This window comes from Argiope bruennichi, chromosome 7 (genome assembly GCF_947563725.1).
Source record: "Argiope bruennichi chromosome 7, qqArgBrue1.1, whole genome shotgun sequence".
NCBI classification, from domain to species: Eukaryota; Metazoa; Arthropoda; class Arachnida; order Araneae; family Araneidae; genus Argiope; species Argiope bruennichi.
In genome coordinates, this window is record NC_079157.1 from 67,724,007 (window position 1) to 67,863,731 (window position 139,725).

At 31.1% G+C, this 139,725-nt stretch overlaps 4 protein-coding genes across 4 annotated transcripts; all 4 read left to right on the top strand.

Moving 5' to 3' along the window:
* Positions 1–19,256: 19,256 nt before the first annotated feature.
* Positions 19,257–25,557, top strand: LOC129975414 (uncharacterized). The gene is made up of 4 exons (XM_056088477.1): positions 19,257–21,087; positions 21,178–21,299; positions 21,753–22,110; positions 25,508–25,557. Exons 1-4 carry the CDS (start codon positions 19,257–19,259, stop codon positions 25,555–25,557), a joined length of 2,361 nt encoding a protein of 786 aa, XP_055944452.1.
* Positions 25,558–43,296: 17,739 nt separating this feature from the next.
* Positions 43,297–46,865, top strand: LOC129975415 (spidroin-2-like). The gene is made up of 2 exons (XM_056088478.1): positions 43,297–44,047; positions 45,934–46,865. The coding sequence occupies exons 1-2, from the start codon at positions 43,324–43,326 to the stop codon at positions 46,863–46,865; spliced, it is 1,656 nt and encodes a 551-aa protein (XP_055944453.1). The 5' UTR covers positions 43,297–43,323.
* A 214-nt stretch (positions 46,866–47,079) lies between these two features.
* On the top strand, positions 47,080–82,820 carry LOC129975416 (uncharacterized PE-PGRS family protein PE_PGRS54-like). The gene is made up of 24 exons (XM_056088479.1): positions 47,080–47,116; positions 48,628–49,401; positions 51,189–51,281; positions 51,327–51,434; positions 51,738–51,851; positions 53,906–53,998; positions 54,044–54,151; positions 54,503–54,568; positions 56,624–56,854; positions 57,176–57,271; positions 59,327–59,419; positions 59,465–59,572; positions 59,924–59,989; positions 62,045–62,290; positions 64,511–64,756; positions 65,273–65,338; positions 67,394–68,110; positions 69,899–70,615; positions 72,404–72,955; positions 74,744–75,382; positions 77,171–77,809; positions 79,597–79,689; positions 79,735–79,842; positions 81,843–82,820. Exons 1-24 carry the CDS (start codon positions 47,080–47,082, stop codon positions 82,733–82,735), a joined length of 6,903 nt encoding a protein of 2,300 aa, XP_055944454.1. The 3' UTR covers positions 82,736–82,820.
* Positions 82,821–134,241: 51,421 nt separating this feature from the next.
* Positions 134,242–137,879, top strand: LOC129975417 (spidroin-2-like). Its single transcript, XM_056088480.1, has 2 exons — positions 134,242–135,097; positions 137,428–137,879. The coding sequence occupies exons 1-2, from the start codon at positions 134,263–134,265 to the stop codon at positions 137,877–137,879; spliced, it is 1,287 nt and encodes a 428-aa protein (XP_055944455.1). The 5' UTR covers positions 134,242–134,262.
* The last annotated feature ends 1,846 nt before the right edge of the window (positions 137,880–139,725 follow it).

Sequence of the window (139,725 nt, forward strand, 5' to 3'; positions counted from 1 at the left end):
ATTACTTCCACTTTAAAAATAATATATTTTTGACCAAATCGTGCACCGGCAGAATTCCGCTCAAAAATGGAATGTGATAGACCCCATTTTGTTACATAAATATTATCTTTTTGTTTACATATACAGTGCTGCATTCTAGATAATGACAGAGTTTGCAATATCCTGTTTGCTTTCAATTTGTGTAAAGAAATGATTGTGTTGATATTAATGAATGAACATATTTAATCTTAATGACTGAGTATATTTTATTATCTGCTCTTAAATAGTACAATAGATTTCGCGTAAGGTGGCCAAATCTGATAAATACACCATGAATATTTACACAACTTACCGATCAATGAAAGTTATTAAATATAGTATTTTAAATAAAATCTGTAATTTCTTACAGCACTGGATATTTGACAACCTAAAGTGATGGTAAATTTTAAGCATATTTAATATTTGATGTATGACTTTTTGCATTGTGCTTGACAATATATTCCAAATCTCACATTTTAACAGTTCCAGTATATGTATGGCTCAGCATTTGAACTGAAAGCGTAATAGCGTTAAATGCAGCAACTTAAAATTGTAAATTTGTTGAAAACCGATTGTTTTTGCCAAAGTAGCGAGCTTATCTGCTGCTAATTTAGTTCATGGACAAGAACTGCACACACACACACACCTGCATTTTACTTAAATCATATATATATATACGAACCTGCGATGCTGCTTCCCAGCATAGTTGGTTCCATAGGAGGTCCCCGCTCTTGGCGACAAACTTGGCGACGAATTTGGCGCCAAAATAGATTATACCCGAAACATTGAGAATTTTCCCGGGTCCGTCCAGTAGGGACCGAGATACGCCTCGAACGTTCCTGATTGGTTGAGAGGCTTCTAGCCCCGCCTCCTGAGACCTATAAAAGGAGCTGCAGCTGCCGGGGAGTGGTGGTGAACCACATCGAGTGGTCGTCGTCGGAAGCGACAGAGGAGAGTAGTCGGGATCGACGGTGAAGAACTAACTGGTCTTAAAGAGATAAATGGAGCAGCGACGGAGTCAAGCTAGTGTTGAACTAAGCTGTGCGCTACTGTCTGCAGTAGAGTCTTGTTGTATGCTGTTGTGTATGCTGCACGTCTCGGCTTCGGCTGAAGATAATCGTCTTCTGTGCTGTATATAGTTGTCGTCTTTGTGCTGTCCTGTGTGTCTTCGTGTAAATAAACGTCGTTGTTTTATTTTCTACTGCTGATTGAGCGTTCTCCACACCATATAACTCCCACTATCCAAACGAACCCCGGGAAATTTCGTAACAATATATATATATATATATAAAGACATTATATTCTATTCACATTTGATTAAATAAGACTGACACTATCAAATCGCACTAGATATACGAACTTACGCATGTAATTCATAAAAATGTGTTATAGAATATTTTGAGTTTATTAAACATCTTAGAACTTGAAGTGATTCTAAGAAGTATCAATAATGTCATTATTGCAGTAACAATATACAAGACCGAAATTCTATTCCCGAATTATTAGATACTGTAATTCTAAAAATCTAAACTTTCCTCTAAATATTCTGATTTTCAAGACAAATAAAGATTGTATGTTCTTTAAAGGACTTGGGTGTTTTAAAATTAAATAATTTGGCAATGGATTCCGATAAAAGAGTCTTTATTCTAAAAGTCATGAAAATGAACCTCCTTTTAGAGAAATAGGAAATTCAAGTATAATTGTTGTGGAAAGGTATTTCTCTATGGCGTAATCGAAACTGTATTCATAAAAATTACACTAAAGCACAGAGTGATCAAATCACTTCATACAATCAAAGACAATTGATTAGCTTACTAAAAGAAGGACTAGAATACTTGAAGGTAATGAGTGATGGGACCAAATCCAACGTACCTGAGAGGTTATTGCTTTTCCGAAGTATACTTCGAAAATAAATTGTTATTTTGATCTATTCCACATTAATTCCACAATAATTGTAGGGCAAATTGACTGCCAAAATAGTCCTGCAATAAGTCCTGAACGAACATGAAGAGTTAATTTGTGGGGCAGGGTTATGCATTTAAATTGACACTCTATACAGGGTAACTGAATATTTCATTCTTTGTATGCACCATTTCTGTGCTATGAAAGCTGCACGTTTTGACGTTTTTTGTGAAGTTAACGCATGCAAAGGACAGTTTACAGCCTCTTTTCTCCCCTCGGTTTTTATATTGCGACTACAGTATGCAACATCATCTGTTGGAAAAGTTATACTTAATTTTGAAATTTCTGAAATCAGACTTTCACGACTATCGAAATAAACATACCGCTAATTTTAGAAAAGTGTTGTATATAATTATTAGGTTAAATTGACTCTTAGTTAATATAAAATTGTAATTAGCTGATATATAAAAAAATGACATGAGAAAAAAGGGAAAATGCATCTCTTTGAATAACAAAGAATATTGTTGTTTTCATAGAATTTTTTTAAATTTAAAGTTGAACATTTTGGCTTCAAATTTCAAATCGAAGGAACTGATGCGTAAATATTTTTAAAGAATTATCAATCAAAATAATTCATTTATTTTATTAAATTTCAAGTGAATGTGTCTGTGTTTTGCCGTCTAAGTATTAGAGTTAATAAATGTTGTTATTCGTTAGTTATTTAGGTCTGTTGACTGTGGCACCATACATTAAATACAAGCGAACCCGTCGAGTTTAGGGCAATATATATATATTATTACCCATTATGTATTACTATATATAGCATATATTTTCTAACAGTTTTGTTGCACTCATGTCCATGGATTAGCAGAAAAATAATGACAAAATTAAAAGAAAAATTTTAAACAGAATTTCAGCATCAGATTTCCCTAACGATTCGAACTACTGCGGCCGCTAATTCTGATGCCTCAAGGCTATATAGGGTTTCTCGCATTGGGTTAATGAGTGGTACCATTCCAAATTTTAATATATTTGTGGCGAAATCCGGGCACTCAAACAGATGTTTCGGTGTGAACTTGACTTCGGAGGAGTTTTCACAATTTAGTAGAAATAAATATTTACGCCATTGAAGTGATTTGTTCTTAATCTAACTATTGTGGATGTTATGTTTCTGGGACAGTCGAAGTCTGTGATAAGAGGCTTTTTGAAGGCATTTGTCAAAAATCAAAAGCTGGCTTGTAGATGCATTTGCAAACATGATGAGGATGCTTGATTGGTCAAGGTTTCTGGCTTCTTCAGCCAAAAAATTACCTTTAATTTTTACATATGTAGGTATCTATTGTAACACACAGGATTTTCTTTTTCACTGCAGTGTTCTAGAAGGAAAGTTTAGGTTGAAGGGATTTAGTCCCTTTTTTTCTGCTAGTTTTCAGTGACGATTTAGAACCTGAAAAATTCACCAGACTTTCTGGGGAATCCATACCTTACGAGTCAATCAGGTATCAAGGAGTGCTTCCTAAATCACCATAAGTTTACTGGTGAAGTTAAGGGCCCCTCACATCTGTATTAAGTTTGTGCCTTTATCTATTACTATCTGGAAGAAGGAAGATAATATCAGCACCTACTTTGTTGAAGGATTTGTCAGAGGAGCTATCGGTGTAGACGATTGCTAAATTCCTCTGTGAGAGCTTTCCTATCGTATCAATGCCCTTTTTCCTAAGTGCCCTATTTAGATCTGGGTTGCAACAAGTTCAAGGAAAACTAAGATTTCTTCTGTGATCTTCATGGGATGAGGAAGTCTAGAAAAGAATTTTCTATTCGGACACTTTTTCTAAGTGCCTTATTTAAAGCTGGTTGCAACAAATTAAGCAAGTGTTTTTCCCGATGGTCTTCATAGGAATAATTGACCCTATAAGAAGGCACAGGGAAGAATGTCCTATTTGGACATTTTATCAAGTGCCTATTTAAAATTTTTAAAAAATTTAGTTTTCTCCGGTGGTCTTCATGGAATGTAGGGATCTAAAAGAAAACCCAAGGAAGAACTATTTGGAAATTTTTTTCTTAGTGCCTTATTGAAAGCTGTTTGCAGCAAGTTCAAGCAAAATTTAGTTTTCTCCGGTGGAATGAGGGACTTTAGAAGAAACATTAGGGAACAATGATCTATTTGGACATTTCCTTTTTTCTAACAATGTAACAATTACATATACATTTATAATAAAATAATACAAATTTAATTTTTTTAATTTTTTGATTCGAAGCATTCCATTTAAAGTGTATTGATTTTTATTAGATTTATGTTTTATAATGGCAATATATCTCCGATTTTTGTTTACGAGGTAAAAACTGTTTTTGGTTGTAAACTGTTAGCTGGATTGCGGGAAACAATATTAAAGGTATTTAAAACGATTACTCATTTTTCATGTAATTTTCTTGAAACTAAATACCTTCAGTTCGTGTCGAATTTCTCCATTTTCTCAACGTATCGAGATTTCTTGATCAACAAAAAGTAAAATTCGACTTTAAAATCCAACAGAAAAAGTAGTTCGAATTTTGTTGTTCAGTTATTTGATTTTATGGAAAGAAATGAATGAAGATATTCCTGCAGTGAATAATAAATTCTGTCTTATAGTAACTACTAATTGGAGGGGTGGGAGACTAAATACTTTCATTCATTGTCGAATTACACTAACGTGCTCATAGTTTGTCGAGACTTCAAATTCAATAGAATTCAGTATTAAATTCCAGTCGAATGGTAATCATAAGTAACAAAACATAGAAAAAATACAAATACTGATTCGATTGGTCATTGAAATAATGCTGCTGTATCACTCATCTGTATATTGTATTGGATATGGGAGGGTATTGAGGGAAAGCTGAGACATCGCTTTTCCACGTTTAAATAAAGATACGGACTGAAATGAATACATCAAATGAGAAGGTTCAAGTTATTATTATTTTTTTTAAATAATAGAATGAGTAATCGAATGAGAAGATAAGAATAAGATGATAACTTAAGAACTAGATCAAGAGTTATTTAAGAAAATGCAAACTTCTAATAATATTTTTCCGACTGATTTTTTTTTAACTTGAGCGAATCTACAAAAAATTTCACACAGATATTTAACTTTTATTTTGAAACTTTAAACTGTTTCATCTTTTCAAATCCATGATGTGAAAAAAAAATTACTTTTCTAAAAAAGTTTATCTATATTTAAAATTATTTTCATTCTGTTCTTTTCAGAAAAACATAATAAAAATCACAATTAAATATAAAATTTTGTCTGTGTGTTTCTGTCTCATTCTCAGTAATGGTGAGGAAAATGTATTCTAATTTAGAAGCTAGAACTAAATATTCCTTCCCTGGATTTAAATACAAATAATCGATGCCTCAATAGTTGATATTTTTGATATAGTTTTCTCACTAAAAGACAGCAAAGATTGTTATGTTCATTTCTGATACTCCAGCTGGTTTCATTTTGCTTAACTCAACATTTACTAGAAATAAGTCACGAAATGCAAACAAATATTGTATTTACCTACATTTTATGTTGTCGTTAAGTGAAACAGGAAAGAGAATTATTAAGCATTCAATGTATGGAAAATTGCATTTTTAAGTTTAAAGGACGCTGTATTAACTTTTATAGTAACTTAAGAATTATCGTATTTAAAACTTAGTAAATACATTACAACATATTTTAATTTAAAGGATAGAAAATTCACAAATACATTTAAGGATCTTATAAAAAATATCATTCCGTTATAATATAGTTATAATTGCTAAATAATAATAACACATATTTTTAAAACATGAATAATTTAAGACAAAAAATATTTGTTATAGTATATGGCACACAGCACTTCACCGATTAACATTTGAAAAAAAAATATATAAACTAGTGACTTTAGTCACAAACTGGCTAGTTATTGAAATGTACATAGGTAGAAACATCGTCGTGAAATTGCCTGATACTGCATGATCCAAGGACATGAACAAGGGAAAGCATAAACACAATTAAACTACTCGTACCACAGATAGATAAACAGATAAGATATATAGATAAATCTGAATGACTGGACATCGAGTCTGCATAGGAAACAATGACTGAGGTCTAACGGTCATCACCTCTCTCATCAGCCACAGTACAAGCCCTACCGTAGGAGGCAAGACACATTATCGGTCAGAAATGGTCACCTCATACCATTTTTGAATCCATCAAGGCAGCGAGAACCAACCATTGGCTAATCATTGAAATATATATGAGTAAAAGCACCGTCATGAAATGGACCAATATTTCCTGATCCAAAGAGATGAACAAGGACGAATAGAATGTTCATATATGTTTGGATAAGGTCAGACAAATCAAAACCAGGCTGTGATACAGTGTTATTCGCGAGTGAAAAAGCCTCAGTAAGACCACTAGGTACCATAGATGAAAGGGCAGATGAAATCTCAGAACTGAACATTAGGATTTGAAATTCGATGAGCTATCGTCAGTCCATCTGGACCGGGTCCTCCAACAGATGCTGCGATTGCTGTAGCTCTACCTGAAGTTCAAAACTATTTGATTTTCTGATTATTGACTCTGATTTCCTGATTGATATTGATCCGTTATTGACTCTGAATATTCAATAAAAAATCTCTTTGATGTAACAAAAAATTCAGCAACATGAAAGCAATTCAGAAGCCTTAAGAACATTAATTTATTTCTATGCATCTAATTTTAAAAAACAGCAGTAGTACTTAGATTAAATTTCTTTTAAAACATTTTCATCATTGCCAACTTCTACAGTTGTAAGTAGAGCAAAATTTCAAAAGGAATTATTAAATGTGCGCATAAAATGAAAATTGAAACAGCAAGGGGAATTTATAGAGTCATTGTCTACTCGTGCATCCCTTTAGATTGACCGATATATTTTCTTAATCAACGATGGAAGAAAAATTCTAAAAGAAAATATTTTAATAACAATTATTTAATGAATATTTTAATAACAATTATTTAATGAATATTTTAATAACAATTATTTAATGAATATTTTAATAACAATTATTTAATGAATATTTTAATAACAATTATTTAATGAATATTTTAATAATCCTTTGAGTTTCATTACAACAATGAAATATATTGCTGTAAAATAATCTTAAATTATTTTTAAAAATCATTTGAGATAAACCACAAAAAATGTACAAAAATTAGTATAGGGAAGGATTTTAAAGAAATAAAAGGTCGTTTCAAGAAGTAAATCGTGATTATATTATTTTTGACAATAATGACTTCACATTTTCTGTTGTTACCTTTCATTAACTAACCCCCCCCGTCCAAAAATGGATGTAAAGTATACATTTTCGACCTACCTAGCTTATCTTGCTAAATTTCATAATTCTAGGACAAAGGTCTATTCTGTAGAAAATCCTTTAGGTTTAGTTATTCTTTAGGGTTTGTTCACAAGAAGCAGTTGCCGTCAGGTGAGAGAATATTGAAAACATGTCCGTATCCACATGGGACATAAACAGTAAATACTAAACAAAATTATAAAAGTTTTATTAATACTATCTTAAAAATAGGATCGAACAATTTTTTAAATTTTAATACACTGCATTTTTTTTTAAATTTTAAAATACCATAATATAAAATTATGATATTTTATAATTATGGTACAATAAAATTATGGGTTAGAATAATATTCCAAAGTTCGTTTAAACGATACGTGATTTAAAATGACTGCAAAGTTTTGTAATTAAATAAAAGCATAAAAATTAAATAATTTTTAAATTAAAGCAAAAAAATCATTTTGGGACTTGTGGGTCCCCTTGGCAATTCCCAACTTAGTCTATTCAATAATTCGGCCCTATTCAAATTAATGAGATGTTCATAATGAGCTTAATACATATTGTCAGCAAAACCCTCTAATTAATGCATATTAATAAGTTTTTATATTTAATACTTTAACAATTTTGTACAAGATTAATTATCAGCAATTAATTTTGAGGAAAACAATTCGTTATTGTCCAGTATAATTAAAACAAAATAAAAAAATCATTAAATGTTACATTGTTTAAAATTTTGAAATCTTTTAATATTAATATTTATTTAATATTTTTAATTTTTATCAATGCTTTTTACTATAATGCACTGTCCGACAACGACTAAAAATATTGTTCAGTATTTACGCAAGCAGAGACATATTCTATCAGTTTCTATAAAATAATACATGCTTCCTGATTTATCTATGCATTATAAATTGTTAAAAACAAATTACATCTTTAATATTGATACTGATATTAATTCAAAGTATGTAAAAAAAGCATTTTATTCTTTCTTATTCATAAATTCCCTTTCATATTTTGATTTGGTGAAAACGAACAATGAGTTTCTACTACTGAATGCTATTCTACCTTGAACTATTTGATTTTATCAGGAAAGATCAATAAATAGACTAATTTCTATATTTTTCTAGGTATGTTCTAAATTCCATTTGTTCTTCAAGAGGTTGAACCCTAGTAAACGATTATCGCTTTTTGATAATTTAATTTTTATCTCCTTAAATTAATTATATTCTGTAAAAACTGATAGTTTTGATATTTATATATTCTTTGAACGCGTATTTCTTCTAAAACGAATTTATTCAGGCATTTTATTGTACTTGCTTCAGATGCTATTACATTTCAATCATAATATTCACCAACGAAATTTTCTCGTAAATTTAATCGTATCTCTTAAAACATTATCTGCTGATATTTCAGTATTTCTTTTAGGCTTTTATTCTTTATTGATCCGTACAATTTTATATCATATTTTCTTGGTATGATTAGATTTATTTATAATGTTTTTATGTATGCGACATCATAGTAACAGATCATAATTGGAAATTTTTTATTCAGCTGGATGAAAATTATTGTGTGGGATCGTTAAGGGGTTCAGTAAAAAGTCTGAATTAGTGTATCAGTTATTTATTTACAGGTCACACTACACACAAAATTTTGGAATAATTTAAAGATATATATATATAAGAGCATGGATTAATGCATGCAGCACATGCTATCGCTAGATCTGAACTGAATCATAGCGCTACAAAGCATCAGAAGACGCTGCATCTGACGTCATCATGGTCAGTTATGGTTTGTGTTACAAGAGTGGCTACAATTTGCATTTTAGATGAATTGAATATTATTTAACGTTTTTGACACATTATCCATTTCATGTTAGAACAATGGCGTAACTAGGGTGAGATAGGCAGAGCAAGTGTCTTGGTCACCGTTAGTAAAGGACGCAAAATTGGGGAATAAATTAATTACATTTTTTAGAAAAGCATGTTTATTTCCCGAACACTCATTCTCTTAATTCTTAAGAATTAAGAAGAAAATTTTTCTCTCATTTTAATATGACCAATTATTCAATTAATTTGGAAATTTTCAAAATTCAAATCATTGTTTCAATTTTCTATGCAAACTTCGTCTCTGACATTGACAATCGAGTCATAAATGTTTGAAGATATTTTAGGGTTCATAAGCTAAATCAGATATGACCAATGGCGGATTTAAGCATTTTGCAACGTCAGACAATGCCAATTATGAAACGCCTCATTTGGTCATTTTAGTTTCGCATTTTAATTTTGAAGTTAATGAATGCGTTTTTTGTATTTATTTTAGGTTAATTTTGTAATTTAGTAACTTCGTAAAAAAAGCTGGAAATTTTATTTATTTTTATGACACATGAATGTCCTTTAAGTTTGTACACAACATTGTTTAACCCTTGAATATAAATAATGTATCAATTAATTGAACATACAGTAGCAATCAGGAGTATTTGAGAAAGTGCTAGTATTGCTGTTATATTATACACTAGTAAATGCAGTATTTTTGTTGTATTTCGTATAATTTTTAGAATTTATATTTTTTTACAAATCTATTTTGTAACTAGTTTAACAATATTTTTTTAATTGACCTCACGCAACTCTTCTATCCGTCAAGTCCGACTAGTTCTTTAAGTAAAATGAAGGTTTTACTTGGTCTTATATACATGAGTATTTAGAATGCAGCTTTTACAATAAGCAGTAGAAGACAGCTGAAATCTAAAAAAAATTAATTAATTACAAACATTTTTTTCACTGTTCCTGTACAAAACTTCAAAAAATATATTGCAAATATCAAATGCAACTGCAATGTTAAAAACAGAGTAAGGGATTTAGATTAACATACTGGATATACATAATATATTCAAAAGAATTCTTTTATCATAAAGTTTGAATTATTCAATCTTTGTTATATATTTTTAACAATCTATCTCCGAATGCAGTTAAGTATTTTTTATTATTTTGATTTTGGTGTAAAAGTTACTAGTTTGCATCAAAAATAGATTAGCTTTTTTATTATGGATTAGTTAGATTTAATTAAAAATACTTAGTTCTAAAAAAATTGATTTTATGAAATAAAAATAAAAGTGATCACACATTTCTATGCTTTTCTTTAAGTTGAATATGGTTATTACGAATTGTATGCAAAAGAAGGTAAATCAATTTTTCTTAAATGATCAAAAATCCGCATTTGGGGGGGGGGTTAGAAGCTTTTCCAATTTCCGATTCGCTGTTCAGCATCTCCAAGAATTTGAATTAAATGTTCCAAATTGTTTTGACATTTAATTAAAATTAAATAATAAATTTTCTAAAAAAAGAAAAATGGGACTAACGTAGATTAATCATACATAATTGAGTTTTGAAAAAGCAAAGTGGAGTTTTGTTATGCAAAGCTACGCCTAATGTTGATAAACTAGTGAACAAAATACTAATGTTGGTAAGATGAATTATTTATGCAGTTTAATCTCAGAATCTTTTACCGTAAAAAAAACACAACTATATTCGCATTCTGCAGACATTTTATATTCGCGTGATGCCAAAACTCATTTAACACAGCTGATTCATCTCTTTGGATTCGTTCATATTTTAGCGGTAGGCGATGTGCTAGGATAGAACCTGGGACCTTATAGTTAGTAGTCCAGTAATTAAACCATTATACCAAAACGATCGTTCGGGTAGAAGAGTTGTTAACTGGCTTATATGCTTTTCCCACAATATATACATGAATAAATCAAGACAGGCACTTTATATGGCGCCGGTAGATGCCAGGATTCAAAATGCAGCGCCTAGAAGTTATTGCCTTGCACGAAGTTAATTCATAACAGTTTCAGTAATGAAAATATTTGATGGGAAGAAATAAGTAAAAAAAATCGCTGGCGTTGTTGAACGGTGAAAAATGTTTTATAGTTTCTGATTTTTTTTTTTTTTTTTTTTTTTTTTTTTTTTTTGTAATGTCTTCTCCTATTCATTTTAATATTTCCTGGAATTTATAAATTAAAAGAATGATGTCTTGCCAAACTGTTACCGCAGAATTTTTAATAGCGAACTTTAAATAAAATTATATAGAAATCTTTTTCTCGGTTCTTTTTCAAAATTGTATTTTAAACAAATTTTGAGAAATTTATTAAAATTTCAGAAAAATTAATCAATAATAAAATTAATTCACTGAAACGATAACTTTTTGAATTTTAAAGTGTTGTGTAAATTTTGAATTTTGAAGTGGTTTATGTTTGATATTATTGGCCGGCGTTATGAGAGAAATTATTTAAATTTCAATGTTATCAAATTAATTAAAATTTTGGAATAAGTTTATATCGTGAACATCTGCTACTTGAGAAATAACTCTATATGAAATATAAAGCTCTAGGTCCAAAGGTCGATTCTAGAGTTACTACATCAAAACGGGAAAATTGCCAAATAATCATAAACATAAGGTAAAATTTGATTAATTCTCTAAAGCACTTACATTTTGCTTTGTTATCTTTAGAAAGGCACCGTCTTTCGTGAAATCTAATCTTAACATGACATATGCACAATTACTCTATTAATAAAAAATGGGGAAAAAAATTTAACGTTTCAATAAACAGCTTTACCATCAAAATATTCTCTTCTTTCCAATTCTAAATGAAAATTCCAGAGGCGGATTGAGATATTTAGTGACTCTAAACAGGGCAAATCATAAGTCCCATTTTAATAAATTGTCAATTTAATTTTAAGTTTCACTCTATTTTTAACTTAATCAATAGTTTAAATTCAAGTTATTACCTCATCATAGTAAATTTACGAAAATATGCTTCGTTTATTTATTTTTAAATGTATATATATATATATATATATACATTGAGGGAAAAATTAACATAAATAATAACTTTCTTGAAAATTAAACCATAAATATAAGATAATTTATTCAGATGCAAATAAAAGCATTTAATTATTATAATAGATGTCTAATGATATTAAACATCAAGCAAATATAATATTAAAAAAATTAATTTAAGGATTTGTCAAGTGAAATATAACATAACCATTTAATTAGTTAATTAATTTTCCAATATAAACTCGTAATAAATAAGTAATTAATTGTAAAATCAACTGAAGTTCAATGTGCCTTTAAAGTAATACAATCTTTAATAACTCTCTCACTAACTGTTATTAATAATACAACATTTAGAAGAAGTTCAGGGTTAAAACCAAAAATGCTACACTTGAAAATTTATCTTCTGGTGAAGAATTTTATAAGAAATTCTTTATTCTTTTAAAAATACAGTGAAACCTTTAATCAAATGCGTTAGTAAATAGGAAAAAAGATAGGATAGTTGTTTTTCAAGAATTAGTTTTTTTTTTTTAAATTTCCAAGAAATATAATAAGTTTAATTGCATTGGTAAACTATTTTAAATTAATACATTCTTCACTAAGTTTTTTCGATAAAACATTTTTAAGGATTCGTTCAAGCAAGTCATTATTTTCTTGAATTTCGTAATTTTCCATGTTTAGAAATTTATACAAAAATTCAAAATTTTCATCATAATTTGGAATACTTTACTTCTTTTATATACATGTGATGTGTTGCGAAATTATTTTTTCCCAAAGGATTATTTTTCAGTATAAAGACTTTTAAACTGCCTTTGAATTCAATATTTTTTTCATATTCTGCAATTCTTGCAATGTTTTTCAGGTCATAAAATTCATCAGTAAAAGTTTTACATAAAATAAATTACAAGTTAAGCGATAGGCATCTCCTTTTGAATTCGAATACATCATACACCCTTTCTTTTTTGTCTTTTTCTTTTCTCGCTTAGAAAAACAAAAATTTATTTGAGCGATTTAAATAGTAAAAAAAAAATTAAAATAGTAAACATGTTTGGACTGTGAAATTTTACAGATTTTTACTTCTATTAAAATTATTATTATTATTTTGAAACATATATTTCATATAACATAATCTTCGGTCTCAGAATTCAGAGTACTCCCAGGATCTCTTCAGTTGGCTTACTTTTAGATTCTTCAAGGAATTAATTAGTATTTAGTTCTGAAATGACCTTGGAAAAAAATCCATTATCATTGATAATTTACAATATCGTATAAAATTCTATTCTGCTACTGTTATTTTATCCATTTCAAATTCGCCTATAACTGTAGCTGATATAGAAGTTAATAATATATTATATTTCATTTCAATTGCAGAAGTTCTTAAAACACAAAAGCATTAATCAACACTAAGTTTCCCTTAAGAATCACGTAGTGGATGTTTTCTATTTTTATCTTCTATTTTCTTCTATGCACATTACGAACATTTTGTAAATTTCGTTCATTTTTGTTTTGTTTTGTCACTAAATAAAACTAATAATCTGTTAGAAACTTCAACAAATAAAAATTATTAACAAAATTTGAATTATTCGCTGGCATTAATCAGAAATATAAAAAGCAATTGCGCCATCTATTAATTGTAAAAGCAACTAAAGATTAACGTTACTTCAATTAGCAGACACCATTTCTCATTTGAGCAAGGGCCTGCTGTTATCAGCTAGACTTTGACAAAGCAGCTAGGCTGAATCATGAATACACACTACGTTTATTATCAATATATTTCATACTTTCGACGTTTATAAAGCTTTTAATAACTAAGTGAATTCAATGAAACAGACAGGGGCGTGGCAAATTATTCATGGCAAAGTGTTAATATAATCCTATATTTTTTTACTTCATATAATTTGCACTTTTTTACGAATCTACTTATTAGATCACAGGTCTAATGAAATTTTTTAACTAGTCTGCCTGCATCCCCCCAGTGGTGTAACTAAGGTGTGCAGGCTTGACACGCCCCAGGGGACTCCAACTTAATAAATGAATCCATTGCGTTTAAACGAAAATTTTCTAATAAGATCTTAATCCTAAGATATTTAAAAATTAACATGGTTTCAGCAAAATGAGAGAAAATTGCAAGTTTTTAAAGGAACAGGCTTTCCTAATTGAAAAAAACAACTTATTAGATAGTCATGGTTCAGAGCTTATGATTATTTTATATGTTAAACAATGAATTATAGTAAACATAATATAAGATAATTTTAATTAATTTAATTTTAAAAGTAATATTAATAATTAATTATTAGATAAGATAATTTTAAATTTATGTGAAAAGAAAAAAATTTAATTTATTTTTATTCTCAGAAAAGCGTAACTAGACTTGGAGAATAGAAATAGAAATACATAGAAAACATAACAGTATAACTACAGATTATATAAATTTCAAAATAATTCAATAAGTTCATCATATGCGTTTCAGAAATGAGTGATTTTTCAAATATTTGATCAATAAAGCAAACTATCGGAAACTACATTCCTGGAAATCGAACCCTGAATATTAGAGAGTATATTTATGATTGATACACCCGAGACCTAAAATATTTCAAAGTAAAATAATGAATAGAAAGTACTCACAATAAAAGTAAATTTTCCACTTTTTCTTTCATGGAACGTCAAAATAAGAAGAGAAAATACTGCGGCGCCAGACTAGATGAAAATAAATCCCAAAGATATATTTTCTTTCATTGAATGAGTGATCATTTGGAATTTGAACTAATGCTTCTGACCGCAGAAAACGGAAACAATTTTCATTAAAACTAAAAGAACCCCTCATGGAAATTATAAGCAACAAAAATAAATATTATGATTTAAGATGATGTAGATACAATACTCTAACATCAATCGGATATAATTACCACTCAGACGCAGTCATAAATTTATTTCTTTTCTTTCAATTTACATGAGTCAGCTCAGCTGATACATTTGACGATAACGATATCAAATACAAGCTGTGAAAGATCTTTTCGTTAATTGAAGCGTATATTTTCCAATATCAGAGCTTCAGTGCGACAAAAAAGACGCTTAAATTACTTAATAACTGACTTCAATATAATTATAAACACTTTCACTTTTATAAAAACTAGTGAGCCAAATTTGTAACATTTTCGACATTTAAAGTCTTCAACATTTTTCGAAGGTAATGTATTACTTTTATATTACTAAATAATATTAAAAAGTGCAATTTTTACATGTCATAAGCTGATTAATAATATTTTAATTCATCTTTTAGTAAGTATCTATTAATTAAGATAAAAATTAGGAAATTAATTCGGATTTAAATTAGATTAATAGATATCATTACACACGCACGCACGCACGCGCGCACACACACATATATATATAATTCAGACAATGAAAATGGCTTGAGTTTCAAGGAAACAATCTTATCTGTTGTTGGTAATTAAACAAAAAAAAAAAATTTTAAAACGAAGCAAAATTTAACAAAAATTTCTATCCTTATTAAAATGGCTTCATTAAAAAGACAATGTTTTAAAAACGGTGTAAAATTAATATTTGTGCCGTAATATTTTCGGAAATTATTGCGGAAAATACGAAAATTCAGCTTATTTTTTTGATTAATTAAAATGCTACTCAAAATTTTATAAAATCGCTCAAAGGTGCATATTCTCACTTTTGTAGTATACTAATTGTAACTCAAAAGGTCTAATCTGCAGCACGCAAACACACACAAACATTCATCATTATTATTAGTTGAGATAGAGATATCATTTAAAAGCTGCATAATATTTGATAAATAATGAATTAATAAACTCTCATTGAACTTCAGAGGATAAGTAAAAAGTAAAGACCTAATTGAAATTCGAAATATTTTCATATTCTAAAGTTGAATACTGAATGTTAACTTTTATTTAGAGGAAGCATGGCATTCTAATCTCATTATCTTCATTTAATTTTATAGTATTATTTTTGTATCTTAAAAAATTGAATTATATTCTGTAAATTCTATATTCCATATTTCTTAAAAAGTAAAGTTTCTTATAAGTATCCGGTTGTTATTTTTCATATTTTCAGAGATTGTAATGTATACTGCAGTATAATATTTTTAGATTTAATTAAAAAAGGATCCGAAATCTTGTAGTATATTTTCTTTATCACCACTCATATTATATGTTCTTGTAAAAGTTTTTTCTTGAATTCGATAGTTAATTAAAATGAATTCAAAATCAAATTTTATAATAACTCAATTTGAAAAAGAATTTAATTATTTTTTAATATACGCCCTTGAGTTTTTATTCTTTCATCAGTTCCATGAATATCCATCTTATACAATTAAAATGAAACGATTATCTTTTGTCTTCCATTAAAAAGAATTCTAAATTCTATTTCACCACAAATATCTCTTTATTTGAAATTTAATTTTTCACATAGAAGTGATATCTTTCTACATGTGAAATTCCTTAAAAAATGTGTCGTGGCAATAGAATTTTTTGAGAATGGATTTCGAATTTTCATTCGTATATCATTTTGTAATTTACCGTTTAGTAATTATCTTTTTCTGTTTTATTACTGTTGACGCCAGTAAGTCAGCAGAACGCTCCGCCTACTAATTTTGTAGCGCCACCAAGTGGTGAAATCATATAACCGGAAGAGTGTGTGTGTAAACCCCCGAGAGAGAGGGTGTGTCAGGAGTGTTGAGAATAAACAAAGAGAGATACAGTCCACGAGTTTGTGTTTCATTTATATGTGATTGAGTTTTCTAAAAACTGAGCTATCGAAGGCCAAAACATGGTCCAGTTAGCCGGAGACGTCTATGCATCTATTGTATAGTGATTCATCATTTGAAATGTGTGATTTATTAGTGGAGATATCGTCGATGATGACGAAATTGGTGCGAAAATACCAAGAATGAGAATTCTATTGTGGATAACTGGTCTCGAGTGACAGCAGTCCCAGCAAAGAGGTATGGGCAGTATTATCCTTTGAGTTATTAACTAATTAATTTCCCGAGTTGAAGTTAATTTTATTTTTAATGAGTCATAATTAATTTCCCGAGATGAAGTTAATTTTGTTTTTGATGAGTTATAATTAATTTCCCGAGTTGAAGTTAATTTTATTTTTAATGAGTCATAATTAATTTCCCGAGATGAAGTTAATTTTGTTTTTGAAGAGTTACAATTAATTTTCCGAGACGAAGTTAATTTTGTTTTAATGAGTTTAGAATAAAATTGTGATAATATTATTCTCGTGAATTGTTTTGAAATATATATTTAAAATGGCGGGTTTAGCAAAATTAAAGAAAGATGAATTAAAACTCGTTGCCGAGGAGATAGGTTTGGTTGTTGCGGAAGGCATGAAAAAGAGTGAAATAATACGTTTAATTGAGGAGAGTGATGTGTACAAAAATGACAACGAAGTTGTTAAAGAAGCTGTAGATCAAATAATAGGGAACAGAAACCAAAAATCCGATCAGGATAGTGAAATAGAACTAGAGCGTCTTAGATTAGAGAGAGCTAAAATAGAATTACAATTAGCGCAATTAAGGGCTACTGAAAATAGTACTCAGACTTCCGTTAATGTAGAGAGTAAAACCGAACCAGAAGAGTCTCTGGATAGCTTATTAAAGTCTGTGAGAATATTGTGTATTAAACCACCGAGCAAAGCTCAGGATTGGGGTTTCTTTTTTACTTCGTTAGAGAGAGCACTTAATACTAAAAAGGTTCCTGAAAAATTTAAAGCTGAGATTTTATTAAATTTATTAGGAGAAAGAGCTTCGAATATCCTAACTTATATTGCTGAGAAAGACTTAAATAACTATGAAGAAATTAAATCAATTGTACTAAGAGAATTCGAGCCAACAGCGCAAGCAGTTTTAGAGAATTTTAGATACGCTTCTAGAGATAATGAAACTCATGTGCAATTCGCGTCACGCTTAATGACGAGTTTTGAATATTATTTAAAATTAAGGGGTGTTAAAGATTTTGAGACCCTAAAACAATTGATAGTTTCGGATAAATTATTCCAAACGCTGGATAAAGAAACAGCAACTCATATTAATATTAGGCAAAATCAAAAGTGGTTTACACCTCTCGAGTTAGGAAAAGAATGTGATCTTTATTTTGCTTCCAAAGGCAAAACCATTAATGAGATGAGAAGAGGGCAAAATTACAGCAATAAATTTAAACCAGCATCAAAAGTATTTTTCAATGAGATGAAAAATAAAAATTGCGATTTATGTCTAAAAAGCGAGAATCATCCTTTGTATGCTTGTCCTCAATTTAAAAGACTTTCGGTTCTTGAACGCGTAGAGGTAGTAAAAAATAAAAACGTCTGCTTCAAATGCTTATCGCCTAATTGCAGCGTTAAAAAGTGTTCGTTTAGAAATTGTTTCTGTGGCAAAGCTCACAACAAGTTAATACACTTTTCGAAAGAAGCAAAAAAGGTTTCGTCTACGAATGTAAAAACCGCCGAAGTCATAAATAAGTCGCAATCGGAGGGGAGAAATTCGGAACAGTGTCCGGTTTTCCCCAGTGAGTGGGGTCCGACCTTTGTAGCAACAAATCTAACCGTAAACAAGAATGTTGTTTTGTCGACTGTGAGATGTTTGATAAAAGACAGATGTTCGCAATGGCAGGAAGTAAGGTGTCTTTTGGATAACGGCTCACAGTGCTGCCTCATGAGTCAGAATTGCATGCAGAGGCTAGGACTCCAAAGTGAAAAAATAAACCAATCTATTTCTTGTATTAATAATGCCTCGCTTGTAGTTAATCGCAGAGTAACAGCAATTGTGGCTAGTAAAAATAAAAGTTTCGAAAGAAATATTTCAATGTTAGTGGTATCAAAAATAACGGATTTAATACCGAATAAGATGATAGATATGCGTGTAAATATGCCAGAATCAATTGACCTTGCGGACCCTAATTTTAATATTCCGGGCAAAATAGATATTTTAATTGGCGCTGAATACTTTTATGAAATAATAAAGCCGGGAAAATTAAAGGCTAAAAATGAGAATTTGACGTTACAGGACTCTGTATTTGGGTATATTGTAGGAGATAGCGTTTCGAGTTCAGTTAAATGAAATTCTAACTATAGCGGTTTAATATGTGGAGCAGAAGAATTAAATTCAAACCTGAGAAAATTTTGGGAGATTGAGGAAATGGGTAATGAATTACCTAAAAGTAAAGAGAATGCTATTTGTGAGGAGCATTATGCGCGAACACATAGAAGAGATGAGACAGGAAAATATACTGTGGCGATGCCATTTAAAGAGCATTGGTCATGTCTAGGGAATTCAAGGGATATTGCTCTAAAACGACTCGAATCGCTGTGGACTCGCCTGTCTAGAGACCAAAAATATCTGAAACTGTATTCTGATTTTCTGAAGGAGTATGAGGAGTTAGGCCACATGAGCGAGATACAAGATGAAAGTGTTGAATCTGAAGTGACATATTATATGCCTCATCATGGCATCTATAGGCCTCAAAAAACGACGACTAAACTACGTACTGTGTTTAATGCGTCCACCTTGACTAGTAGTGGAAAATCGCTCAACTCAATTCAGTATAATGGCGGAATGATTCAAGACGATCTATTTACATTGCTAATTAGATTCAGAAAGCATATATTTGCATTTACTGCAGATATTCGTCAGATGTATCGTATGATCAATATAGATGAGAGTCAAAGAAATCTACAAAGAATTTTATGGAAAGAGGGAGCTAATGAGCCCGTTAAAACGTATCAGCTAAATACGGTTACCTACGGAACGGTTAGTGCTCCATATCTAGCCATGAGAACACTTAAGCAAATTTCCATTGACGAGGGAAAAAACTTTCCAAGTGCTGCATCAGTCTTGTGCCATGATTTTTATATGGACGATGTCTTAAGTGGAGCGAGTACATTGGAAGAGACAAAAACTTTGCAACATGAACTTGTTGGCATTCTAAAAACTGCCCAGATGTCATTACACAAGTGGTGTGGAAATACGTCCGAGCTTATTCCTGCTACTGAGAAAGAGTATGAGCTCTCATCTACAGATGAAACTAAGACTTTAGGGATTGCCTGGAAGGCTAAAACTGACTGCTTTACCTTTAAAGTAGATTTACAGCACAATGCCCATCCTACCAAAAGGTCGGTCTTGTCCATTATCGCCCGACTTTTTGATCCACTTGGGTTACTTGGGCCAGTGATCACGAAGGCAAAAATATTCATGCAACAATTGTGGTTGCTCAAGATCGATTGGGGTGAAATGCTTCCCGAGAAAGAAGCTAGTGAATGGCAAGAGTTTGCAACATCTTTAAGAAACTTAAATGACATTAACATAGAACGATGTATTGTCATTCCAAACGCGGAAGTGAATGAGCTTCATGGATTCTGTGACGCGTCTGAAAAGGCATATGGCGCTGCAATCTACGCCAGAACAGTCGATTCAGCGGGTGAAGTGAAAGTGAAGCTAATCGTGAGTAAATCTCGTGTGTCACCAATCAAGCAGGTAACTATACCTCGTTTAGAATTATGCAGTGCCGTTCTGCTCACCAAATTGATGCAGAAGGTAAAAAATGCATTAAAAATGGATATTACGTCAGTATCGTATTATTCGGACTCTACAATCGTGCTTTCGTGGATGAGAAAAGAGTCACAAGACTTAAAAACATTTGTTGCGAACAGAGTGGCTACTATTCAAGAATCCACAGAAATGAATCAGTGGCATCACGTTCCTTCCGAACAAAATCCCGCTGACGTCATCTCAAGAGGACTTGATCCAACGAGAATGCAACAAAGTAACTTATGGTGGTTTGGTCCAACCTTTCTCCAAGAACTGGTTGTGAATTTTCCTGGTGATTGCGACGACATCCACGATTCATTGGACAGTTCTGTGCAGAACAGGGACGTTTCTTCTGAGAAAATTTATTTAGCAGAACTCAAAAATCCGACTAATTTCTGTTTAATTTCAGCTGTGGACTCATCATTTTTAGATAATATACTTAGTGTGTCAAATAAGTTTTATAAAATAATTAAAATTTTAGCCTTTATTTTCAGATTTATTAATATTTTGAGAAACTCGAGCAAAATGTCAGGTCCTTTAACCACCAAGGAACTGCAGTTGGCCAAGTTAACTTTAGTCAAACTTGTTCAGGTAGCTGCCTTTAATTGTGAAATAAAAGCCCTCAAAAAAGGTGAAAATGTTAATAAGAGTGAGGTAAGTTGCTTGAACCCATTTCTAGACCCAAACGGTGTGTTACGTGTTGGAGGAAGACTAAGTAATTCTGATTTATCATATGATAAAAAGTTTCCCATATTACTTCCAAAGAATCACAAATTCACGTTGTTAGTTATGCAATATTTTCATCTTAAATATTTGCATGTTGGTGCACAAACATTGTTGTATTTGGTAAGACGGGAATATTGGCCATTATCTGGCAGAAATACAGCCAGAAAAATTATTCATGATTGTGTCATTTGTGCTAAAACTAAACCTAGAACTGTAACCCAAATTATGGGAAATCTCCCAACCAATAGAGTTAAACCTAGTTATTCTTTTACTCATGTTGGGATAGACTTTTGTGGACCTTTCTATATTAAATACAAGGGTCAGAGGAAAGGCAATTATCAAAAATGTTATGTGGCTGTTTTCATTTGCTTTGCTACTAAGGCAATCCACTTGGAAATAGTCACTGACTTAACTGCAGAGGCAATGATTGCCACTTTAAAGCGCTTTTTTAGCAGAAGAGATGTTAGTTCCTCTATCTGTTCTGATAATGCAACTAATTTCAAAGGGGCCAATTCAGATTTGAAACGTTTGCAAAATATGATTGGTAGACCCCCAGAGCCATTAGCTAATTACTTAACAACTGAACAAGTGACATGGAAATTTATTCCACCAAGGTCACCTAACTTCGGTGGCTTATGGGAGGCGGGTGTTAAATCTTTCAAACACCATTTAAAGAGAGTTGTTGGTAATGCGCGTTTAACAATGGAACAGTTTTTGACTATTGTTATTCAAATTGAAGGTATTCTAAACAGTCGCCCACTGACACCTTTGTCATCAGATCCAAACAATTTTGAAATTTTGACCCCAGGCCATTTTTTAATCGGCCGTCCCATAAATAGTATTCCTGATCCAGATTATTCAGAGAGAAAAGATAATCTTTTATCTCAATGGCAAAGATTGAGCAAAATGGTCCAAACAATTTGGAAAAAATGGAAATTAGATTACTTAAATAATTTGCAAGCCAGACACAAATGGCAGTTTGAGAAACAAAACATTTCAAAGGATTCTATGGTTCTTTTAAAAGATGATAATCTTCCCCCTTGTCAGTGGACAATGGGAAGAATACAAGATTTAATTTATGGATCAGACGGCAAAGTCAGAGTAGTACTTATAAAAACTCCACAAGGAGTCACGAAAAGAGCAATTTCAAAAATTTGTTTGTTACCATGTGAATAAAATCAATGTATATCTAGTGTAATTATTATATTTAGTATTTAAAATGATATAATGTATATTTAAGTTGTTCATTGTACATAATGAATTATAGCATATATTTTCTTTTCAGAAATGTTTTGTATATAATATTCACATTTTTTTTAAAGTGTAATTTTTTTGTATCTTGTGCAAGATAATTGTTGAAATTTTGCATTGTCTAATTAAGTAATGTGTTAAATTTTTATTTCTGTAATTTTGAGATTTTGAAATGATATTTCAAGGGGGGCGGAATGTTGACGCCAGTAAGTCAGCAGAACGCTCCGCCTACTAATTTTGTAGCGCCACCAAGTGGTGAAATCATATAACCGGAAGAGTGTGTGTGTAAACCCCCGAGAGAGAGGGTGTGTCAGGAGTGTTGAGAATAAACAAAGAGAGATACAGTCCACGAGTTTGTGTTTCATTTATATGTGATTGAGTTTTCTAAAAACTGAGCTATCGAAGGCCAAAGCAATTACTAATAATCAAAAAATATATAAAAAAAATCTTGGTATATTACAACTAGGGATTGCAATACCGGACCAAAATTACAATACCGGTATTCGGTATTTTTTAGATCTGAATACCGGGATACCGGTTTTAATACCGGTATTAGAAATTTTAGAAAAAGAAAGAAAACACAGGTGTTTCTTAGTTTTATTTGCCAGTTTTATAAGAGAGTGTAATTATCACAAAAAATAATTTGTAACTTATAAATTATAACAGTATATAATCACAAAAAAATAAAGAAACATCTTATTTATTTAAATCACAAAAAAAGTGTAAATATCACTATTTAGTCTGTGGTACTATTACAAATTTTTGAAATGTGATCTTAAAAAACATAATGCATCCATTGTACTGTCATTAAGCCTGAAAAGTAATTTTGTGTAAAAATGGCCATCTGTCGAAATCGCTCTTTTTGCATCTACGTTAGTTGGTGGTACTGTTAGCAATGCGCGATATACTTTTTCCAAGTATTTACCTCTAAATCCCTCATCTTCAAATAAATCGATTTTTCGTCGGATGGTTTTGGATATAGCTGATTTCTGTATTGTATTTTGGTTTGTTGAAATTTTCTTATTTATCGCTAATTCTAATTTTTGTTCAAGAGACAATTCCTTTTCACTATCGACAATAGTGTCATCATAATCTTCGATAACTGAACAGAATTCTTTTGAATGTGGATAGGTTTTTGGGTAAAAAATTTTAAGAAAATTTACTATAAACTTGATCAGATTTGAATTGGCTATTTTCTTTTCTTCTTTTTCATTTTCATTTTTAAAATCATTATAATTATGTAAATTCCATAAGCCATTTTCTATTTCGATATGCCTTTCTTCTATGCGATTTTTTAATGTAATATATAATCTTCAGATAGTGATGTGTGCTGTTGGGAGTAAACGGTTCCAACGTGTTTTAAAATCTAATATTAACATATACTCTGTTTTATTTTCAGTTAGTATGTATTTTAATAATATGTCATCTTTTATAGAGGAACGTTTAAATATCTTAACAACTTTTCGAACTTTATAAATTATAGGAAGCAATTCTTAATGGGTTAATATTTCATCCTCATTAGCAATAACTTCTTCAACAATTAAACTGTCATTATCTTCATTGTCACTATCACTCTCACTCTTTCTCTCTTCAAAGTTGGAATCCGAAGTTTCTATATCCACAGTATTTGGATTTTTCTGTTCTTTATTTTTTTGGTAAAATACATCTATTATTCCTAACTGAATTCCATGAGCATAGCACAATTGCTGATTTGCACCAATCAACTCTCCAACTTTTTTGATAACTGTTGCTCCATCAGTCATTATGGATAAAATTTCTTCTTTCAGGGATAATCCATGTTTCGCTAATTTAGATTTAAGCAATTAATTAAGCCATTAATTAGTTAATTAATTTCGCCCGTTAGGGAGATATAAAAACAAAAACGTATACTATTTTGCTATGTTGGAGATCCCTGAACATATAGTGGAGACAATTTTAAAAATTTCCAGTAAATACCGAAAAACCGGTATTTAAACTTGTGAATACCGGTATTACAAAATTGTACAAATGGCTCAAAATACCGGTATTCGGTATACCGGTATTGCAATCCCTAATTACAACACAAAATGTCATATGCATGCCCTTTTATTATAAATAGCAACAAATATTTTATTAAAATAAACAGCAAGTGTTTTAGGTCAATAGTAGATATTTATAAGCATGTAATGAATGTATAAATTTAAAATTACACTTGGTTCACGAATCAAATAATCTATATTAATTTCGTAATATTAATCAAAATTAATTAAATTATATAATTCATTATTTTTGTTATGTAAAAAACAGTATTTTTTTAATTTCAGAAATAAATATGTAAAATATATTTTTAAAAAAAATTCTGACGGATTAAAAATGCTGAAAATGAATGGAGATATTACATTCTCCACATCCTTCGTTTTTATAGAAAAAAAAATCTAAAATTACTTTCAGATTCTTCTTTCAGCATCATGATGTTTTCATCCTTAAAGTCAGCTTTATTGTTTTCTTCTAAACATGACATTAATCAACATCAAATCATTATTAACAACAAATTTTCGTACATCAAAAATATTTCGTATGGTGTATTCTTTAAAAATATGAGTTGTTAATCTAGCATAAAGTAATAATACATTATTAGCAGGATAGGGAAAAACCGTATTCCTAGGCCTAATATCACTTCCTATCATATAATTTATTATTCAAAATTTATGAAGAATATAGATTTTTATTACATTAAAAATTATTCAAAATTAGTATAAGACATAGGTTGTTAATACATTAAAAGCCTGTTCGTAGTTATTTCACAATGAAAATTTTCAGGTGGCAATTAAAAATACTTTCCAGTTTCTCAAGAGAACGAACAAAAGTGAAAATTGAATTTTACTCGTAACCATTATTTATTTCAGGTCCCACTACTAGCTTACCTTTTCAAATATCCCAAGTAGGGAATGAATAATGAAACTTAAGAAAGTTTTGTATTCAGTTTTTTGAGGATGGTTGCAACTAAAGTAAACCGGGTAAAATCCTAATAAGTCGCCAAGAGTTGGCCCGCCCAACTCTTGGCGACTTATTTGAAATCTTGCCATGTTGACTACTAATTGAATATTTGTTATTATTATTATTTTTCAATTAAGAAACGATACTTGAAGGCCAGAAATAATAATAAATTTAATAAAAAATAAATATAATAAATAAATAAAATAAAAAAATAGTCTTGGTTGATTATTTATTAATAAAATAAAAAATAAATAAAAATAAGAATAAAAAAACAAATAAGTATAATATAAGATAAATATAATATAAAATAAATAAATATAATATAAGATAAATATAATAAAAAATAAATAAAAATAAATAAAAAAATTCGTACAGGTTGCCACATTGGCGACGTTATCACCACTCGTTTGGCGAGAATTCAAAAAGACGCCAAGAGGTGGGCTGTGCCAGGATGCACCCGTAAACCGTTATATATTAACACTGAGAAAAGCGGGAAAGAGTGGTTTGTCTTCGTTTAAAGTGTCTTAAAAAAAAGTACGTTTCCCTGTTCACTAAGATTTCATTATGCATACAACAGTCATTATTTCAAATTTCTAATTGTTTCCAATTACCCGATTTAATTTTCTATATACATATATACAAGTACCAATATTTTTAAATGTAATTTAAATCTTAATTAATTCCCTATTTTTTTAATCTTAAATTAGCTTACAATTAGTTATAAATATTCTCTTGTTTCCTATTCCAATTCCTACACTTTTATTTCATTATTTCTAACACGTGCATAACAAAATTGCTTATTCAGTGGTTCCCACATCAGGAAAGAAAGGATAACATTCTTAACACCTGCATATCTTTTTAAAAGATACCTAAGATTCCCTGACCTAAGTCAACAAGATTCAAAGAAATCCCTATCAGATTCTCATAGTAAAATCATTGAAGGGACAAATTTCTCTCTTTTTTTGCGCATGTACTACCCATATAAAATAAATTGAAGTTAAATTTCGAAAATACCTTCTTTTCGGCCATGCACCTGTAAAATTATGTTTACATATAAAAATAATTATATTTTAGCCATTAATAGCCATAGTAGAGATTGCTGGTTATTTCTATAATTGCATTTATAAAATTATTAAAAATTAGAACTTTTATTTAGTTATACCGCATAAATGAATAAAATAAATGTATAGTTATAGGTTACCTAACTCTTAAATTCAAGAGAATTGTCATTTACTTATAAAATGAGCAGTTAAAATATATAATTTAATGAAAATATCTTAATTTATTCATGTCTACTTAATAAATATCATAGGATAAATCTTATTTCGAAATAAAATTTATCCTTTGCTTTGAAACATACAGAAACGAAAAATAAAAATATATAATTCAGTTGCTATTAAATCGCTTGCTACCTTTTCATTGCATCATCAAGTAATAGTGATGGTGGGAAAAAAAGTTGTTTGAGATACAATGATCTTTATTTTTTTAAAAAAATGAGAAGATTATTTAAAGCTTTGACGAATCAATGAAATAAATTTATCAAAAATTCTAACAATAACAACTACCATTTCAAATTACGTTAAAAAAATATTTTTAAACGTTTATTGAAAATAGTGGAAAATCGTTGTACAATTGAATATTATCACTGAAAAGATGAGTTTTTGAATTTTAATTTGTTGTAAAAATTACATTTATCGAAGAACTTTTTCTGGAAATAGCATTACTACCAACAAAATTTCACTTCAATTTTACTTAATTAAAAAACATGTGGAAATAAAAACGCTCTTTAGTTAATTGTATCGCTCTTTCTCATTTCACCCTCCAAAATACACTTGTATCAAGTGTCGAAATGTTAAATCAAATGGTTTGGCTTGTAATGTACAAATAGACCAACATTAGTTTCATAAATGCATTTCTTCAAAATTCTAATCAAATTGTTTCAAAGTTTTGTTTTCGATTTTGTTAAGTTTTCTCAGGATTCTCTTGAAATATAAATACTTTAATAATTTACACAAAAATTTAAATATCAAACAGTAAAAATTATTTCTGTGTGAAAGCCTCCATACGATATAAGATATAAAAAAATATCATTCCATTGATTTTATGAGGACGAAATGTTCTTGTTGGGAATCTTTATGGCCTAAGTTCTTGGAATCTCATCTAAAATAGTAACATGAAATGTACATTCAATTTCTCTATCGTTATATTTTGAAATATAATTCCAAATGCTTTTATACATTTTAATTACATATTTATTAGCAATAATTTCCTTTATAATTTATCCTTTATAATTTATTCATTATAGAATATTCACAATACGGCTGTCCCAATATTCGTTGTATCGAAAAAAAAGCCGTTATTTCGGATATACCGATATTTCATAGCAGTTTTAGAAAATAATCGTTTTATTAATAGCATGACGATGAATCATATTCTACCATGAATCGGGTTGATTGGATGTATATAAATAATTTTCGTTTTAGGTGCTTAAGAAATATTTATTTAAACTTATATCATTGGCGCATTTGCAATTGCATGTTTTATGCTGCATTGACCTTCTAAAATCCATTTCGATTTATTTATCCTTAAAAGCAACAAATCTAGATAAAGTATTTTGATATAAAAATATGAAATAAAATCTTGAAATATGGACAAAATTATAGATTTTTAATTTGTTTAATCGTGTAAAGTTTGTCAAGCAACGAAATAATTTTGCACGGCAAACTACACTGTCAAATATTTCTCACTAATTAAAAAAAAAAAATTAAAAAAGTTGCTGGATGGTTCCTAATTGCAAAATTCTGTCCAATATATAGCAATTTATAATGATTTTTACATAGGTTTCATTCTTGGTTTTAAATTTGTAAGATTATTAGAGTCAAAAAAATTTTTTGGTTTTAATATTTATTGTTCACAGAAAAATTTGATTTAAAATTTTATGCTTATAATTGTATTTATCATTAAATAACTAATTCAATTAATAAATATTAATTTAATTGTAATAAATAATTAATATAAATGTATTTAAAATATGGCATCAAGTTTAATTACTGTTTTTTTAATGGTAATTAAAAAAGATCTTTATTACTCTTTTTAAACGGTATTTTTTATATGTTGTTGTTTCTAATGGCACTTGTCATAGACAAGCCCACTGACTTTAGAAGTCAGTGATTTTAAACCAAGGGTGTGTCTCGTTTTTTTTCCATGGCGCCATCTAGGGCCAAGGGTACGACTTAGCTACACACACGTTACAACACTTTTTACGGGACGGACTTCATTCATGCATTTCATTCACAGATCGTAATTTAGACTTGAATCAGAGGACAATCACCCCTAATCCAATATCCCTATTGGTATTACTCTCGATATGGAAGACTTTCGACCACGACAGATTTATACGTGCGCCGGCCACCACACACACACGCGGTTCGAATTCGCAACCTAAGGGACGCGAATTCAACGGCCTACCAACCAGGCTATCCCGGCCCTACTTTTTATATAAAATATTTATATAAAAAATATAAATTTAATATAATAAAAATAATTTTTTATATTTTATACCAAATTTAATTCCTTTTTCATTTTTAAAATATATATTATATCAATCGAATTTTAATGCTCATATCTTAAAAGTATAAGATTTTAATTGCTTTGAGATAATTTTAAAAAATTCGGTAAATAGTCTGTTAATTTATTAGCTATGATAAAAGTCTGATGACAACAAAAACAGAAAAATATTATTAAAAAATAAAAGAATACTCGCCATTTAATGAATAAACTTCATTTCTGATCAAACTTTTGATGCAGATAGAAATTTTTGAAAGAAATCAGCTCTGAATTATACCTTAATTTCTTTTTTCATTCTTGATTCATTTTCTTCTGCACAGCATTTGTATTTAAATTTTAAAAAAGTATATAACTTTTCAAACTTCATACCTTTTGCTTCGTTTCTTTTTCATACTATATAGTTCAGTAAATTATATTTTTTTTATGATAAACATAAATCTTAACGTAGATTTGTTTGTCCATCTTTTTATCACTGTCTTAAATTCAATGCTCATCAATCTGGATCGACGTTCGATGCTGATCGAACTTTCCATTCTTGTCGAACTTTTGATGCTTATCGAAATTTCGATATTTATCGAGCTTTCAATACTGATCATGCTTTTTATTCTGATCGGACATTTATAATATCTTCAATAAGTCTGGTAATATCTTGCGATTGGATGCGAAGGCATAGCTTCGGAAGTACTTTAGGGAAGAGACATATATATTGTTGGATTGGTAGATTGATTATAATTCGGATTGGTATTGTTGGATTGATTATTATTCGGATTGGTATTGTTGGATTGATTATTATTCGGATTCGTTTTAAACCGTATATGAATGGAATATATGTTGGAATATTTCTGATGTTTATCGTTTTTACCTTTTATTTCTTACGCTTCATTCTCAAAAATATATAATTTTTCAGATTTATACCTCTAAAAATATTTTCTGATTTCTATTTCAAAATGTATTGTTTAATAATTTATGTTGCAATGTAAAGTTTATTTTTAGTAATAAAAAAGTTTACACATCATTTGATAGCCATTTAAAATTTGATGTTTATGGAATTTAATCGAGCGTTAAGTGTTTATCGAACTTTCAAAAGTATGCAGAATAATTTGCAATATTTCTCTTTGCGTTCCGGCAGAATGGCAATAATACTAAGTTCTATGCTGATAAAATGGTATGTTAAAGGGAATATATGGCGGAATGGTAAATTTTTTTCATGCTCTTATTTCATATTATATGACTGAATAATGTGTTGCATTTAAATATATGACGGAGCGGTAAATCTTTTCCATGGACTTATTTCATTATTATACGATTGAATAATAGACTGCATTTCTTTTACAATCTTTTATAATTTAAAAATGTTTTTTCTTTTTAAATATTTACTCATTCTTTCCAAATATTCACTCAAAGGTAAAATATTTTTTTATCGAAATATTTTATTTATACGAAAAAGAGAATTTTTAATCCATCATTCTCATTTATATAATACTTTTTAATGTTTCAATTTCCAATTTTATAATGCATTTTCTACAATATACCTAAAATTGATAGAATAATCGGAAATGATAATAATATTCAGAAACTTAAGTGTTTTATTTGGATTTTTGTTATCAGATTATTTTTTCATGAGTTCATATTAATGAGAATATAAATGAGAATTTTTTTCTTTTACATCTTCATGTATTTTAATAGCCTCAGAATTGACAGCGTATTCTAAAACTTTTACTGCATTGCAATATTGTGTATAAATGAGCATACACTCCATAATAGTTAATATTCAACACATTTTGGAATTACTATTTTTAATTGTTGAAATTTTATGTTGAAGTTTTTTGATTTGCAATTATTTTATCTACAATATGAGTTAAAATTATAACTGCATATTTAAACTAAATCTGTCACTAACACTTTTTGAATAATAATTATGTTAATTATATACTGAATTAATTTTTCATGGCGCTAGATTTCGAATCCGCAATTCATCAAAACAACTTAGTTTAACATACGAAAGTCGTAAATGTTACGTGTGCGCGTATAAAGGAAATTGAAATTTTCCAAATAAGCATTAAAGAAGGCAATGTTTTAAAAATTACTCTATGATTGAATAAATAAAATATTATGATATATTGAAAAATGTAGGCAAAGTTTAAACGTAATGTCATTACAACACTTTCTATAGAATTTGTTATATTATCTTTACATTTTAATTCTTTTATTAAAAGAAAAAACAGAAATATTTTTATCATACAAATGAAAATTAACAAAGCAACTGAAATTCTTTTTTCTAGCGAAGTTCTGATCAGTCAGTGCGTTAAGAGATGTTTTTTATAATTTATTATTTCAAAAATAAATAATAAAATCGCGATATATTAATATCAATTTCTTTATCTATATACTGTGATGGTAAAATTTTGCCATCGAACAGTCCTAATCTCAGTTTTTTACCATTTTATCTAATTAAAAATGGTTCAATTTTAAGATTTTCATACTGTTTTTTTTACCATTTATATAAACATTAACAAATCATGACAAATGATAAGTAGTTTATGATTATATATTATTATGACGATTAGTTTAGGATTATATAAGAGTTTATAAACAAGGTTTTAATTAATACCATACGTTTGGCGCAGCATAATCAAGAATGGTTGTTTGCGCCACAAAACTCCACTAAATCAAATCAAACCTAATCTCAGTATATATTTATAGTTATGATATTGTAAGAAATATGATTTTGCAACAGATGAAATATTTATTTATTAATTGAACTTTTGACGAAAAATTAGTCTCAAGATTTATAGTTGAATCTTCATTTAGTTAAAACATTCTTTTATTTCTTCAAAATGTGAAAACTAAAGTGGAAAAGACTTATTTACCTTTATAGCAAATGTTTTATGTAAATTCTGTTAAAAGCATAGAGCACTCAAGTTATTTGGTTTATTTTCAAAATATATTACTTTCAAAATGGTTAAAAAGGTATGAAATAAAGTTATTTTGCTTATAATTACTATGTTCAGCCGTTACATATGATTTTACGCAGGTAAAAATATTTGTGTTAATCTGCAGTAACATGAAAAACATATTAAGAACGTACAATTATGAATATAAAAGTTAAAAAAAGTTAAGTTAAAAAAATGTATGAGTAAACATAAAATATGTGTTATTATATAAAAACAATTATTTATATTGGAAAAAATCTCATAGAATTTCTGCAGTCTATCGAAATCCCAGAGTGTAAAAACATTTTATGTGCTTAATTGTAGAAATATATCAGTAAATATTAAAACATTTTAATAACTGGAAAAAAAAACTTAACAATCCTTGACTGAACAATAAAATACGTTACAAATCATAAGCATATTAGCTTGTTGTATGTCTGTCTTTAGCAGACGTATCTAAGTTATCACATAAAAAAGTTCATTCACTATAAAAGTTGCATTTTTGATAATAATCTGACTAAATTTCAAAGTTGTATATGAAGTAATAATCTATTAAAGTGAAATATTAATAACTTTCAACCAGTTACATAAAAAAATCCTACTATGATCTCTTATTATAATATACTTCATATACAAATATGAAAACTTCCTCTATGAATAGACGGTAAACACAGAATAAATGGTAGGTGTATAAAAAAAGAACACAATAGACAGCATATTTTATTACAATGATTCAAGTAGAATTTACAGTGAGGGAATGTTACACACCAAAATAAACGAAGCGTGAAAGAAACAAATTCTAAATAAGAGCACTGTTTCAAATTCAGCATAAAAATTTATTAATACTAAAGAAAAAAATTGCATGGCAACAAAACATACACCATAAAAAGATTATAGTCTAATCTTTAAGGGTAAAAAAGTAATTTTGAGCATCAATATTTTCGTAAGTTATTGCGAAAGGACGATGCGATTTCACTTTATTTCATTTTTCCATTCTCCCCAGGTACATATGCAATCACTTTAATTATTAGTAAAGAAATAATATAAACATGTATGGAACATAATTATCGTAAAAGATAAAGAAAATTCATTTCAAAGTATCAAAATACTGGTAAAAAATTACCTACCATCATAATTATATTCTGTGTTTGTAGAGATTGTCAAATTAAGCCGAGAATGAATGGAAAAAATAAAAAATGTGAGAAATACCATTTATTTCAATGGAAGCAGGCGCGGAATTCAGTAGCTTTCCCACTGAGAAACGAGGGAGCGCTTCAGCCGCTATACAGGTAAACAAGTTAGCCACGCCAATGCGAACAACGCAGGATCGCGTGTTGAACTCCGAAGATCAAATCGACGACAACCACTTCTAATCTCATTATTAGTATATATGATTAAGTTCTAAGTGAGAAAAAGAAATGTCGTAATGAATTTGGATTTTAAAAAATAAATATGTATAAATTTTAGAATGAATCCATCATTGAGAAGTGATATAGTTAACAAATTTTACTTTACTTTCTATTTTGTGAAGTAAATAAAAAACGAACCTTTCTTAACACTGACATTTATATTGATTATCTCATTGATATTTATATTAAATGGAAACATTACATACATATTTTTTTTAAAAAATTCCGTTTTTTTTTTATTAGAAAATTGCATTTTTATGAGAATTTTTCCAATATATTTCCATGGTCTTTGTTTTTCCATAAAGAACAAAATGTTTTATAACATCACTTAACACAAGTGATAAACAACAACCCATAAATAAATAAAGTCAAAACAAATCATAAATAAAATAAATAAGGTCGAAATATAAAGTTGGGAGTTTTATCTTCAGACCTAGGACTTTTCACTGATTTTGTAGATGGTAAGGTATTTTAATCTACCGCAGTGTTTAAAGAATTGTCGCTGTGGTTAGACTGGATTTTAGATTTGCATTGTCTTCTGAAGCCAAACAAAACTATGGGCATCGTCCCCAGAAAGTCCTTCAGAGATCAGTCTTTTACTATAATAGCAGCTAAGTCAATTTCAGAGGTTGGTGTGGATGATCGGTATTGTTAAAAGAATTTCTTGCCAATCAATTCTACTAATCTTTTCTGAATGAAGAAAGTTTATTTACTCTTTTAATCAGAATCAAAGAAGCGATAAACAAAATTCCAACTATGCAACAACGACTGACCATATCGAAGCTTTGACTACATCGTATTTCCTCATAGAATAAAAATTCACTTGAAAATCTAGCAAGAGCTGTAACGAAAAGTATTCAATTAATTAGAATTTTGAAATGGTAGGTATCGTCTAAAGAAGTTCATACCAATCGAATTTTCTTTTCTGAATGGAGAAAGTTTATTAACAATGTCAATCAGAATCGAAGACTTTTTCTAAACAAAATTCCAATTACGCATGACAACGGAAGGATTGACACGTCGAAGATTTGACTACATCGAATTTTCACACGTGGTAAAAATTCACTTGAAAATCCAACAAGAATTGAAACGAAAAGTATTTAATTAATTAAAATTTGGAAAAATCATTATACCTTATTGAATTCCTCCTTGCATTGAAAGTCGTAAGAATGCTTACTCAGTTTTAAAAACTTTTATGAATTATGAAACAGGAATAAGATGCTCAAAATATCAGGTGATATAGTATGTCTTGATGAGAAATACCATATTCTACCTCGATGGTTAGAAGAGTGTTTACTTAAATTAAGAAACTATTATGAACAGTCAAAAAGCAGATCCGATGTTATAATTTTGAACATGAGGTGGTAAATGCTTTGAAAATAACTTTTCATGTTTGAAAAAAGTGTTTTTCCAACATAAAAATTGTTTTGACATTATTCTCCGTAATTCTTTTAGGGAATTTTTATAGCATAAATGCCGAGCCGTATAATATATTAAGCGAAATACACAAACAATTTATTTGAAAAAAAAATTAAACTTCTTAATAGATTTCATTCGAATTTTTTCACAAGTATTATGAAAAATAAGGAAGAGAATAGTCAGTGCGCCATCTCAATTAAATAATTTTTTATTAATACAAAAATGTGTTTGCATACATAAGAAAAATTATCGGTAGCGGTACCATTCCTGTTCAATGAAAATATGTAAGATATTTTAAATCATTCCATTTATTTTTCTCCGAGTCGCTATTCGAAATGTTGAATTAAATTTTGCATCATTCTTTAAAGATAATTAAAGCCTTAAGGGGGGAAGTACCTTTTGTAAATTTTTAAAAATCGTTTGACACCATTTATAAATATTTTGAGAAACTACAAGATTTTAAAAATATTAGGTACATTCAATATTCTCATTTTGAAATTTAAATGACTAATATCTTAAAAATTGATTTTAAAATGTTTTTTGACTTTTATTTCTTAAATAAATCAAGGAGGGAAATGCTTTAAAAATCCTAATTTGCATTAAGTATGATTTACGGTTTTAAAAAAACGTTGTTTTACCGACTGGGAATACAAAATCTTAAAAGAGAAAAAAAAAATTCTTCACAAAACAATAAATTTAACCACAGATCAATTTTTAAAAACATGATGCAGGATTTTCACAAATTCATTTTTGAAAATAAATAATTTTTAATGAAAATACAAAATTTTATTTCAGAAAAATCAATTTAGAATACAAAAAAAAAAAAAAAAAAGGTTTACATTATGATAATGATAATTATGAGTCCATATTAGAAGTGGATTTGCTTACGATGTATTCGTTGTAATATGAGAATATTTTATCGAATCTTTTTTCTTACACATCAAAGTAAATGCCCTTCATTTTTACAAACTGGCTGGTTATTAATTATTTTTTACATTCCCTCTCAATCAAATATTTTTTCGAAATTTTGAAAAATACTGTGAAAAAATTACAGAAAATGTCACAGATTAATAGATAAAATCACACAAACACATATTTAAAATTGGAAACAAAGTTCAGAATTTTCTCAGAAAACGATTATTAAGTGTTAGATATAAAATATAAGTAATTTAGTTAAAATTTAAGTTAAACATATTCAATCAATTCTGATTCTTTCTTATAATCTAAAGCCAAAAGAACTTGTAGAATCTTAACCTTTGCACAACTTTTTACCTATTGGCCAAAATGGGTGGTGGGGTTCAGATTTATTATAAGAAAGTACCTTTCTCAGGAAGAGATGGAATTCCTTTAAGAGATCATCATTATTATGACCAAATTAACATAACAGATGAAAGCAATAGGAATTTACGTCATCTGCTTAAATTCCGACTTAATCCAAGCATCGAATGTTAACAGAGCATTTGAAATCTTAATTTAATAATACATCGTTTGCACTGACAGAACATAAAATGAATTATATATGCACCATTAAAAATTTCCATCATTTGCTTAAATTCCGAATTGATGCAGGCAATTAAATGCTGAAAGAGCATTTAAAATCTTAATTTAATAAAGCATCGTATATATCGATAGAACATAAAAATGAACTATATATGTACCATTCATAATTTCCATCATTTACTTGACTTCAGAATTGATGAAGCAATTAAATGCTGAAAGAGCATTTAAAATCTTAATTTAATAAAGCATCGTATATATCGACAGAACATAAAAATGAACTATATATGTACCATTCATAATTTCCATCATTTACTTGACTTCAGAATTGATGAAGCAATTAAATGCTGAAAGAGCATTTAAAATCTTAATTTAATAAAGCATCGTATATATCGATAGAACATAAAAATGAACTATATATGTACCATTCATAATTTCCATCATTTACTTGACTTCAGAATTGATGAAGCAATTAAATGCTGAAAGAGCATTTAAAATCTTAATTTAATAAAGCATCGTATATATCGATAGAACATAAAAATGAACTATATATGTACCATTAATAATTTCCATTAAATTAGCAAAAACTGATAAATGTTTTACAGTAAATTTGATTTTAATTAAAATCATATTATATTCGTTAATAAAATAAAATGAGAAATTCTATAATAATACAAGAAAGTAAATTGCCTTGAGGAGTTTTCCCCATAAATAATTTGGAAACAAAATTTAGAATAGGAAATTATTGATTTTTCACTTATAAATATAACCAAAAGAAAAAAATTAGCCGAAACGGGAAAAATTTATTTAAAGTTAATTTTTATGAGATTTTCCTTTTCAACTCTTATTTTTTACAAATATTGAATATTCTACCAGAAATCATTGTTGCTTCGTAAATTTTCACTGTTATCCGAGATTTTAATTAACCGTCACAATTCTCATGAAATTTTAGAAATGAAACGTGTTTTTCTTATAAAATACAGTCTTAATAAGAAGATGCAAAACCCAAAGGCAGCGTTGCCATAATTAATGCATTATACAGTAGAATAAGCTATATGTCTATCTACTATTAAAATGGACGAATTAAAGAAAGTGCTTAGTTTTAAAACGTTTTCAGTGATATTTTCTAAAAGAAAACGGTCTTCACTTATCACGTGTAAAATCTTTGAGAAGGCTCAAAAGGCAAATAAAAAATGATTTCACCTGACACATCTTCGTCATTTCGTCTTTCGTCTGTGTAAGCAAGTTGTTTTCGTCCCTAAGTGAAAAATCAACAAGTCACACTTATTTTAAGAAAATGTTTGCTTGCTAACCTGTTACATTTCAAATTTCGTGCTCACAAAGTTTTTCCACAAAGATTCATATGAGCTACATTAGCATTTTTTGATCAAAACAAGATGACCTAAACAAGGTTAAGATATGGCAAATGGTAACATGTTATTTGCTTTTACATTTGCTAGCTCAAAATAGGAACTTCCATTTTTGGTTATTTCCAAAGGACAACGTGCCACTTCAAGCAAATTTCGGTAGCTGCGAAGATTCTAGAAAGTTCTCTCACGCATGGGAAGAAACTGTAGAATACTGAGTTGACTGCACGAAGACTTTCTTGCGCCAGGTGTTTCAAAAGCACCCGCCGATTGCTTCAGAAAAACAACTTATTGAATATTAACTAAGTGTGACTAAATCAAAGTTTAACTATTTAATAGCAATTAACCGTAAGCACTGACTCGAAATTAAAATTACAAGGCAGCACAAAAGTGAAATTTAAATAAGTGTGTATTAATAATGGGAAAAACAAATATATAATTAAATAGAGTACCGAATTATAATGATATACTTTTCGGAACATGGAAAAAGGAAAAAGTAAAGAAATTTCAAAACTAAACAATTGAGAATATGCATTAACAATTTTTAATATAACTATAATTAAACGATTGCTGTAAAATAATCGTTTAATATAATAGTTACAAAATGTAAGTATTTAAAGATGCAAAGTAAAATAACAATTATCATAGAATTTAAAAAGTCAGTTTAATGAATGTTAATATATATATATATATATATATATATATATATATCCTAAACTAAATGGTAATGTGCTATTAGCATACTATGTATTCACAGAAGAGTAAAAAAGGATAGGAAAAACTTTCAAGTTTTATAATCTCAAAAGGCAATTTCGCCAACACACCATTCTAGTTGGTAAGTTTTAGACACACCAACACAAACATTAGAGTGAAGTCTAGAGTGATATGATATATATATGTATTGATATCTCTAAATCTAAATTAAACCCTAATTGATTTCCTAATTTTTATCATTTTGATTTCCTAATTTTACTCATATTAACTTAATTCTAAAATGTTCTCTTATTTCTTGATCCAATTTCACTTTTTTTTATTTAATTAATGCTACACGAGCTCTAAAATTGTTGAAGACAATTTCCCACACTTCGAGTGAAGGGATAAAAATCTGACAGCCTAAACAAATTCTTTTAAAATATGCCTATTTTTCCTGAAAATTTGAAAAATTATATATATATATATATATATATATAAATTTTCAAAGAATTTTAATGTTTTCTTAAATGTATAAAAAAACATTTGCCTTTTTCATAACCTCGAAATTTAGCGAAAATGAGGCACAATATTATTGTTAAAAGAATTTGCAGAACGCAAAGCTACTACCTTAACAAATACTGACGATGCTTCTCAACAGAGGGATTAATTTCCCATGTTCTTATCATCTCTATTATGTCACTGGAAGGTTGTTGCTTTGTTGCGTCTATTATTTTTTTTTTCTCTCCTGACCAAATTTCTTCGACAACTTCATGTTGCAACACAGAATGCAGCTCCATAAGCTCTTCGGTAGCTCTGGTTACGTTCACACACCAGCTCATCGATGTTGTTAACGTCCATCTATATCCCTCTATAGCGTTCCAACGGGCTATGGCCTTTACCCATATGGTCGCATATATACCCACTGACCCATTCTTAGACCATCCCCTCCCTGTGGACGTCGCTCCGGAGCTTCCCGGAAATTGTTGGTAAACTGAACAAACATCAAAGAACCCAGGAAAACTACACGAGAGAGCAAAGTGTGGCTGAAGGGGAAAAATGAAGAAGGGGCCTCAAAAGAAGGGGCCTTAAATGAGAAAATCTTATGCCAAGGCTCCACAAACATTTGCACAAATTCATTGTATTCAAGTTCGACAATGCTATCTGGAAAAATATTCCTTCATATAAATAATAGGGTTCTCTTCAAACAAGTGCTGAACAGATACTGATACAAGCCCTTGCAGTCTGTGGTATCTAGGTGTCTCCTCGTCACTCGTTCTGCAAAACATCGCTAGTTAAACCAGTCACTTCGATGCATTTTTGTTTTGCTCGATATGAGGGGTACTGATCATCATTGTTTGAGTGCATAAAATATGAAAGAGTTAATAGTTTTCTTTCAAAAACTCGGATGAAGAAGGCCGTTGCAAGAATAAAACAAAACAAAACAACGGAGACAAATAAATAAAGGATAAAAATAAAGATTTTGATAAGCTCAAAAAGAAAGCTACGTCATCTATCCTAGTCTGCCCAGATTCCGAACCTCAAATCTTTTAGTTCTAAAAGTTAATGACTTAGCTTTATGCAAAGGATTCAACTTTAGTTTACAAGATTTTAAAAGACATTGATTGAGCAGAAAATTTGAAAGGTTATTATTTCTAATGTATCGCTAAAATAATGATTGCACTAATTTTCCTTCAACAGTTTCATTTCCTTTAATTCATAGTCTATAAATGGAATTAGGAGAGATATAAGAAAATATTTTCAATATATAACGAATTCTATATAAATTTCTGCTTCGATTGATTACGTAATTGAAGGGAATTTAAAATTCGGAACGAAAATTAGATAAATACGTCTCTTCTTGTCAGAAAATGCGAAAGGAGGTGTATTGAGATTAATTATATTTTTCATCCTGGGTTTGATTAAAAAATTTTCTCTTACATCTCAGGAAATGAATTAAAAAAAATATGCATAGAATGTTTCTAGCAATATCATCAGTGTAATTATGGTATCTAAAAAAGAAAATAATCAGTTGTGATGTTATTAGCTAAAATGAAAAAAAAAAGTTATCCACAATTTTAACTTTTGTGATAATGTCATGTATCTAATTTTGCCAGAAAGACATAATATTAATTTAATGATATTTTTTATCATTAATAAACTTTAAAAGTTTTTACTAATTCTTTAATTTATTTTTAAAAAAAATTTCATCATATCTGTGTTTCTTTTTGAAGAAATTTCAGTTCCATTTTGGTGCGAACTTCGCAATTTCGAAACTTGTTCCGATATCAGAATTGAAACCGAAGCAGGGCTGAAACAAAACGAGGTCTACTGTTTGGTTGAATTTTTAAATATTCAATTTAAAAGATTTTATAATTTTTCATACAACCAAAAGTTTTTATTAGAAAATTGAAACTTAATATCTTCTTAATGGCATTTCATTGATTAAGCTTCCAAAAATTATGGCATTCTTCTTTCAATCATGTGTTTCTAAACTGGTTCATTAACAGCATTCTGAGCCTTATAGAAATGATATCTCCTTTAATAATAATAAAAAGACTAATCTTACCAATAAGTGCCTCTAGACATAACAATAATTTCATTCTTTTAAGGATTATTGATTAAGTGAGTGATTTAAAAAAAATTATGAACTTTCGAGATCTATGAATCTTAAGTATCAATTAATTTTTCAAAATTCAAAAACCTGCTAAAGGACTTTATGCAAAACGTCATAATAATTTCCTTAAAAATAATAATTTATAAAAACTTCGCAATAATTTATATATATATATATATATATATATATATATATATATATATATATATATATATATATATATATATATATATATATATATATATATATGTGTGTGTGTGTGTGTGTGTGTGTGTGTGTGCGTGTGTGTGTGTGTGTGTGTGCGTGTTGATTTTTTTAAAAAAAATATTTGAAATGAAAATATTTCATAAACTTATGAAATTCATGAAAATATCTTAGGTATCGATTAATTTTTGATTATTCCAAAACCTGCTAAAGATCTTTATGCAAAACGTCTTAAAGATTTCATTAAAAATTAAAATCTATAAAAATTTTGCAATAATTTTAAAATTGAATAAAAATATATATAAAAAATGCAAAAAAGAACCTCTTTAACTAAAAAAATATTTAAAATGAAAGCATTTTATAAACTTATGAGATTTCTGAAAATATCTTAGGTATCAATTAATTTTTTTAATATTCTGAAACCTGCTAAAAAAGTTTTAATGATTTCATTAAAATATATTCAATTCAATATACATTCAATTATAAATCATAAACATTTCGCAATTTTTTTTAATTTATTAACGAAACAATAAAAAATGCAAAAAATATCTGTTAAATTAAAAAAAAAAATTAATAAACTTATAATATCTATGAAAATATCTTAGGTATCAATTAATTTTTCATTTTTCCAAAACCTGTTAAAGACCTTTATGCAAAACGCCTTAATTATTTCATTAAAATAAATAATTTATAAAAATTTGGCAATAACTTTTAAATTTATTTAAAAAAACATATAAGAAAATGCAAAAAATATGTTAATTTTTTAAAAATATTTGAAAAGAAAATATATTATAAACTTATGAGATCTATGAAAATATCTCAGGTATCAATTAATTTTTCAATATTACAAACGCTGCAAAAGAACTTTATGCAAAACGTCTTGATGATTTCTGTAAAAATCATAATTTTAAAAAATTTACAATAATTTTTAAATTTATAAAAGAACCTATAAAAGATTCGAAAATATATATTAAATTTAAAAAAAAAGGTATTTGAAATGAAAACTTTTATAAATTTTATGAAATTTATAAAAATGTATTCGGTATCAATAAATTTTTCAATTTATCAAAACCTTCTTAAGTATTTTATGCAAAACGTCTTAACAATTTCATTCAAAATAATAATTTATAAAAATTCCTCAATAATTTTTAAAGTTATTAAAGAAACATATAAGAAGATGCAAAAAAAAAGTCTCTTAAATTTTTAAAAATATTTGAAATGCAAATATTTAATAAACTTATGAATCTATGAAAATATCTTAGGTATCAATTAATTTTTATATTCCAAAACACTGCAAAAGTACTTTATACGAAACAGCAAAATGATTTCAATAAAAACAATAAATTAGCATAACTACTAAATAATTTTAAAATTTATTGAAGAAACATTTAAAATTTAATAGAAAGAAATACCTGCTAAATTTTAAAAATATTTGAAAGGAAATTTTACAGAAAATTTTTTATTAGAATAAAATAAAATTGCTTTGAATACGCTTACATTAAAAAAAAAAAAAAACATATGCAATGGCAAAAATCGGGCATTTAAAATATATAAATCGCCAATTAACAAGGATGAGACCGATGTTTTTAAAAGTTTATTTAAAACATATTTTTTAAAATTCTGAAGTATATATTTGAGTTTTCTTTATCAAAAATCACTTTTTTCACAACTGTCACTCCAAATTTAAATGTCATTTAAAAAATATAAAAGAAAGATGCTGATAATTAAAAAAACTTGTTAGAATCGAAATAATGTTAAAACTCTTATGACGATAAAAAAAAATGAATATTAATCGTTACCTCCACGAGCAGAAGTTTAAAATCACGCAAACAGGTGACATTCGCACGTCACGAGAAACCTTGTGATCATTCGAGAATATTCTACGGACCCAAAATAGAGTTAAAAATAATGAAATAGGTTACGAATGTTGAAATAGCTGACACTGATGCACGCAAATATATGATATAAAAGGGACAGAAAATTGTTGCAAAGACATTCGGACGAGTTCCATTCTCAAAGAAAATGAATTGGTCTATTCGTCTTGCGCTTTTAGGTTTCGTGGTGCTCAGCACCCAAACCGTCTTTGCTGTTGGACAAGCTGCAACACCATGGGAGAACTCGCAACTGGCAGAGGACTTCATCAACAGTTTTCTGAGATTCATTGCACAAAGTGGCGCTTTCTCCCCAAACCAACTGGATGACATGTCTTCCATTGGAGACACCTTGAAGACTGCAATTGAAAAAATGGCCCAAAGCCGAAAAAGTTCTAAATCGAAGCTTCAGGCATTAAACATGGCGTTTGCTTCTTCCATGGCTGAGATTGCTGTAGCAGAGCAAGGAGGTCTAAGTTTAGAAGCAAAAACTAATGCCATCGCAAATGCCCTCGCTTCAGCCTTTTTGGAAACAACTGGCTTTGTAAACCAACAGTTTGTCAGCGAAATCAAAAGCCTAATTTATATGATTGCTCAGGCATCATCAAATGAAATTTCAGGTTCAGCTGCAGCTGCCGGAGGAGGTTCTGGAGGAGGAGGAGGCTCTGGCCAAGGAGGTTATGGACAAGGAGCATCTGCATCTGCTAGTGCCGCCGCTGCATACGGCTCGGCTCCACAAGGTGCAGGAGGGCCAGCCCCACAAGGACCATCCCAACAAGGACCAGTAAGCCAAGGACCATATGGACCTGGCGCAGCAGCTGCAGCAGCAGCTGCTGGAGGATATGGACCAGGAGCTGGACAACAAGGACAGCAAGGTGATTTACATTTTTTATTTATATTATTTTTTTAAAATTATCTAATACGATAGATATATTAGAATTGTTCAGCAGTCCGTTTTACTGACTAGATCAAGGCCTTAAAAACTTTGAATTTCTCTCTCTACATAATATGAATAATATGATTAAACCTTGACTCACAACAGATACATTAACGTCCATATGCAAATTGGATACCTGGATGTGCCATGAAGATACCATAGAATTATTCACTCTGAAAGCTAGACACGACAACCAGCCCATCCAGTCCTTTAGCTCTACTTTCGATTATATAACCAGAATCTTTGAAGATTACTTACAACATTGTTTTAAATCAACAATTATTTTCAATGAATAGTTCATTTGCATTTACACAAATTAATCCAAATGCCCACTTCATCATTAAACAGATTTTAATATTTATTATTTATTATGAGCCTAAAAATAATGACAGCTCTGATTATTCATTGAAAATTTACTAACTTTTCATACAGTTCTTCTGCATGGAATAAGAGAAGAAATAATTAAGACTTATAACTAAGAGATTACATTAATTTTTGACTAAAATAGTCTAAATTTCGAAAGAAATTTAGAAGTCAGAAGAGATTTACCGAAATGAATGTCTCCGTATAAGAAAAATAGTAGGAAGAAAAGGTGTTTTTCATTCAATATTTGAATAAAAGATTTCCTCTCGCTTCACAAAAAAATTATTAATAAGTTCAAGGCAGTATTTTTTTAAACTAAGAAAGGAAATGTAGCAGAATTTATCTTTAATGCATAGCCGAAATAAAATAAATAATAATAATTTTCATATATAAAATATAATAATATAAAATATTTTTCGGGAAGATCTTTTGTGTGAAAACTTTTATTGGTAAACTCATTATTATCTGCACAATGAAAGCTTCTAATTTATTCGTTTAAGACATAATGTAATTTTTGCAAATATATATAGAATCTAAATTTAAATAATGTTAACATTCAGGTATTGAATAAAATAAAACAATTATTAGCACGATATTTAGATCTCAAATCTTATGTAAGAAAGCATAAAAAATATGTTAGAAAATAAAAATTATAAAAGAAAGAATAACCTTAGATATTTTACTTCGAAATTTTTTATAAAATACACTTGCGTTTTAATTATTTAATAATTAAAAAGTATTATTAAAACTAAAGAAAAAAAATCAGAATTTTATTTATTGCCGTTGGTTTATATATTCAATTTTGCGTAATATTGTTATCAAATTGTTATATTCTCTGAAATTTCAACAAACATATATAAATTCTACAAGTAGAAAAGAATTGTCTACTGAAAAAAATCAGTGCCCTTTTTCAGCTTTTGTAAGCTTTCATACATTGCTGCAACAGAATTTATTAAAAACCTATTTGTCTCATAAAACAACTTATTCTCTAATATTAAAATTAAAAAAATATATTTCCACTTAAAATGCTTAAATTGGAAGAATTAAGCACAGTTTTCAATAACATTCGATGTGAAGAGCTGACATTTCTGATTAAAATTCTTTTTCAAAAAATATTTTTAAACTGATAAAGTACGAACATACTGAGACTTACAAAAATTCTCTTGATTTAAAAATGGGAAAAAATCCATCAAAAAAATACTTTAACTAAAAAGAGTATTTTTAAAGAATCTAAATTTTATCAAACGTAACGAATGGATTAATCAATAATAATAACTAAGCAGGACGAAAATATTCTGATGGTCAAATACGTGGTCAACTATACAATTTATATTTAAATCACTACAGAACTGAAATAATAATTTATATTCCGAAAGGCCTTTATAAAATATTATATGATTTTCATTTTCCTTAATTTCGTTAAAAGAGATAATTGAAAATTGATCTCAAAATTTTTTAAAGGTCCAGGAGGAGCAAGACAACAAGGTCCAGTAGGTCAAGGACCCTACGGACCAGGAGCAGCCGCCGCCGCAGCAGCAGTAGGAGGATATGGACCAGGAGCAGGACAACAAGGACCTGGAAGTGGTGGACAACAAGGACCTGGTGGTCAAGGACCTTATGGGCCAAGTGCAGCCGCCGCAGCAGCAGCCGCTGGACCAGGAGCTGGACGACAAGGACCTGGAAGTCAAGGACCAGGAAGTGGTGGACAACAAGGACCTGGTGGTCAAGGACCTTATGGACCAAGTGCAGCCGCCGCAGCAGCAGCCGCTGGAGGCTATGGACCTGGAGCTGGACAACAAGGACCTGGAAGTCAAGGACCAGGAAGTGGTGGACAACAAGGACCTGGAAGTCAAGGACCAGGAAGTGGTGGACAACAAGGACCTGGTGGTCAAGGACCTTATGGACCAAGTGCAGCCGCCGCAGCAGCAGCCGCTGGAGGCTATGGACCTGGAGCTGGACAACAAGGACCTGGAAGTCAAGGACCAGGAAGTGGTGGACAACAAGGACCTGGTGGACAAGGACCATACGGACCAGGAGCAGCCGCCGCCGCAGCAGCAGTAGGAGGATATGGACCAGGAGCAGGACAACAGGGACCTGGAAGTCAAGGACCAGGAAGTGGTGGACAACAAGGACCAGGTGGTCAAGGACCTTATGGACCAAGTGCAGCCGCCGCAGCAGCAGCCGCTGGAGGCTATGGACCTGGAGCTGGACAACAAGGACCTGGAAGTCAAGGACCAGGAAGTGGTGGACAACAAGGACCTGGTGGTCAAGGACCTTATGGACCAAGTGCAGCCGCCGCCGCAGCAGCAGCTGGAGGATATGGACCTGGAGCTGGACAACAAGGACCAGGAAGTGGCGGACAACAAGGTGATTTATATTTCCGTGTATACTGACCCGTTTGGAAATAGTGGGAAGTTTATTTTCGTTCTTACCATCTAAAGAAACTCTCACCCTAAACGTTCATTAACCCTACACGTTTATTAACTTTCCAAGTAGTTTCAGTCGACGTCAAAATTGACACTCTCAGGGCAGATAATTGAAGTGTAGACGTTCGAGTACGAAGTTCAACAATTTTTAAGTCAAAAGTTAAGCACCATTAAACTAAACATGAATTCAAATATTAAAACAAAATCGGACAAAGAGCGTTAGTTTCTACATTTATTAATAACTGCTAAATTTTTTAGACATTAATAAATGTGCGTTTTCCATGTGAATAAAAAAGGTCAAAGCAGGAATTTCGTCTAATCCAGTTTCTACAAACAGAACCAGAAAAGTCAAAGGTAAATGAGTTTAAATTAAAATAACAATCATATTTCAATGTTATACAAAGGTTCTAAATGGCAACGCAATTTTGAATTTACATTTGAATTATATTAATGAATGAATAGATGTTAGGGTATTAAGATGACTGCGAATAAAAATAATATTTTACAGTGAAATCGAAATAATATTTCCTACTTATTCTAAAAGAAAATGAAATGAAGAAATAATTGTGGAAACTTTACATGGAGCTGTAAAATTCAATTAATAAAACAAAATTAAAAAGGTCCCAAATAGCGAACGGTATGAAGATACTTATTAGTAGTTTTCGATTTCGCTCATTTGTTTTATTATTATGTCAGGAATGCAATGCTAATAAAATTTGAATATATAGATATATATTACTATATAAATGAAATTTCTGTAATTCATACAATTTTTGACCAAAATATATAATTTACTAAGATTACATTTCCAAATACTCGTTCGTATTTTATACGATATGGACGGAACTAAGTTTTAAGGAAACATATTTACCGTATAATATAAAATTTTTAATTCTGAAGAAGATATCTTGTATTTCATGTATCGATATTAAATTCGGAGAAAATATCTTTGAAATTGAAATAACCTTCAAATGATATATAGTCCCTTTGGTTCTGATGGATTCTTAATTATCGTTTTGTTAAAATAATTAGGATACCAATATTATTTCCGGGATTATTATTTATAATATATACCTCTTCACCGAATGCTCTTTAAGAAAGGTATTTGAATGAAAACTTATCTTAAGGAGGATATCTTAATTAAGTCATTCGTTTTTATTCATAACTTGACTGATAAACACTCCATATATATTAACAGGATATTTCTACATAAAATGTTCTAGAAAATGCATTATAACATGCAAATTATGCATAATTATAAGATCTCTATGAAATTATTCCAGATGAATCCAAAGTGTCACACACATAAATAGCAGAAATCGTGTATGTTCATTTTTCCTTTATTTCGAATAATATGCATTTTTCATTTTAAAAACGAAAAGAAAACCAAGGTTAAATTTTCCTAATTATTCTACAGATAGTGATTTCCGTATAATGCTTAATGAAGGATTTGAACATGGAAAATTGGACAAAGGTTTTTCATATAAAGTACCGAAAAAAATCCAACGTACATTGAGGCGTTTTCTATTGTGAAAGAAAGAAATGCTTCCATATTCGATTCCATACTCAAATATGCTATTAACTAGAAAAATTATATGAAATTATCAATCTGAATTATTAATTCTAATTTCTAAAAATAGTGAATAATAGCTTTTAAATAATATGCGCTTCTTTTATTGCATCAGTTTTAAAATAGAGAATTAAAAATCTATCTCAAAATTTGATAAAGGTCCAGGAGGCCAAGGACCATACGGATCTGGACAGCAAGGGCCAGGAGGTGCCGGCCAACAAGGTCCTGGCGGTCAAGGACCATACGGACCAGGTGCAGCAGCCGCCGCAGCAGCAGCCGCTGGAGGATATGGACCAGGAGCTGGACAACAAGGCCCAGGTGGAGCCGGACAACAAGGACCATACGGACCCGGAGCAGGACAACAAGGACCTGGAAGTCAAGGACCAGGAAGTGGTGGACAACAAGGACCAGGTGGTCAAGGACCTTATGGACCAAGTGCAGCCGCCGCAGTAGCAGCCGCTGGAGGCTATGGACCTGGAGCTGGACAACAAGGACCTGGAAGTCAAGGATCAGGAAGTGGTGGACAACAAGGACCTGGAAGTCAAGGACCAGGAAGTGGTGGACAACAAGGACCTGGTGGTCAAGGACCTTATGGACCAAGTGCAGCCGCCGCAGCAGCAGCCGCTGGAGGCTATGGACCTGGAGCTGGACAACAAGGACCTGGAAGTCAAGGACCAGGAAGTGGTGGACAACAAGGACCTGGTGGTCAAGGACCTTATGGACCAAGTGCAGCCGCCGCAGCAGCAGCCGCTGGAGGCTATGGACCTGGAGCTGGACAACAAGGACCTGGAAGTCAAGGACCAGGAAGTGGTGGACAACAAGGACCTGGTGGTCAAGGACCTTATGGACCAAGTGCAGCCGCCGCCGCAGCAGCAGCTGGAGGATATGGACCTGGAGCTGGACAACAAGGACCAGGAAGTGGCGGACAACAAGGTGATTTATATTTCCGTGTATACTGACCCGTTTGGAAATAGTGGGAAGTTTATTTTCGTTCTTACCATCTAAAGAAACTCTCACCCTAAACGTTCATTAACCCTACACGTTTATTAACTTTCCAAGTAGTTTCAGTCGACGTCAAAATTGACACTCTCAGGGCAGATAATTGAAGTGTAGACGTTCAAGTACGAAGTTCAACAATTTTTAAGTCAAAAGTTAAGCACCATTAAACTAAACATGAATTCAAATATTAAAACAAAATCGGACAAAGAGCATTAGTTTCTACATTTATTAATAACTGCTAAATTTTTTAGACATTAATAAATGTGCGTTTTCCATGTGAATAAAAAAGGTCAAAGAGGGAATTTCGTCTAATCCAGTTTCTACAAACAGAACCAGAAAAGTCAAAGGTAAATGAGTTTAAATTAAAATAACAATCATATTTCAATGTTATACAAAGGTTCTAAATTGCAACGCAATTTTGAATTTACATTTGAATTATATTAATGAATGAATAGATGTTAGGGTATTAAGATGACTGCGAATAAAAATAATATTTTACAGTGAAATCGAAATAATATTTCCTACTTATTCTAAAAGAAAATGAAATGAAGAAATAATTGTGGAAACTTTACATGGAGCTGTAAAATTCAATTAATAAAACAAAATTAAAAAGGTCCCAAATAGCGAACGGTATGAAGATACTTATTAGTAGTTTTCGATTTCGCTCATTTGTTTTATTATTATGTCAGGAATGCAATGCTAATAAAATTTGAATATATAGATATATATTACTATTTAAATGAAATTTCTGTAATTCATACAATTTTTGACCAAAATATATAATTTTCTAAGATTACATTTCCAAATACTCGTTCGTATTTTATACGATATGGACGGAACTAAGTTTTAAGGAAACATATTTACCGTATAATATAAAATTTTTAATTCTGAAGAAGATATCTTGTATTTCATGTATCGATATTAAATTCGGAGAAAATATCTTTGAAATTGAAATAACCTTCAAATGATATATAGTCCCTTTGGTTCTGATGGATTCTTAATTATCGTTTTGTTAAAATAATTAGGATACCAATATTTTTTCCGGGATTATTATTTATAATATATATCTCTTCACCGAATACTCTTTAAGAAAGGTATTTGAATGAAAACTTATCTTAAGGAGGATATCTTAATTAAGTCATTCGTTTTTATTCATAACTTGACTGATAAACACTCCCTATATATTAACAGGATATTTCTACATAAAATGTTCTAGAAAATGCATTATAACATGCAAATTATGCATAATTATAAGATCTCTATGAAATTATTCCAGATGAATCCAAAGTGTCACACACATAAATAGCAGAAATCGTGTATGTTCATTTTTCCTTTATTTCGAATAATATGCATTTTTCATTTTAAAAACGAAAAGAAAACAAAGGTTAAATTTTCCTAATTATTCTACAGATAGTGATTTCCGTATAATGCTTAATGAAGGATTTGAACATGGAAAATTGGACAAGGTTTTTCATATAAAGTACCGAAAAAAATCCAACGTACATTGAGGCGTTTTCTATTGTGAAAGAAAGAAATGCTTCCATATTCGATTCCATACTCAAATATGCTATTAACTAGAAAAATTATATGAAATTATCAATCTGAATTATTAATTCTAATTTCTAAAAATAGTGAATAATAGCTTTTAAATAATATGCGCTTCTTTTATTGCATCAGTTTTAAAATAGAGAATTAAAAATCTATCTCAAAATTTGATAAAGGTCCAGGAGGCCAAGGACCATACGGATCTGGACAGCAAGGGCCAGGAGGTGCCGGCCAACAAGGTCCTGGCGGTCAAGGACCATACGGACCAGGTGCAGCAGCCGCCGCAGCAGCAGCCGCTGGAGGATATGGACCAGGAGCTGGACAACAAGGCCCAGGTGGAGCCGGACAACAAGGACCCGGATCCCAAGGACCTGGTGGACAAGGACCATACGGACCCGGAGCAGGACGACAAGGACCTGGAAGTCAAGGACCAGGAAGTGGTGGACAACAAGGACCAGGTGGTCAAGGACCTTATGGACCAAGTGCAGCCGCCGCAGCAGCAGCCGCTGGAGGCTATGGACCTGGAGCTGGACAACAAGGACCTGGAAGTCAAGGACCAGGAAGTGGTGGACAACAAGGACCTGGAAGTCAAGGATCAGGAAGTGGTGGACAACAAGGACCTGGTGGTCAAGGACCTTATGGACCAAGTGCAGCCGCCGCAGCAGCAGCCGCTGGAGGCTATGGACCTGGAGCTGGACAACAAGGACCTGGAAGTCAAGGACCAGGAAGTGGTGGACAACAAGGACGTGGTGGACAAGGACCATACGGACCAGGAGCAGCCGCCGCAGCAGCAGCAGTAGGAGGATATGGACCAGGAGCAGGACAACAGGGACCTGGAAGTCAAGGACCAGGAAGTGGTGGACAACAAGGACCAGGTGGTCAAGGACCTTATGGACCAAGTGCAGCCGCCGCAGCAGCAGCCGCTGGAGGCTATGGACCTGGAGCTGGACAACAAGGACCTGGAAGTCAAGGACCAGGAAGTGGTGGACAACAAGGACCTGGTGGCCAAGGACCTTATGGACCAAGTGCAGCCGCCGCCGCAGCAGCAGCTGGAGGATATGGACCTGGAGCTGGACAACAAGGACCAGGAAGTGGCGGACAACAAGGTGATTTATACTTCCGTGTATACTGACCCGTTTGGAAATAGTGGAAAGTTTATTTTCGTTCTTACCATCTAAAGAAACTCTCACCCTAAACGTTCATTAACCCTACACGTTTATTAACTTTCCAAGTAGTTTCAGTCGACGTCAAAATTGACACTCTCAGGGCAGATAATTGAAGTGTAGACGTTCGAGTACAAAGTTCAACAATTTTTAAGTCAAAAGTTAAGCACCATTAAACTAAACATGAATTCAAATATTAAAACAAAATCGGACAAAGAGCATTAGTTTCTACATTTATTAATAACTGCTAAATTTTTTAGACATTAATAAATGTGCGTTTTCCATGTGAATAAAAAAGGTCAAAGCAGGAATTTCGTCTAATCCAGTTTTTACAAACAGAACCAGAAAAGTCAAAGGTAAATGAGTTTAAATTAAAGTAACAATCATATTTCAATGTTATACAAAGGTTCTAAATGGCAACGCAATTTTGAATTTACATTTGAATTATATTAATGAATGAATAGATGTTAGGGTATTAAGATGACTGCGAATAAAAATAATATTTTACAGTGAAATCGAAATAATATTTCCTACTTATTCTAAAAGAAAATGAAATGAAGAAATAATTGTGGAAACTTTACATGGAGCTGTAAAATTCAATTAATAAAACAAAATTAAAAAGGTCCCAAATAGCCAAAGGTATGAAGATACTTATTAGTAGTTTTCGATTTCGCTCATTTGTTTTATTATTATGTCAGGAATGCAATGCTAATAAAATTTGAATATATAGATATATATTACTATTTAAATGAAATTTCTGTAATTCATACAATTTTTGACCAAAATATATAATTTTCTAAGATTACATTTCCAAATACTCGTTCGTATTTTATACGATATGGACGGAACTAAGTTTTAAGGAAACATATTTACCGTATAATATAAAATTTTTAATTCTGAAGAAGATATCTTGTATTTCATGTATCGATATTAAATTCGGAGAAAATATCTTTGAAATTGAAATAACCTTCAAATGATATATAGTCCCTTTGGTTCTGATGGATTCTTAATTATCGTTTTGTTAAAATAATTAGGATACCAATATTTTTTCCGGGATTATTATTTATAATATATATCTCTTCACCGAATACTCTTTAAGAAAGGTATTTGAATGAAAACTTATCTTAAGGAGGATATCTTAATTAAGTCATTCGTTTTTATTCATAACTTGACTGATAAACACTCCCTATATATTAACAGGATATTTCTACATAAAATGTTCTAGAAAATGCATTATAACATGCAAATTATGCATAATTATAAGATCTCTATGAAATTATTCCAGATGAATCCAAAGTGTCACACACATAAATAGCAGAAATCGTGTATGTTCATTTTTCCTTTATTTCGAATAATATGCATTTTTCATTTTAAAAACGAAAAGAAAACAAAGGTTAAATTTTCCTAATTATTCTACAGATAGTGATTTCCGTATAATGCTTAATGAAGGATTTGAACATGGAAAATTGGACAAGGTTTTTCATATAAAGTACCGAAAAAAATCCAACGTACATTGAGGCGTTTTCTATTGTGAAAGAAAGAAATGCTTCCATATTCGATTCCATACTCAAATATGCTATTAACTAGAAAAATTATATGAAATTATCAATCTGAATTATTAATTCTAATTTCTAAAAATAGTGAATAATAGCTTTTAAATAATATGCGCTTCTTTTATTGCATCAGTTTTAAAATAGAGAATTAAAAATCTATCTCAAAATTTGATAAAGGTCCAGGAGGCCAAGGACCATACGGATCTGGACAGCAAGGGCCAGGAGGTGCCGGCCAACAAGGTCCTGGCGGTCAAGGACCATACGGACCAGGTGCAGCAGCCGCCGCAGCAGCAGCCGCTGGAGGATATGGACCAGGAGCTGGACAACAAGGCCCAGGTGGAGCCGGACAACAAGGACCCGGATCCCAGGGACCTGGTGGACAAGGACCATACGGACCCGGAGCAGGACGACAAGGACCTGGAAGTCAAGGACCAGGAAGTGGTGGACAACAAGGACCAGGTGGTCAAGGACCTTATGGACCAAGTGCAGCCGCCGCAGCAGCAGCCGCTGGAGGCTATGGACCTGGAGCTGGACAACAAGGACCTGGAAGTCAAGGACCAGGAAGTGGTGGACAACAAGGACCTGGAAGTCAAGGACCAGGAAGTGGTGGACAACAAGGACCTGGTGGTCAAGGACCTTATGGACCAAGTGCAGCCGCCGCAGCAGCAGCCGCTGGAGGCTATGGACCTGGAGCTGGACAACAAGGACCTGGAAGTCAAGGACCAGGAAGTGGTGGACAACAAGGACCTGGTGGACAAGGACCATACGGACCAGGAGCAGCCGCCGCAGCAGCAGCAGTAGGAGGATATGGACCAGGAGCAGGACAACAGGGACCTGGAAGTCAAGGACCAGGAAGTGGTGGACAACAAGGACCAGGTGGTCAAGGACCTTATGGACCAAGTGCAGCCGCCGCAGCAGCAGCCGCTGGAGGCTATGGACCTGGAGCTGGACAACAAGGACCTGGAAGTCAAGGACCAGGAAGTGGTGGACAACAAGGACCTGGTGGTCAAGGACCTTATGGACCAAGTGCAGCCGCCGCCGCAGCAGCAGCTGGAGGATATGGACCTGGAGCTGGACAACAAGGACCAGGAAGTGGCGGACAACAAGGTGATTTATATTTCCGTGTATACTGATCCGTTTGGAAATAGTGGGAAGTTTATTTTCGTTCTTACCATCTAAAGAAACTCTCACCCTAAACGTTCATTAACCCTACACGTTTATTAACTTTCCAAGTAGTTTCAGTCGACGTCAAAATTGACACTCTCAGGGCAGATAATTGAAGTGTAGACGTTCGAGTACGAAGTTCAACAATTTTTAAGTCAAAAGTTAAGCACCATTAAACTAAACATGAATTCAAATATTAAAACAAAATCGGACAAAGAGCGTTAGTTTCTACATTTATTAATAACTGCTAAATTTTTTAGACATTAATAAATGTGCGTTTTCCATGTGAATAAAAAAGGTCAAAGCAGGAATTTCGTCTAATCCAGTTTTTACAAACAGAACCAGAAAAGTCAAAGGTAAATGAGTTTAAATTAAAATAACAATCATATTTCAATGTTATACAAAGGTTCTAAATGGCAACGCAATTTTGAATTTACATTTGAATTATATTAATGAATGAATAGATGTTAGGGTATTAAGATGACTGCGAATAAAAATAATATTTTACAGTGAAATCGAAATAATATTTCCTACTTATTCTAAAAGAAAATGAAATGAAGAAATAATTGTGGAAACTTTACATGGAGCTGTAAAATTCAATTAATAAAACAAAATTAAAAAGGTCCCAAATAGCGAACGGTATGAAGATACTTATTAGTAGTTTTCGATTTCGCTCATTTGTTTTATTATTATGTCAGGAATGCAATGCTAATAAAATTTGAATATATAGATATATATTACTATTTAAATGAAATTTCTGTAATTCATACAATTTTTGACCAAAATATATAATTTACTAAGATTACATTTCCAAATACTCGTTCGTATTTTATACGATATGGACGGAACTAAGTTTTAAGGAAACATATTTACCGTATAATATAAAATTTTTAATTCTGAAGAAGATATCTTGTATTTCATGTATCGATATTAAATTCGGAGAAAATATCTTTGAAATTGAAATAACCTTCAAATGATATATAGTCCCTTTGGTTCTGATGGATTCTTAATTATCGTTTTGTTAAAATAATTAGGATACCAATATTTTTTCCGGGATTATTATTTATAATATATATCTCTTCACCGAATACTCTTTAAGAAAGGTATTTGAATGAAAACTTATCTTAAGGAGGATATCTTAATTAAGTCATTCGTTTTTATTCATAACTTGACTGATAAACACTCCATATATATTAACAGGATATTTCTACATAAAATGTTCTAGAAAATGCATTATAACATGCAAATTATGCATAATTATAAGATCTCTATGAAATTATTCCAGATGAATCCAAAGTGTCACACACATAAATAGCAGAAATCGTGTATGTTCATTTTTCCTTTATTTCGAATAATATGCATTTTTCATTTTAAAAACGAAAAGAAAACCAAGGTTAAATTTTCCTAATTATTCTACAGATAGTGATTTCCGTATAATGCTTAATGAAGGATTTGAACATGGAAAATTGGACAAAGGTTTTTCATATAAAGTACCGAAAAAAATCCAACGTACATTGAGGCGTTTTCTATTGTGAAAGAAAGAAATGCTTCCATATTCGATTCCATACTCAAATATGCTATTAACTAGAAAAATTATATGAAATTATCAATCTGAATTATTAATTCTAATTTCTAAAAATAGTGAATAATAGCTTTTAAATAATATGCGCTTCTTTTATTGCATCAGTTTTAAAATAGAGAATTAAAAATCTATCTCAAAATTTGATAAAGGTCCAGGAGGCCAAGGACCATACGGATCTGGACAGCAAGGGCCAGGAGGTGCCGGCCAACAAGGTCCTGGCGGTCAAGGACCATACGGACCAGGTGCAGCAGCCGCTGGAGGATATGGACCAGGAGCTGGACAACAAGGCCCAGGTGGAGCCGGACAACAAGGACCCGGATCCCAAGGACCTGGTGGACAAGGACCATACGGACCCGGAGCAGGACAACAAGGACCTGGAAGTCAAGGACCAGGAAGTGGTGGACAACAAGGACCAGTTGGTCAAGGACCTTATGGACCAAGTGCAGCCGCCGCAGCAGCAGCCGCTGGAGGCTATGGACCTGGAGCTGGACAACAAGGACCTGGAAGTCAAGGACCAGGAAGTGGTGGACAACAAGGACCTGGAAGTCAAGGACCAGGAAGTGGTGGACAACAAGGACCTGGTGGTCAAGGACCTTATGGACCAAGTGCAGCCGCCGCAGCAGCAGCCGCTGGAGGCTATGGACCTGGAGCTGGACAACAAGGACCTGGAAGTCAAGGACCAGGAAGTGGTGGACAACAAGGACCTGGTGGACAAGGACCATACGGACCAGGAGCAGCCACCGCAGCAGCAGCAGTAGGAGGATATGGACCAGGAGCAGGACAACAGGGACCTGGAAGTCAAGGACCAGGAAGTGGTGGACAACAAGGACCAGGTGGTCAAGGACCTTATGGACCAAGTGCAGCCGCCGCAGCAGCAGCCGCTGGAGGCTATGGACCTGGAGCTGGACAACAAGGACCTGGAAGTCAAGGACCAGGAAGTGGTGGACAACAAGGACCTGGTGGTCAAGGACCTTATGGACCAAGTGCAGCCGCCGCCGCAGCAGCAGCTGGAGGATATGGACCTGGAGCTGGACAACAAGGACCAGGAAGTGGCGGACAACAAGGTGATTTATATTTCCGTGTATACTGACCCGTTTGGAAATAGTGGGAAGTTTATTTTCGTTCTTACCATCTAAAGAAACTCTCACCCTAAACGTTCATTAACCCTACACGTTTATTAACTTTCCAAGTAGTTTCAGTCGACGTCAAAATTGACACTCTCAGGGCAGATAATTGAAGTGTAGACGTTCAAGTACGAAGTTCAACAATTTTTAAGTCAAAAGTTAAGCACCATTAAACTAAACATGAATTCAAATATTAAAACAAAATCGGACAAAGAGCATTAGTTTCTACATTTATTAATAACTGCTAAATTTTTTAGACATTAATAAATGTGCGTTTTCCATGTGAATAAAAAAGGTCAAAGAGGGAATTTCGTCTAATCCAGTTTCTACAAACAGAACCAGAAAAGTCAAAGGTAAATGAGTTTAAATTAAAATAACAATCATATTTCAATGTTATACAAAGGTTCTAAATGGCAACGCAATTTTGAATTTACATTTGAATTATATTAATGAATGAATAGATGTTAGGGTATTAAGATGACTGCGAATAAAAATAATATTTTACAGTGAAATCGAAATAATATTTCCTACTTATTCTAAAAGAAAATGAAATGAAGAAATAATTGTGGAAACTTTACATGGAGCTGTAAAATTCAATTAATAAAACAAAATTAAAAAGGTCCCAAATAGCGAACGGTATGAAGATACTTATTAGTAGTTTTCGATTTCGCTCATTTGTTTTATTATTATGTCAGGAATGCAATGCTAATAAAATTTGAATATATAGATATATATTACTATTTAAATGAAATTTCTGTAATTCATACAATTTTTGACCAAAATATATAATTTACTAAGATTACATTTCCAAATACTCGTTCGTATTTTATACGATATGGACGGAACTAAGTTTTAAGGAAACATATTTACCGTATAATATAAAATTTTTAATTCTGAAGAAGATATCTTGTATTTCATGTATCGATATTAAATTCGGAGAAAATATCTTTGAAATGGAAATAACCTTCAAATGATATATAGTCCCTTTGGTTCTGATGGATTCTTAATTATCGTTTTGTTAAAATAATTAGGATACCAATATTTTTTCCGGGATTATTATTTATAATATATATCTCTTCACCGAATACTCTTTAAGAAAGGTATTTGAATGAAAACTTATCTTAAGGAGGATATCTTAATTAAGTCATTCGTTTTTATTCATAACTTGACTGATAAACACTCCCTATATATTAACAGGATATTTCTACATAAAATGTTCTAGAAAATGCATTATAACATGCAAATTATGCATAATTATAAGATCTCTATGAAATTATTCCAGATGAATCCAAAGTGTCACACACATAAATAGCAGAAATCGTGTATGTTCATTTTTCCTTTATTTCGAATAATATGCATTTTTCATTTTAAAAACGAAAAGAAAACCAAGGTTAAATTTTCCTAATTATTCTACAGATAGTGATTTCCGTATAATGCTTAATGAAGGATTTGAACATGGAAAATTGGACAAAGGTTTTTCATATAAAGTACCGAAAAAAATCCAACGTACATTGAGGCGTTTTCTATTGTGAAAGAAAGAAATGCTTCCATATTCGATTCCATACTCAAATATGCTATTAACTAGAAAAATTATATGAAATTATCAATCTGAATTATTAATTCTAATTTCTAAAAATAGTGAATAATAGCTTTTAAATAATATGCGCTTCTTTTATTGCATCAGTTTTAAAATAGAGAATTAAAAATCTATCTCAAAATTTGATAAAGGTCCAGGAGGCCAAGGACCATACGGATCTGGACAGCAAGGGCCAGGAGGTGCCGGCCAACAAGGTCCTGGCGGTCAAGGACCATACGGACCAGGTGCAGCAGCCGCCGCAGCAGCAGCCGCTGGAGGATATGGACCAGGAGCTGGACAACAAGGCCCAGGTGGAGCCGGACAACAAGGACCCGGATCCCAAGGACCTGGTGGACAAGGACCATACGGACCCGGAGCAGGACGACAAGGACCTGGAAGTCAAGGACCAGGAAGTGGTGGACAACAAGGACCAGGTGGTCAAGGACCTTATGGACCAAGTGCAGCCGCCGCAGCAGCAGCCGCTGGAGGCTATGGACCTGGAGCTGGACAACAAGGACCTGGAAGTCAAGGACCAGGAAGTGGTGGACAACAAGGACCTGGAAGTCAAGGACCAGGAAGTGGTGGACAACAAGGACCTGGTGGTCAAGGACCTTATGGACCAAGTGCAGCCGCCGCAGCAGCAGCCGCTGGAGGCTATGGACCTGGAGCTGGACAACAAGGACCTGGAAGTCAAGGACCAGGAAGTGGTGGACAACAAGGACCTGGTGGACAAGGACCATACGGACCAGGAGCAGCCGCCGCAGCAGCAGCAGTAGGAGGATATGGACCAGGAGCAGGACAACAGGGACCTGGAAGTCAAGGACCAGGAAGTGGTGGACAACAAGGACCAGGTGGTCAAGGACCTTATGGACCAAGTGCAGCCGCCGCAGCAGCAGCCGCTGGAGGCTATGGACCTGGAGCTGGACAACAAGGACCTGGAAGTCAAGGACCAGGAAGTGGTGGACAACAAGGACCTGGTGGTCAAGGACCTTATGGACCAAGTGCAGCCGCCGCCGCAGCAGCAGCTGGAGGATATGGACCTGGAGCTGGACAACAAGGACCAGGAAGTGGCGGACAACAAGGTGATTTATATTTCCGTGTATACTGACCCGTTTGGAAATAGTGGGAAGTTTATTTTCGTTCTTACCATCTAAAGAAACTCTCACCCTAAACGTTCATTAACCCTACACGTTTATTAACTTTCCAAGTAGTTTCAGTCGACGTCAAAATTGACACTCTCAGGGCAGATAATTGAAGTGTAGACGTTCGAGTACGAAGTTCAACAATTTTTAAGTCAAAAGTTAAGCACCATTAAACTAAACATGAATTCAAATATTAAAACAAAATCGGACAAAGAGCGTTAGTTTCTACATTTATTAATAACTGCTAAATTTTTTAGACATTAATAAATGTGCGTTTTCCATGTGAATAAAAAAGGTCAAAGCAGGAATTTCGTCTAATCCAGTTTTTACAAACAGAACCAGAAAAGTCAAAGGTAAATGAGTTTAAATTAAAATAACAATCATATTTCAATGTTATACAAAGGTTCTAAATGGCAACGCAATTTTGAATTTACATTTGAATTATATTAATGAATGAATAGATGTTAGGGTATTAAGATGACTGCGAATAAAAATAATATTTTACAGTGAAATCGAAATAATATTTCCTACTTATTCTAAAAGAAAATGAAATGAAGAAATAATTGTGGAAACTTTACATGGAGCTGTAAAATTCAATTAATAAAACAAAATTAAAAAGGTCCCAAATAGCGAACGGTATGAAGATACTTATTAGTAGTTTTCGATTTCGCTCATTTGTTTTATTATTATGTCAGGAATGCAATGCTAATAAAATTTGAATATATAGATATATATTACTATTTAAATGAAATTTCTGTAATTCATACAATTTTTGACCAAAATATATAATTTACTAAGATTACATTTCCAAATACTCGTTCGTATTTTATACGATATGGACGGAACTAAGTTTTAAGGAAACATATTTACCGTATAATATAAAATTTTTAATTCTGAAGAAGATATCTTGTATTTCATGTATCGATATTAAATTCGGAGAAAATATCTTTGAAATTGAAATAACCTTCAAATGATATATAGTCCCTTTGGTTCTGATGGATTCTTAATTATCGTTTTGTTAAAATAATTAGGATACCAATATTTTTTCCGGGATTATTATTTATAATATATATCTCTTCACCGAATACTCTTTAAGAAAGGTATTTGAATGAAAACTTATCTTAAGGAGGATATCTTAATTAAGTCATTCGTTTTTATTCATAACTTGACTGATAAACACTCCATATATATTAACAGGATATTTCTACATAAAATGTTCTAGAAAATGCATTATAACATGCAAATTATGCATAATTATAAGATCTCTATGAAATTATTCCAGATGAATCCAAAGTGTCACACACATAAATAGCAGAAATCGTGTATGTTCATTTTTCCTTTATTTCGAATAATATGCATTTTTCATTTTAAAAACGAAAAGAAAACCAAGGTTAAATTTTCCTAATTATTCTACAGATAGTGATTTCCGTATAATGCTTAATGAAGGATTTGAACATGGAAAATTGGACAAAGGTTTTTCATATAAAGTACCGAAAAAAATCCAACGTACATTGAGGCGTTTTCTATTGTGAAAGAAAGAAATGCTTCCATATTCGATTCCATACTCAAATATGCTATTAACTAGAAAAATTATATGAAATTATCAATCTGAATTATTAATTCTAATTTCTAAAAATAGTGAATAATAGCTTTTAAATAATATGCGATTCTTTTATTGCATCAGTTTTAAAATAGAGAATTAAAAATCTATCTCAAAATTTGATAAAGGTCCAGGAGGCCAAGGACCATACGGATCTGGACAGCAAGGGCCAGGAGGTGCCGGCCAACAAGGTCCTGGCGGTCAAGGACCATACGGACCAGGTGCAGCAGCCGCAGCAGCAGCAGCCGCTGGAGGATATGGACCAGGAGCTGGACAACAAGGCCCAGGTGGAGCCGGACAACAAGGACCCGGATCCCAAGGACCTGGTGGACAAGGACCATACGGACCCGGAGCAGGACGACAAGGACCTGGAAGTCAAGGACCAGGAAGTGGTGGACAACAAGGACCAGGTGGTCAAGGACCTTATGGACCAAGTGCAGCCGCCGCAGCAGCAGCCGCTGGAGGCTATGGACCTGGAGCTGGACAACAAGGACCTGGAAGTCAAGGACCAGGAAGTGGTGGACAACAAGGACCTGGAAGTCAAGGACCAGGAAGTGGTGGACAACAAGGACCTGGTGGTCAAGGACCTTATGGACCAAGTGCAGCCGCCGCAGCAGCAGCCGCTGGAGGCTATGGACCTGGAGCTGGACAACAAGGACCTGGAAGTCAAGGACCAGGAAGTGGTGGACAACAAGGACCAGGTGGTCAAGGACCTTATGGACCAAGTGCAGCCGCCGCAGCAGCAGCAGCTGGAGGATATGGACCTGGAGCTGGACAACAAGGACCAGGAAGTGGCGGACAACAAGGTGATTTATATTTCCGTGTATACTGAACCGTTTGGAAATAGTGGGAAGTTTATTTTCGTTCTTACCATCTAAAGAAACTCTCACCCTAAACGTTCATTAACCCTACACGTTTATTAACTTTCCAAGTAGTTTCAGTCGACGTCAAAATTGACACTCTCAGGGCAGATAATTGAAGTGTAGACGTTCGAGTACGAAGTTCAACAATTTTTAAGTCAAAAGTTAAGCACCATTAAACTAAACATGAATTCAAATATTAAAACAAAATCGGACAAAGAGCGTTAGTTTCTACATTTATTAATAACTGCTAAATGTTTTAGACATTAATAAATGTGCGTTTTCCATGTGAATAAAAAAGGTCAAAGCAGGAATTTCGTCTAATCCAGTTTCTAAAAACAGAACCAGAAAAGTCAAAGGTAAATGAGTTTAAATTAAGATAACAATCATATTTCAATGTTATACAAAGGTTCTAAATGGCAACGCAATTTTGAATTTACATTTGAATTATATTAATGAATGAATAGATGTTAGGGTATTAAGATGACTGCGAATAAAAATAATATTTTACAGTGAAATCGAAATAATATTTCCTACTTATTCTAAAAGAAAATGAAATGAAGAAATAATTGTGGAAACTTTACATGGAGCTGTAAAATTCAATTAATAAAACAAAATTGAAAAGGTCCCAAATAGCGAACGGTATGAAGATATTTATTAGTAGTTTTCGATTTCGCTCATTTGTTTTATTATTATGTCAGGAATGCAATGCTAATAAAATTTGAATATATAGATATATATTACTATTTAAATGAAATTTCTGTAATTCATACAATTTTTGACCAAAATATATAATTTACTAAGATTACATTTCCAAATACTCGTTCGTATTTTATACGGTATGGACGGAACTAAGTTTTAAGGAAACATATTTACCGTATAATATAAAATTTTTAATTCTGAAGAAGATATCTTGTATTTCATGTATCGATATTAAATTCGGAGAAAATATCTTTGAAATTGAAATAACCTTCAAATGATATATAGTCCCTTTGGTTCTGATAGATTCTTAATTATCGCTTTGTTAAAATAATTAGGATACCAATATTTTTTCCGGGATTATTATTTATAATATATACCTCTTTACCGAATGCTCTTTAAGAAAGGTATTTGAATGAAAACTTATCTTAAAGAGGATATCTTAATTAAGTCATTCGTTTTTATTCATAACTTGACTGATAAACACTCCATATATATTAACAGGATATTTCTACATAAAATGTTCTAGAAAATGCATTATAATATGCAAATTATGCATAATTATAAGATCTCTATGAAATTATTCCAGATGAATCCAAAGTGTCACACACATAAATAGCAGAAATCGTGTATGTTCATTTTTCCTTTATTTCGAATAATATGCATTTTTCATTTTAAAAACGAAAAGAAAACCAAGGTTAAATTTTCCTAATTATTCTACAGATAGTGATTTCCGTATAATGCTTAATGAAGGATTTGAACATGGAAAATTGGACAAAGGTTTTTCATATAAAGTACCGAAAAAAATCCAACGTACATTGAGGCGTTTTCTATTGTGAAAGAAAGAAATGCTTCCATATGCGATTCCATACTCAAATATGCTATTAACTAGAAAAATTATATGAAATTATCAATCTGAATTATTAATTCTAATTTCTAAAAATAGTGAATAATAGCTTTTAAATAATATGCGCTTCTTTTATTGCATCAGTTTTAAAATAGAGAATTAAAAATCTATCTCAAAATTTGATAAAGGTCCAGGAGGCCAAGGACCATACGGATCTGGACAGCAAGGGCCAGGAGGTGCCGGCCAACAAGGTCCTGGCGGTCAAGGACCATACGGACCAGGTGCAGCAGCCGCAGCAGCAGCAGCCGCTGGAGGATATGGACCAGGAGCTGGACAACAAGGCCCAGGTGGAGCCGGACAACAAGGACCCGGATCCCAAGGACCTGGTGGACAAGGACCATACGGACCCGGAGCAGGACGACAAGGACCTGGAAGTCAAGGACCAGGAAGTGGTGGACAACAAGGACCAGGTGGTCAAGGACCTTATGGACCAAGTGCAGCCGCCGCAGCAGCAGCCGCTGGAGGCTATGGACCTGGAGCTGGACAACAAGGACCTGGAAGTCAAGGACCAGGAAGTGGTGGACAACAAGGACCTGGAAGTCAAGGACCAGGAAGTGGTGGACAACAAGGACCTGGTGGTCAAGGACCTTATGGACCAAGTGCAGCCGCAGCAGCAGCAGCCGCTGGAGGCTATGGACCTGGAGCTGGACAACAAGGACCTGGAAGTCAAGGACCAGGAAGTGGTGGACAACAAGGACCTGGAAGTCAAGGACCAGGAAGTGGTGGACAACAAGGACCTGGTGGTCAAGGCCCTTATGGACCAAGTGCAGCCGCCGCAGCAGCAGCCGCTGGAGGCTATGGACCTGGAGCTGGACAAGAAGGACCTGGAAGTCAAGGACCAGGAAGTGGTGGACAACAAGGACCTGGTGGACAAGGACCATACGGACCAGGAGCAGCCGCCGCAGCAGCAGCAGTAGGAGGATATGGACCAGGAGCAGGACAACAGGGACCTGGAAGTCAAGGACCAGGAAGTGGTGGACAACAAGGACCAGGTGGTCAAGGACCTTATGGACCAAGTGCAGCCGCCACAGCAGCAGCCGCTGGAGGCTATGGACCTGGAGCTGGACAACAAGGACCTGGAAGTCAAGGACCAGGAAGTGGTGGACAACAAGGACCTGGTGGTCAAGGACCTTATGGACCAAGTGCAGCCGCCGCCGCAGCAGCAGCTGGAGGATATGGACCTGGAGCAGGACAACAAGGACCAGGAAGTGGCGGACAACAAGGTGATTTATATTTCCGTGTATACTGACCCGTTTGGAAATAGTGGGAACTTTATTTTCGTTCTTACCATCTAAAGAAACTCTCACCCTAAACGTTCATTAACCCTACACGTTTATTAACTTTCCAAGTAGTTTCAGTCGACGTCAAAATGGACACTCTCAGGGCAGATAATTGAAGTGTAGACGTTCGAGTACGAAGTTCAACAATTTTTAAGTCAAAAGTTAAGCACCATTAAACTAAACATGAATTCAAATATTAAAACAAAATCGGACAAAGAGCATTAGTTTCTACATTTATTAATAACTGCTAAATTTTTTAGACATTAATAAATGTGCGTTTTCCATGTGAATAAAAAAGGTCAAAGCAGGAATTTCGTCTAATCCAGTTTCTACAAACAGAACCAGAAAAGTCAAAGGTAAATGAGTTTAAATTAAAATAACAATCATATTTCAATGTTATACAAAGGTTCTAAATGGCAACGCAATTTTGAATTTACATTTGAATTATATTAATGAATGAATAGATGTTAGGGTATTAAGATGACTGCGAATAAAAATAATATTTTACAGTGAAATCGAAATAATATTTCCTACTTATTCTGAAAGAAAATGAAGTGAAGAAATAATTGTGGAAACTTTACATGGACCTGTAAAATTCAATTAATAAAACAAAATTAAAAAGGTCCCAAATAGCGAACGGTATGAAGATACTTATTAGTAGTTTTCGATTTCGCTCATTTGTTTTATTATTATGTCAGGAATGCAATGCTAATAAAATTTGAATATATAGATATATATTACTATTTAAATGAAATTTCTGTAATTCATACAATTTTTGACCAAAATATATAATTTACTAAGATTACATTTCCAAATACTCGTTCGTATTTTATACGATATGGACGGAACTAAGTTTTAAGGAAACATATTTACCGTATAATAAAAAATTTTTAATTCTGAAGAAGATATCTTGTATTTCATGTATCGATATTAAATTCGGAGAAAATATCTTTGAAATTGAAATAACCTTCAAATGATATATAGTCCCTTTGGTTCTGATAGATTCTTAATTATCGCTTTGTTAAAATAATTAGGATACCAATATTTTTTCCGGGATTATTATTTATAATATATACCTCTTTACCGAATGCTCTTTAAGAAAGGTATTTGAATGAAAACTTATCTTAAAGAGGATATCTTAATTAAGTCATTCGTTTTTATTCATAACTTGACTGATAAACACTCCCTATATATTAACAGGATATTTCTACATAAAATGTTCTAGAAATTGCATTATAATATGCAAATTATGCATAATTATAAGATCTCTATGAAATTATTCCAGATGAATCCAAAGTGTCACACACATAAATAGCAGAAATCGTGTATGTTCATTTTTCCTTTATTTCGAATAATATGCATTTTTCATTTTAAAAACGAAAAGAAAACAAAGGTTAAATTTTCCTAATTATTCTACACATAGTGATTTCCGTATAATGCTTAATGAAGGATTTGAACATGGAAAATTGGACAAAGGTTTTTCACATAAAGTACCGAAACAAATCCAACGTACATTGAGGCGTTTTCTATTGTGAAAGAAAGAAATGCTTCCATATTCGATTCCATACTCAAATATGCTATTAACTAGAAAAATTATATGAAATTATGAATCTGAATTATTAATTCTAATTTCTAAAAATAGTGAATAATAGCTTTTAAATAATATGCGCTTCTTTTATTGTATCAGTTTTAAAATAGAGAATTAAAAATCTATCTCAAAATTTGATAAAGGTCCAGGAGGCCAAGGACCATACGGATCTGGACAGCAAGGGCCAGGAGGTGCCGGCCAACAAGGTCCTGGCGGTCAAGGACCATACGGACCAGGTGCAGCAGCCGCCGCAGCAGCAGCCGCTGGAGGATATGGACCAGGAGCTGGACAACAAGGCCCAGGTGGAGCCGGACAACAAGGACCCGGATCCCAAGGACCTGGTGGACAAGGACCATACGGACCCAGAGCAGGACGACAAGGACCTGGAAGTCAAGGACCAGGAAGTGGTGGACAACAAGGACCAGGTGGTCAAGGACCTTATGGACCAAGTGCAGCCGCCGCAGCAGCAGCCGCTGGAGGCTATGGACCTGGAGCTGGACAACAAGGACCTGGAAGTCAAGGACCAGGAAGTGGTGGACAACAAGGACCTGGAAGTCAAGGACCAGGAAGTGGTGGACAACAAGGACCTGGAAGTCAAGGACCAGGAAGTGGTGGACAACAAGGACCAGGTGGTCAAGGACCTTATGGACCAAGTGCAGCCGCCGCAGCAGCAGCCGCTGGAGGCTATGGACCTGGAGCTGGACAACAAGGACCTGGAAGTCAAGGACCAGGAAGTGGTGTACAACAAGGACCTGGTGGTCAAGGACCTTATGGACCAAGTGCAGCCGCCGCAGCAGCAGCAGCTGGAGGATATGGACCTGGAGCTGGACAACAAGGACCAGGAAGTGGTGGACAACAAGGTGATTTATATTTCCGTGTATTCTGACCCGTTTGGAAATAGTGGGAAGTTTATTTTCGTTCTTACCATCTAAAGAAACTCTCACCCTAAACGTTCATTAACCCTACACGTTTATTAACTTTCCAAGTAGTTTCAGTCGACGTCAAAATTGACACTCTCAGGGCAGATAATTGAAGTGTAGACGTTCGAGTACGAAGTTCAACAATTTTTAAGTCAAAAGTTAAGCACCATTAAACTAAACATGAATTCAAATATTAAAACAAAATCGGACAAAGAGCATTAGTTTCTACATTTATTAATAACTGCTAAATTTTTTAGACATTAATAAATGTGCGTTTTCCATGTGAATAAAAAAGGTCAAAGCAGGAATTTCGTCTAATCCAGTTTCTACAAACAGAACCAGAAAAGTCAAAGGTAAATGAGTTTAAATTAAAATAACAATCATATTTCAATGTTATACAAAGGTTCTAAATGGCAACGCAATTTTGAATTTACATTTGAATTATATTAATGAATGAATAGATGTTAGGGTATTAAGATGACTGCGAATAAAAATAATATTTTACAGTGAAATCGAAATAATATTTCCTACTTATTCTGAAAGAAAATGAAGTGAAGAAATAATTGTGGAAACTATACATGGAGCTGTAAAATTCAATTAATAAAACAAAATTAAAAAGGTCCCAAATAGCGAACGGTATGAAGATACTTATTAGTAGTTTTCGATTTCGCTCATTTGTTTTATTATTATGTCAGGAATGCAATGCTAATAAAATTTGAATATATAGATATATATTACTATTTAAATGAAATTTCTGTAATTCATACAATTTTTGACCAAAATATATAATTTACTAAGATTACATTTCCAAATACTCGTTCGTATTTTATACGATATGGACGGAACTAAGTTTTAAGGAAACATATTTACCGTATAATATAAAATTTTTAATTCTGAAGAAGATATCTTGTATTTCATGTATCGATATTAAATTCGGAGAAAATATCTTTGAAATTGAAATAACCTTCAAATGATATATAGTCCCTTTGGTTCTGATAGATTCTTAATTATCGCTTTGTTAAAATAATTAGGATACCAATATTTTTTCCGGGATTATTATTTATAATATATACCTCTTTACCGAATGCTCTTTAAGAAAGGTATTTGAATGAAAACTTATCTTAAAGAGGATATCTTAATTAAGTCATTCGTTTTTATTCATAACTTGACTGATAAACACTCCCTATATATTAACAGGATATTTCTACATAAAATGTTCTAGAAAATGCATTATAATATGCAAATTATGCATAATTATAAGATCTCTATGAAATTATTCCAGATGAATCCAAAGTGTCACACACATAAATAGCAGAAATCGTGTATGTTCATTTTTCCTTTATTTCGAATAATATGCATTTTTCATTTTAAAAACGAAAAGAAAACAAAGGTTAAATTTTCCTAATTATTCTACACATAGTGATTTCCGTATAATGCTTAATGAAGGATTTGAACATGGAAAATTGGACAAAGGTTTTTCACATAAAGTACCGAAACAAATCCAACGTACATTGAGGCGTTTTCTATTGTGAAAGAAAGAAATGCTTCCATATTCGATTCCATACTCAAATATGCTATTAACTAGAAAAATTATATGAAATTATGAATCTGAATTATTAATTCTAATTTCTAAAAATAGTGAATAATAGCTTTTAAATAATATGCGCTTCTTTTATTGTATCAGTTTTAAAATAGAGAATTAAAAATCTATCTCAAAATTTGATAAAGGTCCAGGAGGCCAAGGACCATACGGATCTGGACAGCAAGGGCCAGGAGGTGCCGGCCAACAAGGTCCTGGCGGTCAAGGACCATACGGACCAGGTGCAGCAGCCGCCGCAGCAGCAGCCGCTGGAGGATATGGACCAGGAGCTGGACAACAAGGCCCAGGTGGAGCCGGACAACAAGGACCCGGATCCCAAGGACCTGGTGGACAAGGACCATACGGACCCGGAGCAGGACGACAAGGACCTGGAAGTCAAGGACCAGGAAGTGGTGGACAACAAGGACCAGGTGGTCAAGGACCTTATGGACCAAGTGCAGCCGCCGCAGCAGCAGCCGCTGGAGGCTATGGACCTGGAGCTGGACAACAAGGACCTGGAAGTCAAGGACCAGGAAGTGGTGGACAACAAGGACCTGGAAGTCAAGGACCAGGAAGTGGTGGACAACAAGGACCTGGAAGTCAAGGACCAGGAAGTGGTGGACAACAAGGACCAGGTGGTCAAGGACCTTATGGACCAAGTGCAGCAGCCGCAGCAGCAGCCGCTGGAGGCTATGGACCTGGAGCTGGACAACAAGGACCTGGAAGTCAAGGACCAGGAAGTGGTGTACAACAAGGACCTGGTGGTCAAGGACCTTATGGACCAAGTGCAGCCGCCGCAGCAGCAGCAGCTGGAGGATATGGACCTGGAGCTGGACAACAAGGACCAGGAAGTGGCGGACAACAAGGTGATTTATATTTCCGTGTATTCTGACCCGTTTGGAAATAGTGGGAAGTTTATTTTCGTTCTTACCATCTAAAGAAACTCTCACCCTAAACGTTCATTAACCCTACACGTTTATTAACTTTCCAAGTAGTTTCAGTCGACGTCAAAATTGACACTCTCAGGGCAGATAATTGAAGTGTAGACGTTCGAGTACGAAGTTCAACAATTTTTAAGTCAAAAGTTAAGCACCATTAAACTAAACATGAATTCAAATATTAAAACAAAATCGGACAAAGAGCATTAGTTTCTACATTTATTAATAACTGCTAAATTTTTTAGACATTAATAAATGTGCGTTTTCCATGTGAATAAAAAAGGTCAAAGCAGGAATTTCGTCTAATCCAGTTTCTACAAACAGAACCAGAAAAGTCAAAGGTAAATGAGTTTAAATTAAAATAACAATCATATTTCAATGTTATACAAAGGTTCTAAATGGCAACGCAATTTTGAATTTACATTTGAATTATATTAATGAATGAATAGATGTTAGGGTATTAAGATGACTGCGAATAAAAATAATATTTTACAGTGAAATCGAAATAATATTTCCTACTTATTCTAAAAGAAAATGAAATGAAGAAATAATTGTGGAAACTTTACATGGAGCTGTAAAATTCAATTAATAAAACAAAATTAAAAAGGTCCCAAATAGCGAACGGTATGAAGATACTTATTAGTAGTTTTCGATTTCGCTCATTTGTTTTATTATTATGTCAGGAATGCAATGCTAATAAAATTTGCATATATAGATATATATTACTATTTAAATGAAATTTCTGTAATTCATACAATTTTTGACCAAAATATATAATTTACTAAGATTACATTTCCAAATACTCGTTCGTATTTTATACGATATGGACGGAACTAAGTTTTAAGGAAACATATTTACCGTATAATATAAAATTTTTAATTCTGAAGAAGATATCTTGTATTTCATGTATCGATATTAAATTCGGAGAAAATATCTTTGAAATTGAAATAACCTTCAAATGATATATAGTCCCTTTGGTTCTGATAGATTCTTAATTATCGCTTTGTTAAAATAATTAGGATACCAATATTTTTTCCGGGATTATTATTTATAATATATACCTCTTTACCGAATGCTCTTTAAGAAAGGTATTTGAATGAAAACTTATCTTAAAGAGGATATCTTAATTAAGTCATTCGTTTTTATTCATAACTTGACTGATAAACACTCCATATATATTAACAGGATATTTCTACATAAAATGTTCTAGAAAATGCATTATAATATGCAAATTATGCATAATTATAAGATCTCTATGAAATTATTCCAGATGAATCCAAAGTGTCACACACATAAATGGCAGAAATCGTGTATGTTCATTTTTCCTTTATTTCGAATAATATGCATTTTTCATTTTAAAAACGAAAAGAAAACAAAGGTTAAATTTTCCTAATTATTCTACAGATAGTGATTTCCGTATAATGCTTAATGAAGGATTTGAACATGGAAAATTGGACAAAAGTTTTTCATATAAAGTACCGAAAAAAATCCAACGTACATTGAGGCGTTTTCTATTGTGAAAGAAAGAAATGCTTCCATATTCGATTCCATACTCAAATATGCTATTAACTAGAAACATTATATGAAATTATCAATCTGAATTATTAATTCTAATTTCTAAAAATAGTGAATAATAGCTTTTAAATAATATGCGCTTCTTTTATTGCATCAGTTTTAAAATAGAGAATTAAAAATCTATCTCAAAATTTGATAAAGGTCCAGGAGGCCAAGGACCATACGGATCTGGAGAGCAAGGGCCAGGAGGTGCCGGCCAACAAGGTCCTGGCGGTCAAGGACCATACGGACCAGGTGCAGCAGCCGCCGCAGCAGCAGCCGCTGGAGGATATGGACCAGGAGCTGGACAACAAGGCCCAGGTGGAGCCGGACAACAAGGACCCGGATCCCAAGGACCTGGTGGACAAGGACCATACGGACCCGGAGCAGGACAACAAGGACCTGGAAGTCAAGGACCAGGAAGTGGTGGACAACAAGGACCAGGTGGTCAAGGACCTTATGGACCAAGTGCAGCCGCCGCAGCAGCAGCCGCTGGAGGCTATGGACCTGGAGCTGGACAACAAGGACCTGGAAGTCAAGGACCAGGAAGTGGTGGACAACAAGGACCTGGAAGTCAAGGACCAGGAAGTGGTGGACAACAAGGACCTGGTGGTCAAGGACCTTATGGACCAAGTGCAACCGCCGCAGCAGCAGCAGCTGGAGGATATGGACCTGGAGCTGGACAACAAGGACCAGGAAGTGGCGGACAACAAGGTGATTTATATTTCCGTGTATACTGAACCGTTTGGAAATAGTGGGAAGTTTATTTTCGTTCTTACCATCTAAAGAAACTCTCACCCTAAACGTTCATTAACCCTACACGTTTATTAACTTTCCAAGTAGTTTCAGTCGACGTCAAAATTGACACTCTCAGGGCAGATAATTGAAGTGTAGACGTTCGAGTACGAAGTTCAACAATTTTTAAGTCAAAAGTTAAGCACCATTAAACTAAACATGAATTCAAATATTAAAACAAAATCGGACAAAGAGCATTAGTTTCTACATTTATTAATAACTGCTAAATTTTTTAGACATTAATAAATGTGCGTTTTCCATGTGAATAAAAAAGGTCAAAGCAGGAATTTCGTCTAATCCAGTTTCTACAAACAGAACCAGAAAAGTCAAAGGTAAATGAGTTTAAATTAAAATAACAATCATATTTCAATGTTATACAAAGGTTCTAAATGGCAACGCAATTTTGAATTTACATTTGAATTATATTAATGAATGAATAGATGTTAGGGTATTAAGATGACTGCGAATAAAAATAATATTTTACAGTGAAATCGAAATAATATTTCCTACTTATTCTAAAAGAAAATGAAATGAAGAAATAATTGTGGAAACTTTACATGGAGCTGTAAAATTCAATTAATAAAACAAAATTAAAAAGGTCCCAAATAGCGAACGGTATGAAGATACTTATTAGTAGTTTTCGATTTCGCTCATTTGTTTTATTATTATGTCAGGAATGCAATGCTAATAAAATTTGAATATAGAGATATATATTACTATTTAAATAAAATTTCTGTCATTCATACAATTTTTGACCAAAATATATAATTTACTAAGATTACATTTCTAAATACTCGTTCGTATTTTATACGATATGGACGGAACTAAGTTTTAAGGAAACATATTTACCGTATAATATAAAATTTTTAATTCTGAAGAAGATATCTTGTATTTCACGTATCGATATTAAATTCGGAGAAAATATCTTTGAAATTGAAATAAACTTCAAATGATATATAGTCCCTTTGGTTCTGATAGATTCTTAATTATCGCTTTGTTAAAATAATTAGGATACCAATATTTTTTCCGGGATTATTATTTATAATATATACCTCTTTACCGAATGCTCTTTAAGAAAGGTATTTGAATGAAAACTTATCTTAAAGAGGATATCTTAATTAAGTCATTCGTTTTTATTCATAACTTGACTGATAAACACTCCATATATATTAACAGGATATTTCTACATAAAATGTTCTAGAAAATGCATTATAATATGCAAATTATGCATAATTATAAGATCTCTATGAAATTATTCCAGATGAATCCAAAGTGTCACACACATAAATAGCAGAAATCGTGTATGTTCATTTTTCCTTTATTTCGAATAATATGCATTTTTCATTTTAAAAACGAAAAGAAAACAAAGGTTAAATTTTCCTAATTATTCTACAGATAGTGATTTCCGTATAATGCTTAATGAAGGATTTGAACATGGAAAATTGGACAAAGGTTTTTCATATAAAGTACCGAAAAAAATCCAACGTACATTGAGGCGTTTTCTATTGTGAAAGAAAGAAATGCTTCCATATTCGATTCCATACTCAAATATGCTATTAACTAGAAACATTATATGAAATTATCAATCTGAATTATTAATTCTAATTTCTAAAAATAGTGAATAATAGCTTTTAAATAATATGCGCTTCTTTTATTGCATCAGTTTTAAAATAGAGAATTAAAAATCTATCTCAAAATTTGATAAAGGTCCAGGAGGCCAAGGACCATACGGATCTGGACAGCAAGGGCCAGGAGGTGCCGGCCAACAAGGTCCTGGCGGTCAAGGACCATACGGACCAGGTGCAGCAGCCGCCGCCGCAGCAGCCGCTGGAGGATATGGACCAGGAGCTGGACAACAAGGCCCAGGTGGAGCCGGACAACAAGGACCCGGATCCCAAGGACCTGGTGGACAAGGACCATACGGACCCGGAGCAGGACAACAAGGACCTGGAAGTCAAGGACCAGGAAGTGGTGGACAACAAGGACCAGGTGGTCAAGGACCTTATGGACCAAGTGCAGCCGCCGCAGCAGCAGCCGCTGGAGGCTATGGACCTGGAGCTGGACAACAAGGACCTGGAAGTCAAGGACCAGGAAGTGGTGGACAACAAGGACCTGGTGGTCAAGGACCTTATGGACCAAGTGCAGCCGCCGCAGCAGCAGCCGCTGGAGGCTATGGACCTGGAGCTGGACAACAAGGACCTGGAAGTCAAGGACCAGGAAGTGGTGGACAACAAGGACCTGGTGGCCAAGGACCTTATGGACCAAGTGCAGCCGCCGCCGCAGCAGCAGCTGGAGGATATGGACCTGGAGCTGGACAACAAGGACCAGGAAGTGGCGGACAACAAGGTGATTTATACTTCCGTGTATACTGACCCGTTTGGAAATAGTGGAAAGTTTATTTTCGTTCTTACCATCTAAAGAAACTCTCACCCTAAACGTTCATTAACCCTACACGTTTATTAACTTTCCAAGTAGTTTCAGTCGACGTCAAAATTGACACTCTCAGGGCAGATAATTGAAGTGTAGACGTTCGAGTACAAAGTTCAACAATTTTTAAGTCAAAAGTTAAGCACCATTAAACTAAACATGAATTCAAATATTAAAACAAAATCGGACAAAGAGCATTAGTTTCTACATTTATTAATAACTGCTAAATTTTTTAGACATTAATAAATGTGCGTTTTCCATGTGAATAAAAAAGGTCAAAGCAGGAATTTCGTCTAATCCAGTTTTTACAAACAGAACCAGAAAAGTCAAAGGTAAATGAGTTTAAATTAAAGTAACAATCATATTTCAATGTTATACAAAGGTTCTAAATGGCAACGCAATTTTGAATTTACATTTGAATTATATTAATGAATGAATAGATGTTAGGGTATTAAGATGACTGCGAATAAAAATAATATTTTACACTGAAATCGAAATAATATTTCCTACTTATTCTAAAAGAAAATGAAATGAAGAAATAATTGTGGAAACTTTACATGGAGCTGTAAAATTCAATTAATAAAACAAAATTAAAAAGGTCCCAAATAGCCAAAGGTATGAAGATACTTATTAGTAGTTTTCGATTTCGCTCATTTGTTTTATTATTATGTCAGGAATGCAATGCTAATAAAATTTGAATATATAGATATATATTACTATTTAAATGAAATTTCTGTCATTCATACAATTTTTGACCAAAATATATAATTTACTAAGATTACATTTCCAAATACTCGTTCGTATTTTATACGATATGGACGGAACTAAGTTTTAAGGAAACATATTTACCGTATAATATAAAATTTTTAATTCTGAAGAAGATATCTTGTATTTCATGTATCGATATTAAATTCGGAGAAAATATCTTTGAAATTGAAATAAACTTCAAATCATATATAGTCCCTTTGGTTCTGATAGATTCTTAATTATCGCTTTGTTAAAATAATTAGGATACCAATATTTTTTCCGGGATTATTATTTATAATATATACCTCTTTACCGAATGCTCTTTAAGAAAGGTATTTGAATGAAAACTTATCTTAAAGAGGATATCTTAATTAAGTCATTCGTTTTTATTCATAACTTGACTGATAAACACTCCATATATATTAACAGGATATTTCTACATAAAATGTTCTAGAAAATGCATTATAATATGCAAATTATGCATAATTATAAGATCTCTATGAAATTATTCCAGATGAATCCAAAGTGTCACACACATAAATAGCAGAAATCGTGTATGTTCATTTTTCCTTTATTTCGAATAATATGCATTTTTCATTTTAAAAACGAAAAGAAAACAAAGGTTAAATTTTCCTAATTATTCTACAGATAGTGATTTCCGTATAATGCTTAATGAAGGATTTGAACATGGAAAATTGGACAAAGGTTTTTCATATAAAGTACCGAAAAAAATCCAACGTACATTGAGGCGTTTTCTATTGTGAAAGAAAGAAATGCTTCCATATTCGATTCCATACTCAAATATGCTATTAACTAGAAACATTATATGAAATTATCAATCTGAATTATTAATTCTAATTTCTAAAAATAGTGAATAATAGCTTTTAAATAATATGCGCTTCTTTTATTGCATCAGTTTTAAAATAGAGAATTAAAAATCTATCTCAAAATTTGATAAAGGTCCAGGAGGCCAAGGACCATACGGATCTGGACAGCAAGGGCCAGGAGGTGCCGGCCAACAAGGTCCTGGCGGTCAAGGACCATACGGACCAGGTGCAGCAGCCGCCGCAGCAGCAGCCGCTGGAGGATATGGACCAGGAGCTGGACAACAAGGCCCAGGTGGAGCCGGACAACAAGGACCCGGATCCCAAGGACCTGGTGGACAAGGACCATACGGACCCGGAGCAGGACAACAAGGACCTGGAAGTCAAGGACCAGGAAGTGGTGGACAACAAGGACCAGGTGGTCAAGGACCTTATGGACCAAGTGCAGCCGCCGCAGCAGCAGCCGCTGGAGGCTATGGACCTGGAGCTGGACAACAAGGACCTGGAAGTCAAGGACCAGGAAGTGGTGGACAACAAGGACCTGGTGGTCAAGGACCTTATGGACCAAGTGCAGCCGCCGCAGCAGCAGCCGCTGGAGGCTATGGACCTGGAGCTGGACAACAAGGACCTGGAAGTCAAGGACCAGGAAGTGGTGGACAACAAGGACCTGGTGGCCAAGGACCTTATGGACCAAGTGCAGCCGCCGCCGCAGCAGCAGCTGGAGGATATGGACCTGGAGCTGGACAACAAGGACCAGGAAGTGGCGGACAACAAGGTGATTTATACTTCCGTGTATACTGACCCGTTTGGAAATAGTGGAAAGTTTATTTTCGTTCTTACCATCTAAAGAAACTCTCACCCTAAACGTTCATTAACCCTACACGTTTATTAACTTTCCAAGTAGTTTCAGTCGACGTCAAAATTGACACTCTCAGGGCAGATAATTGAAGTGTAGACGTTCGAGTACAAAGTTCAACAATTTTTAAGTCAAAAGTTAAGCACCATTAAACTAAACATGAATTCAAATATTAAAACAAAATCGGACAAAGAGCATTAGTTTCTACATTTATTAATAACTGCTAAATTTTTTAGACATTAATAAATGTGCGTTTTCCATGTGAATAAAAAAGGTCAAAGCAGGAATTTCGTCTAATCCAGTTTTTACAAACAGAACCAGAAAAGTCAAAGGTAAATGAGTTTAAATTAAAGTAACAATCATATTTCAATGTTATACAAAGGTTCTAAATGGCAACGCAATTTTGAATTTACATTTGAATTATATTAATGAATGAATAGATGTTAGGGTATTAAGATGACTGCGAATAAAAATAATATTTTACACTGAAATCGAAATAATATTTCCTACTTATTCTAAAAGAAAATGAAATGAAGAAATAATTGTGGAAACTTTACATGGAGCTGTAAAATTCAATTAATAAAACAAAATTAAAAAGGTCCCAAATAGCCAAAGGTATGAAGATACTTATTAGTAGTTTTCGATTTCGCTCATTTGTTTTATTATTATGTCAGGAATGCAATGCTAATAAAATTTGAATATATAGATATATATTACTATTTAAATGAAATTTCTGTAATTCATACAATTTTTGACCAAAATATATAATTTACTAAGATTACATTTCCAAATACTCGTTCGTATTTTATACGATATGGACGGAACTAAGTTTTAAGGAAACATATTTACCGTATAATATAAAATTTTTAATTCTGAAGAAGATATCTTGTATTTCATGTATCGATATTAAATTCGGAGAAAATATCTTTGAAATTGAAATAAACTTCAAATCATATATAGTCCCTTTGGTTCTGATAGATTCTTAATTATCGCTTTGTTAAAATAATTAGGATACCAATATTTTTTCCGGGATTATTATTTATAATATATACCTCTTTACCGAATGCTCTTTAAGAAAGGTATTTGAATGAAAACTTATCTTAAAGAGGATATCTTAATTAAGTCATTCGTTTTTATTCATAACTTGACTGATAAACACTCCATATATATTAACAGGATATTTCTACATAAAATGTTCTAGAAAATGCATTATAATATGCAAATTATGCATAATTATAAGATCTCTATGAAATTATTCCAGATGAATCCAAAGTGTCACACACATAAATAGCAGAAATCGTGTATGTTCATTTTTCCTTTATTTCGAATAATATGCATTTTTCATTTTAAAAACGAAAAGAAAACAAAGGTTAAATTTTCCTAATTATTCTACAGATAGTGATTTCCGTATAATGCTTAATGAAGGATTTGAACATGGAAAATTGGACAAGGTTTTTCATATAAAGTACCGAAAAAAATCCAACGTACATTGAGGCGTTTTCTATTGTGAAAGAAAGAAATGCTTCCATATTCGATTCCATACTCAAATATGCTATTAACTAGAAACTTTATATGAAATTATCAATCTGAATTATTAATTCTAATTTCTAAAAATAGTGAATAATAGCTTTTAAATAATATGCGCTTCTTTTATTGCATCAGTTTTAAAATAGATAATTAAAAATCTATCTCAAAATTTGATAAAGGTCCAGGAGGCCAAGGACCATACGGATCTGGACAGCAAGGGCCAGGAGGTGCCGGCCAACAAGGTCCTGGCGGTCAAGGACCATACGGACCAGGTGCAGCAGCCGCCGCAGCAGCAGCCCCTGGAGGATATGGACCAGGAGCTGGACAACAAGGCCCAGGTGGAGCCGGACAACAAGGACCCGGATCCCAAGGACCTGGTGGACAAGGACCATACGGACCCGGAGCAGGACAACAAGGACCTGGAAGTCAAGGACCAGGAAGTGGTGGACAACAAGGACCAGGTGGTCAAGGACCTTATGGACCAAGTGCAGCCGCCGCAGCAGCAGCCGCTGGAGGCTATGGACCTGGAGCTGGACAACAAGGACCTGGAAGTCAAGGACCAGGAAGTGGTGGACAACAAGGACCTGGTGGTCAAGGACCTTATGGACCAAGTGCAGCCGCCGCAGCAGCAGCAGCTGGAGGATATGGACCAGGAGCTGGACAACAAGGACCAGGAAGTGGCGGACAACAAGGTGATTTATATTTCCGTGTATACTGACCCGTTTGGAAATAGTGGGAAGTTTAATTTCGTTCTTACCATCTAAAGAAACTCACACCCTAAACGTTCATTAACCCTTCACGTTTATTAACTTTCCAAGTTGTTTCAGTCGACATTAAAATTGACACTCTCAGGGCAGATATTTGAAGTGTAGACGTTCGAGTACGAAGTTCAAAAATTTTTAAGTCAAAAGTTAAGCACCATTAAACTAAACATGAATTCAAATATTAAAACAAAATCGGACAAAGAGCCTTAGTTTCTACATTTATTAATAACTGCTAAATTTTTTAGACATTAATAAATGTGCGTTTTCCATGTGAATAAAAAAGGTCAAAGCAGGAATTTCGTCTAATCCAGTTTCTACAAACAGAACCAGAAAAGTCAAAGGTAAATGAGTTTAAATTAAAATAACAATCATATTTCAATGTTATACAAAGGTTCTAAATGGCAACGCAATTTTGAATTTACATTTGAATTATATTAATGAATGAATAGATGTTAGGGTATTAAGATGGCTGCGAATAAAAGAAAATGAAATGAAGAAATAATTGTGGAAACTTTACATGGAGCTGTAAAATTCAATTAATAAAACAAAATTAAAAAGGTCCCAAATAGCGAACGGTATGAAGATACTTATTAGTAGTTTTCGATTTCGCTCATTTGTTTTATTATTATGTCAGGAATGCAATGCTAATAAAATTTGAATATATAGATATATATTACTATTTAAATGAAATTTCTGTAATTCATACAATTTTTGACCACCATATATAATTTACTAAGATTACATTTCCAAATACTCGTTCGTATTTTATACGATATGAACGGAACTACGTTTTAAGGAATCATATTTACCGTATAATATAAAATTTTTAATTCTGAAGAAGGTATCTTGTATTTCAAGTATCGATATTAAATTCGGAGAAAATATCTTTGAAATAACCTTCAAACGATATATAGTCCCTTTATTTCTGATAGATTCTTAATCATCGCTTTGTTAAAATAATTAGGATACCAATATATTTTCCTGGATTATTATTTATAATATATACCTTTTTACCGAATGCTCTTTAAGAAAGGTATTTGAATGAAAACATATTTTAAAGAAGATATCTTAATTAAGTCATTCATTTTTATTCATAACTTGACTGATAAACACTCCATATATATTAAAAGGATATTTCTACATGAAATGTTCTAGAAAATACATTATAATAAGCAAATTATGCATAATTACAAGATCTCTATGAATTTATTTTAGATGAATCCAAAGTGTCACACACATAAATAGCAGAAATCGTGCATGTTCATTTTTCCTTTATTTCGAATAATATGCATTTTCCCCTTGAAAAACGAAAAGAAAACAAAGGTTAAATGTTCCTAATTATTCTACAGAAAGTGATTTCCGTATAATGCTTAATGAAGGATTTGAACATGGAAAATTGGACAAAGGTTTTTCATATAAAGTACCGAAAAAAATCCAACGTACATTGAGGCGTTTTCTATTGTGAAAGAAAGAAATGCTTCAATATTCGATTCCATACTCAAATATGCGATTAACTAGAAAAATTATATGAAATTATCAATCTGAATTATTAATTCTAATTTCTAAAAATAGTGAATAATGGCTTTTAAATAATAAGCGCTTCTTTTATTGCATCAGTTTTAAAATAGAGAATTAAAAATCTATCTTAAAATTTGATAAAGGTCCAGGAGGCCAAGGACCATACGGATCTGGACAGCAAGGGCCAGGAGGTGCCGGCCAACAAGGTCCTGGTGGTCAAGGACCATACGGACCAGGTGCAGCAGCCGCAGCAGCAGCAGCCGCTGGAGGATATGGACCAGGAGCTGGACAGCAAGGCCCAGGTGGAGCCAGACAACAAGGACCCGGATCCCAAGGACCAGGAGGTGCCGGTCAACAAGGACCTGGTGGACAAGGGCCATACGGACCAGGAGCAGCCGCCGCAGCAGCAGCAGTAGGAGGATATGGACCAGGAGCAGGACAACAAGGACCTGGAAGTCAAGGACCAGGAAGTGGTGGACAACAAGGACCTGGTGGTCAAGGACCTTATGGACCAAGTGCAGCCGCCGCAGCAGCAGCCGCTGGAGGTTATGGACCTGGAGCTGGACAACAAGGACCTGGAAGTCAAGGACCAGGAAGTGGTGGACAACAAGGACCTGGTGGTCAAGGACCTTATGGACCAAGTGCCGCCGCCGCCGCAGCAGCAGCTGCTGGAGGCTATGGACCAGGAGCTGGACAACAAGGACCAAGCAGTCAGGCACCAGTTGCATCCGCTGCAGCCTCTCGCCTTTCTTCTCCTCAAGCCAGTGCTAGAGTTTCATCTGCTGTGTCAACTTTGGTGTCGAGTGGTCCTACGAGTCCTGCCGCACTCTCTAATGCTATCAGTAGCGTTGTATCACAAGTTAGTGCAAGTAATCCTGGTCTTTCTGGTTGCGATGTACTTGTACAAGCATTGCTGGAAATCGTATCCGCCCTCGTACACATTCTTGGGTCTTCCAGCATTGGGCAAATTAATTACGCCGCGTCTTCTCAATACGCCCAGATGGTAGGGAATTCTGTAGCTCAAGCCCTTGGTTAATGTTGCTGTAAATGATTACAAAATATTTTAATGTCTAATTATGGCACATTTGTAATCTTTCTAAATAAATTCTGAATCATATTAATATGGTCTGAGTCTGTTTATTTTTTGAAAATTTATGTAGCATAATTAAGGTTTTCCTATATAAGTTTCTCTTGTTTTGAATCGATAATGATATCTTGACCCACATGCTCATTCCGATCCGAATTTTTGTACTTGTCAAAGTCTTTTTTTTTTAATTTCGGATCTTCTACGTTTCTGAATATATTCTCCAGAGTTGGTATATGATTAATATTTTATTCAACATTATAACACGATTATGACTACAAAAGTTTGTGTTTAAACCTATTAGAAATTCTACACTCTGGTTCATTTTTATTAAAGCGACACGAGTGAAATGAGCAGAAAAATTTATCTCGTGAATACGTAATTGAAACTCCATATATATAATTATATCGATTAAATTCAGTCAATCCTACTAAAAATTAAAAGAGTTTTATACGTATGATTAAAATTTATGGATTCAAATATTAGTAAGCAAAATATCATTCTTTATTGTATGAAAATTTAGACCAAATCTTGTATTTTACCTTTTTTTTACAATTTCTTTATATTTAACGCAAATCTATAAAAAAAGTTCCTAAATCTTCAGTATAATCTCTGTAGGATTCAAAACGTAGATTTTATTTCAAGTGCATTAATTGCTCATAAATGCATATCTTTCATTCCAAATCATTATCCGAAAGGAATGAAAGAAAGTGAATTATTAAACTGGATGATGCAAATAATTATTTTACCTTGAAGTTTATAAATTACTTCCACTTTAAATAAAAAGTATATTTTTGACCAAATCGTGCACCGGCAGAATTCCGCTCAAAAATGGAATGTGATAGACCCCATTTTGTTACATAAATATTATCTTTTGTTTACATATACAGTGCTGCGTTCTAGATAATGACAGAGTTTGCAATATCCAGTTTGCTTTCAATTTGTGTAAAGAAATGATTGTGTTGATATTAATGAATGAACATATTTAATCTTAATGACTGAGTATATTTTATTATCTGCTCTTAAATAGTACAATAGATTTCGCGTAAGGTGGCCAAATCTGATAAATACACCAAGAATATTTACACAACGTACCGATCAATGAAAGTTATTAAATATATTATTTTAAATAAAATCTGTAATTTCTTACAGCACTGGATATTTGACAACCTAAAGAGATGGTAAATTTTAAGCATATTTAATATTTGATGTATGACTTTTTGCATTGTGCTTGACAATATATTCCAAATCTCACATTTTAACAGTTCCAGTATATGTATGGCTCAGCATTTGAACTGAAAGCGTAATAGCGTTAAATGCAGCAACTTAAAATTGTAAATTTGTTGAAAACCGATTGTTTTTGCCAAAGTAGCTAGCTTATCTGCTGCTAATTTAGTTCATGGACAAGAACTGCACACACACACACACCTGCATTTTACTTAAATCATATATATATATATATATATATATATATATATATATATATATATATATATATATATATATATATATATATATATATATATATATATACGAACCTGCGATGCTGCTTCCCAGAATAGTTGGTTCCATAGGAGGTCCCCGCTCTTGGTGACAAACTTGGCGACGAATTTGGCGCCAAAATAGATTATACCCGAAACATTGAGAATTTTCCCGATCCGTCCAGTAGGGACCGAGATACGCCTCGAACGTTCCTGATTGGTTGAGAGGCTTCTAGCCCCGCCTCCTGAGACCTATAAAAGGAGCTGCAGCTGCCGGGGAGTGGTGGTGAACCACATCGAGTGGTCGTCGTCGGAAGCGACAGAGGAGAGTAGTCGGGATCGACGGTGAAGAACTAACTGGTCTTAAAGAGATAAATGGAGCAGCGACGGAGTCAAGCTAGTGTTGAACTAAGCTGTGCGCTACTGTCTGCAGTAGATTCTTGTTGTACGCTGTTGTGTATGCTGCACGTCTCGGCTTCGGCTGAAGATAATCGTCTTCTGTGCTGTATATAGTTGTCGTCTTTGTGCTGCCCTGTGTGTCTTCGTGTAAATAAACGTCGTTGTTTTATTTTCTACTGCTGATTGAGCGTTCTCCACACCATATAACTCCCACTATCCAAACGAACCCCGGGAAATTTCGTAACAATATATATATATATATGTAGAGTTTTAATTAGTGGCCATTACCATTCCACTGTTATACTGAATGCATCCAATTCAATTTAGTTTTATTGTATTGTAATAGATGGCACCACGGGTTCTACTAATCGAAAGTGCTAGGTCACGTGACCATAAATTTGAAAAAGCGAGCTGTTGACATTAGCTCGAGAGCAGAGCAGAGCAGAGAAGGAGAGGCGTGACATAGCTTAGCTATGAGCAGACATCTGGTTAGGCTTCGCCCTTGGTGTCATCTAAATATTTTACTTCTAACTTTAATGTAAATAATGTTTCCCGTCCTAATTGTTAATATCCTTTTAATTTTGTTTACTGTAAATAAAATATTTGTTTTTCTTTAAAAGTTTTCTTAATCAGTACCCTAGACACTGATCCAAATGGGATTGAATGGGCATTTTGTCCCACCCAGTCCTACAAACTTGGGGGCCCGGCCCGGATTTTGAATCATCGTTAAAGAAAACTCCAGCATCCAGTCTCCTCTTCAAATAAGTATACATCGGAAGGGTTCCCACCTGTGCAACGGAAGAATGTGTGTTCTTGCATATCAAATGTCAAAAGCGTCATCAGTGAAAAAATTGTGTCTCAAAAGCATCATCAGTCAAAAAATCTTACCTGGAAAGCATCATCAACGGAAAAATTATCGAAGCATCGAAAAGAAGTGTGCACCGCCTAGTAAAATATAAAACGTTGTGTCGTCGCATACAGCTACTGAGCAAGATTCGCGTAAGTACTTTGAAATATTTTGTCTACGTTCCAGAATTGAATAGTCTGTCCTGAAAGTAATCTATTGACGCTCTCCAGTTCTTTTTATTTAAATATATGTAACAATCCATTTGTTTAAATCCATTGATAACTGTTGTGTATTTCAGCTTCATTAATGTGTTTGATATAAATAGTAACAGATTTCAGTTTTGTTTTTGAAGTGTCTATTCTATAATAAACGTAGGGAAATTAATTATAAGTAAACTATTGATTAATTAAAAATTATTATTTTATTGAAAAAAAAATATTTTTTCTGTTTTGAGTTCTGAATTTAACTTGTTTTTTTTGAAATTCGTATGCACTATTCTGTTTTTCTATTGATTGATATTCGAGTTTGATTTTTGTTAACCCGGCGCAAGCTAAGAATCCGTTCAGGAGCATACGCCGGAAAAACAAACCTCATTCCTTCCTCCCTTCCAATCGCCGAATCAACGGCAGGGCAATGACCTCGAGCGGCGCGCCTTAGGATTCCAGAGTCCAAATCAAGAGTTCCACTTGTATGAAATCTTTTTTCTTATTATTTGTGTATATTATTTTATGCTATATTTTTGTACGGGTATTTATTCATTCTGATATCCTTAATAACGAAATGAAAGTCTATATATATGTATCGTGTCGAAGGAAACTTAACTGATATTCAAATAATTTTTCCTAGCTGCATAAATGAATATTAACGAAAGAGATTTTTTTTTAATATTTTACTTGTGATCTCAAATGAAATATCCGATATTCTTACTATCTGAAATTTATTGCTGAAAGTTAATCATGGTTTTCTAATAAAGTATTTTATCTTCTATTCATTCCAATAGCATTTTGAATTAAGGAAACCAGATGAATTGTTAAATATATTTCGACAAGAAAGAAAAACAGAACTACATACGGACGCAAGTCAACATGGGTATGGAGCCATTTTACTGCAAGAAGGCGAAGATAGAAAACTGCATCCGATCCAATACATGTCTCATAAAACCTCTCCAGCGGAAGAAAAGTATAGTAGCTACGAATTAGAAGTCCTCGCCATTGTCACCGCACTTAAGAAATTTCGCACCTACCTTTTAGGTAATCACTTCAAGATTGTTACAGACTGCTCCGCTTTCCAAAAGACTATGGATAAAAAGGACTTAGTCACTCGAATAGCCAGATGGGCACTTCAGTTAGAAGAATTTGACTACGAAATTATTCATCGACCAGGTAAAAGAATGCAACATGTAGATGCTCTAAGCAGAAATCCGGTAGCGGTAATATCAAACGAAACTATTACAGCAAGATTGAAAAGAGCCCAGCAAGAGGATGAAAATGTCCAAAATTTCAGATCGGCCATCAGCGGCAGTGTTAATCAAGAAAATTTTTTCGAAAGAAACGAAATTTTATATAAATATGAAAATGGTCGGGAATTAATAGTTGTTCCAAGAGATATGCAAACCGAATTAATCAAATTAGCTCATGAAAAGGGACACTTTTCAACAACTAAGACCGAAGAAATCATCAAGCAAGAATTCTTTATTCCAAATCTAACCAAACGAGTGCAAAATGTAATCCTGAACTGTGTATCATGTATACTAGCAAATAAGAAAAGTGGGAAGAAAGAAGGATTTTTAAACCCTATTCCTAAAGAAGATATACCACTAAGTACCTATCATATCGATTTTATAGGTCCTATGCCATCCACGAACAAGAAATATCAACATATCCTAACAGTTGTTGATGCATTTACCAAATTTACTTGGCTATACCCTGTCAAATCTACTTCTACTGAGGACGCACTTGACAAATTAAGACTACAACAGAAAACGTTTGGCAATCCAAGGAGAATCATTACTGATAGAGGATCAGCATTCACCTCTACAGCCTTCAGTGAATATTGTATCGACGAGAATATCCAGCATTTACAAACAGCAACAGGTGTACCTCGAGGAAACGGCCAAGTAGAAAGAGTGCATCGCACCCTCATACCTGTCTTGACCAAATTGTCAATTGATGACCCTACAAAATGGTACAAGCATGTAGACAAACTACAGAGAGTTCTTAACAGTACCTCAAACCGCAGTACCAAGTGGACACCTTTTGAACTGTTAATTGGCACCACAATGAGGAATAAAGAAGATCTCCGAATACGAGACTTACTGTTGGAAGAATTAATAGAAGAATTACCAGAACAGAGAGATCTACTTCGGCAAGACGCAAAAGCAAACATCCAGAATATACAGGCTGAAAATAAAAAGAACTATGATAAAAAGCGCAAGAAGGCTCCAGTATATCAGAAAGGGGATTTGGTAGCCATTCAACGAACTCAATTCGGGACTGGACTAAAGCTAAGTCCTAGATTTTTAGGACCATATAAAATTATAAAAGTAAAGCCGAAAGACAGGTACGACGTTGAAAAAATAGGCGACCATGAAGGTCCGAATCAGACCACGTCGTCAGCTGATATGATGAAATTTTACTCACCTGGTTGAATAAAGCGAAATCAGGGCGATTGTTAGTAACCGTATTTTATTCTGTAATGTATTCCATTTTTATGTCTATTTTTATATTCTTTTAACATAATTGTGCTTCAATGAATGTGCACGTATGTTTTTTTCCATGCTCCGTCCATTATATTTTTCTTTTGTAGTGAACTTCTGTCTTGAGTTATCAACAATTATGTAAACTGTGTTTTCCTTTAAATTGTGCATTTATATTTTATACATTTTTTTTCAGTTATGCATTTAGCAAATTATTACTACTAGTGTAACGTTCTTCTCTATTAAGAATCAACGTATTTAAAGTGAATTTCTGAATTTGTTTCTTTTAATAACAGTTTGGCCGAGTGGAATTGAATGTCAATTTTGAGTGCCAGTATGTAAACAACGATGAGGTCATCGTTCTATCAGGATTGGCCGAGTTGTAGAGTTTTAATTAGTGGCCATTACCATTCCACTGTTATACTGAATGCATCCAATTCAATTTAGTTTTATTGTATTGTAATAGATGGCACCACGGGTTCTACTAATCGAAAGTGCTAGGTCACGTGACCATAAATTTGAAAAAGCGAGCTGTTGACATTAGCTCGAGAGCAGAGCAGAGCAGAGAAGGAGAGGCGTGACATAGCTTAGCTATGAGCAGACATCTGGTTAGGCTTCGCCCTTGGTGTCATCTAAATATTTTACTTCTAACTTTACTGTAAATAATGTTTCCCGTCCTAATTGTTAATATCCTCTTAATTTTGTTTACTGTAAATAAACTATTTGTTTTTCTTTAAAAGTTTTCTTAATCAGTACCCTAGACACTGATCCAAATGGGATTGAATGGGCATTTTGTCCCACCCAGTCCTATATATATATATATATATATATATATATATATATATATATATATATATATATATATATATATATATATATATATATATATAAAGACATTATATTCGATTCACACTTGATTAAATAAGACTGACACTATCAAATCGCACTAGATATACGAACTTACGCATGTAATTCATAAAAATGTGTTATAGAATATTTTGAGTTTATTAAACATCTTAGAACTTGAAGTGATTCTAAGAAGTATCAATAATGTCATTATTGCAGTAACAATATACAAGACCGAAATTCTATTCCCGAATTATTAGATACTGTAATTCTAAAAATCTAAACTTTCCTCTAAATATTCTGATTTTCAAGACAAATAAAGATTGTATGTTCTTTAAAGGACTTGGGTGTTTTAAAATTAAATAATTTGGCAATGGATTCCGATAAAAGAGTCTTTATTCTAAAAGTCATGAAAATGAACCTCCTTTTAGAGAAATAGGAAATTCAAGTATAATTGTTGTGGAAAGGTATTTCTCTATGGCGTAATCGAAACTGTATTCATAAAAATTACACTAAAGCACAGAGTGATCAAATCACTTCATACAATCAAAGACAATTAATTAGCTTACTAAAAGAATGACTAGAATACTTGAAGGTAATGAGTGATGGGACCAAATCCAACGTACCTGAGAGGTTATTGCTTTTCCGAAGTATACTTCGAAAATAAATTGTTATTTTGATCTATTCCACATTAATTCCACAATAATTGTAGGGCAAATTGACTGCCAAAATAGTCCTGCAATAAGTCCTGAACGAACATGAAGAGTTAATTTGTGGGGCAGGGTTATGCATTTCCATTGACACTCTATACAGGGTAACTGAATATTTCATTCTTTGTATGCACCATTTCTGTGCTATGAAAGCTGCACGTTTTGACGTTTTTTGTGAAGTTAACGCATGCAAAGGACAGTTTACAGCCTCTTTTCTCCCCTCAGTTTTTATATTGCGACTACAGTATGCAACATCATCTGTTGGAAAAGTTATACTTAATTTTGAAATTTCTGAAATCAGACTTTCACGACTATCGAAATAAACATACCGCTAATTTTAGAAAAGTGTTGTATATAATTATTAGGTTAAATTGACTCTTAGTTAATATAAAATTGTAATTAGCTGATATATAAAAAAATGACATGAGAAAAAAGGGAAAATACATCTCTTTGAATAACAAAGAGTATTGTTGTTTTCATAGAATTTTTTTAAATTTAAAGTTGAACATTTTGGCTTCAAATTTCAAATCGAAGGAACTGATGCGTAAATATTTTTAAAGAATTATCAATCAAAATAATTCATTTATTTTATTAAATTTCAAGTGAATGTGTCTGTGTTTTGCCGTCTAAGTATTAGAGTTAATAAATGTTGTTATTCGTTAGTTATTTAGGTCTGTTGACTGTGGCACCATACATCAATACAAGCGAACCCGTCGAGTTTAGCGGAATATATATACATTATTACCCATTATGTATTACTATATATAGCATATATTTTCTAACAGTTTTGTTGCACTCATGTCCATGGATTAGCAGAAAAATAATGACAAAATTAAAAGAAAAATTTTAAACAGAATTTCAGCATCAGATTTCCCTAACGATTCGAACTACTGCGGCCGCTAATTCTGATGCCTCAAGGCTATATAGGGTTTCTCGCATTGGGTTAATGAGTGGTACCATTCCAAATTTTAATATATTTATGGCGAAAACCGGCACTCAAACAGATGTTTCGGTGTGAACTGGACTTCGGAGGAGTTTTCACAATTTAGTAGAAATAAATATTTACGCCATTGAAGTGATTTGTTCTTAATCTAACTATTGTGGATGTTATGTTTCTGGGACAGTCGAAGTCTGTGATAAGAGGCTTTTTGAAGGCATTTGTCAAAAATCAAAAGCTGGCTTGTAGATGCATTTGCAAACCTGATGAGGATGCTTGATTGGTCAAGGTCTCTGGCTTCTTCAGCCAAAAAATTACCTTTAATTTTTACATATGTAGGTATCTATTGTAACACACAGGATTTTCTTTTTCACTGCAGTTTTCTAGAAGGAAAGTTTAGGTTGAAGTGATTTAGTCCCTTTTTTTCTGCTAGTTTTCAGTGACGATTTAGAACCTGAAAAATTCACCAGACTTTCTGGGGAATCCATACCTTGCGAGTCAATCAGGTATCAAGGAGTGCTTCCTTAATCACCATAAGTTTACTGGTGAAGTTAAGGGCCACTCACACCTGTATTAAGTTTGTGCCTTTATCTATTACTATCTGGAAAAAGGAAGATAATATCAGCACCTCCTTTGTTGAAGGATTTGTCAGAGGAGCTATCGGTGTAGACGATTGCTAAATTCCTCTGTGAGAGCTTTCCTATCGTATCAATGCCCTTTTTCCTAAGTGCCCTATTTAGATCTGGGTTGCAACAAGTTCAAGGAAAACTAAGATTTCTTCTGTGATCTTCATGGGATGAGGAAATGTAGAAAAGAATTTTCTATTCGGACACTTTTTCTAAGTGCCTTATTTAAAGCTGGTTGCAACAAATTAAGCAAGTTTTTTTCCCGATGGTCTTCATAGGAATAATTGACTCTATAAGAAAGCACAGGGAAGAATGTTCTATTTGGACATTTTATCAAGTGCCTATTTAAAATTTTTAAAAAATTTAGTTTTCTCCGGTGGTCTTCATGGAATGTAGGGATCTAAAAGAAAACCCAAGGAAGAACTATTTGGAAATTTTTTTCTTAGTGCCTTATTGAAAGCTGTTTGCAGCAAGTTCAAGCAAAATTTAGTTTTCTCCGGTGGAATGAGGGACTTTAGAAGAAACATTAGGGAACAATGATCTATTTGGACATTTCCTTTTTTCTAACAATGTAACAATTACATATACATTTATAATAAAATAATACAAATTTAATTTTTTTAATTTTTTGATTCGAAGCATTCCATTTAAAGTGTATTGATTTTTATTAGATTTATGTTTTATAATGGCAATATATCTCCGATTTTTGTTTACGAGGTAAAAACTGTTTTTGGTTGTAAACTGTTAGCTGGATTGCGGGAAACAATATTAAAGGTATTTAAAACGATTACTCATTTTTCATGTAATTTTCTTGAAACTAAATACCTTCAGTTCGTGTCGAATTTCTCCATTTTCTCAACGTATCGAGATTTCTTGATCAACAAAAAGTAAAATTCGACTTTAAAATCCAACAGAAAAAGTAGTTCGAATTTTGTTGTTCAGTTATTTGATTTTATGGAAAGAAATGAATGAAGATATTCCTGCAGTGAATAATAAATTCTGTCTTATAGTAACTACTAATTGGAGGGGTGGGAGACTAAATACTTTCATTCATTGTCGAATTACACTAACGTGCTCATAGTTTGTCGAGACTTCAAATTCAATAGAATTCAGTATTAAATTCCAGTCGAATGGTAATCATAAGTAACAAAACATAGAAAAAATACAAATACTGATTCGATTGGTCATTGAAATAATGCTGCTGTATCACTCATCTGTATATTGTATTGGATATGGGAGGGTATTGAGGGAAAGCTGAGACATCGCTTTTCCACGTTTAAATAAAGATACGGACTGAAATGAATACATCAAATGAGAAGGTTCAAGTTATTATTATTTTTTTTAAATAATAGAATGAGTAATCGAATGAGAAGATAAGAATAAGATGATAACTTAAGAACTAGATCAAGAGTTATTTAAGAAAATGCAAACTTCTAATAATATTTTTCCGACTGATTTTTTTTTAACTTGAGCGAATCTACAAAAAATTTCACACAGATATTTAACTTTTATTTTGAAACTTTAAACTGTTTCATCTTTTCAAATCCATGATGTGAAAAAAAAAATTACTTTTCTAAAAAAGTTTATCTATATTTAAAATTATTTTCATTCTGTTCTTTTCAGAAAAACATAATAAAAATCACAATTAAATATAAAATTTTGTCTGTGTGTTTCTGTCTCATTCTCAGTAATGGTGAGGAAAATGTATTCTAATTTAGAAGCTAGAACTAAATATTCCTTCCCTGGATTTAAATACAAATAATCGATGCCTCAATAGTTGATATTTTTGATATAGTTTTCTCACTAAAAGACAGCAAAGATTGTTATGTTCATTTCTGATACTCCAGCTGGTTTCATTTTGCTTAACTCAACATTTACTAGAAATAAGTCACGAAATGCAAACAAATATTGTATTTACCTACATTTTATGTTGTCGTTAAGTGAAACAGGAAAGAGAATTATTAAGCATTCAATGTATGGAAAATTGCATTTTTAAGTTTAAAGGACGCTGTATTAACTTTTATAGTAACTTAAGAATTATCGTATTTAAAACTTAGTAAATACATTACAACATATTTTAATTTAAAGGATAGAAAATTCACAAATACATTTAAGGATCTTATAAAAAATATCATTCCGTTATAATATAGTTATAATTGCTAAATAATAATAACACATATTTTTAAAACATGAATAATTTAAGACAAAAAATATTTGTTATAGTATATGGCACACAGCACTTCACCGATTAACATTTGAAAAAAAAATATATAAACTAGTGACTTTAGTCACAAACTGGCTAGTTATTGAAATGTACATAGGTAGAAACATCGTCGTGAAATTGCCTGATACTGCATGATCCAAGGACATGAACAAGGGAAAGCATAAACACAATTAAACTACTCGTACCACAGATAGATAAACAGATAAGATATATAGATAAATCTGAATGACTGGACATCGAGTCTGCATAGGAAACAATGACTGAGGTCTAACGGTCATCACCTCTCTCATCAGCCACAGTACAAGCCCTACCGTAGGAGGCAAGACACATTATCGGTCAGAAATGGTCACCTCATACCATTTTTGAATCCATCAAGGCAGCGAGAACCAACCATTGGCTAATCATTGAAATATATATGAGTAAAAGCACCGTCATGAAATGGACCAATATTTCCTGATCCAAAGAGATGAACAAGGACGAATAGAATGTTCATATATGTTTGGATAAGGTCAGACAAATCAAAACCAGGCTGTGATACAGTGTTATTCGCGAGTGAAAAAGCCTCAGTAAGACCACTAGGTACCATAGATGAAAGGGCAGATGAAATCTCAGAACTGAACATTAGGATTTGAAATTCGATGAGCTATCGTCAGTCCATCTGGACCGGGTCCTCCAACAGATGCTGCGATTGCTGTAGCTCTACCTGAAGTTCAAAACTATTTGATTTTCTGATTATTGACTCTGATTTCCTGATTGATATTGATCCGTTATTGACTCTGAATATTCAATAAAAAATCTCTTTGATGTAACAAAAAATTCAGCAACATGAAAGCAATTCAGAAGCCTTAAGAACATTAATTTATTTCTATGCATCTAATTTTAAAAAACAGCAGTAGTACTTAGATTAAATTTCTTTTAAAACATTTTCATCATTGCCAACTTCTACAGTTGTAAGTAGAGCAAAATTTCAAAAGGAATTATTAAATGTGCGCATAAAATGAAAATTGAAACAGCAAGGGGAATTTATAGAGTCATTGTCTACTCGTGCATCCCTTTAGATTGACCGATATATTTTCTTAATCAACGATGGAAGAAAAATTCTAAAAGAAAATATTTTAATAACAATTATTTAATGAATATTTTAATAACAATTATTTAATGAATATTTTAATAACAATTATTTAATGAATATTTTAATAACAATTATTTAATGAATATTTTAATAACAATTATTTAATGAATATTTTAATAACAATTATTTAATGAATATTTTAATAACAATTATTTAATGAATATTTTAATAACAATTATTTAATGAATATTTTAATAATCCTTTGAGTTTCATTACAACAATGAAATATATTGCTGTAAAATAATCTTAAATTATTTTTAAAAATCATTTGAGATAAACCACAAAACATGTACAAAAATTAGTATAGGGAAGGATTTTAAAGAAATAAAAGGTCGTTTCAAGAAGTAAATCGTGATTATATTATTTTTGACAATAATGACTTCACATTTTCTGTTGTTACCTTTCATTAACTAACCCCCCCCCGTCCAAAAATGGATGTAAAGTATACATTTTCGACCTACCTAGCTTATCTTGCTGAATTTCATAATTCTAGGACAAAGGTCTATTCTGTAGAAAATCCTTTAGGTTTAGTTATTCTTTAGGGTTTGTTCACAAGAAGCAGTTGCCGTCAGGTGAGAGAATATTGAAAACATGTCCGTATCCACATGGGACATAAACAGTAAATACTAAACAAAATTATAAAAGTTTTATTAATACTATCTTAAAAATAGGATCGAACAATTTTTTAAATTTTAATGCACTGCATTTTTTTTAAATTTTAAAATACCATAATATAAAATTATGATATTTTATAATTATGGTACAATAAAATTATGGGTTAGAATAATATTCCAAAGTTCGTTTAAACGATACGTGATTTAAAATGACTGCAAAGTTTTGTTATTAAATAAAAGCATAAAAATTAAATAATTTTTAAATTAAAGCAAAAAAAAATCATTTTGGGACTTGTGGATCCCCTTGGCAATTCCCAACTTAGTCTATTCAATAATTCGGCCCTATTCAAATTAATGAGATGTTCATAATGAGCTTAATACATATTGTCAGCAAAACCCTCTAATTAATGCACATTAATAAGTTTTTATATTTAATACTTTAACAATTTTGTACAAGATTAATTATCAGCAATTAATTTTGAGGAAAACAATTCGTTATTGTCCAGTATAATTAAAACAAAATAAAAAAATCATTAAATGTTACATTGTTTAAAATTTTGAAATTTTTTCATATTAATATTTATTTAATATTTTTAATTTTTATCAATGCTTTTTACTATAATGCACTGTCCGACAACGACTAAAAATATTGTTCAGTACTTACGCAAGCAGAGACATATTCTATCAGTTTCTATAAAATAATACAGTACACTCCCGATTATCCGCGGAATTGGGTGGCGCGGCCGCCGCGGATAACAAAAATCGGGATAATCCGAAAAAAGCTAAAAACGGGTGCAGCAAAAAGGAAAACAGTCCTTCCAACTTGGAAAAATCGTTTTATGTACAATAAAACGTAAAATAAACAGCAGGATGTTTAAATAACGCTTAATATTTTAGTATATCACTCAAAACGAACCTAAAATGCATTTTGTTAATGAAAACAGAAAAGTGCTTTGTATTTACGAGAGGCGTCAAGGATACACAGAAAAATGAATACATATGTACTGTTTTAATACTGTAATGTATTATGTAATTACAAAAGCATAACTGTAAAACTGCACTTTTTGAAAAAATCAGTCAAAAAAAAAAAACTTTGTGCGGCAGGCGCGGATAATCCGCATCGCGGATAACCAGCCCGCGGATAATCGGGAGTCTACTGTACATGCTTCCTGATTTATCTATGCATTATAAATTGTTAAAAACAAATTACATCTTTAATACTGATACTGATATTAATTCAAAGTATGTAAAAAAAGCATTTTATTCTTTCTTATTCATAAATTCCCTTTCATATTTTGATTTGGTGAAAACGAACAATGAGTTTCTACTACTGAATGCTATTCTACCTTGAACTATTTGATTTTATCAGGAAAGATCAATAAATAGACTAATTTCTATATTTTTCTAGGTATGTTCTAAATTCCATTTGTTCTTCAAGAGGTTGAACCCTAGTAAACGATTATCGCTTTTTGATAATTTAATTTTTATCTCCTTAAATTAATTATATTCTGTAAAAACTGATAGTTTTGATATTTATATATTCTTTGAACGCGTATTTCTTCTAAAACGAATTTATTCAGGCATTTTATTGTACTTGCTTCAGATGCTATTACATTTCAATCATAATATTCACCAACGAAATTTTCTCGTAAATTTAATCGTATCTCTTAAAACATTATCTGCTGATATTTCAGTATTTCTTTTAGGCTTTTATTCTTTATTGATCCGTACAATTTTATATCATATTTTCTTGGTATGATTAGATTTATTTATAATGTTTTTATGTATGCGACATCATAGTAACAGATCATAATTGGAAATTTTTTATTCAGCTGGATGAAAATTATTGTGTGGGATCGTTAAGGGGTTCAGTAAAAAGTCTGAATTAGTGTATCAGTTATTTATTTACAGGCCACACTACACACAAAATTTTGGAATAATTTTAAGATATATATATATATAAGAGCATGGATTAATGCATGCGGCACATGCTATCTCTAGATCTGAACTGAATCATAGCGCTACAAAGTATCAGAAGACGCTGCATCTGACGTCATCATGGTCAGTTATGGTTTGTGTTACAACAGTGGCTACAATTTGCATTTTAGATGAATTGAATATTATTTAACGTTTTTGACACATTATCCATTTCATGTTAGAACAATGGCGTAACTAGGGTGAGATAGGCAGAGCAAGTGTCTTGGTCACCGTTAGTAAAGGGCGCAAAATTGGGGAATAAATTAATTACATTTTTTATAAAAGCATGTTTATTTCCCGAACACTCATTCTCTTAATTCTTAAGAATTAAGAAGAAAATTTTTCTCTCATTTTAATATGACCAATTATTCAATTAATTTGGAAATTTTCAAAATTCAAATCATTGTTTCAATTTTCTATGCAAACTTCGTCTCTGACATTGACAATCGAGTCATAAATGTTTGAAGATATTTTAGGGTTCATAAGCTAAATCAGATATGACCAATGGCGGATTTAAGCATTTTGCAACGTCAGACAATGCCAATTATGAAACGCCTCATTTGGTCATTTTAGTTTCGCATTTTAATTTTGAAGTTAATGAATGCGTTTTTTGTATTTATTTTAGGTTAATTTTGTAATTTAGTAACTTCGTAAAAAAAGCTTGAAATTTTATTTATTTTTATGACACATGAATGTCCTTTAAGTTTGTACACAACATTGTTTAACCCGTGAATATAAATAATGTATCAATTAATTGAACATACAGTAGCAATCAGGAGTATTTGAGAAAGTGCTAGTATTGCTGTTATATTATACACTAGTAAATGCAGTACTGCTGTTGTATTTTGTATAATTTTTAGAATTTATATTTTTTTACAAATCTATTTTGTAACTACTTTAACAATATTTTCTTAATTGCCCTCACACAACTCTTCCATCCATCAAGTCCGACTAGTTCTTTAATTGATATGAAGGTTTACTTGGTCTTATATACACGAGCATTTAGAATGCAGCTTTGACAATAAGCAGTAGAACACAGCTGAAATCTAAAAAATTTTAATTAATTACAAACATTTTTTTCACTGTTCCTGTACAAAACATCAAAAAATATATTGCAAATATCAAATGTAACTGCAATGTTACAAACAGAGTAAGGGATTTAGATTAAAATACTGGATATACATAATATATTCAAAAAAAAATTTTTTTTTAATCATAAAGTTTGAATTATTCAATCTTTGTTACATATCTTTAACAATCTATCTCAGATTGCAGTTAAGTATTCATGAATCTTCTGATTTTGGAGTAAAAGTTACTGGTTTGCATCAAAAATAGATTAGCTTTTTTATTATGGATTAGTTAGATTTAATTAAAAATACTGAGTTCTAAAAAATTGATTTTAAGAAATAAAAATAAAAGTGATCTCACATTTCTACGCTTTTCTTTACGTCGAATATGGTTGTTACAAATTGTATGCAAAAGAATGTAAATTAATTTTTCTTAAATGATCAAAAATCCGTATTTTGGGGGTTGGGGGGAGTAGAAGCTTTTCCAATTTCCGATTCGCTGTTCAGGATCTCCAAGAATTTGAATTAAATGTTCCAAATTGTTTCGACATTTAATTTAAATTAAATAATAAATTTGCTGAAAAAATAATAATGGGACTAACATAGATTAATCATACATAATTTAATTTTGTAAAAGCCTCTATACATTTTTTGTTATGCAAAGCTACGCCTAATATTGATAAACTAGTGAACAAAATACTAACGTTGGTAAAATGAATTATTTCTACAGTTTAATCTCAGAATCTTTTACCGTAAAAAAGACACAAATATATTCGCATTCTGCAGACATTTCATATTCGCGTGATGCCAAAACTCATTTAACACACCTGATTCATCTCTTTGGATTCGTTCATATTTTAGCGGTAGGCGATGTGCTAGGATAGAACCTGGGACCTTATAGTTTGCAGTCCAGTAATTAAACCATTATACCAAAGCGAGCGTTCTGGTAGAAGAGTTGTTAACTGTCTTATATGCTATTCACCACAATATATACACATGAATAAATCAAGACCGGCACTTTAGAAGGTGCCGGTAGATGCCAGGATTCAAAATGCAGTGCCTAGAAGTTATTGCCTTGCACGAAGTTAATTCATAACAGTTTCAGTAATGAAAACATTTGATGGGAAGAAATAAGTAAAAGAAATCTCTGGCGTTGTTGAACGGTGAAAAATGTTTATAGTTTTTTTTTTGTAATGTTTTAGCCCATTTATTTTAATATTTCCTGGAATTTATTAATTAAAAGAATGATGTCTTGCCAAACTGTTACCACAGAATTTTTAATAGCGAACTTTAAATAAAATTGTATAGAAATCTTTTTCTCGGTTCTTTTTCAAAGTTGTATTTTAAACAAATTTTGAGAAATTTATTAAAATTTAAGAAAAATTAATCAATAATAAAATTAATTCACTGAAATGATAACTTTTGAATTTTAAAGTGTTGTGTAAATTTTGAATTTTGAAGTTGTTTATGTGTGATATTATGGGCCGGCGTTATGAGAGAAATTATTTAAATTTCAATGTTATCAAATTAATTAAAATTTTGGAATAAGTTTACATCGTGAACATCTGCTACTTGAGAAATGACTATATATGAAATATAAAGCTCTAGGTCCAAAGCTCGATTCCAGAGTTACTACATCAAAACGTCAAAATTGCCAAATAATCATAAACATAAGGTAAAATTTGATTAATTCTCTAAAGCACTTACTTTTTGCTTTGTTATCTTTAGAAAAACACTTTCTTTCGTGAAATCTAATCTCAACATGACATATGCACAATTACTCTATTAATAAAAATTGGGGAAAAAATTTAACGTTTCAATAAATAGCTTTACAATGAAAATATTCTCGTCTTTCCAATTCTAAATGAAAATCCCAGAAGCGGATTGAGATATTTAGTGACTCTAAACAAGGCAAATCATAAGTCCCATTTTAATAAACTGTCAATTTAATTTTAAGTTTCATACCATTTTTGACTTAATCAATAGTTTAAATTTAAGTTATTATGTCATCATAGTAAATTTAAGAAAATATGCTTCTTTTATTTATTTTTAAATGTATATATGTATAGAGAGAAAAATTAACTTAAATAATAACTTTCTTGAAACTTAACCATAAATATAAGAAAATTTATTCAGATGCAAATAAAAGCATTTAATTATTATAATAAATGTCTAATCATACGTTTATAAAGCTTTTAATAACTAAGTGAATTTAATGAAACTGATGGGAACGTGGCAAATTATTCATGGGAAAGTGTTAATATAATCCTACATTTTTTTACTTCATATAATTTGCACTTTTTTACGAATTTACTTATTAGATCACTGGTCTAATGACATTTTTTAACTTGTCTGCCTGCATTCCCCCAGTGGTGTAACTAAGGTCTGCAAGCCTGACACGCCCCCTAGGCGTCAGCGGACGCCAAATTAATAAATGAATCCATTGTGTTTAAATTTTCTAATAAGATCTTATTCCTAACATATTTAAAAATTAACATGGTTTCAGCAAAATGAGAGAAAATTGGAAGTTTCTAAAGGAACAGGCTTCCCTAATTGAAAAAGAAAAAACTTATTAGATACTTAGGGTTATTAGAGTATGGTTCAGAGCTTATGATTATTTTATATGTTAAACAATGAATTATAGTAAAAATAATATAAGATAATTTCAATTTAATTTTAACTTCTAATAAATTTAATTTTAAAAGTAATATTAATAATTAATTATTAGATAAGATAATTTTAAATCTTTTAAATTTATGTGAAAAGAAATAAATTTAATTTGTTTTTATTCTCACAAAAGCGTAACTAGACTTACAGAACAGAAATAGAAATACATAGAAAACATAACTAGAGATTATATAAATTTCAAAATCTTTCAATAAGTTTATCATATGCGTTTCAGAAATGAGTGATTTTTCAAATATTTGATCAATAAAGCAAACTATCGGAAACTACATTCCTGGAAATCGAACCCTGAATATTAGAGAGTATATTGACGATTGATACACCCGAGACCTAACATATTTCAAGGTAAAATAATGAATAGAAAGTACTCACAATAAAAGTAAATTTCCCAAAGTAAAAATCCCCCTTATATGGAACGTCAAAGAAAGAAGAGAAAAAAGCGCGGCGCCAGACTGGATGAAAATAAACCCTAAAGATATATTTTCTTTCATTGAATGAGTGATCATTTGGAATTTGAACTAATGCTTCTGAACGCAAAAAAAAAAAAAAAAAAAAAAAAAACGGAAACAATTTTCATTAAAAGTTAAAGAACCTCTCATGGAAATTATAAGCAACAAAAATAAATATTATGATTTAAGATGACGTAGATACAATACTCTAACATCAATCGGATATAATTACCACTCAGACGCATTCATAAATTTATTTCTTTTCTTTAAATTTACATGAGTCAGCTCAGCTGATACAACTGACGATAACAATATCAAATTCAAGCTTTGAAAGATCTTTTCGCTAATTGAAGCTTATATTTTCCAATATCAGAGCTTCAGTGCGACAAAAAAGACGATTAATTTACTTAATAACTGACTTCAATATAATTATAAACACTTTCACATTTATAAAAACTAGTGAGGCGAATTTGTAACATTTTCGGCATTTAAAGTCATCAAAATCTTTCTAAGGTAATGTATTACTTTTATAATACTAAATAATATTAAAAAGTGCAATTTTTACATGTCATAAGCTGATTAATAATATGTTAATTTTAATTCATCTTTTCGTAAGTATCTATTAATTAAGATAAAAATTAGGAAATTAATTCGGATTCAAATTAGATTAAGAGATATCATTACACACACACACACATATATATTATATGTATATATATATATATATACATATCTATCTATCTATCTATCTATCTATCTATATATATATATATATATATATATATATATATATATATATATATATATATATATATATATATATAGTTAAAACAATGAAAATGGCTGGAATTTCAAGGTAACAATGTAATCTGTTGTTGGTAATTAAACAAAAAAAATTTTTTTAAACGAACCAAAATATAACAAAAATTTCTATCCTCATTAAAATGGCATCATTAAAAAGACAATGTTTTAAAAACGGTGTAAAATAAATTTTTGTGTTGTAATATTTTTGGAAATTATTGCGGAAAATATGAAAATTCAGCTTATTTTTTTATTAGTTAAAATGCTACTCAAAATTTTATAAAATCGCTCAAAGGCGCATATTCTCACTTTTGTAGTATACTAACTGTAGCTGAAAAGGTCTAATCTGCAGCACGCAAACACACACAAACATTTATCATTATTATTAGTTGAGATAGAGATATCATCAAGCTGCATAATATTTGATAAATAATGAATCGAACAGCGTCTCTATAAACTCTTATTGAACTTCAGAGGATAAGTAAAAAGTAAAGACCTAATAGAAATTCGAAATATTTTCATAGACTAAAGTTAAATACTGAATGTTAACTTTTATTTAGAGGAAGCATGGCATTCTAATCTCATTATCTTCATTTAATTTTATAGTATTATTTTTGTATCTTAAAAATTGAATTATATTCTGTAAATTCTATATTCCTTATTTTTTTTAAAAAGTGAAGTTTCCAATAAGTATCCAGTTGTTATTTTTCATATTTTCAGAGATTGTAATGTATACTGCAGTATAATATTTTTAGATTTAATTAAAAAAGGATCAAAAACTTGTAGTATATTTTCTTTATAACCGCTCATATTATGTTCTTGTAAAATTTCTTCCTTTTTAAATCTTGCATTCGATAGTTAATTAAAATGAATTCAAATTTATAATAATTCAATTTGAAAAAAAAATTAATTATTTTTAAATATATGCTCTTGAATTTTTTTTCTTCTTTCATCATTTCCATGAATATCCATCTTATACAATTAAAATGAAACGATTATCTTTTGCCTCCCATTAAAAAGAATTCTAAATTCTATTTCACCACAAATATCTCTTTATTTGAAGTATAATTTTTGGCATAGAATTAATATCTTTTTACATGTGAAATGTGTCTTGGCAATGGAATTTTTTTGAGAAAGGATTTCGATTTTCATTCGTATATTATTTAGTAATTTACCATTTAGTAATTATCTTTTCCTATTTTTATTACTTATAGTCAAAAAAATATATAAAGATCTTGGTATATTACAACACAAAATATCCATGTCCTTTTTATTATAAATAGCAACAGATATTTTATTAAAATAAACAGCAAGTATTTTAGGCCAATAGTAGATATTTATAAGCATGTAAATAATGAATAAATTTAAAATTACACTTGGTTCACGAATCAAATAATCTATATTAATTTCATAATATTAATCAATGAATTATAAAATTAATTAAATTATATAATTCATTATTTTTGTTATGCAAAAAACAATATTTTTTTAATTTTAGAAATAAATATGTAAAATATTTTTTTAAAAAAACCCGCACAAAAATTCTGACGCATGAAAAAATGCTGAAAATGAATAGAGATGTTACATTCTCCACATCCTTCGTTTTTATAGAAAAAAAATCTAAAATTACCTTCAGATTCTTCTTTTAGCATCATGATGTTTTCATCCTTAAGGTCAGCTTTATTGTTTTTTTCTAAACATGACATCAATTAACATCAAATCATTACTAACAACAAATTTTTGTCAAAAATATTTCGTTTGGTGTATTCTTTAAAAATATGAGTTGTTAATTTAGCACAAAGTAATAAACATTATTGGCAGGATAGGGAAAAACCATATTCCTAGGCCTAATATCATTTCCTATCATATAATTTATTATTCAAAATTGATGAAGAATATAGATTTTTATTACATTAAAAATTATTTAAAATAAGTATAATATATAGGATGATATTAAAATCCTGTTCGTAGTTATCTCACAATGAAAATTTTCAGGTGGTAACTAAAAACACTTTCCAGTTTCTCAAGAGAAAGGGCAAAAGTGAAAATTGAATTTCACTCGTAACCATTATATATTTCAGGTCCCACTAGCTTACCTTTCAAATATCCCAAGTAGGGATTGAATAATGAAACTTAAGAAAGTTTTGTATTCAGTTTTTTGAAGATGGTTGTAACTAAAGTAAACCGGGTAAAATCCTAATAAGTCGCCAAGAGTTGGGCGGGCCAACTCTTGGCGACTTATTTGAAATTTTGCCATGTTGACTACTAATTGAATATTTGTTATTATTATTATTTTTCAATTAAGAAACGATACTTGAAGGCCAGAAATAATAATAAATTTAATAAAAAATAAATATAATAAATAAATAAAATAAAAAAATAGTCTTGGTTGATTATTTATTAATAAAATAAAAAATAAATAAAAATAAGAATAAAAAAACAAATAAGTATAATATAAGATAAATATAATATAAAATAAATAAATATAATATAAGATAAATATAATAAAAAATAAATAAAAATAAATAAAAAAATCCGTACAGGTTGCCGACATTGGCGACGTTATCACCACTCGTTTGGCGAGAATTCAAAAAGACGCCAAGAGGTGGGCTGTGCCAGGATGCACCCGTAAACCGTTATATATTAACACTGAGAAAAGCGGGAAAGAGTGGTTTGTCTTCGTTTAAAGTGTCTTAAAAAAAAGTACGTTTCCCTGTTCACTAAGATTTCATTATGCATACAACAGTCATTATTTCAAATTTCTGATTGTTTCCAATTACCCGATTTAATTTTCTATATACATATATACAAGTACCAATATTTTTAAATGTAATTTAAATCTTAATTAATTCCCTATTTTTTTAATCTTAAATTAGCTTACAATTAGTTATAAATATTCTCTTGTTTCCTATTCCAATTCCTACACTTTTATTTCATTATTTCTAACACGTGCATAACAAAATTGCTGATTCAGTGGTTCCCACATCAGGAAAGAAAGGATAACATTCTTAACACCTGCACATCTTTTTAAAAGATACCTAAGATTCCCTGACCTAAGTCAACAAGATTCAAAGAAATCCTTATCAGATTCTCATAGTAAAATCATTGAAGGGACAAATTTCTCTCTTTTTTTTGCGCATGTACTACCCATATAAAATAAATTGAAGTTAAATTTCGAAAATACCTTCTTTTCGGCCATGCACCTGTAAAATTATGTTTACATATAAAAATAATTATATTTTAGCCATTAATAGCCATAGTAGAGATTGCTGGTTATTTCTATAATTGCATTTATAAAATTATAAAAAATTAGAACTTTTATTTAGTTATACCGCATAAATGAATAAAATAAATATATAGTTATAGGTTACCTAACTCTTAAATTGAAGAGAATTGTCATTTACTTATAAAATGAGCAGTTAAAATATATAATTTAATGAAAATATCTTAATTTATTCATGTCTACTTAATAAATATCATAGGATAAATCTTATTTCGAAATAAAATTTATCCTTTGCTTTGAAACATACAGAAACGAAAAATAAAAATATATAATTCAGTTGCTATTAAATCGCTTGCTACCTTTTCATTGCATCATCAAGTAATAGTGATGGTGGGAAAAAAAGTTGTTTGAGATACAATGATCTTTATTTTTTTTAAAAAAAATGAGAAGATTATTTAAAGCTTTGAACGAATCAATGAAATAAATTTATCAAAAATTCTAACAATAACAACTACCATTTCAAATTACGTTAAAAAAATATTTTTAAACGTTTATTGAAAATAGTGGAAAATCGTTGTACAATTGAATATTATCACTGAAAAGATGAGTTTTTGAATTTTAATTTGTTGTAAAAATTACATTTATCGAAGAACTTTTTCTGGAAATAGCATTACTACCAACGAAATTTCACTTCAATTTTACTTAATTAAAAAACATGTGGAAATAAAAACGCTCTTTAGTTAATTGTATCGCTCTTTCTCATTTCACCCTCCAAAATACACTTGTATCAAGTGTCGAAATGTTAAATCAAATGGTTTGGCTTGTAATATACAAATAGACCAACATTAGTATAGACAATTGCTCATTAAACAATAAATGCAGGTTAAAAAGTATCATAAATGCATTTCTTCAAAATTCTAATCAAATTGTTTCAAAGTTTTGTTTTCGATTTTGTTAAGTTTTCTCAGGATTCTCTTGAAATATAAATACTTTAATCATTTACACAAAAATTTAAATATCAAACAGTAAAAATTATTTCTGTGTGAAAGCCTCCATACGATAAAAGATATAAAAAAATATCATTCCATTGATTTTATGAGGACGAAATGTGCTTGTTGGGAATCTTTATGGCCTAAGTTCTTGGAATCTCATCTAAAATAGTAACATGAAATGTACATTCAATTTCTCTATCGTTATATTTTGAAATATAATTCCAAATGCTTTTATACATTTTAATTACATATTTATTAGCAATAATTTCCTTTATAATTTATTCATTATACTAGGTATAATATATTTGATTAAATGATTAAAAAGGAATAGATCGACAGTCGATGATATCAATACAAAATCATCTTATGTATAATAATTAAGATTTAATTTCTGTTTCAATCCTTTCGGCAGACAATTCCAGGAGTAAATGAAATACATATAAGAAATACAATTTCTAGTGGCTACATATATCTACTACCTTCTCTTTTGATACAACAGATGGCGTTAACTTATTAACATCAAGTATATTTTCCATGATCCTTCTTGGGGGTCATTATTTGATTGTATTCTGAGTGCCGTGTATCTTCGTGTTCGTGTTTGTTTTCGTCTTGTGAGATGTGGAACTTAGAAAATAATTAAATAACTGTTCCTGAAATTCGTCTATTATTTTCATCTTCGAAGTTATAAAGAGTCTCGGTCCTCTACAAATTAAAAAAAATAATAAAAAGCGCTGTTTTGATGTTTGTTCTAGGCGCCATTTAATATAGATAAACATCTGTTTTAAAATGCCCATAAATACGTATCTTGCACAAAATATCTGTTTTAAGTAATAGCATAAGAAGTCTTTGCTAAGAATATTCACAATACGGCTGTTCGATTTTTCGTTGTATCGAAAAAAAAAAAGCCGTTATTTCGGATATACTGATATTTCATAGCAGTTTTGGAAAATAATCGCTTTATTAATAGCATGACGATGAATCATATTCTACCATGAATCGGGTTGATTGGATGCATATAAATAATTTTCGTTTTAGGTGCTTAAGAAATATTTATTTAAACTTATATCATTGGCGCATTTGCAACTGCATGTTTTATGCTGCATTGACCTTCTAAAATCCATTTCGATTTATTTATCCTTAAAAGCAACAAATCTAGATAAAGTATTTTGATATAAAAATATGAAATAAAATCTTGAAATATGGACAAAATTATAGATTTTTAATTTGTTTACTTGTGTAAAGTTTGTCAAGCAACGAAATAATTTTGCACGGCAAACTACACTGTCAAATATTTCTCACTAATTAAAAAAAAAAAATTTTAAAAGTTGCTGGATGGTTCCTAATTGCAAAATTCTGTCCAATATATAGCAATTTATAATGATTTTTACATAGGTTTCATTCTTGGTTTTAAATTTGTAAGATTATTAGAGTCAAAAAAATTTTTTGGTTTTAATATTTATTGTTCACAGAAAAATTTGATTTAAAATTTTATGCTTATAATTGTATTTATCATTAAATAACTAATTCAATTAATAAATATTAATTTAATTGTAATAAATAATTAATATAAATGTATTTAAAATATGGCATCAAGTTTAATTACTGTTTTTTTAATAGTAATTAAAAAAGATCTTCATTACTCTTTTTAAACGGTATTTTTTATATGTTGTTGTTTCTAATGGCACTTGTCATAGACAAGCCCACTGACTTTAGAAGTCAGTGATTTTAAACCAAGGGTGTGTCTCGTTTTTTTTTTTCCATGGCGCCATCTAGGGCCAAAGGTACGACTTAGCTACACACACACGTTACAACACTTTTTACAGGACGGACTTCATTCATGCATTTCATTCACAGATCGTAATTTAGACTTGAATCAGAGGACAATCACCCCTAATCCAATATCCCTATTGGTATTACTCTCGATATGGAAGACTTTTGACCACGACAGATTTATACGTGCGCCGGCCACCACACACACACGCGGTTCGAATTCGCAACCTAAGGGACGCGAATTCAACGGCCTACCAACCAGGCTATCCCGGCCCTACTTTTTATATAAAATATTTATATAAAAAATATAAATTTAATATAAAAAAAATAATTTTTTATATTTTATACCAAATTTAATTCCTTTTTCATTTTTAAAATATATATTATATCAATCGAATTTTAATGCTCATATCTTAAAAGTATAAGATTTAAATTGCATTTGAGATAATTTTAAAAAATTCGGTAAATAGTCTGTTAATTTATTAGCTATGATAAAAGTCTGATGACAACAAAAACAGAAAAATATTATTAAAAAATAAAAGAATACTCGCCATTTAATGAATAAACTTTATTTCTGATCAAAGTTTTGATGCAGATAGAAATTTTTGAATAAGCTCTGAATTATTCCTTAATTTCTTTTTTCATTCTTGATTCATTTTCTTCTGCACAGCATTTGTATTTAAATTTTAAAAAAGTATATAACTTTTCAAACTTCATACCTTTTGCTTCGTTTCTTTTTCATAATATATAGTTCATTAAATTATTTTTTTTTTTATGATAAACATAAATCTTAACGTAGATTTGTTTGTCCATCTTTTTATCACTGTCTTAAATTCAATGCTCATCAATCTGGATCGACGTTCGATGCTGATCGAACTTTTGATGCTTATCGAAATTTCGATATTTATCGAGCTTTCAATACTGATCATGCTTTTTATTCTGATCGGACATTTATAATATCTTCAATAAGTCTGGTAATATCTTGCGATTGGATGCGAAGGCATAGCTTCGGAAGTACTTTAGGGAAGAGACATATATATTGTTGGATTGGTAGATTGATTATTATTCGGATTGGTATTGTTGGATTGATTATTATTCGGATTCGTTTTAAACCGTATATGAATGGAATATATGTTGGAATATTTCTGATGTTTATCGTTTTTACCTTTTATTTCTTACGCTTCATTCTCAAAAATATATAATTTTTCAGATTTATACCTCTAAAAATATTTTCTGATTTCTGTTTCAAAATGTATTGTTTAATAATTTATGTTGCAATGTAAAGTTTATTTTTAGTAATAAAAAAGTTTACACATCATTTGATAGCCATTTAAAATTTGATGTTTATTGAATTTAATCGAGCGTTAAGTGTTTATCGAACTTTCAAAAGCATGCAGAATAATTTGCAATATTTCTCTTTGCGTTCCGGCAGAATGGCAATAATACTAAGTTCTATGCTGATAAAATGGTATGTTAAAGGGAATATATGGCGGAATGGTAAATTTTTTTCATGCTCTTATTTCATATTATATGACTGAATAATGTGTTGCATTTAAATATATGACGGAACGGTAAATCTTTTCCATGGACTTATTTCATTATTATACGATTGAATAATAGACTGCATTTCTTTTACAATCTTTTATAATTTAAAAATGTTTTTTCTTTTTAAATATTTACTCATTCTTTCCAAATATTCACTCAAAGGTAAAATATTTTTTTATCGAAATATTTTATTTATACGAAAAAGAGAATTTTTAATCCATCATTCTCTTTTATATAATACTTTTTAATGTTTCAATTTCCAATTTTATAATGCATTTTCTACAATATACCTAAAATTGATAGAATAATCGGAAATGCTAATAATATTCAGAAACTTAAGTGTTTTATTTGGATTTTTGTTATCAGATTATTTTTTCATGAGTTCATATTAATGAGAATATAAATGAGAATTTTTTTCTTTTACATCTTCAAGTATTTTAATAGCCTCAGAATTGACAGCCTATTCTAAACCTTTTTCTGCATTGCAATATTGTGTATAAATGAGCATACACTCCATAATAGTTAATATTCAACACATTTTGGAATTACTATTTTTAATTGTTGAAATTTTATGTTGAAGTTTTTTGATTTGCAATTATTTTATCTACAATATGAGTTAAAATTATAACTGAATATTTAAACTAAATCTGTCACTAACACTTTTTGAATAATAATTATGTTAATTATATACTGAATTAATTTTTCATGGCGCTAGATTTCGAATCCGCAATTCATCAAAACAACTTAGTTTAACATATGAAAGGCGTAAATGTTACGTGTGCGCGTGTAAAGGAAATTGAAATTTTCCCAAATAAGCATTAAAGAAGGCAATGTTTTAAAAATTACTCTATGATTGAATAAATAAAATATTATGATATATTGAAAAATGTAGGCAAAGTTTAAACGTAATGCCATTACAACAGTTTCTATAGAATTTGTTATATTATCATTACATTTTAATTCTTTTATTAAAAGAAAAAACAGAAATATTTTTATCATACAAATGAAAATTAACAAAGCAACTGAAATTCTTTTTTCTAGCGAAGTTCTGATCAGTCAGTGCGTTAAGAGATGTTTTTTATAATTTATTATTTCAAAAATAAATAATAAAATCGCGATATATTAATATCAATTTCTTTATCTATATACTGTGATGGTAAAATTTTGCCATCGAACAGTCCTAATCTCAGTTTTTTACCATTTTATCTAATTAAAAATGATTCAATTTTAAGATTTTCACACTGTTTTTTTTTACCATTTATATAAACATTAACAAATCATGACAAATGATAAGTAGTTTATGATTATATATTATTATGAGGATTAGTTTAGGATTATATAAGAGTTTATAAACAAGGTTTTAATTAATACCATACGTTTGGCGCAGCATAATCAAGAATGGTTGTTTGCGCCACAAAACTCCACTAAATCAAATCAAACCTAATCTCAGTATATATTTATAGTTATGATATTGTAAGAAATATGATTTTGCAACAGATGAAATATTTATTTATTAATTGAACTTTTGACGAAAAATTAGTCTCAAGATTTATAGTTGAATCTTCATTTAGTTAAAACATTCTTTTATTTCTTCAAAATGTGAAAACTAAAGTGGAAAAGACTTATTTACCTTTATAGCAAATGTTTTATGTAAATTCTGTTAAAAGCATAGAACATTCAAGTTATTTGGTTTATTTTCAAAATTGATTACTATCAAAATGGTTAAAAAGGTATGAAATAAAGTTATTTTGCTTATAATTACTATGTTCAGCCGTTACATATGACTTTACGCAAGTAAAAATATTTGTGTTAATCTGCAGTAACATGAAAAACATATTAAGAACGTACAATTATGAATATAAAAGTTAAAAAAAGTTAAGTTAAAAAAATGTATGAGTAAACATAAAATATGTGTTATTATATAAAAACAATTATTTATATTGGAAAAAATCTCATAGAATTTCTGCAGTCTATCGAAATCCCAGAGTGTAAAAACATTTTATGTGCTTAATTGTAGAAATATATCAGTAAATATTAAAACATTTTAATAACTGGAAAAAAAACTTAACAATCCTTGACTGAACAATAAAATACGTTACAAATCATAAGCATATTAGCTTGTTGTATGTCTGTCTTTAGCAGACGTATCTAAGTTATCACATAAAAAAGTTCATTCACTATAAAAGTTACATTTTTGATAATAATCTGACAAAATTTCAAAGTTGTATATGAAGTAATAATCTATTAAAGTGAAATATTAATAACTTTCAACCAGTTACATAAAAAAATCCTACTATGATCTCTTATTATAATATACTTCATATACAAATATGAAAACTTCCTCTATGAATAGACGGTAAACACAGAATAAATGGTAGGTGTATAAAAAAAGAACACAATAGACAGCATATTTTATTACAATGATTCAAGTAGAATTTACAGTGAGGGAATGTTACACACCAAAATAAACGAAGCGTGAAAGAAACAAATTCTAAATAAGAGCACTGTTTCAAATTCAGCATAAAAATTTATTAATACTAAAGAAAAAAATTGCATGGCAACAAAACATACACCATAAAAAGATTATAGTCTAATCTTTAAGGGTAAAAAAGTAATTTTGAGCATCAATATTTTCGTAAGTTATTGCGAAAGCACGATGAGATTTTGCTTGATTTCCTTTTTCCATTCACCCCAGATACATATGCAATCACATTAAATATTAGTAAAGAAATAATAATATAAATATATAATATATAAACATATAATAATATAAACATATGGAGCATAATTATTGTAAAAGATAAAGAAAATTCATTTCAAAATATCAAAACACTGGTAAAAAATTACCTACCATCATAATTAGATTATATTTGTAGACATCGTCAAATTAAGCCGAGAATGAATGGAAAAAAATTAAAAAAATGTGAGAAACACCATTTATTTCAATGGAAGCAGGCGCGGAATTCTCAGAAAAAGAGTAGCTTTCCCACTGAGAAACGAGTGAGCGCTTCAGCCTCTATACAGGTAAACAAGGCGAACAACGCAGGATCGCGTGTTGCCTCGGAAGCCTGAATCAACGACAACCACTTCTCATCTTATTATTAGTATATATGATTAAGTCCTAAGTGAGAAAAAGAAATGTCGTAATGAATTTCGATTTGAAAAAAAAATATGTATAAATTTTAGAATAAATCCATCATACAGAAGTGATATAGTTCACAAATTTTAATTTCCTTTCTATATTGTGAAGGAAATAAAAAAAACGAACCTTTCTTAACATCTCATTATTAATATTTATATTAAATGAAAGCATTATATACAATTTTTAAAAAAATTCCGTTTTTTTTTAATTAGAAAATTGCATTTTTATGAGAATTTTTCCAATTTATTTCCATGCTCTTTGTTTTTCCATAAAGACAAAATGTTTAATAACATCATTTAAAATAAGTGATAAACAACAACCCATAAACAAATAAAGTCAAAACAAATCATAAATAAAATAAATAAGGTCGAAATATAAAGTTGGGAGTTCTATCTTCAGACCTAGGACTTTTCACTGATTTTGTAGATGGTAAGGTATTTTAATCTACCGCAGTGTTTAAAGAATTGTCGCTGTGGTTAGACTGGATTTTAGATTTGCATCGTCTTCTGAAGCCAAACAAATGGGCATCGTCCCCAGAAAGTCCTTCAGAGATCAATCTTTTACTATAATAGCAGCTACGTCAATTTCAGAGGTTGGTGTGGATGATCGGTATTGTTAAAAGAATTTCTTGCCAATCAATTCTACTAATCTTTTATGAATGGAGAAAGTTTATTTACTCTTTTAATCAGAATCAAAGAAGCGATAAACAAAATTCCAACTATGCAACAACGACTGACCATATCGAAGCTTTGACTACATCGTATTTCCTCATAGAGTAAAAATTCACTTGAAAATCTAGCAAGAGCTGTAACGAAAAGTATTCAATTAATTACAATTTTGAAATGATAGGTATCGTCTAAAAAAGTTAGTACCAATCGAATTTTCTTTTCCGAATGGAGAAAGTTTATTAACAATGTCAATCAGGATCGAAGACTTTTTCTAAACAAAATTCCAATTACGCATGACAACGGAAGGATTGACACGTCGAAGATTTGACTACATCGAATTTTCACAAGTGGTAAAAATTCACTTGAAAATCCAACAAGAATTGAAACGAAAAGTATTTAATTAATTAAAATTTGGAAAAATCATCATACTTTATTGAATTCCTCCTAGCTTTGAAAGTCGTAAGAATGTTTACTCAGTTTTAAAAACTTTGATGAATTATGAAACAGGAATAAGATGCTCAAAATATCAGGTGATATAGTATGTCTTGATGAGAAATACCACATTCTACCTCGACGGTTGGAAGAGTGTTTACTTAAATTAAGAAACTATTATGAACAGTCAAAAAGCAGATTTGATGTTATAATTTTGAACATGAGGTGGTAAATGCTTTGAAAATAACTTTTCATGTTTGAAGAAAGTGTTTTTCCAACATCAAAATTGTTTTGACATTATTCTCCGTAATTCTTTTAGGGAATTTTTATAGCATAAATGCCGAGCCGTATAATATATTAAGCGAAATACACAAACAATTTATTTGAAAAAAAAATTAAACTTCTTAATAGATTTCATTCGAATTTTTTCACATATATTATGAAAAATGAGGAAGAGAATAGCCAGTGCGCCATCTCAATTGAATAATTTTTTATTAATACAAAAATGTGTTTGCATACATAAGAAAAATTATCGGTAGCGGTACCATTCCTGTTCAATGAAAATATGTAAGATATTTTAAATCATTCCATTTATTTTTCTCCGAGTTGCCATTCGAAATGTTGAATTAAATTTTGCATCACTCTTTAAACATAATTAAAGCCTTAAGGGGGGAAGTACCTTTTGTAAATTTTTAAAAATCGTTTAACACCATTTATAAATATTTTGAGAAGCTACAAGATTTTAAAAATATTAGGCACATTCAATATTCTCATTTCGAAATTTAAATGACTAATGTCTTAAAAATTGATTTAAAAATTTTTTTTGACTTTTATTTCTTAAATAAATAAAGGAGGGGAATGCTTTAAAAATCATAATTTGCATTAAGTATGATTTACGGTTTTAAAAAAAAGTTGTTTTACCGACTGGGAATACAAAATCTTAAAAGAGAAAAAAAATTCTTCACAAAACAATAAATTTAAACACAGATTAATTTTTAAAAACATGATGCAGGATTTTTACAAATTCATTTTTAAAAATAAATAATTCTTAATGAAAATACAAAATTTTATTTCAGAAAAATCAATTTAGAATACAAAAAAAAAGGTTTACATTATGATAATAATAATTATGTGTCCATATTAGTTAAAAAATTAGACATGGATTTCCTTACAATTTATTTATTCTTTGCAATTTAAAAATTTTTACCGAATCTTTTTTCTTACACATCGAAGTAAATGCCCTTCAATTTTGCAAATTGGCGGGTTATTAATTATTTTTTACATTCCTTTTAAATCAAATATTTTTTTAGAAATTTTGAAAAATATTGTGAAAAAATTACAGAAAATATCACAGATTAATAGATAAAATCACACAAACACGTACTTAAACTTGGAAACAAAGTTCAGAATTTTTCCCAGAAAACGATTCTTAAGTGTCAGATATAAAATATAAGTAATTTAGTTAAAATTTAAGTCAAACATATTCAATCAATTCTGATTCTTTTTTATAATCTAAAGCCAAAAGAATTTGTAGAATATTAACCTCTGCACAACTTTTTACCAATTGGCCAACTGGCTACACACACACACACACACAAAAAAAAAAAAAAAATCTGCTCAAAACAAATATTTTATAGTCAAATAGCCAACAGCAATGATGAATGTAGTTTTAAATATTTTAGTTTTCAGCAAGAAATTTTTAATTCAACTTTTGAGAATAAAATATGGCATTCTCAAACATACAAATAAAATAAAGAGGACATGCAACTAGGGATTGCAGTATCGGACCAAAAGTTCTATAACGGTATTCGGTTTTTTTTAGATCTTAATACCGGTATTAGAAATTTTAGGAAAAGAAAGAAAACACGGATGTTTCTTTGTTTTATTTACCAGTTTTATTAGAGAATATAAATATTACAAAAAATAATTTGTAACTTATAAGTTAAACAGCATATAAAGAATCACAAAATAGTAAAGGAACGTCTTCTTTATTTAAATCACAAAAACGTGTTAACATCACTATTCAGTCTGTGGTACTATTACAAATTTTTGAAATATGATCTTAAAAACATAATGCATCAATTGTACTGTCATTAAGCCTGGAATGTAATTTTGTACAAAAATTACCAGCAGTCGAAAACGCTCTTTCGGCATCTACGATAGTTGGTGGTACTGTTAGCTATGCGATATACTTTTTCCGAGTCCTCATCTTCCTCATCTTCAAATAAATCGATTTCTTATCGGATGGTTTTGGATATAGCTAATTTCTGTATTGTATTTTGTTTTTTTTTTAAATTTTTTTATCGCTAATTCTAATTTTTGTTCAAGAGACAATTCCTTTCACATTAGTGCCATCATAATCTCCGATAATTGTACCGAATTATTCTGAATATGGATAAGTTTGTGGGTAAAAAAAATTAAGAAAATTTGCTATAAACTTGATCAGATTCGAATTGGTTAGTCTCTTTTCTTCTTTTTCAATTTTAAAATTATAATTATGTAAATACCGTAAGACATTTTCTATTTCGGTATGCCTTTCTTCTGTGTGATTTTTCAATGTAATGTATAATTCTTCAGATAGTGATGTGTACTGTTCTTTCAGTGACTGCAGCATGAAATTTATTGTTGCATTAGCTATTAATAAATTAGAATCTCTCCGACATAATGCCTCAACAGCCAGTTTTAATATTAAGTTTATATTAAGTTATAACAACCTGTTCTGGATATTTAGTCGAATTCACTATCTGAAAAATTAATTTGCAGGTTTAAGTCGATTATTGCTTTCGTCATTTAGGGAGATATAGAAACAAAATGTATACTATTTTGCTATGTTGGCGATCCCTGAACATATAGCGGAGACAATTTAAAAAATTTCTAGTAAATACCGAAAAATTGGTATTTAAACTTGTGAATACCGGTATTACAAAATTGTACAAATGGCTCAAAATAACGGTATTCGGTATTGCAATCCCTACATGCAACCAAAAGCGAAAGACGTCAATTTAATTTTATTTTTAATTAATACTTTTTAACCATCTATATATTGTAAATTTGTTTTAATAAAAAAATCCAGCATGCATTTTACTGTTAAAAATAGCCATTAAAGCTATAATTCTATCTTTATAATATCTTAGAAGACAAAATTTTATATTTTCCTTACAAGCAACACTTGGCATTTGAAGGTTAATTAAAAATAAAGTTCCAAATAACAGAAGGACATTGTTTTATAATATTTCACAAAATAGTGATTTCTACATTAAAAACACTCTATAAATTATACGTTCCAGTGCTAATACTAAATATAAGTTTACTTCCTCTTCATAAGACTTTAGTATCCTGAAATAGCTAACAAAAATTACATAACTGCAAATTGTAGACTTTACTATGTTAAAAAGATTGCAAGTTTTTCTTTCAAATACCGAAGCATAAGCTAGTAGAAATTCATCCCATTCTACTGCAATGTCGTCCAGTAAATCTGAAAAATTGGATCGCCGCGATAAAAATTGGGATATTATGTTTAATTTCAGAACGGCCATTACCGGTCCATGTGGAAATTCTTCTTTTAAAAGGTATGTCCAACAAATAAATATTGTGATAGCAAAAATTCATTTCCTTTGCTGCACACCTCATTGACCATTAACTTCTAAAATCAAATCTTATCTTCAAATCTATGAATAAATATTTATTTTGTTTCCATAACTTATATATCACAAAGAACTTGTAGAAATTGTTTTATGTATACTTATATTACATTATAATAAATAAAAACATTTTGAAGTGATATACTTTTCATTAAAAATTTGATTTCAATTAAAAACAAAAAATATCCGTTAACAAAACAAATAAGAAAAATTTATAAACTTTCACAAAAGTAAATTACTTTGAAAAGTTTCCCAATTCAATAATTTGTGATGCAAAACTTAAAATAAAAAAATCATCAAATTTAATTTATAAATAATAACAAAAATCAACAAAAAGTTAGCAAAAATTGGAGATTTTTAAATACATATAAAGGTGTCAATGAAATATGAAAACAAATGGCTAATTTATCTTCCTATTTACAGTTAAAACTTATTTATCCCCTATCTTCAATTAAAACCTATTTATTACGCTATCTTCAGTTAAGATTTATTAATTCCCCTACCCCCTATCTTCAAAAAAATTGATTTATTCCCTTATCTTCACTTAAAACTTACTTATCCCCTTATCTCCAATTAAAACTTATTTATTCCTGTATCTTCAGTTAAAACTTATCCCGTATCTCAAGTTAAAATTTATTTACCCCCCCCACCCCGCCATCTTCAGTTAAAACTGATTCATTTACCTATCTTCAATTAAAACTTATTTATTCCCAAATCTTCAGTTAAAACTGATTTATTTACCTATCTTCAATTAAAACTTATTTATTCCCATATCTTCACTTAAAACTTATTTATCCCCTTATCTTCGGTTAAATAATCTACACTACCGTAAAAAATGCAAGTAGCAAACATTTGTCTATGAAGTATTTCAATCGTGATTTAAAATTTTCCACTCGCAACCATTTTTAAGTGAAAACCTTTTGCCAATATTTAAATTTTGGCACGATATCAAAGTTAGAAAGAATAAAAAACTTCAGAATAATTTCAAAGTTAATTGAAAAAAGAAATTCAAATGATTATTTTGTGGATATTAATAAAAACCATAAAGACATTTTTTTTCTTCTTTTACTATATTACTTATATATATATATATATATATATATATATATATATATATATATATATATATATATATATATATATATATATATATATATATATATATATATATATATATATATATATATATATATATATATATATATATATATATATATATATATATATATATATATATATGTATAATATTCCTATTTAAAACTCTATGCTTAAGGCATTGTAAATCGAAGCCAGCAATATGTTTACTTTAAAAACAGAAGAATTAACAGTATGGTAATTCTAGAAATGTTTCTCATGGAATTTTCTAGAATTAAAAAAAGTTTTATTTATCACATGAAAATTTTGGTAGGAAGGCGCAACGGGAAAACAAAAAATTATTTTACCTTACCTGTTTTCTTCATTTCATCTTTCGTCTGGATACGCAACTTGTTTTCTTCCCTAAAAGAAAATCAAAAGGTTATTCTTATTTTACGAAAAGATTGAGAATAGGTGTTTACAAAGAATTCAAATAAGACATAGTTTGCAGTAGCTTAGATGACTGGCTAAGACTAAGAAAGTAGGCCACTTTTTTCGTTGCATGTGGTTGATTAAAACAGAAATTACCATTTTCGGTTATGTTCAAAGCAACAATGTGTCATTTCAAACCAATTCTATTGGCTACGTAGGTTCTAGAATGTTCTCTCACGCATGCAAGGAAAGCAAAAAAATGCTGATTACACGAAGCTTGTGCATGGTCAGGTGCTTCAAAAGCACGTGTTGATTTCTTCAGAAAAAAAAAATCATACTTATATTAGCTGAAGTCAGTTAGCTTTTTATCACCAATTAAGAGTAAACCTTATCGCGAAATAATTAATGCAAGACAATAATAGAGCTTAAATAAATATGTGTAGATTAAAAATGCAAAAAATAAATAATTAATTAATAGCTGAAATTTCGTTATATGCATTTCGGAATATGGAAAAAAAAATTGAGTAAAGAAATTTCGAATGTAAGTAATAAGAAATATTGAATAATAATTTCTAGAAGAAAAATAACTCAATCGTACTCGTATAATAATTCATTAGTCATAGGATAAAGTGTAAGTAAAAATAAGAATGCAAAACCTAATATAATATTATAAAAGTTGAAATTACCTCATATCCAAAATTAAATTCTAATCAGATCTGCAAGATGTTTTATTTATTTGTTGTTGTTCTTATTTTTACCTTTTTTTTTATTTCAGATGATAATATCGCATACCTTTTTTTTTTCAACTTAGAATTTACTTTTTTTCAAGTAACAGAAAGCTTATAAATTTAATTGCAAGTATCTTCACCAATTTTATAGATGCTCCATGAACCATTTTCCTGTACTTTTATTATGGTACATTTTTCTAACTGGATTTTTTGCCCGATCTCCTTTTTTTATACATATAATTTCCTTATTTCGCTCATAGAAGCGCTGTAATCTATCTTAATAAATGCAGCATAATTACTTTACTATGATTTAATAAAGGAGATCCTTAACTTCCTATTCTGCTACGCTGAAGGGGATACTTTCTGCAGGAGGATGACCGATGAAACACATCCGTTTATATCGAACAAAAACAGAAAATTGAGTGAACATTTTCTTTCAGTTATTTTTGTTCGAAAGACTATTGTAGGGATTTCTCTGACAAATATGGATTCAGGAAAAGGAATCTTAGGTATTTTTGAAGGAAATACCGTGGACTCAAAGACTTTTATCTCTTCGCTTGCATCGTGAGAATTACGAAGTGAACACTTTTTAGAGCGCGTGTTAGATATATGTAAATAAAAAAGTAGGATTTGGATCAGAGAGCATTTTAAAATGATGTAAAAATATTTTTTGTGCAATGATTTGTTCATATGTTATAAATGATGGACGTAAAATTTTCCAATCTACATTTCACTACTTTTAAACAATCGCAGAAATGTTTTTAATAGCACAGTCAATCTTTCTCGTATAATAATTCAGTGCGCTATGAAACATGTGTACGAAATTCCGTTGGATTCCGTCGTTTGATATGGAAATGTATAAGGTTCAAACACACAAACAAGAAAAAAACAGAAATAGATTTTTAATTTTTTTCATAAGATCTATATATCGTATTTGTACCTTTTTAACCGTACTTTAAAATGTGACCTTTTTGTATTCATTAAAGGATTTTTTTTTATCAGTTTTGAATGATATTAGATTCCACTGATTCTGGTAACGAAGAATTTTATTCTAATATCTTTATTATTTTTCTTAAATGCTCTTTATTTTCGCAATTTTTATGACTTGATAATATTATATCGTTTTTTGAACAGTTTTAAATAAGAGAAATGAGACTGATATATCATATTTTTTTCATTTTTATCAAATAATAATTATATACTAAGAAAAAGCTCCTTTCGTTGTAATAGCGATATATCTCTACTGTAAAAGAAAAAATTCTTACTATGCCACTGGCATCAAAAACTTTCGTTTTTTTATTTATTTATTTTTTTATTATTTGGTAAAATTATCATTAAAATATTCTAAATCCTTTTTAGTCAAAGACATTTTTCGAGACAACTCTCTCTTTTATCTATCTATATCTATTTAATATTTGAAACAAATAAATCGGTCTTATTACTTCTTAATGTGCAATAGCAACAGCCAAATGTAACTAAACCATCGTGCAAACATTTCAGACTACATTATTGAGCTTAATTCAAATTTTGCTTAACTAATTCATGGAGCAGTAGAATAAGAACAGAAATGCTCGGAAAAGGATTCGCTGTGCCATCGAAACCGCCATCCATCCTGTGCCATCGAAACCGCCATTCAGAGGAAAGAAACATAATTGAAATCAAGTTAATAAAAACAGGCATAAGGCATCAAGTTTCATCGAGGGCTATAACAGACTTAACCATCGCTAGACTGGTAATCGCTATGAAAGGCATTCTTAAAACAATTTTATTTTATAAAATACTAGACGCCTTTGGCCACCAGCCGGTTCGCCAATCTAAATGTTTGTTAAAATTTTAATAATTAAATATTTTATGCAATTCCTACTTTAATAGCTTCTTCATCAAAATATTTTAAAACTTCAAATTTTGATAGTGATATAATTCACTCATAATATCATAAAGGCCTTCAGTCATAACGTAATATGTATCTCTCTCATTTTCTGTTAGCTCCCGTAGAATTTATGCCTGAAATTAAAGTGGAAAGGATTAATCTGCCATTAATATAATAATATTTTTTGCTGAAATTAAGCATTTTTTTATGATATGATTACTGAAAACAGAGTCACAGAGCGTTTAAACTTTATGGGCACTAAAGAATATCTTTCTTAATTTATGTAATATCTCAAGAATTTGTCAACGAAATTTTTCAGATTCATCATGAGCAGATCTATTAATTAACAATGTTCAATTTTAAATGCATCAAACACTAAGAAAATAAAGCGAATCGTTTAAAATAATCGGTCGAAAAAAGGTTTAAAAAAACTACTTAAAAAACGATGTACTTAAAACTATAAGCATATACAAAAAATATATAACTAACATAAATACAATTTAATTACAAAAGCATACAACTAACCTAAAAATAATTTAAATCAAGTCGCATACGTTGATAATAGTTGTCAACAATCAGAACACAATGCGCATGCGTGAAGTGAGTTATTTCATGAAACATCTAGAAATTCAATAAAATAACTAAATTACTTTAACGGTAAAGTATATAAATTTTATTTTGCCAAAGCAATAATTTGTAGTAGATTGTTTCCATTTAATTCGAATTTTTTATTCTTAATAAATAACAAGCTGGTTAATAAACGTATTCCTTATTAATAGTTTAACAGACACAATAACCAGTATTGCCGGTGAAACGCGTTGGCTGCAAAACGTGGGTAACTATTAAAAAATAAGACAGAAAAAGTTGCAGAATACATGATAGATTAATACCTTGGATAACACCCACCCACATACATACACTTAAATTTGGAATGCCAGAGTTCAGATGGTTTTCTGAGAACGCATCGTCAGTATCAGTATCAGATACAGAATGTAAGTAGTTTAGTTAAAACTGAAGCCAAAATTATTCATTCAATCCTGATTCTCTCTTATTATTATTTCTTTTAATTTTTTAAAACCAAAATGGGTTTATAGATCTTTAGACTAGAACTGTGCCGATTTTAGATTTATCGAGAAAAAAATCTATTTTCTGATATCAATTTTTTGAAAAATATCGATTTATCGATATCATAATCATAATTCATGGATCATTATGAATCGCGATGCAATAAATCGATACTCACAATTAATTTAACTGACATCGAAAAATCGATACTTTTAAGAAATCGATTTTTCGATATCAGTTATATAAAAATATTGATTTATCAGAAACACGATTATGAATCATAGTTCGCGATGGATCGCGATGCAGTAAATCAACACTCACAATTAATTTTCGTTTTCGATTTCGTTTTGGTTTTCGATTATTTTTTATTTTTGTTGCTGTTTATTGTTTTTCATCTTTGTACTTAATTTTTGTTAATATTTCTATCAATAGTGTCATATTATAATATATAAAAAAATACTTGCATTATGCAACCCATTCTGGAATAAATTGTTTTCCGTTCCGTAAAACGAAAGATATCACCAACAAATTTCTATTTAAATATAATTTTTTAAAAAGTATGTATCTTTTTCAGATATATTTACAATTCAAGCAAATTTTTAATGCTTTATTTATTTTAAACATCCGAAATATCTTCAAGAAATAATGGAAAAGTAGGTTTATAGTAATTTTCTTATCTCATCTTAAATCTTATTAAAAGCTCCAAATTTCTTTAGCAAATACTGGTGTATAATTCACAATGATGTATGTCCCTCCAAATTGTAAATTTGAGTGACTGGATTGCCGCCATAGAAATTTGGATGTTACGGACACAATAAATTACAAAATTGTCATTTCCGGTTCATGCAATAAGCTCTTCCAATAGGAAAAGTACATTTCACGATCGAAACACGGCGAATGTTAACATACCATTTTTACTGTACATCGTTCCACTTAATAATGAATTACAATTAATATCACACCTGGAATTCAAATATCATGAATATATTTCGATATCTTATTACAATACGATGAAAATTTAGAAAGAGTTTAATATGCTTTCATTTTACATTAGCATAAATAAAAATATTTAGAAATGATATACTTTTTGCCATTAGTTTGATTTCATTTAAAATCAAAATATGTTCGCAAACTAAAATTGAAAATTTTATAATGAAACAAGATAATTCCACTGATTAATTTAGAAGGAAATCGGACCTCGAACCTGAAGCCCTCCAGTTCCGAAGCCGAGGCCTTACCAACAGGCCACCGTGGCCCTATCTGTCATAGCATGTTAATGTATAAGGGCATTAGTGTGTTAAAATAGATGTAATTAGTAATATTTAACATGCATAAGAAAAAGAAAAGAAATTCAACTTTATCATAAGAAAGTATCTATTTGAGGAAAGGATGTACTTGAATTGTCATCGTTATTACGACAAAATTAATAAAAGAAAGGAAAGCAAGCAGCAAAAGGAATTTTCCTCATCTGCTTGAATTCCGAATTGATGCAGGTAATCAAATGTTAAAGGGATATTTAAAATCGTCTGCTGATAATGCGACGTGTATATTGAATATAAAACGAATTTTAAATAAAATCCTTAAATAAATTCAAATTTCATTCATAATCTTCAGTTTCTTATATAATACGATGAATTTTGTAGAAATAATTTAATACACTCATTATTTGAATAAAAATAGTTAAAACTGATATACATTGTATAATAAATTTGATTTTAATTAAAATTAAATTATATTCGTTAACAAAACAATATAGAAAATAACATAAGAAAGTAAATTGCTTTGAGAAGTTTTTCCACTAAATAATTTGGATGCAAAATTTAGAATTATCGATTTTTACTTATTAAAGGGATATTAAAAAATGAGCAGAAATTAGAAATTTTCATACGCACTTAAAGGTTTCATACGAATTTTCACAAGATTTAGCTTTTCCAATTTTTTACAAAATATTTTGCCAGAAAATCTATGTTCCTTCATAATTTTCCGCTGTTATCAAAAGCGATTTTAATTTACTTAAATAATGCTCATGAAATTTTCGAATAGTAAATATGGTTTTCTTATCAAATACAGGCTTAATAAATAGATGCAAGATTCAACTGCAGCATTCCAATAATTAATGTGCTCTACAGGGGAACAAGCTACATGTCTATCTGCGATTGAAATGAATGAATTAAAAAAGCTTTTTGTCTCAAAAAGTTTATCGCGATATTTTCTAAAAGAAAACGGTTTTCTCTTATCACGTGTAAAATCTTTGAGAAGGCTCAATAGGCAAATAAAAAAAATGATTTCACCTGACATTCGTCATTTCGTATTTCGCCTGTGTAAGCAACTTGTTTTCGTCCCTAAGAGAAAAATCAATAGGTCACACTTATTTTAAGAAAATTTTTGCTTGCTAACCTGTTACCTTTCAAATTTCGTGCTCACAAAGTTTTTCCAGAAAGATACATGTTAGCTACATTAGCATTTTTTGATCAAAACAAGATGACCGAAACAAGGTCAAGACATGGCAAATGGTAACGTGTTATTTACTTTTACGTGTGCTAGCTCGAAATACGAACTTCCATTTTTGGTTATTTCCAAAGGACAACGTGCCACTTCAAACAAATTTCGGTAGCTGAGAAGTTTCTAGAAAGTTCTCTGACGCATGGAAAGAACCTGTAGAATGATGAGTTGCCTGCACGAAGTTCCCGATGCGCCAGGTGTCTCAAAACCACCTGTCGACTGCTTTAGAAAAACACCTTATTGAATATTAACTAAAGTGCCACTGAGTCAAAGTTTAACTATTTAATAGCAATCAATAATAAGAATTCTTTCCAAATTACTAACGAAAGAGAACATTGGAGTTTAAATAAATGTCTATTATTAACAAGCCAAAACATTAATATATAATTAAATACAGTGTTGAATTGTGGTGATATTCCTTTGGGAACATGGAAAAAAGAATGAACAAAGAAATTTCGAAACTGATCAATTGGGAATATGCATTAACAATTTTATATATAATTAAATGGTAGTCGTAAAATAAATCTGTTGTAGTAAGGAGGCATGTTAATTACAAAGAGTAGGGGATGTAGAGATACGAAACGTAATAACAATTGCATAGAAATCAAAAAGTCTGTTTATTGAATCCATATAAGGTAAAATTTACTTATCTGTTTTAAGAAGAAATTTTATTTATTTGTTTTGCTAGTTTTCGCATTTTAATTTTTCTGTTTTGAAATACAAATCACTCATATTTTTACAACAATACAGTAATGATGTTGCAGCGATGTTTCTTTGTTCTCATCTAAGTTTTTCTTGAATATCTTTAAAACTCCCCAGTTCTCGCCCTACACACTTATATCAAATTATAGAATATAAAATTCCGTACATTTACAAGCTTTTATTTTTCTTCAAGCCTTAATATTTTGCAAATATGGGTTCTAAACTGCTTTTTCATTTTCAGTAATTTACAACACCCTAAATCATCAAATCGCATGTTACCAGCGTGAAAGAAAAATTTAAAAATGTGCTTTCACTTTCACAAATTCATAGTTGAAACACCATTTGTTTTTTTTATTAATTTTTTACAGTTTCCAACTGTTTTCCGACTCTCTATATTTTTTCGATTTTCACCTATTAGATGTCGTTTGGGACCCCAAGTTGTATGGTGATTCTTTATCCTCTTGATGCCTATTATCACCCCTCTGAATTTGTCAGTCGAATTCGGCAACACCCTCTATGTATGTATGTATATATATATATATATATATATATATATATATATATATATATATATAGAGAGAGAGAGAGAGAGAGAGAGAGAAATGGATAGAAAATAGAGAGGGAGAAACACATATGAATATCGTTGATGACTAATCTAGGATGCAAGCATATTAAGAAGGTACGAAATAGTAAAAAGAGCCTGGAAAAACATTGAAAGTTTTAAAAAAGGGATTTTGCCGACTCAATATTTTGGTTTTGACAAATTTTTGACTAACTGATAGGAAAAAGAGCCAATACAACACTGAGGTTAGAGAGAGAAGCCTGAGAAAATATGCTTATAAATATGAACGGTTGAAAATATTTCATTTTAAAACGCATATTGAATATGTATCTCTCTCTATTTGTAACTATATCTCTCTTTATATATATATATATATATATATATATATATATATATATATATATATATATATATATATATATATATATATATATATATATATATATATATATATATATATATATATATATATATACACAGGGTGTCTCAAAAACCTTGACCGTGGCTTTTATTCCTTAAATATTGATTATAGACATATACTGGTAAAAGTTGCGTAAAAAAAGGTACAAAAGGTTATGAAATCGATTAAAATTTTCAGGGGATTAAAAAAATAAAAAAATTAAATTTTTATACAGATCCCGCTCAAAATAATTCCCAATGAGTAAAATGTGCCCCATCCTCTAATAAGGTCATATACAAAATTTCAGAATTTTATCATGTAAACTCTCAAAGATATGTTAAAACAAAGTTGCTGAAGGGTCAATCACAAATTAAAAGGCAAATGTTTACAGCTTCAGTGCAGATGACGCGACGCAGGAATGCATCATAAGGAAATAAAATATGTTTCATATCTTTAGTTTTAAATACAAATTTTAAAATCTATGCTTCCTGAAAAATATTTTAAAATTTTATATCATGAATGACAGAATATAACTTAAAAAAAGCACAGTTAATGAACTTGTAAAAAAACTTAGAAATGTTTGCGTATGCAAATATATGCCTCTGATTGGTGCGTCCCATAATCTCAACAGACGCGACATTATATTATGTTATTTCTGCTCTGTCGTTGATCAATAACATAGCTTACGTAAGAATAACTCGCACATAAATATTTCACACTTCTGCTACATTTTGAAAGAGCAATTACCCTGTACAAACAGTATGTCACAATACAGCAATGAAGAACTTTTTGAAATCGTAATGCTTTACAGCTTATGCAATCGCAATGTTAGCGAAACTGCACAGGAATTTCGGTGTAAATATTCCAATTCCCGATATCCTTCTGGGAGATTTATTTCCCGATTAGTGCAACGAATTCGTGAAACTGGAAGCGTATATCCTGTAGGTGGACCAGGTAGGCCCATACTTCACTCATCTGATGAAGAAATTGATATTTTGGCTTACTTTTGCAGTCATCCACATAATAGTGTTCGTACTGCTGCTTCAGAAATGAACCTGTCACACACAACAGTGTGGAGAATGCTGAGACGGAATTGATGGCATCCTTTCAGCATTCATGGTGTGCAGGGACAGGAGCCAACAGATTCTCAACGCCGTCTAGATTTTTGTAATTGGGCTCCTAATCAAGAAGATGCTAATCCCTCTTTCCTGAAAAACATAATTTGGACAGACGAATGTTTTAAACAAGATGGATGCATAAATCCTCAAAATGAACTTTTTTGGTCAGACACAATCCTTTCGTGGTACGTGCTATTCATTATCAGAGGCAATTTTCTGTGAATGCATGGTGTGGTATTTTCAAAAACCGCTTGGTTGGACCCATACTTTATGATGGTATGTTGACGGGAGACAGGTATGTTAATGAGACTCTGAATGTGGTTATTCCTGATCTTACGCAGGAACTTCCTCTAACAGTACTTCCACATGTTTGGTCTCAACATGGTGGATCTCCAGCTCACCACCACTCGGGAGACAGGTATGTTAATGAGACTCTGAATGTGGTTATTCCTGATTTTATGGAGGAATTTCCTCTAACAGTATTTCCACATGTTTGGTTTCAACATGATGGAACTCTAGCTCACCATGCTACAGTTGTAAAACACTGGTTAAATAAGGAGTTTCCAGATAAGTGGATTGGCTTGCATGGTACAGCCGAATTTCCCCCTAGATCACCTGATTTAACGCCTATGGATTTGTTTTGTGGGTTCGTTTACGTACAGCGGTTTATTTGTCACCTCCCTTAAATAAAGCAGAATTGCAACAATGCATTTTAGTGGGTTGTAACCGAATTAAGCCGAATTAGAGGGTTGAAACCGAACAAGAATTTGATAGAGTGTACAGAAGTGTCATCAGACGAATGCAGCTCTGTATTGGCATGGATGGAAAACATTTTGAACAAGTTATGTAATCTTTCTTTTAAGTTATTATTTCTATAAATTTTTAATACTTTTGAATCAATACATAGCAAAATTATTATTTATATATCCAACCATTACTTTCTTTGTTAATTTGTACGACCCTTAAAATACGAACATCTGATATGATTTTTCCTCTTTCCGAACTCATACCCCTGAAAATTTTAATCGATTTTATAACATTTTGCAATTTTTACGCAATTTTGTAATTTACATTATACGTCAATGATCAATATTTAACGAATAAAAGCCGCGGTCAAGGTTTTCGATACACCCTATATATATATATATATATATTTATATATATGTATGTGTGTGTGTGTGTAATGATATTTTAAATTTCATTTAATCCTAATTAATTCCCAAAGTTTAATCTTAATTCAGCCCATACTAACTTTATTCTAAAATGTTCTCTTATTTCCTGATCCCATTTCACCTTTTTTATTTTATTAATTCAACAGAAGCTTTGTAAAAATGCTTAAATCTACACTTAACACGCTCCGAGTAAAGAGATAAAAAACTGTCCAGCCAAGCACATTCTTTTAAAAGATCCCTATAATTCCCTTACCTGAACGATAAGTGCAAAGAAATCCCTATCAAAATCTCACAGTACATAATCATGGGGATAAATATTTCATTGGATCTTTTCTCTTTTCGCTCTAGTGCTGTTCTGTGTGCCTCGTCGTTTCTGCTTGTACATAAATTATGCCTCCCGGAATGGAATAAAAGGGAAGTTTAAAATTCGAAAGTGTCTTCTCTCTCTTCGGACTCTGTTTAAAAAATTATATATATACACGTGCGTTTTTTGCATGTAAATTGTATAAAAGCATTTGTCTTTACTTGGTTTCAAAATTTGGCTAAAATGAGACACAGCATTATCGCTTAGTGCATTTGCAGCTTGCACAGCTACTGTCTTATCAGGCCATTGTTTCTCAACATAAGAGGCAATAATTTATCCTATTTTCAGCATCTTCCTTATTTCATTGGAAATTTGTTGTTCTGGTTGAGTCTATTATTTATGTTTCTTCCGACCAAATTTCTTCCACAGGTTTATGCTCTGACATAGAATGCAGCTCCAAAAGCTTTTCGGTAGTTCTGGCTATTGATTTCCACCAACTCATGGATATTGTTGCTCTCCATCTCTAGCCCCATAATCTTGTTAAGACAAAATCTTGTCGATAAAGACTCCACAGGTACTTTCTCAACTCATCGAAGTCCCATCTGACAACGGTATTCATCAAAAATTTATTTCATGTGATTATGGCGTTTCTTTTCAAATAAGCGCTCAGCCCAGACTGTTACAAGCCAATCCAACATTTGACGTCATGGTGCCTCCTCGCCACTCTTTCTGCAAAACATCGCTAGTTAAACGAGTCACTTCTATGAATTTTTGCTGTGCTCATTAAATAAGGTTTGATAGTATGTTTATTTTTCTTGTTAGTAGGAGAATTTTGCCGATGATATTCAAAGCAATATATCTTTTACGTAATTTCTCACTAAGTAGTTTAAAATTAACATTCTTTTTTCGAAAACTCAGACGAAACAGAATTTTTGCAGAAAGAAATAAAAATGCCCTGGCATATCCATACTAATCTCTAACATAATCCACCTAGGTTCCGGACCTCAAATCTTTTGGTTCTAAAAATTAATAATTTAGTTTTACAATAATGACTTAACATTAGTTTCAAAGATTTTACCAGACATTAAACCTGCACTTTTAATAGATAATTTTTGCCAAAGAATTTGCAATTCACAAAATTAAATAAATAACCCTTAAATTGAATTATGCAGAGTTTTAATTTCTAACATAATCAATCCACCTAGGTTCCGGACCTCAAATCTTTTGGTTCTAAAAATTAATAATTTAGTTTTACAATAATGACTTAACATTAGTTTCGAAGATTTTACCAGACATTAAACCTGCACTTTTAATAGATAATTTTTGACAAAGAATTTGCAATTCACAAAATTAAATAAATAACCCTTAAATTGAATTATGCAGAGTTTTAATTTCTAATGTATCGCTAAAATAATGATTACACTAGTTTTTCTCCATCGGTTTCATTTTTTTAACTCAAATTCCGTAAATGGAATTAGGAAAGATATAAGAAAGATATTTTCAGTAGATAATGAATTATATATATATTTCTGCTTAGACTGATTACGGAATTGAAGTCAATTTAGAATTCGGAAAGAAAATTAAATAAACATTATTGTAAAGCTAAATGATTAATTTTGCTCCTTATCAGAAAATGAGAAAGGAGAGGTATCAAGATTAGTGTATCCTGGATTTGATTTTTCATCCTGTATTTGATTCAAACATTTCCTCTTATATCTCGGGGGAAATCGAATTAAAAAACCTTCATAAAATGTTTTTAGCAGTATCAGCAGTGTAGTTATGAATTCTAGAAAAAGGAAATAATCAATATTGACGTTACTAATTAAAATGAAAAAAAGGTATTTTTTGTAGTGATAACCCGAATTAACTATGGAATATGCGTTTTAACTTACAATGCATGAGAGAACTCGAATTAACTAGCAAAAACGGGTTCGGGTGACAGCGCTAGAACGGACCGGTTTTTCCTGCTGTAGTATATTTCAGCTAATCAGGGTAGAGTTCAGTTTAGTTTAATTATATTAACGTCCCGTTTAAAGCAACACTAGGGCTATTTTGGGACGGACCTCGTAATTTTGAACCTCGGTCAGATGACGAAGACGACACCTGAGCTGGCACTCCCCTCTCCACACCAGCGGGAGGACGTTTGGTCATGACGGATTTAAGGTGCAATAGACCCCCTTACGCGACGATTCTTCGGTGGAATCGGGAGACGAACCTGAAACCCTCTGGTTCCGAAGCCGAGACCTTACCACCAGGCCACCGCGGCCCCTGATCAGGGTCGAAGTTTGATATAAAAGTTTATCATATTCACTGATTTTCAGATCTGAATTCGATATATCGCCGCAAAGGTTCTTGACTCAAGAACGAATACTGAATCAAGACATTTCGCTGAGAACAGTAGCAAGAAAAGGGGCTGTAGGAATTGGACAAGTGTTCATCCGTTGTTCTTGTAAAAAAGATTGTTCTTCAAAAAGATGTTTCTGTATGAAAAATAATTCTCTTTGCAATTCTAAGTATCATAATAGTTCGTCTTGTCGAAATAAGTAATTTGCAATAATGGTCGGTGTTAAACAACATCCAAATAAAGTATATTTTTCTCCAATGATTTCTCTCCTCAAGCACTGTTTTACTGAGTAGGGTTTTACACAATAATTTTTGATAGAGACAAATAATATTGTCTAACAAAAATCAGTCAAAACACGAATAAAATGGGTTCTCCCTAGCGCTGTCAGTTAGAACGCATTTTCGCTAGTTAATTTCGGTTGTCTCTAGCACTGTTTGTTAAAACGCGTTTTCCCTAATCAATTCCGCTTTTGACTGATTTGGACTTTTCACTGTAACATATATATATTATTCGTAATTTTATTTTTAGATAATAATTTTATTAGATAATGCCAAAAAATTAGATAATTAGATAATGATTATCTTAGATAATGACAAATCAGGTATTGATTATCTTAGATAATGACAAATTAGATATTGATTATCTTAGATAATGATAAATTAGATAATTATTATCTTAGATAAGGACAAATTAGAAAATTAGATAATGATTATCTTAGATAATGACAAATTAGATAATTAGATAACGATTATGTTAGATAATGACAAATTAGATAATTAGATAACGATTATCTTACATAATGACAAATTAAATAATAAGATAATGATTATCTTAGATAATATCAAATTAGATAATTGGATAATGATATTATCTAATTTGAATAGCAAAATTAGATAAAGATATTATATAATTTTCATAGCAAAATTAGATAAAAAATATTATATAATTTTAATAGCAAAATTAGATAATGTCATTATCTAATTTTGCCAGAAAGAAATAATATTAATTGAATGATATTCATATCATTAACACACTTTTAACGTATTTACTAAATGTGTCATGAATTTTTCAAAATTTCGTTATATCTGTGTCTCGTTTTGGGAAAAATTCAGCGCTATTTTGGCACGAACCTCATAATTTTGAAACATGTTGACGCCTAAACTGAAACTGAAGCAGCGATTAAAGAAAAAATGTTTAATTAAGCTGCTTAATTTAATTAAGCTCTACTGCTTAATTATGTGCCTGCAATTCATAAGATTTTAAACATAGATAATTTTCCCACAATCATAATCATTTTATTACAAAAAAGAAACTTTATATTTTTTTTGCTGCATTTCAACTTCCTAAAATAACAAAATTTTTCTCAATAATGTGTTTCCTAATTGGTTTACAATAAGCATTCTGAACATTATGGAAATATTTCCTTTCTTAAAGCAAAAAAAAAAAAAAAAAAAAAAAAAAAAAAAAACTTTTTCTTACCAATAAACGCTTCTGAACATAAAACTAATTTAATTCGTCTAAGGAAGAATAACCTTTCGAGTGATTTCAAACAAAATGAAAAATATATATATATATTTTATAAACTTATGAAATGTATGAAAATATCTTAGGTATCAATTAATTTTTCAATATTTGCAACAGTAGTTAAAGAACATTTTGCAAAACATCTTAATGATATTAATGATAAAATTTATAATTTATAAAAATTTCGCAATAATTTTAAAATTATTTAAAGAAACATATAAAGCAATACAACAAAAATCTGTTATTTCTTTAAACTTATTTAAAATGAAAAAAATTCAAAAAAAAAATACTGAGCACAAAACGCAAATTAATAAGAATGCGACGGAAATTTTCAAAAGTTTTATTTGAAGCATAATTTTTTATATTTTTGTGTATATGTATTAATTCTTTTATCAAATGAATAAAGACTTTTTTTACAATTACAATTTTGATCTGATATTCATTTCAAAAATGATAAATAATATACAAGTAAATTTAAAAATTGTTAAAAGAGAAATGCGGCTAAAACTTGTATGAAGATTAAAAAAAAAATGCATTCATTAATACGAAGTCTAGCCTCCACGAGCAGTAGTTTAATATCACGCAAACAGGTGACATTCACACGTCATGAGATATCTTCTGATCACTCCAGAATATTCTACAGAAACAAAATAGTGTTAAAAATAATGAACTAGGTTATGAATGTTGAAATAGCTGGCATTGATACACGCAAATGTATGATATAAAAGGGAGAGAAAGTTGTTGCAAAGACATTCGGACGAGTTCTATTCTCAAAGAAAATGAATTGGTCTATTCGTCTTGCGCTTTTAGGTTTTGTGGTGCTCAGCACCCAAACCGTTTTTTCTGCGGCACAGGGTGCGACTCCATGGGAGAACTCTCAACTCGCAGAGGAATTCATCAACAGCTTTCTAAGATTCATAGCACAAAGCGGCGCCTTTTCCCCAAACCAACTGGATGACATGTCTTCCATTGGAGACACCTTGAAGACTGCAATTGAAAAAATGGCCCAAAGCCGGAAAAGCTCCAAATCGAAGCTTCAGGCATTAAACATGGCGTTTGCTTCTTCAATGGCTGAGATTGCTGTAGCAGAGCAAGGAGGTCTAAGTTTAGAAGCAAAAACGAATGCCATCGCAAATGCCCTCACTTCGGCCTTTTTGGAAACAACTGGCGTAGTAAACCAACAGTTTGTCAGCGAAATCAAAGGCCTAATTTATATGATCGCTCAGGCATCATCAAATGAAATTTCAGGTTCAGCCGCAGCTGCCGGAGGAGGTTCTGGAGGAGGAGGAGGCTCTGGCCAAGGAGGTTATGGACAAGGAGCATCTGCATCTGCTAGTGCCGCCGCTGCCTACGGCTCGGCTCCACAAGGTGCAAGAGGACCAGCACCACAAGGACCATCCCAACAAGGGCCTGTAAGTCAACCATCATATGGATCTAGTGCAACTGTGACAATAACCACAGTTGGAGGAAGGCAACAAGGTCCAACAGGACCCAGTCAACAAGGACCAGGACAACAAGGACCTGGAGGTCAAGGACCCTATGGGCCAAGTGCAGCCGCTGCATCAGCTGCTGTAAGCGGATATGGACCAGGAGCTGGACAACAAGGGCAGCAAGGTGATTTATATTTTTTATTTATATTATACTTTAATCTATCTAATATGATAGGTATATTAGAACTGGTCACTAGTCCGTTTTACTGCCTAGAGCAATACATCAGCTTTAATTTCTCCCTCTACACAATATGACTAAACATTAATCCTCAACAGACACATTAATTTCCATCACTTCCATATGCAAATTGGGTATCTGGATTTGTCATGAAGAGTATAGAGCGTAGAATTATTCATTTCGAAGGCTAGACACGAGCACCAGCCAATTCACACTTTTAGCTGTAGTTTCAATTGTAGAACCAGAATCTTTGAACATTACTTACAACGTTTTTTTTTAATCAACAATTATTTTCAATGAATAGTTCATTTGCATTTTCACAAATTAATCGAAATGCGCACTTCGGCAATTAACAGAAAATTTTAATATTTATTATTTATTATGGGCCGTATAAATAATGACAGTTCTGATTATTTGTTGATATTTTTTGTTTTAATGTAATTCCTCTGTTTTGAATTAGGGAAAAAATAATCAAAAAATTTATAACGAACGAATTACATTAATTTTAACTGACAATGGTCTAAATTTCAAAAGAAATTTAGAAGTCAGAAGAGATTTACTGAAATGAGTGTCTCCGTATAAGAAAAATAGTAGGGAGAAAAGTAGTTTTTCACTCAATATTTGAATATAAGCTATCCTATCGCTTCATAACTAAGAAAGGAAGCTATAAGGCTTAAACTAAGAAAGGGAAATGCAGCCGAATTTATTGTTAATGCATAGCCGAAATTCATATGTAAATCAAAAAATATTTTTCTCATTATGTTTTACATTAATATTAAAAATTATGATATAATTCGAATTTCGCTGAAGGGAAGTAATGAAAGTTTATACATTAATTCGTTTTTAGTGTCTAAACAAATAATGAAATTTATTAAGAATAATGATTTGAATTAAAATCGATCTTGAAATCGCAAGAATTGAATTGAAAAATATATTTTTTGGGAAAATCTTTTATTGGTAATTTTATTATTATCTGCACACTGAAAGCTTCTAATCTGTTTGGCTAAGATATAATGTAATTTTTGTAAATATATATAAATTCTAACTTTAAATAATATTACCTTTCAAGTATTAAATAAAATTTAAAAAATTATTATTAAAAGATAGTGTATTTTTTCACTCTGTTAAAACACTGTTAATAACGCAAAATCTGAAATTGAAAATTTTATTTAATAATCTCACACGACTTTTATAAATGAAATTTTCAGTGAAAAGCATAATATATATATATATATATATATATATATATATATATAATAAAAGAACGAATAATCAAATATCTTATTTTATTATCTATATTATTATATTAAATATCTTTATATTTATTACTCATATATTCATTTTCACATTATTTTGTTGTCAATTTGCTAAGTTCTCTGAAATTAAAAAAAAAATATAAAAATTCTGAAAATAGAATAGAATAGTCTGCTGAAACTTCCATTAACAGAATCAGTACCCTTTCTGAACAAAAGACACATATGATTAGAAATTATTAAATTTATTGTTAATGATTACGTCTATATTCGTAATACATGAATAATCTTTCAAATATTGATACAATAAAAATTTTTATACCCCCATGAAAGCTTCGAATACCTTGCATAAAAAAGCGCAGAAACATAATGGTTAAATAAAAATAAAAAGTTAACGTTTTAAAAACACCATTTACACATCAAATGTTTAAATTGGAAAAGTAAACTACAGTTTTCCATAACACTCAAAGTAAAGAGCTTAAATTTCTATTAATTTTTTTTTTCCGAAACACGTTTTTAAACTGATATCCAAAGATTTAAAAAACTCGCCTTGATTTACAAATTATAAGATCTCTAGGCAAATTATTCCAGATGAATCAAAAGTCTCATAGACATAAATAGCAGAAATCGTGTATGTCCATTTTTACTTTATTTCGAATAATAGGCATTTTTCACTTCAAAAACGAAAAGAATACAAAGGTAAAATTTTCCTAATTATTCTACAGAAAGTGATTTCCGTTTAAAGCTTAATGATGTATTTGAATATGGAAAATTAGACAAAGGTTTTTCATATAAAAGTACTCAAAAATATCCAACGCAAATTCACGCGTTTTCTATTGTGAAAAAAAGAAATGATTCCATATTCAGGTATGCAAATAAATATAAAAATTATATGAAATTATCAATCTGAATAATTAATTCTAATTCCTAAAAATAACGAATAATAGCTTTTAAATAATAAGCGCTTTTTTTGCATCAATTTTAAAATAGAGAATTAAAAATCTATCTCAAAATTTGATAAAGGTCCAGGAGGCCAAGGACCATACGGATCTGGACAGCAAGGACCAGGAGGTGCCGGCCAACAAGGTCCTGGCAGTCAAGGACCATACGGACCAGGTGCATCTGCCGCAGCAGCAGCCGCTGGAGGCTATGGACCTGGAGCTGGACAACAAGGACCTGGAAGTCAAGGACCAGGAAGTGGTGGACAACAAGGACCTGGTGGTCAAGGACCTTATGGACCAAGTGCAGCCGCCGCAGCAGCAGCCGCTGGAGGCTATGGACCTGGAGCTGGACAACAAGGACCTGGAAGTCAAGGACCAGGAAGTGGTGGACAACAAGGACCTGGTGGTCAAGGACCTTACGGACCAAGTGCAGCCGCCGCAGCAGCAGCCGCTGGAGGCTATGGACCAGGAGCAGGACAACAAGGACCAGGAAGTGGCGGACAACAAGGTGATTTATATTTCCGTTTATACTGACTTACGTTTGGAAGTAATGGGAGGTTTATTTTAGTTATTACCATCTAAAGAAACTCACACTCTAAACGTTCGTTAATCCTTCACGTTTATTAACTTTCCAAGTTGTGTCAGTCGACGTCAAAATTGATACTCTCAGGGCGGATAATCGAAGTGTAGAAGTTCGAGTACGAAGTTGAACAAGATTTGGGTTAAATATTAAGAACCATTAAACTAGAACTTTTAAAACATGCATTTAAATATTTTAAAAAATCAGAGAAAGTGCATTAGTTTCTACACTTATTAATAAATACTAAATTTTTAAGACATTAATAAATGTGCGTTTTCCATGTGAATAAAAAATGTCACTGCCGGAAATTTGTTTAATCCAGTTTCTACAAACAGAACCAGAAAAGTCAAAGGTAAATGAGCTTTAATTAAAATAGCAACCATATTTCAATATTATACAGAGGTTCTAAATTTCAACGAAATTTTGAATTTACTAGGGAATTATATTAATGCATGAATAATCGTGAGGGTATTAATATGACTGCGAATAAAAATAATATTTTACAGTGAATCGGAAATATTTCCTTTCCTATTCTAAAGGAAAATGAAATTAAGAAATAATTGTGAAAACTTTATGTAGAGCTATAAAATTCTATAAAGGAAAATAAATTAAAAAGACAGCGATACGGCTCCAAATAGCGAATGAAATAAAGATACTTATTAGTAGTTTTAGGTTTCGCACTTTTGTTTGCGTATTATGTCAGGAATGCAATACTAATAAAATTTGAATGTATAAATATATATTACTAATTAAATGAAATTTCAGTAATTCATACAATTTTTGACCAGCATATATAATTTACTAAGATTACATTTTGAAATACTCGTTCGTATTTTACGATTTGAACGGAACTAAGTTTTAAGGAAACATATTTACAGTATAGTAAAAAAAATTTAATTCTGAAGAAGATGTCTTCTATTTCATGCATCGATATTAAATTCGATAATATTCAGAGAAAATATCTTTGGGATAACTTATAAATGATATATAGACCCTTTGATTATGATAGATTCTAAATTATTGCTTTATTAAAATAATTAGGAAACCAATAATATTTCCGGGATTATTATTTATAATATATATATGTAATATTTTTCGAATCCTGTCGGCTTTTTAATATGTAATATTATTTGTTGTGAAGCATGATGCAGTTTGAAGACAGTGAAGAGATTCCTTTTACATTTTAAAATTCTTTTTAATATCCATCGGGAAAGCATAATTATTTACAAGCAGAGACGTGGACAAGACGTCCGCCGCAGCGCAGTGCAAAAGCCGAAGTGGGGAAGAAGGGCCGAAATAAATTATCCCTCGCCTTATATAACCTTAGATTTTGACAGGGAAAATATTTCTTCACAGTGCCAATATGTTAATAAGATTCTGATAGGGATTTCTGACGTATGTCAATCACGTGTAAGGGAAACACAGGGATCTTTTAAGAAAGAATGTGCTTACTGGACATTTTTTACCCCTTCACGCCGAGCGTGTGAAAATATCGGCGTTTAGCTGACTAAGAAATTTTATAAAGCTTATCTTGAATTAATTAAGCAGAGAAAGTGGAATTGTATCACGAAATAAGAGAATATTTTTAGAATGAAGTTATTATGAGCTAAATTAAGATAAAATCTTAGAAATTAATTAAATTGAAATTAAGAGTTTAAAATATCATTACATTTTTCCCCCCACTGCAAGTTGTGAAAATATGTCGGGCCCTTGACACACAGTCTTATCCTACAGTGGTGGTCAAGTAAGAAAAATTAAAATTTAAAAGCATATTATAACTGATACCAAAGTTTCCCTTAC

Coding starts and splice junctions, on each gene's coding strand:
- LOC129975414 (XM_056088477.1), top strand. CDS start 19,257: ATGGGTAATGAATTACCTAAAAGTAAAGAGAATGCTATTTGTGAGGAG. Junction 21,088..21,177: donor ATTTTTAGATAATATACTTA/GTGTGTCAAATA, acceptor GCAAAATGTCAG/GTCCTTTAACCACCAAGGAA. Junction 21,300..21,752: donor AAAATGTTAATAAGAGTGAG/GTAAGTTGCTTG, acceptor TTTGCTACTAAG/GCAATCCACTTGGAAATAGT.
- LOC129975415 (XM_056088478.1), top strand. CDS start 43,324: ATGAATTGGTCTATTCGTCTTGCGCTTTTAGGTTTCGTGGTGCTCAGC. Junction 44,048..45,933: donor TGGACAACAAGGACAGCAAG/GTGATTTACATT, acceptor AATTTTTTAAAG/GTCCAGGAGGAGCAAGACAA.
- LOC129975416 (XM_056088479.1), top strand. CDS start 47,080: ATGAATTCAAATATTAAAACAAAATCGGACAAAGAGC. Junction 56,855..57,175: donor AGGACAACAAGGACCTGGAA/GTCAAGGACCAG, acceptor GTGGACAACAAG/GACCTGGTGGACAAGGACCA. Junction 65,339..67,393: donor AGGACAACAGGGACCTGGAA/GTCAAGGACCAG, acceptor AATTTGATAAAG/GTCCAGGAGGCCAAGGACCA.
- LOC129975417 (XM_056088480.1), top strand. CDS start 134,263: ATGAATTGGTCTATTCGTCTTGCGCTTTTAGGTTTTGTGGTGCTCAGC. Junction 135,098..137,427: donor TGGACAACAAGGGCAGCAAG/GTGATTTATATT, acceptor AATTTGATAAAG/GTCCAGGAGGCCAAGGACCA.